Source organism: Bicyclus anynana, chromosome 20, assembly GCF_947172395.1.
Source record: "Bicyclus anynana chromosome 20, ilBicAnyn1.1, whole genome shotgun sequence".
NCBI classification, from domain to species: Eukaryota; Metazoa; Arthropoda; class Insecta; order Lepidoptera; family Nymphalidae; genus Bicyclus; species Bicyclus anynana.
In genome coordinates this window covers 6,973,283-7,101,534 of record NC_069102.1, presented here as the reverse complement: position 1 = coordinate 7,101,534, position 128,252 = coordinate 6,973,283, and the positions used below count along the sequence as shown (strand labels likewise).

Sequence of the window (128,252 nt, the reverse complement as noted above, 5' to 3'; positions counted from 1 at the left end):
TCCCTTCGAGTGTTCCCCAGTGTTTACAATCCCCTCCACACAGTCCGGACCTCAGCTTTTCTAATGGCTGTTGTTACAGGGAGACCAGTGAGTAACTTAACCTGGTCAAACCAGCGGGTAGGTGGATGGCAGCGTGGTCGTTTCCCCTCCACCTTGCCCACCACTATTAGTTTATCCAGGTTATCCGGAAGGCGACGGGCTATATGACCAAAGTAACTCAAAATCCTCTGGTAACCTTTTTAGATTTATTCTACCTGAGAATTTTCTTAATTCTCTCGGTGTGTGAAGTATGCCAATCCGCATCGGCCCAGCGTGGTGGTCTATCGGCTTAACCCCTCTCATTCTGAGAGAAGACTCATGCTCGATAGTAAACCGAATACGACTTTTAACATATTGTATTCTGTGCTTTGGGATTCAATTAATTTAATTTTATATCTTGTTTATTTCGAAACATGCCAATTTTATTGTTTGTGTTTTATTTTAGGTAAGTATAATTAAAAAAAATAAATGAAAAAAAAAATACTGGATACTCCTTAAATTAAACATCTTTCTCCTGCCACCACTTCTGACCTCGCCTCCGTCTCCGAATCCGCCTTCGGTTCCGATAAAATTACCTGCGTAACATCCCTACTGTTGTCCTAGGATGCGACCAAGTGAAGAGAAACAGACAAAATGTCGTCCAATGGCGGCGGAGTCCTCAGTTCCACTTTATTCGTCCCATCCCAACGCAATGAAAGAGATGCGCCTTCTATTACCAGTTCTTCTGCGAAAAGGGTGAATAAGGTGGTGGGCCTGGCTGGGATTAGTCAGCCATTAAAATAACTACATAGACTGTCGCTGGTAATGATGATGTAAAATCAATAATTCTAGAAATAGTAAGGCAAGCACATTAGTTATTTTTACTAGTTCAGATAGGTGCCGGTTGTAACCAGCGCTGGAAAGCGCAGCGCAGTATTTTTTTTTGTTTTTTTTTTTATAATAACATACTTACATATTATACTTAGTTGTTTACACATAACCTATAATGCATGTATGTGGTGTTATTTATTTATTTGTATTCTTTATTTGTACACCACAACAAGCAGTATACAAAAGGTGGCCTTATCGCTATAAAGCGATTTCTTCCAGGCAACCTTAGGTTTCGGAAAACGGGAGCTTGTAAACTAAAATGTAAACTGTAAAAAAAGCAAAAGTGCTTGTAAATTGAGCCTTCTTGAAATAAATGATTTTTGATTTTGATTTGATTTGTTATACACTTACAATAAATTACACACTAATACATAAACCATGTTATGTTACCGTGTTAGCTTCAGCGTTTTCTGTTTTGTGGTGTTACTTAAAAGTATGACCTAGTAACGTAAGTATATACTTACTGTGTTTAATTAATCGATTTCCTGTGATCTCATTCTGGATGTCCTTTTCGGAGTTAATTTGAGGCAAGTGTCAATAACGTGCGTGGGTGTAAACTTCGTTAATGCATTAACAAAGTAAAGTTTTTACAGTGAGAAGTTTTGCAATAAGTATGACATCACTTATCGACATATTTACTAAATTAGGTAAAATCCCATAACAAAATGACAGTTGTCTGTGTAGTTACAATTAGCAAAATTGTTGAATGCTTTTTTTTTCTGATTGTGCAAGTGCCGTAGACACCTTATGGGACCTCAGCGGCGTCACCTAATGGGGCCCGAAGGCAGAAGCAGAGTAGATGGGCGGAACGACTCTCTTAGGGCGTCTCCTCTGAGACTCGGACCTCGTCTTAGAGGGCCGTTCGAGAAGGGTGTTTTGGCCTGATTGTATCAGTCCGGGCGCCCTCGTGATCGTGAGTTAAAAAGCCCACGTCTGGGTGACGTCAGATATCGGGGACCTCGACGACGAAAACTCTGTGTAGCTTGTGTTTGTGTTGCCTGGGAAGCATTATTGTTCGTTATGTTATCGTCAGGATCGTAAAGGACGTTTTTGGGCGTCTAGATCTACAATCAGCGTTGATATCGGGGATGTAGCTGCAGCTGGTTAATCTCACCATGAGATTGGTCGCCGTGGCCGAAAAAAGAGGTCGGGAGCATAATAAGTAATAAAATAATGGAAAAAATATATAATATACAGGTAAAATATTCAAAATATTTTAATTGCTAGCCAATATTGTATGCAGGGCCGTAGGAGATTTAAAAAGTAGGTCACATCGCGTTAACTAGATAGCCTGTGTACATAAGCATATACTACAGTCTTACCATACGAGCAAAGATTTTATACTAATTAGATATGCCACTAGTTCGTCAAAACAAAAGTGGCAAATTGTCTTAATTTCATTGAGTTGCAAACGAAAGATATTTACAAATAATATCTAAATATTGTTTATGTCACCGTTAAATTGTAAAATTCGTTAGTTTATAATCTCACTCGTGATATTGTAATCTGTCGGTATATTGTGAACTGAGCATACTGATTAACATCAACGTGTCATTTTTCGGTATATTATAAATCTATCGAAGACAAACTAACGTATTTTACAATTTAATGGTAACATATACAAAGTCGAGTAATGTGTTCAGGAAGTGTAAAAACTATTTATCCATAAATATATAATGGAATTAAACACAAAGTTGTGCATGTGTGCGCTCAGTGGTGTGGCTAAATTTTTAGCGGTGATTTTGTAGGCATGTAACATGTCTGTCGTATAAAATATCGTTGACTACGAGTATGTATGGTAAGACTGGATTTAATTGAACCTTACTAAAGTCTTATGCAAATGAGTCACCACACGTAATGTGTAGCTATTTAAGGGTATCGTCCCTGTCATCCAACTTTATTGTAATCTGGTCGATATGGTAAACTATTTAAACTTGGTACTGAGTACCTAATTTAACCCTAGAAAGGAATATTTCTTTTATACTGAGAAGATTAATATGCACCTGAGAGGCGCACAGATTTAATAAACGATTCATTATATAATGTTAAATAATGAAAACATACTTGAAACATAATAAAATCTTTGATTATTATTACTAAACTAATATTATAAAAAAAACCGTGATAGCCCAGAGCATATAACCTCTGCCTTCCATTCGGAGGACGTAGGTTTGAATCCGGTCCGGGGCAAGCATCTCTAAATATTCATATTCATTTTTAAATATCAGAGGAAACCTGCATACCTGAAAGTTTTCTAAATTATCTTCGTATGTGAAGTCTGCCAATCCGCATTGGGCTGGCGTGGTGGACTATTAGCCTAAACCTCTCATTCTGAGAGGAGACTTGTGGTCAACGGTGAGCCGAATATGGGTTGTCAATAATGAATATTCTTAAGGAGGTACGACTTGATTTTTGATTGAGTTTTTTTTATTTATTGATACCATTGAGTCAGTTAGTTTGAAGAACGTAAAATCGTATTTAATTTACAAACCACCACACAATTTTCCTCCAAGAATTCTGATGAATGAAATCGTGTTAAGGCTACGTTGTGGTTTTTTATGTTTGCCATATTATAAAGCTAATTACGTACTTAAGTTAAATAAATAATGACAAATATGTACCTACTTAATGTAGGTAAATATGTACCTACTTAATGTACTTAATGTATTACTAAATATAAAGTATGTAGATACATTTAAACTAGTATTTATTTTTGTTTTATTTTTTATTAATATTATAAAGAGTAGAGTTTGTGGTGTTTTAAGGGGGTAATCTCTGAATCTAATGAACTAAGAAACATTATTTTATCTCTATAGAAATCGGTAGGTAGCGTAGAAAGTGTAGGCATGGCGCCTCAGAATAGATTTTTTTTTTTTATTCTTTACAAGTTAGCCCTTGACTACAATATCACCTGATGGTAAGTGATGATGTACCTAACCTAAGATGTAAGCGAGCTAACTTGTTAGGAGTAGGAAAATCCAGCCGTTTCGCTTTCTACACGACATCATATCGGAATGAAAAATCGTTGGTGGTACGTCTTTGGCCGGTAGGGTGGTAATTGGCCATGGCCGATGCTTCAATCAGCCCAGCCGGGGATCGAACCCAGGACCTCGGTCTTGTAAATCCACCGCGTATACAGCGCGGAGGCCGTCAAATGCAATCTGAGCATGACGCTTAAAGTATCAAACAATATTTAACGAAAACTGAAAAAGTAGGACATAGTGATAAATGTAGAAAATACCTACGTAGGTATAGGTATAATATCTGTGTAACAGTAGGTACAGCGACCTTGCAGCATTGCATAATAATCTCTGTCTGTTGCCTGTGACAGTCAGATCTTCGTAATTTTATAAATAGTAAAAGTTAGTCAGCTCATAGTTATACTATTGGTAAGTTTGATTGGCAATTGTAGCAAGCAAAAATCAAGGGCCTATCGCCTAGAGCCTAGAGTCTAGACCATCAATAGAACATATTGAAATATATAGAAATTTGAAATTGAGGGTCTATTGAGAAAGCTCAACAGACACTTATTTTTTGGATAAGGATTTTGAATTGTTCATTAGCATTCTACTAGATTAAAAAATTAAATTTTTAAATACTCTTTTTACAATACGAGCCGAAATACTGTCGGCCATGATGGTCTATGTTCTATCTGTTGCATGACGTCACGTTAACACTAAACCTAAACCAAATGGGAGTGTTTGACAAAATTATCAGTAAATTATTTTGACGTTTATTCCTTAAGTAACATCGTGACGTCACAAAATTAACGACAGTGGTTTTGACGATTGGGAAAATTTAATAAATATAAATTTTTTAAATAAAGTTTTCTATGAAATCCTAAACTTTTATTGCTTTTATTAATTGATATCGATATATTTCAGACCATGTACTACACGAATATTGTTTACATTAACTAAATTTGAGTCGATTATTTTGTACAAGATGTAATTTTCCGATATGTTCTACGGAATACCATGAGAAATCGCGTTCGCATTCGGTTTGGATCTTCAACGGTTGTTTTTAAGAATTTCCAAAGCGAAATGATTGGGAAAATTATATATCATTATGCCGAGGAAAATATAAAAATATTTTACACTTTTCACTTGGACGGTTGAGAGCACAGTGCTAAAAGCGCTAGCTTTTAGTGTTGTCTGTTCTTTGGTTTAGTCTTCAAACCTACTACCTCCTAAAGCCACCATAGTCCAAGCTGCATACTTGTCAACTGTACTTATCCATGGTGGAGCACGGGCTAAAAAGCTTTCAGCTTTTTGTAGTAGTTTCGCGTAAGTTCTTCGCAACCTTTACCTTTCAAGTGCTTTTGAAAGAAAGTGAAGACTTACGAACTTACTTTTTTTTAATCGCGAAGGTCTGGCTTATACATTCTCATAATCTATTATAAACGTACCAAATATTCATCAAAACAAAGCCACGAATAATAAGCATTCGTCAGCGGCGATGCTTCGTCAATGCAACAGTCATCGTGTCATGTTTTATATTTTGCTATTCTAGAAACTATTTACCTACCTACGACTACATCATTTCTGTAATTCTGTAAGCCACTTAAATAATTCGTGATTAATTCATATGCTACTAGCAGACGGCCTCCGTGTCACAGTGGCATGCGCGGATTTACAAGACGGAGGTCCTGGGTTCAATCTCCGGCTGGGAGATTGCTGAGGTACTTGTACATAATATGTTTTCTATGACACTCACAAATAACGTGGCTTTTTAGTGAAAATAGAATTTTCAAAATCTGTTTAGTAGATCCAGTCTTATTATATTATTTTAATATAGATTAGTATCTACTATCTACCTATAGCACAGAATACATGTACCTGTTTCAATAACACCCATAGTGTTATTGAAACAAGTAAATAAGAATAATTAATTATGGAGTAATTTAGTTAATGTTTAATTAATTGTATTTTAGGAAAGTCATTATAAATTAACGATTGAGTACTATTACATTACTAATTATAACAATAACAAGTAATTAAACAATTTTAAGAGGATTATGGGATAGGTACTTTGGGAATTAAGCGTTTCAAATTACAAACGTTGGTCCAATGGTTAGCCTGTATGGTTTTGGATCATGAGGTTCTAGGTTCGAGCCCTGGGTCAGGCTTTGATATATTGAACTTTTCTCTCTTCCAAAAAATTGTTAGGAGAGTCACGGTCATTATAATTAATATCAGATAGTGATCGTTATAAAATCAGACAATAACGCTTTAGGCCCGCCTCTGTCTGTGGAGTAACGATCGAACGAACGAACGGTCTAAGCTGTATTTCCATTCTCTTATAAATAGGGAGGCCTGGTCGTTTAGTAGGCCTGTGAAATGGGCTGATAATGATGATACAAGAGCCGTGATAGCCCAGTGGATATGACATCTCCGATTCCGGAGGGTGTAGGTTCGAATCCGGTCCAGGGCATGCAACTTTTCAGTTGTGTGCATTTTAAGAAATTAAATATCACGTGTCTCAAACGGTGAAGGAAAAACATCGTGAGGAAACCTGCATACCTGAGAATTTTCTTAATTCTCGTAATGTAAGTAACGTAAGTAGTCAAAAGATTTATATATTTATCTTTTTATTTGTATTCAAGTTCAATTTACTTACGTGATAATAAATAGTAAAAATATCTATAGAAATTGTATTTTAATAAAAATATGATATTTTAAATCAAACCCCTATCGTTAAAATAGAGTTGCGTTTTAGTCGAGTAATTCCCAAAAATCGGGACTAAACCTGTCCCGCGCGGGACATTTAATTTTGTTTAAAAAATTGGGACGTCCCGCCAAAATCAGGACATCTGCCAACGCTGATTACCGAGCAAGACAGTTGGTAAACGCCTAGAGCATACGCGAGCGAGTCAAGTGCGAATGCTAGTGTTTATTAATTAAGATTCGGTATACCATTTTAGGTGCGAGTCCAACAGTGAGATGTGAGCGCTGACGTGTCGCGAAGGTTGGTGGGCGACGCGTCGGCGGCGGCACCGAGGGGGGACCGGGGGACCGGGCGACCGGAGTCCGGACCGGCCGCCATCGCATGCGCAGTGCGCAGATTCCGCGAGCCAGTCGCTAGCAGCGCGCGCGCACGCAGCGATCCGACACGAACGACTCTCGCGAATTGTTTACCATATATTTACATAGTTACATGGCACAAGTTTGACTATTTATTATGTGATAATTCTATTTAAGACTCCGCGTAAGATTATTTAATCGTTTCTATTTAAGAATCTCCTATTTATTAAGTGTATTTAAATTTTTAAAATTTACGTAACCAAGTGGGACCAAAATGACTATAAAAAATAAAAAGACTAAGCAATCGAACACGTCCGAAGTGACGTCGAAAAGTGCGTCGAGTAGTGTACAGAAGACCAGCACCTCTACGACCGTGCAAAAGAGCAGCAACACGCAGAAGGTCAGCTCGTCCGGTAAGAAGGTTCGCTATATTGAAGTTAAGGTCGAGGAGGATGACCCGCTTATGATCACCGATGTCTCAGATCACGCTTCCATCAGTGGATCTACTGTATCCGAGCATTACAATAGCCATCCTCACTATATAATCACGGAGGCTCCGTCGATATCCGATTTATCACAGACAAGATCTCATGAACATCATGTGAGCGACATGGCTCAATCGACCAGCGGGGAATATGTCTCTAGCTCGGTAATACAAGAGTCCTCCTCTACATCTCACCAGCAGAGTTCTACGAGTCAAATGCAGCAGTCGTCTTCGACCTCAGTGCAGCGTTCGGGCTCTAGCCATAGCCAACATTTTGATAGGACGACTGATTCTTCAATTGACAACCAGACCCTTAATACTGCATTTATAGATAACTCGGGAAAATATGTAACAGGGTCTAGCGATTCATTTACGTCAAGATCCCAAGGAGCTAATGCGACAGAGTCCTTCATCACGTCGGAACGACAAAATTTAATTAACACGCAATCAAATCAACAATCTCGTGCAAGTCAAGAACGAATGACGAGTCATGGAACGACCACGATGACTGATTCACAAAATATTAATATTCGCGAGAAAGAACGTAGCATTCCTCCTGATTCATCTAGGAGAGTACAAACAGTAAAATCAGACCGTTCCAATTTTTATGGAGGGGAAGGAAGCCTGGATAAGAACGTGAAAACAAAAGAATTCAGTAGCACATCTCGTTCAAGTGAATCTAAAAGTAGCAATGTTACAAAATCTTCATCTTCTTCGTATGTGGTTGAAATTGTTGATGGAAAGGAACGTATAATTGATAGCTCAAAGAGAGAATGGGGTGATGCTCAAGAACATGCAACTAAAGAAGATTATGCCAGTGTTAGTGGAACGGGTATTAAGCCAGAATCTGCTTACAGTATCCAGAATTATGACATGAAATCTAAATATGACACAGACGGTAAAGATGGTAAGCCAACTAGTGAAATGACAGTACGAGAAAATTCGAAATTTGTCAAAGATGGAAGCCAAGTTACGAGTCATGATAGTATTATTTCACAAAAAGATAATTCTATTCAACAACAACATAGCACAACGCGAGAACAGATTACTTCTAAAGATCATGCTCAGTCTACCACTTCTCGAGATCAAGTTGATTATACTACCTCTACAGATTTCGACAGTCGCCATACAGAGAAAAGTACTATTGATAGTCGAGTACAGAGCAACAAAGTCAACAATGAAACCATTACAAGTAGACGACGCAATGCTAACGAAACTGATTCATCTAATTTTTATGGATATGATTCTACTATACAAAATCAACTTCGCAAAGTAGGTGACATATTGCAAGTTAGCGATACAAAAGATCTTAATTATTCCACGAAAATTCTCAAAAGCAATACGAGCAGTGCGCAACAAGAATCTACTTCTTCTTACGTATTCGAAGTTGTAGATGGAAAGCAAAAAATAGTTGACAGTTCTCATAGAGAGTGGGGAGACAGTAAAGACCATTCCACTTATGAAAAAAGCCATCAAATAAGCGGTACAGATATTAAGCCTCACCATGAATATACACGTCATGTTTTAGACAAAGAAGCTTTTTATGACACCGGAAAAGACGGTGTACCTAAAAGTGGCACGTATGCTACTGAAGAATCGGTCTTATATAAAGATGGAAAGAAAATAGCATCTACAAGCAACACTTATGGTGGTGATTTTACACGCAAACCGGCTATAACTGAACACACTACAGAGAAAGAAGATATTCACAATAAACGCATAAGTTCTACCAGCGACAAAAGTATATACACCGATACACTTGAATCAACAACAAGCGACACACAGTCAAACATTCATGATACGAGAAATGTAACCGAAACAACTGACTTTATTACAAGAGAAAAACAGAATCTTACTAAAGAAAGTACCTCTAAAACAACATCTGAAACAAAAGATACATTAACTACTTATGAAAGAAGTACGGGAACTTGGAACGGTAAATTTATCTATGAAACTGATGATGGAAGGCCTAAACGTCCCCAGCAAGTGTCACCATTTGGGAAGCCCGAAAAACCACGGCATCATCTAAAGAGACAAGACACGGAAGAAAATATAATATTGTCTTCAAGAGATATAAAAGACTTTACTTCTATAAGTGATCTCCGAAAAATAATTGAATCTTCATCCACAAATAAAGACGTTACTGTTAGCAATAAAAATATAGTCATAAACAAGAAGAATATTGACGATAGAGTTTTAAAAGAGATAATTGAAACAGTACATAAATATCCATTCAAACGAATTGATAAAGTTTCATTTGGAACTAAGATCAATGAAGATGTTAAAGACCTCTACGAAGGTATCGATACAGAAGAAACAACAATTCTACATACAACATCGGGTGATACTATAAAAAGAGCATTTGAAGTAGACAAAACACGAAGTCAGATTGAAGTAACTCGTTATATAACTGAAAATGGAGTAACCAGAAAAGAAACTACTTACGAAGACGCAAAAGAAGACGAGAAAATAAAAACGGATGTTTTTGTCGATAACAGCTCGTTAGACATCAGAAACTTGGTAAGTTAAGCACATAGTTATAATTTTAAGTTATATTTGTATAACTAGAAACATGTTGTTACAGTAAATATATTTATTTTTTAGAAGGATGTCCGAACAACGAAAGATATACGCGAATACGACGTGGTTGATCGCGCGATTACCGACACCACGAGGGAAGATACTGTCGTCAGCACCGTCTATGATGAAACCGTCATAGATGACAGAAAAACTGTGCGAGACGACAGGACCGTGAGAGAAGAAACCGTTTACATAGACGAGACCAGGCCAAGACAAAGTGGCCCCAAGAAACCAGAAAAAATCATCGAAAAAGAACAATGCATTTGCGAAATCTGCACCTGCGGGTGAGTTATTTTTTTTATTAAATTTTTTATTCTAACTTTGATTACTATTTAATTGGTTTTGGTCAAGGTTAGGCGTACTCGTATGTTAAGGTTGTATGTCTGCTCGTTACGACCGTCATTTTTTGGCAGGAAACGAAGCCTTACTTATAAACTAGTTTTACAAGTTTCAAGTAAAGTTTCGGCAATGTAATAATATGTACCCTATCTAATTTAGGATTAGTGAGTTGGAATTTCTCAATTTGACATCTAACCCGATACGGACGAGGTGTATGATTAGATAATGGAATTGATTTTGTTGAACCCAATGAACTACATACCTAAATAGTAAATACCTTGTAACAGTTCTGTACTGTAATATTGTACTGAATCTTACTATATGTTTGTATTCTTCGACTATTATTATCAAGTCTAATAGGTATACTTTATGCATCTGACAGTCTGTGGCTTACGTAAGCATATTTGCATATTTAATTCTCATTACGTCCTTTAGAGTTCCATCCATCAGTGATTATAAAGGTGATTACAAAGTAGTGGTAAAACTTGTACATTTAAATTATCCGCTTCACGTATTTTGATAGCGTTTTTCTAATTGTAAGTTTTTTTTTAATATGGCCATGATATACAATTTTGAAATCCTCTTGGTGAGCTCTTGAATTTGATGCCCATATCGCAATATTCGAAAAGAAAAATATTTTCACCTCATGTCTATAGCGTATCGCAGTCGTCGTGTTGTTTTTTTTAACTTAACCTATCAAAGAAAAAAAAAAAAGAATACCTGGGTTATTAAGATGAATCAACGATATCTTAACTTTCAAAAATCGTTCAGCGGCTTGGAAAATAATTTGAGGTAATAAGAAATATTACATACACTCAGATACGCACGAAAAACATAACCCTTCTTGCAGTCGGGTAAAAAAGGAACTAGTAACTATTCTAAAAAAAACAATGAAATCTCGGGGTTCCCCTATTGACATTAGGTACATTGCATATCTACATTTTATTAACCATCTTCCGGTTTTTATACATTTAATTTAAAATTATGAATATACGTAGTATTGCATAGTCGTAATTACACTCTGTCATTTGGTTTCAAATAAAATGTTATTGTTCACGTTGCGTCTACTTGGCTAAGTGCCTAACATATGTTTAGTAGTACGTTTTAATTCCGAATGACCTTCAATTGATTTTTGAATTCCTAATTCATCATAGGTCTTTCTCTTAGTTATCTACCTACTTTCAATTTTGATTACCTTGTTAAATTTAGCATAACTTACGAGTAAAAACTATTTATTACTAACAAACAAACTTGTCGTTGCAAAATTATAAATTAAGCCTACTTCTTCATTTTGTAACTTCTATTAGTTACCTCTATAAGTTATAATTAGTTACCTCCTATTAGTACCTCACACTTCAAATAAACATCACTTAAATGTGTTGATGTTTATTTGAACCAAAAGTACAAGAATGAATAAAGCTTTGATGACCTAAAATGTACCTAAAAGATAGTCACTACGCAAATTTTAATTTAAGATCTACAGTCTGAATTCACCCTTTTCAATCAGAACATAGTCTAAATAGCAAATATTTAGCTAACACAACTCTACATGCTCTAGGCGTATCTGTGCTTGACGTGCTTCGTAAACATAAGTCAAAATAAATAAGACTTTATTGTCTCCAATACCTCGTTTTGGTAACGATAAAACAGAAGTGACTCACAAACGGTAGAGTCCTTATATCACCAAGCGTAGGCTGTATCTAACCAAAAGTAATTTGCCGTCCTCATTCGGAAACTCGTTTAGATTGTCTGGCAATTTTAAACAATGCTTTTGTACCTCAAAAGAATTGGACACAGATAAAATGGAGCCAACAATGCACATGTTTATGTGTATTCGTCACTAGTTAAACTTACTTCGCCGGACGTCCTTAAAATTCAGTCAAAGGATTTGAATGATTAAATGATTATCTCAGAGATAATATAAAAAAAATGCTTTATACTTGGGCGATTAAAGTTCTGAGTCGTCCTACAGGAGCAAAGGCTGACAATCTTTGACCTTTTATAAAATTGTTATTTGCTTAACTTTGTTAAAAAATCAATGCAATAATATTTACACTCAACAATTGTTTGCAGCTTATTAAAATAGGTAATTCTGCTAGGATTACTGTAAATGAAAGTAGTAATCCAATACACATCACTGTTAGTTTTTTATGATTTGTCAGTTTTTAATGAGAGTCGGCCAAATCTCTCTAACGTCTTAAATAAAGTAAAAGTAAAGTAACATGAGAACCTCATCTACTCATTTTTATTATTATGCAAACATTCATTTTTATTATTATCCTATAATGTGCTCTACCATTTCACGGATTGTGGTGGAACTTTGTCAATTCATGTCTTGAATTCTAAAACCCTCACCAGATTTGGAAGTTTTTAACATTGCGTGTATTTTTCTAGTGAATTCATTAGTACCATCACAAAATTTCAGCTGTACCAACTCAGAAGTTTTGTGACAAAAAAGACTAGAATTACTTAAATTAGTAGTCCGTCTAAAAGTAGAGAAAGCGAGGTGTTTAAGAATAGGATTAATTATTTATGTACCGAATGTATTTTGAATTTCAAAGTATCGCTTATCTTCCCTTCGTGCTAAAACCAACATTAAAATATGCCTTCCGATCTGAACCTTTAGTAGAGTCACTACATTTTTTTGTTATTTTTAGTGACAGACTAGAAACAAATGAATTTGTTATTAATGAAATCATATATTTTTCTGCATACCGACTACATTTGGACTAGATTATGATTTTCATTCATAAATAGCTTTCAGCTTACTCATACAGAAAATAAAATATATTTTATATTAGCAATGAAATGCGTGGGCAGCAGAGGCGCCTACTCAACTATACCAACTGTTCATACGGCTACCACGAGTCCTTGCATCAACTATTATTGCTACAATTTTATATGACATCATAATAATTCGTATTGTTAAATTGGTCATGACAGGTAAATTGGAGTCGTAAAAACTGGATTATTGTTATTATTAATGTCTATTGTGGAATTAAATATATAACGTTCAAGGTTCTATAACTAGCCTTTAATATTCTTTGGTTCTTTTCCTAGCTTTGATCCATTTAGAAATTCAAAAATTTCGTAATTGACACACGCTGCCAAATCTTCATCATAGTAACATCACTTATTCATCAAGTCAACCAACCTCAAATACTAAATCTCATGGTCATTACGATTAAAAACTCTCGTATTTCTTTTATGATTTATGAACAAAGTTTTAAAACTGTAACTCTAAAAATTAAGGACTTTCCGTACAAAATTTCAACTTCTATTTTTATTTTAGGGTCAAAAGTATCCTAAGTTTTGCTCCAAGCTCCCATTTACCATTATACCGAAATTCATCTTGATCGGTTCAGCGTTTAGCAGTGAAAGACAGTCAGACTTGTTTTCGCATTTATAATATTAGTATAGATATATATACACACGCAATACTCGCACGTCTCTCATCGTCATTACGAGTGAGACTAAAAGAGAGGATCGATTTAGCGACCTTTTGGATATCAGTAAACCCTTTAACAGAGTCGATATCTCTCTGAACTTTATTGCCTCCTCTTAATGACTTTTAAATGGCCATACTTACCTGTCGTGTAATTTGCTAGATAGTCAGACACAATGCGTTGCAAAATAATATCAACTATCGAGGTTACTACAGTCAGTACAGTATGTGTTTCTTGCATGCATAAACTGACCATGAAATTCATGGCTGCATTGGGAAATGTAATTTTCATTTTACCGGATAATGTTTAATTTAGTGTGACTTTGGGCGCGTGGAATTCTGTTTTTATATAGCTTATTTTCTTTACGTTAATACTTTAATGAAATACACGCCGTACTAATCGATCTTTTGGATTCTGGATTCGAAAATTCTGGATATTAACACGAATAGATAGACAGATATCAAAAACTAGTTTCTTGTGCTTTGCTGCTTATTTTATAGCGTTATTTTTAACGCATAATTTTATTAACTGTGTAGTATCTTCGTATATATCGTACCGGAACGCTAAATCGCTTGGCGGTACGTCTTTGCCGGTAGGGTGGTAACTAGCCACGGCCGAAGCCTCCCACCAGCCAGACCTGGACAAATTAAGAAAATCTCAATCTGCCCAGCCGGGGATCGAACTCAGGACCTCCGTCTTGTATATCCACCGCGCATACCACTGCGCTACGGAGGCCGTCAAAAATCTGTGCGCTTGTACCTTACAACATACAGACTTTCGGTTTTCACTTTTAAAACTAAATAAATTCAAATCATTAGAAGTGCTGTCACAAATTATAGTAGATACATATATAAATCTTGAGATCTTATCTCTTAGATCTTGATCATCAATTATTATGTGGTCTTTTGTAGCGCTAGCTTAATCATGGCTTTAGAATCAGTTTTAGTCTTGTTTTGCTGAGTTAAATTTTTTATTTATTTCTTGACATCATATGTACTCGTAGTTCGCCCATGTTCTTCGTATCTATATTATTAACGGTAAGATCGTAAATGCTATCTAGAGAGATGTAGGAAATATTTTTGCAATGTAGGTGGACAGGTATATTCTCGTTATCTAAATCTGGTTTGTTGAGTCTTTTATAGGAAACAGAAGAAATCACAAAACTAGTTTCTAAAACTTGTCTCTTGGGAAAGCAGTGATAACATTTGATCAGATCTCTGTCACGCAAAATATTTAGATTTGTCTATACTAATACTATAAAAAGGAAAGGTTTGATTGTTTGTTTGCATGTTAAATAGGCTCTGGACTTACTGAAACCATTTGAAAAATTCTTTCACTGTTGGGAAGCTACACTATCCCCGAGTGCTATAGGCTATATTTTATACCCGTATTCCTACGGGAACTGGAACCACGAGGATGAAACCGCGCGTCGTCTGCTTGTATTTTTATAAAATTAACTTCTTGCTACATATTTATAATCGTAACTGTTTTTATTTTTATCATAGACAATTTGATCCTTTAGGAAGGACCGCGTCTAGGATTATTCACATTCCATAAACTGTTCAGAATGTTTACTCAAGTGATGGAACAATTGCGATGCAGAGGTGTTGTATTGTGCCTAACATTCCATAACATATTGTTAATGCACATAACTCACAAACAGGATAACTGAATAAATTAAACTATAATAGATAAAATGTACTCATCGTAAAAGGAAATAATTTAATTTTAAACGAGTTTATCATCTTTTACGTAGAATCAGAGTCAGGTAGAAAACCAATAGTTAACCATTAAAGGTTCTTTCCATATGTGTTAAAATAAAAAAAAATAGTTTACAAACCTATATACTAGTGATTTCACATTGTAAGAAGGTAGATACTTTTATTGAACTGAAATAAGGATTTCTGAAAAAGAGGGTTATTGAAAAAAAGTACAAAAAACGTTTGAACCCATTTAGGTACAATGAACAAAAATCATTTAGAAATTACATCTTTTAGTCAAGTTTATTCATACTCTGAGTTCACCAACTTAGTTAAAGGATACTAAATAGTTTTTAAACATGAGCTACTTTAAAAGAAAACGCCGGCGTTTGGTATTGAATTGCATGCAATGGAAGAGGCAGCTTATAGGTTCATATTCGGACTTGCATGGGTCTTTAATCTAAACTCAAGTTAAAAAAGAAACAGACAGAAAAATAAAATTAAGGTGAAGTAAGCATAGATAGTATGAATTTTCCTTTATAGCTAAAATATAGCTAAGAACGTAGTAATAAATATGAATTGTGCATACATAGAGCGATAAGAACATCGTCGCCGTTTAATTAAGGCCGATTATAAATTATAATTTAATAATAATTCACAATATCTAGTTGTTTATTTGTTGTGATCACTTCAAGAGGATGTTCTTCGGCATGACTGCTCATTGCAATACTATAAATAAATGTGCAGTAATCGATGAATAAGCCAAGGTTCATGTGTAGTAATGTTGTGGTTATTCTCTTTGACCGTGACCTTCTTGTGTTTAATATCTGCTATTTAAAAATGCAGCATTTCAGCAGATAATTTTGTTATTTTGATCTCATAGTACGAATAACAAATTAAACCACTAAGTAACTAACTAACCAATAGGACTAATATTTAAAGTGAATGTACGTCTGTTGCGTTTTCAATATAATTTCAATTTGAATCCTCAAGAGCTTGTTAATGGGACTAGACTCATCACCGAGTGGTGGTACGATCCCTGCCCGCTGGATTATTGTCGTAAAATATAATTGGTCGTATCCACTCCTGGAAGGATCTTTTCTACGACTTTTATTCGATTCCGTGGTCTTTTCCGATGGGTATAATATAGGCCATATTAAAAAAAAGATATGGAAAATAGTTATCCTTAAAACAAATTTTATGTTTCCATTGTCCTAAAAAACAAAAAAAAATTCCATAAGTACCTATTATGATTATTATGAGTAAAAACTAAAAATATTAATTTAGTGTATACAAAAATATAAGCATATTTTACTTCTTTAATTATTTCTTTTAGATGATAAACAATGTCTACTTAGAAACGTTACAGAGCGTTAATTTGTATCGACGGGGTAACGAGGGGATGGTTGTGCCTACCATTTACCGACAAACTGATGTACCCTACTTACTCGTAACTACTTGACAATGTTGACTTTTCATTCCTTAGCGTGAAGCTAGTTTACTAGTCTACTCTACAGGGTAATAGAATACGTACACTAATCGAGAAAGTCGTATCAGTTTAATTTTTTATTTTACTTGCTGACGTCACGCGGTTTCACCCGCGTGGTTCCCGTTCCCGTAGGAATACGGGGATGAAATAGCCTATAGCTTTCCTCGATAAATGGGCTATCTAACACTGAAAGAATTTTTCAAATCGGACCGGTAATTCCTGAGATTAGTGCGTTCATACAAACAAACAAGCTGCTTTATAATATTAGTATAGATTTGACATGTTATAATACTAGCGAACGCCCGCAAATTATTCTGTGTGAAAACCTTAAATATATAATATACAATATTTTTTATTACACTACCTGTATCTTGAAGCGTGTAGCGTACGTAAGTAAGCCATTTTGTTCGATTTTTAAAAAGAGCAACTGTTGAGTTTTTGCCGGCTCTTCTTAGCAGAACAAGCACTCAGAACCGATGGTAGAGTCTTTACACATAGCGTATACATACTAAGCGTACTTGAAATAAATAAAATTTGAAGACAAAATATGTTTACCAATTGGAAATATATTATAAAAATAAATTCCGTCTCAATTGGGTGACATTAATAAAATTGTCTTTCCCATCTCGAGATATGTCGTGATTGGTCGTGGTCGTAAGACTAGGCATCTTAGGACTAATAGTTTCTTGACTACGAACATGATTGATGGAAAGGTTAAGGTTTAGGTAATGTCCAGGACTTCAATCATCATCATCATCCTCATATCAGCCGATGGACGTCCACTGCAGGGCATAGGCCTTTTGTAGGGCTTCCAAACATCACGATCCTGAGCCACCTGCATTCAGCGAATACCTGCGACTCGCTTGATGTCGTCAGTCCACCTGGAGGAGAGACGAATTTTTTTTTAATTCAGGGTGGACTCCAATGCTTACGGTTATTTCAGTGTCCGGTTACACTTTGCATTACATGAAAATAAAAGCGCTACATCAAAAACGTAGTTTTAAGTTTTAAGTTTTATTTTTAGATTAAGCGCAATTTTAACTAGACTGTTTACATAAAAATATTTCGTGCGGCACGTGAACTATGATAAAACGCGAATCGCGTTATGAATAGTGGCAATTTCACGTGGCCTACTACTTATAGCTTATACTACTATAACTAGCTAAAATAACTAGCTAAAATAGGTTATTTTGAAAATAACCTTTTTTGAAAGCGCTCGGAATTAAACACGTACCTAACTCACGTTTTCATTTTTTAAATACATCATTTCTAATTTATGTAAAACCTTTCATTAATTTTTTATTATTTTTGTTTTATAGGTTTGTAACTTACTTAATTAATGAAGTTTGTCAAGTAGTTAGTAGGTAAATTATATTCATAATACATTCATAATACATTACTTGATTGTACGTTAATTTGAAAGCATTTTACAAATCTCACAGGAAAGTCATTAAGGATATTTAAGTTTGAATTTTAGTCATACCATTAACAACAGATTAAGGACAGGTCATTGTCAGATAATAATTCAACATACGAGTACCTACATTAATTACGGTGATGTAATTAGAGAGATATATCGATTTTAACCTATATCGACATCATTATCAGCCTATTCAAAGGCGCATTACAGGCCTAGGCCTCCTAGATCAGTCCCATTTTAAAGGATTACTTATAGACCTAGGCCTCCTAGAATCATCATCACCGTATCAGCCGATGGAAGTTCACTGCAGGGCATAGGCCTTTTGTGGAACTTCCTTGACTAGAAAAGCACAATATTATAGTTCTGCAACTAAAAAGTGATGTTCAGGATGGAATCACTCGAGTGACATTAATGATTTATACCGCAAAGCTAACAGAGGTGCCCGTTTAGGTAGTCGAGTGTGACAAAAGGTTAGTGCGCGCTCATCGTGACACGGGTTGCGACATGGCGTGTTGCAAAAAGGTCTTTGTACTCGTATTGTGCGATTCCATGGCTGGATAGGGTAATTGAGCAAAGCATACTATGTATATTGTATACGTTTATGTGTTTACTATACAGTGGCGTGCACTTTATGAATGCGAAGATGCACTGCGCGTCCTGGGGTTTAACAGCGTGGAAATTTTTACATGGATCATTTTTGTATATAAATAAATAAATCAGTATTAAGCAATAGTTTTTCCGTTTTTATAATTTGTCTAATTAGTATTTGTAGGTGCTAGTTACAAACCTTGCACACGCTACTGCTTGTATTTATATGCTCAACTAGCGGGCATTCTTTCTCTATCGCAAATCTAATTGATTAAACAAAGTATATAAGTATACTGAAAAATACTACAATACTGAAAACAAAGTATATAAGTATACCGCGGGGCGTCGCCTAGTTTATTATATGCCTAAAAAGGCATATAATAAACTAGGCGACGCCCCGCGGTTCCACCCGCGTAGCTTCCGTACCCGTGAGGATATGGGGATAAAATATAGCCTACATGACACTCACATATAACGTGGCTTTCTAGTAGAAAAATAATTTCTTAAATCGGTTCAATAAACCCAGAGATACCCTCTAAAATACCATAAACTTTACCTTCTTCTTCAAATAAATTCCTTTACCTTGCTAAGAGAGGTCCGGTTTCCACTATGTACTAGACGATACTATTATGTATTACGTGGTAGTTAATAGCCCAATTTGCTTGCTTGCTGTTATGGTATATTTTAAACTAAAGGTATACCTACTAGCAAATGCTGTAGATTATTAATATATTTCAATGATCAAAGAACAGTTACTTTCCCATCGTACTATTAATAAATGGCATCACCTTTGTTACAAGTTGTAAGTACGTGACCAGGTTTTAGCGCTTAGGCCTTATATTGGGCACTAGGTATTCACGGCACGTTTGCTACGAGTCGATTTGACATGCTAGATAGCAATACAATTTAAATTCGCTGTAAGTAACGACCCTAGTAAACACCTAGGTATACATATATTGCAAGCTATATACAACTCGAATATATAAACGATAATTTGTATATATTTAAGTTCTAGGTAAATACTTAATAGTTATGTTTCAATAGTCCACTAGTCCTTTCAATGGTTCCACAGTTAAGTCCACGGATTCTTGACTGTTGGACGATTGCCATATAAAGTAAAGTATACTTCTAAAACAGACTTTACGCCTTTTTGAAAGGAAAGAGGAATATTGGCCATATGGCTAATAATGATATTTTTTTATAAAAAAACGTACAAACTAAGTTCAATAACGACCATTTTGTACATCTGGAAGTATGATTAATACGTATAATATAGATAATTAAGTATTTAATAATAAATTACCAACTAACTTTAAAGCCTGTGAAAGTATAAGCCATATTATATTTACCCGAGTCACCTGTAATGACATGAAAAATGTCTTAGTTATCAGATTTTATATTTTGTTTCATAAATTACAAAATATTATCTGATACTCGCATCAATTACCAGTACTTAAAATTACAAAATAAAAAATCGTTAAGCCACGAACGCGTACGTAAATGTTACGCTCTACATTTTCATACAGGTGTCTGAGATATTACGAGTTGACCTTGGCGGGGACATTGTCTTTTACCTGTGTTAGAATACGTATAACGTAAGGTTTACATTGTATATATGTTGGTATCATTATATATTTAAAGAATCAATAAAACTACCCTCCGAGGTCAAGGGGCCAGACTTAAATCCGAGTAGTCTATATTTCGAACCTTGACCGACATTAATACCTACCTTCTTGACTACAAAACAATGTAATGCGTTAAATCGTGATAATGAAAACACCATAAATTGAAAAAAAAAAGTAGAACTCGATTTCTATGTATATCTGTTACGCCCTACGGTTAAGGATCCGGAATAAGGTTCGATTGAACTATTATCGAATCCAATCTTAGCTCAGACTATTGTATAGTTGGATAATACTAATCATGTTTAAAAAAAAAACAACTCATACTGCTTTGTAGAAACATGTTACCTTTACAAGATATGATGAATTTGATTCGCATATAATAATCGATCAAAACCTGTTATATAGGTTTATTTTATATACTCGTGGGTGTTTATCTTTTGATCTATTTTGTGTGTATCATTTTCGTAAATCATGCCTATTTGTATAAAGTAAGAACCTATATTCTGTTGCGATAATAATCACGATCGTTCCTACGAATTATTTCGACACTTGCATGTAAATATTTTGTATTGTATGGTAATTTTGTATGGAGGTTGTACGAAGCTCCCATTTTGTTCGCGAGTACCTACGTGAGGCTTTCACAAATCATTGTGTGTGCTTTTCAATCAATATGATTATTTTAAATACACTTTTGTGTTATGTTATATGTTTTAAATAAAATTATCAAAACTCAAGTTAGGGCATTTAAAAAGAAGTAACAGAACACAAAAAATCGGTCTTCAAATATTCATGCCTGCCCTTTCGTTCACTCTATTATCTGGATATACTTAATGGATTCTTAACTTACTTAAAAACTTAAAAAAACTCATTCCAGGTTCATTGCAAATTTTATTTCACATAAGATATCAGTCGTGTCAAAAAGTAGACCAAGTTTCAATACAAATAAGTTGTGCTTTAAATCCGATTATATTTATTTATCAAAAACTAGTTGACGCCACGCGGTTTCACCCGCGTGGTTCCCGTTTCCGTAGGAATACGGGAATAATGTGTATATCTAACACTGAAAGAATTTTTCAAATCGGACCAGTTGTTCCTGAGATTAGCGCGTTCAAGCAAACAAACAAACAAACTCTTCAGCTTTATAAAAATAGTATAGATAATTACAGTAGGTACATTGATCTCACATACGACGTGATGTATGGTAAATGGTAATGAACGCCTTTCCAAGAAAATATTTCGCGACTTACATGCATTGTATGATAATCGCGCGGTGGGAGTTTAGTGAGACATGACCAACTTTTCAATAGCACACAATCATGAATGGTAATGTGTAGCAATGATTTAAGCCGGTTTATTTGAGTACTCGAATCGGTTGCACAATCACAAAATTACAACATCCGTACGAATATTAAAAATGCGAAAGTCCGCCCGTCTGTTACCTTTTTACGTCTAAAACGCCGAACCTATTCAGAAGAATTCTGTTACAGTAATTTTATTCGCATAAATCCTCGCAGGAATCTGCGGGATTTGTGGCAAACAAACGGGAACGGCGTCGCAAATTTTATAAAAAAATCAAAGCCAGTATTCCTTGTTTTAAATGTTAAATGAATTTCGGCATTTTTCAATAGATTTTTAAACCAAGAATTTGGTTTAGTCCAGTATTTGTTGTGATGTTAATGCATAATAACAGTATCTAAATCTCTATTTAACAATTATCGTCATGGTCTCCTTGACCTTTTTAAAGAATATTACCAATAACTTTAAACATTACCAATATTCCCCATTCTCCACCTAACTAATCTAATAACTTTTGCTATTAAGGATAGTCTAACAGGTTTTAGAATCCTATAGAACGTCACATATTTTTTGATTTGGAGAGCTATTTAGGTACAAATTCAAAATACAGAATTCAAATTGAATACATTCTTAATAAAAAATATAATACAGAGTACCTATCTTCTTTTAATGAATTTTCGTTCTACATTGTTTTGTAGAAGGTTGGTAGGTAAGAATGTTATAATTTTATTGAAATTAAGATAAGACTGACACAAAACCTCATATCACCTCATTATCATTGCATACCTACCTTATATTATGCATTACAATAAATACGGCTTACTTATACAACTGTACCTAATGATTAACTAAATTGCATGTAGGTATGTTTGTTCCATCGATGGGAAACACTTTTAGGACAGAATAGATAAAAAACGTAGTTATAATTTTTTTTTAACAATGGAAACAACGAAATTAAGAAATCTGTCTAGTATATTGTATCTATCTAAATTCTAAAGCATTAAAGCGATGAGATTTAATTTAACTTTGATCCGAATTAAATTATTATTCTAAATAATTATTTATTTAACAAATGTAATTCAAAAACAATAACATCAATAAATATATTAAGTCAATCTTCACAGTTTTAGATAGTTCAGTAAAACTCATAAAAGGAAGACTGAATTATATCTTCAAGTCGCAAACAACATGAAGTTTATAATAAAATGCACTGACCTAAGATTAACCACTCATTGTATAAATCCACAAGTACATAACCTTCTATGTAGTTTGTGCTCATATTCACAATGAGCTTTTATGGCATTTTAACAACTGCAAGAGTGATAGAATCGTTCCACCATTAGACGGTTATAAATTGTAATAAGCAAAGTGGAATACAACGCCCACTCGCTCCTCAATTGAGCCAACTCTTGAATTGACCTTAGCATGTGTGACTGTAGACAACTGTTTTAATCAACTCATACAATTCTAAGTCCACTCGAGTAAACACTTAATTGATGCTTGTCTGATTTAACTGCCTTTAACAACGAATCCGCAAGCTTTAATTTTAATTTAAAAATGGAAAACTATGATTTTCACAATATATTTGGTGTAGAGAGGGACTTTACTCTCTATTCGACATTTTAACGGAGCCTTCTAATACAGAGGTAGTTTTTACTACACCTAAAAGAAGGTTCCAAACTCGCACTAATTTATGTAAATTTAGAAAGTGAATTAATCGATTTTCATTTATTATATTTATTGTGTTGTGTTGTTTATAATACTTTCATTAGCTCCAATTTCGCGAATTGATCTAGTAATATGCATGTAATTCTTGTCTTGGTACTTATTTTTCATTGCCGTTTCAAAAAATTAAAAGATTATTTAATTTTTTGACCGGATACAAAATTTGCAAGTTTTTAGGAGACTATGGCCTTCTTCCCATAACTCGTGATAGAGCTATTTGCTTAATTCATTCGGATTTCACAGACCATAACGAATTACGTAAAATAGCTAGATAAGTTCCGTCACTATTAATCTTTTAAAGACGGATTAAAGTTTGATAATTTCGTCATAGATACAAGTCTAAAATGATATACACAAATTATACTGAGACGACAAATTTGTTAAAATGTATCGGTTAAAGTTAAAAATATTTACCTGATAACTGTTAATGTTAAAGACAGCTAGGAATGTATTGTTAGCCTAATTATGCGGTGCTGTTACGTCTTTACGTGGTGTGATAACAATTCAAATGTCACCTGTTTGTTTATGAACCAGTTTCTTATGAAAAGTACCCATACAATTCGAAAATTAAAACATGAAGTACTTACTATGTAATATATTTAAACACATCATAATTCTCAAATCAAGCTTGTATTTCTTTCGTATTTGTTTGTTCCATAACACAAACTTCTTTCATTCCCTTTAAACTTTAAAATCAGTAACTAATGCTATATAGATTCGTAGATAATATTAAGATTACTCAAAAATATTAATTGCTGTTTTAAGTTCAGTTTAATTTCAATTTGTTTTATTCTGTGTTTTGTACATGGGTCTATAATCTGAAATAAAATGTATTTAAACACGATTTACCACAAACTACTTAGCACCTACTCAAACTTCTCTTCTCTTCGTAGTCGTTGACTTTACAATTTATTTTGATGAATGAGATAGAAAATGCGCTTTATTTTGAATCTTATAATAACTGGCTTTTCGAAAGAAAAATCTATTCGAAGTAAATGCATGACTCATAATACTCGTAAATAATCATCTATAGTTTGTTTAGCTATTTACCTATTCTGATACATCTCATGACGAATGATTAGCATCTCCTCGAATGCTCCTGTCGTCACCGAAACCGACAGAATGGGCAAGTCAATTAGAAAGACATGACGCTGCTCCGGCCTCAGACCGAGTTATTCGCATCGGTGATCTCACCGTACCACGTCCTCGCTTAAACTCGTTTCTTACTTGTTTACTTCATACAACTTAACGTTTCAACTCGGCCAGCTATGCAGCCTTACGTCATCTTTACCTTTATGTATATTTTTTGCATTCAAAATATAACCTTACCTTAAAATTGTTTTATGTTAGCATCGTGGTTATAAAGCATCTTCTCTGGGATAGATAACTTTTGAAACATCTAAAGCCTTTCTTCTTTCACGCTTGCTAGTTTCTGTTTTTAGATAACTAAACAAGCAGTTGACCTATCTGATCCTAAGTTTTTACCTAACCATTGCTAATATTTAACTACTTACCTATCTGTAAGATACGCGTTAATAACATACCTATCAAAAAATGCAATGTTTTTCGCACGTCAATATGAGGCGTCAATATTGGTGCTAAATGTACTTTTAACTTCCGTTTATATTCTTTCCTTTTAATACAACTGGGTGAAGTTATATAAAAAACTTGAAAACAGTACTATCGCTTATAATAGCGTTTTCTATGCTGTAGATAAGCGAGCATGTATATATTATGTTTTTCTTTTTCATAATTTATTTATAACAATTCTTTATTTTTTTGGAGAATTAGTTACAACTTATGTAGGTATACGTAAAGGAGTTTTAACTCGTACATCAGAAAGATGAATTGTTTGCACTGTAAAAATTTACTGTATCTCTCGGAGAGTAAAGTTTTACCTCTTCTCCGAAATCTTAACACGAACTCTATCTGAATCTCTACTCAGACCAATATCTACTCTTACATTGGCCTGGGTAGTATGAAATTATATAGTCCACAAATCAAATGTTGCCAGCTTAGTAGCCTGCAGGGTTATTATGTAACTCGGCATACCATTCAAGTAATCAGTCAGTACATCGTTTTTCATTGTATTTTCTTTTTTGCAACCATCAAACATTGTCTTTTCAACGAAGTGACACAATTTTCGTCATTTTATGTAAAGTAACATTAGTATAGTAACATTAGTAGTGGTAGTTAGAATTGGGCAGGTTATTTTAATGAAAAACTGGTATTTATGTAATTCCTTTCAATTAACTATTTTATATGATTACGGAAATAAGATGAAAAACGACGTAGTGACTCATTATTTCAATGGTACACTGCGATACATAATAGTTCCGATGGACTACTTATAAGTATAATAATATATTCAGTGACCTATGGAGATTCTACTTAAAGCAAATCGATATAGAACGAATAGGAAGTAACAAACGTTTGTAAATATAGAAGGAAAATAAACGATCCAGAGCTGAACGTTTAAATTAGTTTCATGCCGTGTCAGGTTGCAGTAGCGGGAATGTATTTACACAATCTTTTGTTTCTTTTGGGAAACAACATTTGCAAAGCTTTGGAACAGTTTTAACAGGAATCAAATTGTTTACACTGCAAATATGCAATACATATTTTTGTAACAAGTCATCGTTTCACCAGAACATCGTAAACCATTTATAACAAATATTAAACAAATGGTACCTATATTAGAAACACACTCAGTTATGTTAAAATTGAATATGAACAAAGCACCACTAAATCATACCATAACTGAAACAAAACTCTTCTTCAAAGTGAGATTTTTACTTACATGAATACATTTTGCCAATATAGCTTAATTATTACCTATAAATAAAAGTAGGTAACTATGATAAGAAATATTCAATTGATATTATAGTCTGGGTAGTGATTGCATTTATCATTATGTATAATCATGTCAGTAGCGTGTATTATATGTAGACAATAAAATATATATTTTTTAGTAATGACTGATAAGATAGCTTTGTTTTATGCAACTTACATAATAGTTTATTTACCTAATATCTGTACATTTTTTAATAGGTATTAAGGAGTTAGCATCAGAAAAATTTAACACAGTCGGCTTCTGTAAACTAGCAGCGCTCTGCTGTTGTTTGATTGTTTTGTTCTTTAGTATAAACAACAAATGTTGTTTGTCTGTACATTATACAACAGGGCTGATAGTGTTTATTAGACTTTGCGTTAGATATCTTTAGACATTTCCTTAATATTTGGCATAGCGTATAGCGACTAAGAGACTATTTAGACATTTTAGCTGAATTCTTATTATTGTAATAGTTCCATGTTGAGATCTGCTTTTAGCTCGAAATTTCGACGTATTTCCATCCTTTATAAATATTCAGATCCTTCAACTTACTCTTGGATTTTTTAACCGCATTGGAGTGCCTAAGGTGGAGGTTTTTATTCAGATTCTTTTAATTCTGCTTTATAAGGAACAATATGATTTCCAAAAAACTTTTTGTATCCTTAAAAAAACTTTCAGCCAAGATTTGCAATGTTATTCAATACAAGTATTTCACCTTTATGTCAGAAGTAATAAAGAACAACGCAAGTATCTACTGTATGGACATACATTTCGTATAAGGACAGTAAAAAGATCGACCTCAATACTCAACATGGAAAGTTGCTGCAGGAGGCCGTAAATGGTTGTATACACTGAAAGAAGTATTTAGGTTTGTTTTAATTATTGTACATTCACATTTGTGAACACTTAACAAGAACTTATAACTACCTTTTAGTTTTCTAGAAATGGAGAAACTATAGGTCAAACAGTTTAATGAAACTTTATTACCCAAAGAAATAATGAAAGGTGAAATACATATTACAATAAGAATGAATTCTGAAATCGACTACGTTACATAATATATTTACATCGTTTTTAGAAAAACCATTTGATTTTTTCAGTCACAATTTATTAATTTAATTAGATTTTAATGTAGTACATGGTAGAGCACTTTATATAAATACATACATAAAGGTGCGAGCAAGTATGCCTACGCATATACGCATGCCTATGTGATTTTAATCTATACTAATTATTAAAGTTTGTGGTGTTGTAAGGGATCTCTGGATCTACTGAATTGATTTTGAAAACTCTTTTACCACTAGAAAGCAACGTCATTTGTGAGAGTATTACGCTATAATTCATATATCCATATTCGCAAGGAAAAAACTACTACGTGAAACCGCGGGGCGTCGGCTGATTCTGAAGATTTCAAAAACAAATTAATGAATGAATGACTTCAATTGAAGTTAAATTGATTCCATCACGGTATGCTTCGCGTTGTCATGTTTACAGGAAGTTAACAAACGTAGTCCTACACCGCCACCTATTATAGTTGAGATTTTGATCTATTTATAGACGCTTACATACGACTAACCGCTGGCGGTTAAAGTTGATATCCTTTATGCAATAGTTGGTGTCTCTGATTTACCTGTTGCGTTTTTCTGGTGACCACTAGGTATAACTACAAAATTAATTTGAATTACGTTTGCTCAGAACATAGCGTTGCTTCAGTTCTCTTTTCTTATTTCTTATTATAAGATCTTTTGTAATTTATTAAGCTTTTTTTTTAATACAGAACATATTTTATATATTTAGACTTGCGTTTAAGGGTCCCAATATTTTCGACATCGTGTTTCTTTCTTATTATTACAAACTGGTTTCCTCTTAACTAAGCTACTGTATATTCTTCAGTGTTCTTTCTTCTACTGTTTTGTAATATTTATGATTGTACTGCAACAATCAACGAAAATAGGAACCAGAATGTAACACTGGATAGCCATTTGAGTGATGACCGGATACTCATTTTCCAGTGAATGATTTTGAATGAAAGGAACTGTGTTACTAGGAGCGTTACCAACAAACGCGTAGACTTGTGCAAAATGTATAATTGTATAGCTATGTTTTATCTATGACTTAACCTCCCATGCGTAGAGGTATGTTGTCTTTGCTTATTAAGGTTATCTTTCCAAAAATGTCAGCGATATTCCGAGATAAGATTATGGAGGTAAATACTTAAATATCTTAAAACCATAAAGCTGATACGTGCATTTTTCACACAGTTTTGCTGATAACTACGATTTCGCACAATGTATTGTTTGTCTAATTTTGTGTATAGCTTTAATATTTTGGGATTACGAACATACCAATTGCATACTTTAGTTAAAAAGTATTTTCATAGGTTTTTAGTAGTTTTTAGTATTAGGTATTATTGAAGTATTGACTGAAGGATTAAGCTGTGATAGCCATATCTACCATGGGAAAGTTTGTCAGCCCATGCTTCTACCATAGGTAAGTTCTTGTTCTTATGGTGGCCAATTATAGAGTTTCGACAATGGTGGGTTGGGAGGTAGCAAGTGACAACGGTGTCAAATAAATTAAATAAGTGGTATGATAAAGCATATTTTTTATTGTTTCATCAGGATCAATCTAGAAATTATGTACCCAGTAGCGAAACCAAATGGTATGTGGAAACTATTTGCCATTGTTGTCATACCCATCTTTTTAAAATAGTGTCTTCTTCTTCTTCCTTCTGGGTCCTTCTAGCACATGGAAAAGAAAAAATAGTGTCTTTAACATACGTAAGTACTTAGGTATACCTATACTCATAATATCACTGGATTGAAAATCCGAGTGATTCTAGGTTTAATCTCTACCATTGTTATAGTTTCCTACTGCTAGTATATGTTTTTCTTTTAATTTGAGAGGCAGGGGGACTTTTAGTCATGTAAAAAATTAAAACTCCCAAGCTGTAATACATTATTTAAAAAATTTTACACATTCCACAACAATAGTCAGAAAAGAGAATCACAGATCAATTTGTTAGACATAAACACAAATAGAAATAGATACACTGTACTTATATTATAGTATTCGTATACATATATGTCTACCGAAATTCTCAGGCATATTAAAACTCACCAAACATTGAGACTAAGTGAGAGCTTGAAGTATGCAATAGCTGGTATAAATGTGTGGGTGTAGAGCTGTTCATGATCCAATCACAGCCACAGAAGGTCGTCGACCATATGGTCTGTCTGTCTCGAATCACGCAAGCCAAATCCGAACACAAACAGTGGATTTATATTATGATTAATTTTTTTGAAGACTGTTTATTTGATACTGCTTAATTGAATTAAAACGCTGACAGATGTGCTAGATTTTTTGTGTTGTTAATACATTATTGCACACGAGTAATGTGTTCACCTCAGCAAGTAACATGATTATGACCATTTAAAATTATTTTATATGCTTATTATCTTTGTAGAAAATGTTACTAAGTATCTCAATGTAGACATGTAGACCCGAGGGCTCCAATGGTGTTCCTTGTACAACGCCTAAAAAATTTTGTGCGATATGGTTTATTATGGAAAAGATTTTTAGCATATACCTACTACTTTTTTGTTTTAATAGAAAATTAGGAACATTAGGACGCTAAATTAATTTAAATTCGTATTTTCTAACTCAGCACTAACAATCTCCTACAATATTTATTTGGGTTGCAGTTTTGCACACTTTAATTTTCTTTATCAAAATTCGGACATCACAATGATACGATTGTGATTATTTTCGGTGGCTGATGTAATTATCAGCTTGATGGGTATTAAATTATTTCCGTCGTGAGATTGTTTTGAACTTGAACGCAGCAATCGGTCACCTTGACTAAAATGCAGCGTGGGCTAATACAATAACGCCTTTTAAATCATAAAAAATAATAAGCAAATAATTCTAGCAAATCGTCTATGGTATTGGCTTAATTTGTGGGAAGATGATAAATTAGAACCTCTCTAAATTTCTTATTTTGATTGTTCTTTCACCATCTGTGTACAGTACCTACATTTCCTAAAGTATTTCTGTTTCTAGGAAGGATATGTTTACTTTTATAATTTTCAAGTTGATACCTCTCTCACAAGTCTCAAGTGTTAATTTTACATTTTCATCTGCAAGTGATATAGCGTTTAAATTCTCTTGCTTAGTTCAACGAGTTTTGTTGTCATTACTATCAATTTAATTTTTATCACACTTCAGTGTTTGGTATGATCCTACCTTTTGTTATTTTCTTACAAATAGGTACCGACATAGATTTAAGAGTCATTATAGATGTACGAGAATGGGTACCAAGCTTGTCATTTAATTTTTACGTGGGCTTATTATATGGCGATGGAAACGCATAATAAAAATCCATAAAAAATAAGTTTGTTTTTACGATGTCTTCTTTTAAGTCTTGTAGAAACAACGCTTCTTACAACGCAACGTCTGTATCTATTAGCTATACTTACTTGCTTTAGGCATTGCTCAGATCAGCAGCTAATAAATCTTAAAAATTCTTTTAATTTTAATGTTCATATCTCTTTCATCTGATTTTTATAGTGAGTTTTTAGACAACCACGTCTTGTTGAACAGAACGCAACTGCAGAATCTTCAGTGTAGTCTTCCTTTACTAATATTTCGTACAACTTGTCTCGATCTCTGAGAGCTTCTCACGAACCGTCGCGGGTCGTTGGATCCGCGTCGTCGACCGCGGCTTCTTTGCCATACAAAAATGCTAATTCAGGTTTCCAATACGCCGAAATAATAAATTTTATGGTTTGAAGAGATATTTCTGAATCTTCTTGTTTACAACTAGTATGACGATCTGCGGTTTCACCCGCGTAGTTTTTGTCCACGCGGCAATACGGGGATAAATTGAAGCATATATTACTCGCTGATAATGTAACTTTTCATTGGTGCGTGATATATTTTAGAAATAGCTCGAGTAGTTTCAGAGTGTATTCGCAACAAACAAAGAAACAATCAAATCTTACCTCTTTAATCTTTACGTTTAGATGTGCGAGAAATGCAGATGTTAAAAGCAATATAATATTATTCAATTTAAAACCGATATAACATTCGGTTTGGATGCGTTTACGATATTTTGATGGTTATCGTTATTATTTGGAAGTAATTTTACGAAAGACAATAACCGTGATCATAAATGTATTTTTATAACATCCCATAAGAAAGTGGAATTATAGATTCTGGTTTTAATTGTATGTTGCACTATACAATCAAAATATGGATTATAAATAAATTAAATTGGCATTATCTTTCTTAACTACTAAACAGGATGTATGAGTACCAATATCAACACATTACCTAAAACTTAAAGTCTCTCAATGATCCAAAATTCAGTATCTCTACGATTAGGAGTGCAGACTCAAACATGCTGATTAGGCTGCTGGATTCTAATATCAAGAGCCGTGATAGCCCAGTGGATATGACCTCTGCCTCCAATTCCGGAGGGTGTGGGTTCGAATCTGGTCCGGGGCATGCACCTCATACTTTTCAGCTGTGTGCATTTTAAGAAATTAAATATCACGTGTCTCAATCGGTGAAGGAAAACATCGTGAGGAAACCTGCATACCAGAGAATTATCTTAATTCTCTGCGTGTGTGAAGTCTGCCAATCCGCATTGGGCCAGCGTGGTGGACTATTGGCCTTACCCCTCTCATTCTGAGAGGAGACTTGAGCTCAGCAGTGAGCCGAATATGGGTTGATGACGACGATTCTAATACCGCTCGGTTGAGTTTTGCCTATTGTGTTGCCCACAGGCGCTTAGTTAGTAGGAAAAGGGTTATATTGCTCATGGCTACTATTATTTTTTTTAATAATTGATTTTTAGATGACGTTAGTCTCACATATAGAATACTAGTGGAAGCCCGTAACTCCGTTCGCGTGTTATTCTGTTTAACAAAATCCGCGGGATTGATTTTTTCAGGATTTTTTCGGAATAACAAGAATCCTATTTTCCACTCTAATTTCCAATTAACCTCTAAATCGCTTCAGCGGTTCAGAGAGACAGTCTAACTTTCGGATTCATAATATGAACCAATGATTATTGCAGGGTAGGCGAACCAATGGCACTATTTTGGGCACGTCGCCGATCATAAAACATGTGTAAAGTAGGTATTTGACATAAATTATTTGTCATCTAACCTGCAGCAACAGAAGTCACACTAATTTTACAATAATTTAATTTATGCGTGTAATAAAAACATTCCAAAATGTACCTCTTTTGTTTACTTTATTTCATAAAGAGTTTTGATAGTATTTATTATTGTTATTCTCCAAATAATCAGAAAGTCAAAATTATTTGATGGCACGCCAATGATCCCATTAAACATTTTTTAGAAAAAATGGCACGGTGATGCATAAAGGTTCGCCTACCCTGGATTATTGTATACTATAGATAGGTAGGTTACTTGCTTACAAAATAACCGCAAAAAGTGATCCGAATTTAGCGACTTCACTGAGCGCACATACTTACATTATATATTTATGTAAATATATAGTTTTACACTTCCTAAACATACAACTCGACATAGTAGACAATATTTAAGTATCATGTGTTTAAATAACTGTCGTTGTGTAAGGCGACTAAATAAAATTAAGACTTCGTCCGCGTGGAATTTAGTTTTTCACAAATCACTCGGGAACCATTGATTTTTCCGAGATAAAAAGTAGCCTATGTGTTAATCCATGCTATAATATATCTCAATACCAAAATTTCAGCTAATTCGGTTAAGTAGTCGAGGCGTGAAAGAGTAACAAACATTCATATCATTAAAATCTTCAGTTTTCGCAAATCTCGGGAAACCATGGACTTTTTCGGGATAAAAAGTAACCTATGTGTTCATCCAGAGTAAAATCCATTTCCATTCCAAATTTTAGCCAAATCGCTTCAGTAGTAGCGACGTTAAGAAGTAACAAACATCCAAACATACATCCAAACATCCATACAAACTTTCGCGTTTATAATATTAAGTAGGATATGAATACAAACAAATACTCAAAAACAAATTAGTAATCACACACGCTCACTCACTGGAGCCTGGGGTTGAGTAATACGCCCAATATAGTCAAGACGCAACATCTCGTCACCCAACGCTGACTCAATCTGCAACAGGCGCATCTGTTCTGTAAAACCGACCCGCTGTTTAAGTTTAGCTGCTTTTAAGTAGTCCCAGATATGTGTTAACTGTAAGTGCTATTACTGCCTGGATGTTATAGATCGTTGACTTCTGTACTAAGGACCAATCTAATAGTAGTTTACTATACTTAGAAATAGAGGACTGTGAGTCTGTGATAGCATGTAGATCACTGTGCATTTAAGTAGTCTAAGATATGTGCTAATTGCTTTTTACTGCTGCTTGGATATTATACATATATTTCTGTAGGTTCTTAGTATCAATCTAATAGTCTAGTGTAAAGGCCTGTTTTGCCAGAGTCTTTGATATTCTCTGTAGTGTATACTCATTTCTCTGTTCTCTTGCTGTATGGGTTTAGCTGCTCTTTGAGTAGTCCAAGATATGTGCTAAAAACTGCCGCATGGATGTTATAGATCGTTGACTTCTGAACTAATCACCAATCTAAGTCTACTATGGTGGCTTGTTTTGTAATTGATTGCTCAGAATAATCACAGGCCTAATGCGGATTGGCAGACTTCACACACGTAGAGAATTAAGAAAATTCTCAGGTGTGCAGGTTTCCTCACGATGTTTTCATCACATGAGACACGTGATATTTAATGCACATAACTGAAAAGTTGAAGGTGCATGCCCCGGACCGGATTCGAAGGCAGAGGTGATATCCATTGGGCTATCACGGCTCGCTAATAATTTAATATTTTTTAATACTAGCGGACGCCTGCGACTTCGTCCGCGTGAAACTCGATGTAAACTTTCAACTGCCCCTACCCTTCCCCTACCCTACCCTACCCTACCCGTACCCTACCCCTACCCTACCCTACTATACCCCAGCCATACCCGTTTTTTAATAATTATTAATATGAACTTTATACTACTAATAACAATAAAGCTCAAGTTTACCATGTTTTAGTTAGAAAACATTTGTATGGGAAAAAGAAAAGGGCTATTTTTATGATTATTCCGGCAATTATTCAAATTTTTCTCAGCGTAAAAACCATCCTAGAACTTCAACGAACATTTAAAAAAAGGAATTGGCCAAATTGGTCCAGGCGTTGTTGAGTTATGCGCTTACCAACGCATTTTGCGATTCATTTTTATATTATAGATTTATTTATACATAGTGAATATCCAATGATTCAGGATAAACGTGGTACAGTCACCGCAGATAGGTCACTTACTGCGAAGTGCGAGTGGCTGACCGTGACACGATTCTTTGCATGAAAATAAATCTCGTTGTCCTTAACGGAGTGTATTATATTTTTATTTTATTACCTACTTATTGGTAATACTTATTACTCTTGTTAATTAATTTAAGGAACTTTCCGGGAAGTACCTCCGACGTACATATTAAATTCTAGAATTTAATAGTAGTTATAATTTAATAGCTTTGACGGCCTCCGGCAGTGGTGGTTTTTTTAATCGTACGATGTCGTGTAGAAACCGAAAGGGGTGTGGATTTTCGTCCTCCTCCCAACAAGTTAGCCCGCTTCCATCTTAAATTGCATCATCACTAACCATCAGGTGAGCTTGTAATCAAGGGCTAACTTATAAAGAATAAAAAAAAAGCTGAAGGAAAACGCCTAACCACCATGGTTTGCTACGTTTTTATAATTTTCCGACTTGCCATGATTATCATTACACAAAGTTTGAGCCTGGTCATGAACTATTTTGTTCTAGTCCAAGGACCCATATACGTATTACTTTACGAGTATCTACCTACTTTAATTTTTTATCTTGACAACAAGAGAGTGACAAATGCTGGTAAAGAAGTAGGTGTAAAGGTTGTTACGTATATTTATTTAAAGTTGTAACTTGGTTGGTTTGGCCATGTTGCAGGTGTATTAAAATTACAGTGGCTGGTGATACGGATTACGGTGATAACGATTGTTCTGGATGATCAGGTGATCAATTACTATGAGATTCAGGGTCATCACGTACAATTGTTAACCGACTTCCAAAAAGGAGGAGGTTCTACGTTCGGCTGTATGTATGTTTTTTTTTTTTTATGTATGTCCAGCGATAATTCCGTCATTTGTGGACCGATTTTGAAATTTTTTTTTTTGTTTTGAAGGGTTTGATTCCAGGGTGGTCCCATTTTTTTCATGTCAGGATCTGATGATGGCATCCTGAAGAAATCGAGGGGAACTTTCGAAAATCGTAGGGACGGCTAATGCGTTTGTTAGTGTTTCCATAAGGTATTTTAAACCACTACAATTTTATGAAGGTCTGGAGTTGGTCTGATGATGGAGCCGAAACACAGACGATGGAACTCGTGAACGATTTACAGCAGGTACTTACTGCAGCTACCTTCTGATCAGTTTGAAGGCGGTGCCAATCCAGTGTCATGTTTTAATTAAAGCCGTTTCTGCAAGAACCACAGAAATTTTGTAATTTAAAGGCTTAAATTAAAACATCGTTTGGATTCAGGGTCATCACGTACAATTGTTATAAGAACACCTTTTTGTTTTTATGTATTTTAATGTTTGATGGGTATTCGATAAACATACACCTTCCACATTGATATTTTTATGACTAGCCGACGCCACATGGATCTATCGTGAGAATACTGGGATAAAATACACTTACCTACAAATGATGTAGCTTTCCAGTGGTAAAATAATTTTCAAAATCGTTTTAGTAGATCCAGATTACCCTCTACAGATAACCCTCAACAACCTCAAACTTTACCTGTTTGTAATATTTGCTTAAACATATAAATCCTATTAATATTATAAAAGAGAAAGTTTGTGTGGATGTTTGTTATTCTTTAAGGCCGCAACTTAAAACGAAGATAGATAATATCCTGGATTTAACAAATAGGCTACTTTTAATCCCGGAATAAAGCCATGGTTCCCGAGGGACTCGTGAAAAACTAAATTCCCCGCGGACGAAGTAATCATATAATATCAACAGCCTAGATGGAACAGACCCAGGTCCTCGTGAAGTCACATAAGCTAACCAGTCGACCGACGAGGCAATTTCGTTAACTATTACCTACTATAAACATTATGGCGTTTTGTGTTAATATTGGAGAACCTTGGGAGAACCCTATTGTTATCTTCGTAATAACTGATAGGTACTATGTAGCAGAACTTCTCCTATGAACATTCATGTCAGTAGCTTCGTATCGAGTGAGCTTACTAGTCAAATTCAAACGATATTTTAGGTGCAATAAGACCTACCTGTTAATGACTACTGTTTTAAGGTAAATCTTTGCTTTAAGACACTTTAAGAAATTAATCACATGTCTCGAAAGGCGAAGGAAAACATCGTGAGGAAACCTGCATACCTGAGAAATTTCTTAATTCTCTATGTGTGTGAAGTGTGTAAATCCGCATTGGGCCAGGGTGGTGGACTAAGGCCTAAGTCCTCTCATTCTGCTCTCTCTCAAGACTCGTGCTCAACAGTAAGCCAAACATTAGGTACTTCGTCCGCGTGGAATTCAGTTTTCCACAAATCCCGCGGGAACCATGGATTTTTCCGGGATGAAAAGGAGCCCATGTGTTAAACTCATTGTTATTGAAAACTTGTTGTAGTATGAGTGATTATTATTGCCCAGTTGCCATTGTGATGAAGTCTTACGGAATACGATAAATGCGTTTTTTATTAATTTGATGTTAATTTCAAAGTGTTGTTAATTTAGACCAAGTTAGTGAAAAGGCCATCGCCTAGTCTACAACAACCTTGTGATCCGCAGATAAAGAAGCTAATAGCCTTAGCCCTCATTCGCACGAGAGTTTTTTTAACGGACGTTTAAAAAAGCGTTCAAATAAATGCATGTGCGTAACAAATCATAACAAATGCATTTCAAATAAATGCCAGTTTTTTGCAGCAATGCGAGCAGTGTTGCATTTTCAATTTGGGGCTTAGAAAATAGACCTTCATTTAACTTCATACTATATTTGAACGCTATTTAAGGTCCGTTAAAAAAATCTCGTGCGAATGAGGACTATGGAGGCAGATAAAAATACCGATATACGTCCCTGAATGTACATGACACGTAATTTGTCGCCTAGCGATGGCAAACAAACATGCTCTGAATCCGTTTTCATGGTTTTGTAATTTGTCGATCAATACCGCCTTACAGCTGGATACCATTACAAAATTACGACAAGCGTCATCCTCATCCACCTACCTAAAATGCGTAAACCTATTGGTATGATAATTCATTCGTACACAAAATGTTTACAAAATAAAATAGCAAGTCAAATTATACCTAATTGTAATAGTCAGGGATCCCTAGAACATTTTGTACACCTGATTACTAATAACAAGCTAATTTTTCGTGAGTAGCTTCATTTCAATGTGTCGATCAACTTTTTTATTTACGAAAATTCTTGATTATGGTAGCTAACTGAGTAACCAGGAAATTAAAATTTCAAAGCGTAGGCACGAGATAATGTACCACACAATTTGTAGGATAATGGGGCTGTTAAATTGTATAAGTATTAATTAAGCAACAGTAAAAAAAAAAACAGCTGGTAAGTAACAACTTTTAATAACATCATCATTGATACAAGTTGGGAGGAGGGTAGAGTAACAAAAGTTGTTACTAACCAGATGTTTCTTTACTATTGATTAATTATACAAATGAACAGCCAGCCAGTTAGCTACCAGAATTAAAAATTTTCGTAAATAAAAAAGTTGATCGTCTCTTCGAGATGAAGCTACTCACGAAAAATTAGCTTGTTAGTAATCAGGTGTACAAAATGTTCTAGGGATCCCTGACTATAACTATATTAATATCATTTTATGTGCAGCCCTAGATAGGTAGTCGTACACTGACATTGCAATTTGTATCATACTCAAAATAGTAATAGCGATCGCCCGTGACTTCGTCCGGCCTTAGATCTCTCTAAACTTCTAAACAGTACTTCAAACGTAGTTTTGGAACAGTAGGACTGTTCAGTTAAATCGTACGTATCTAGTGTTCGTCAATTTCAACTGACGTAAAATAAAATAGTATAGTATTAAGCTAAAAATTGTAGTCGAATAGTAATAGAAATAGTACAGGTAATAATTTTTGAATTCTGATTTTTTTTTTTATATTTGTCTAAGTGTGTTTCTGATTTAATTCGGACTTTTGGTTAAATTTGGTTTGCTTTTCTGTAGTAAGTACTTTACTATGCTTATTTTGTATCTCTGGCCTGAAATAAAATGTTTTTTTTTAATTTTAACTAAAGGTAGTGTTCTCTAACGATTTTAATTGATATGTCGATTAGATAAAACTGAATATCGCCATCGAATAGTTAGCTGCTGCTAGATGATATAGTAAAATTCTAGTTAATAAAATAATGGGCTACTTTGTGAATTGAAGCCACAATTCCTTGAACGGATCCACCGAGTTACGAGTTACGAGGATTGCATGTCTTGAGTCATCGCTAAATTTGGCTGAAGCCTAACAACCGCCTACTGATTTTGTAAAGCTTCTTTGTTCAGAAGAGCGTCCATTAATTTATCCTTTCGCTCGCAATTATTTATTACTAGCGGACGCCCGTGACTTCGCCCGCTCTTTAATCCAGCCCTTACAGTAGTATCGCTGTAAAAATGGAGTAACTTCTCCCGTTTTCCCAACATTTCCCTTCACTGCTCTGCTCCGGTTGATCGTAGCGTGATGAAAAGTATACTATAACCTGCCCAGGAGTATGAAGAATAATTGTACCATATTTCGTTAAAATCTGCCGAGTAGTTTTTGTTTCTATAACGAACATACAGACAGACAGACAAAAATTTTACTGATTGCATTTTTGGCCTGAATTTCGATCACTAATCACCCCCTGATAGTTATTTTGGAAATATATTTAATGTACAGAATTGACCTCTCTACAGATTTATTATAAGTATAGATTATTGAGGTATTTAGCCGTTCATACAAATATATGTGTAGGCAGAGAGATTCGTTATGATATAGAAAGTTAACTGTTTCTATCTATACAATTATGTAGGCGGCAAGTTAGTATACTTATAACTCGTGCGCATCAACTTGACACCCGGTTACCAAACAAACACAGTACAAACATTAATCGAGCCAGGTTTCAACTTAATCCACACGAGCTGTACATTATTGAAGTCATATAAGTTACACCTCTAACCATAACCACAAGCCTGTTAAAAGTAATTCGATTAATGTTATGTCATAAACTATTCTTTATCTGTGGTAGTGTGTGGACGGAGGTCCTCGGTTCGATCCCTGGGCTGATTGAGATTTTTTTAATTGGTCCAGGTCTGGCTGGTGGGAGGCTTCGGCCGTGGCTAGCTATTACCCTATTACTATAAAGTGCCCGTCATGTTCAGTTCGTCACAGATATTGTGTATGTAAATATTTTTTAATATTGTATTGTATATCTACCATATTGCAACAACTAGATTCGGAGGATATTGATTGTGACAAACGAACACGCGAGTAATCTTATAAAGGCTCCGTTTTTGTACGTACCTAGGCACGTTAGGAGCCCTAAAAAGTTAAAAACTATGTATTACGAGTACGTATACTTATTTAACGCAAAGGTATCCAGTATGTAATTTGTAGGTATCCAATAAATTCTTATAAGTATTGCAATCCAATGGAAAACTAGCTTTATTTAATACTTCCTTTCACAATGAAAACTCTCCTTAGTTGTCCTGAATTTACCAACTGTCTGTATTTTCTCCTGAATTTCAAGATGAAAACTCTCCTTACACATTTACTCCTGACATTCACAATGAAAACTCTCCTTATTTTCACAAGCCGTATTTCCCGCAGCGATTGAAACAAAGGCTTCGCGGCAGTCAGTGAAATACTACGCAAAGGGTCGGTCGCGTTTGTTGAAATAGATTTCTCGTGTAACTAAAATACTGTTAATACTACTTAATCTATATAATACTATATTTGTCTTCATATTTCAATTTACTCGACGAAAATGCATCAGCTCCATACAACAAAGGGTACCCTGTAAATTGTTGCTTTTTAAAGTGCAATAATTAAATTTTATTCCACTAGTGCTTGTATATGTAACTTGCGATGTTATTTTTATCTAGAATAGGTACTAACAGTACAAAGGCTATCTGATGAAAGAATAAATTCAAAATCTTCTGATTTGTATAGGCCAATTCAAAGGCTTTTGCTTTCTTTCGGCTTGAATTATTTTTCACGACTAATATTTTTCACACGAATAGTGTAAATATCGTAAGAATTGCGTATTAGCGCGTTTATCTAACTACTGCATTATTCACAATGGTAGTTCATGTGAATAGTGGTTAATAACAGTGTCAGAAATGAAAAATGTTCATCAACCGAGATTTATTTTTGACTAGCTGACTCCGCGCGGTTTTACCCGTTTCCGTAAGAGTACGAAGATAATATATAGCCTATAGCCTTCCTCGATAAATAGTCTATCTAAAACTGAAGGAATTTTTCACATCGAACCAGTAGTTCCTGAGATGTGTTCAATCAAACAAACTCTTCAGCTTTATAATATTAGTATAAATTGAGCACTTTGAAATATGAAATAAACTATAATAATCTTCTGAAAGACTTCAGTTAAACATAGTTAAATCGTCGTAAAACACGACTATGCTGATTCATAACAAATGTACTGTTTGCTATTGTGATCAAGTGATAGAGTGAGTACTTAGGCGCGATGGACGCGTGCGATGGCCGAACCGCTAACGCTGCCGCCCCTGCCACAACCACGGACATTTCCTTTGTACTTGCATCCTTATCGTGTCAAAAGGTACGATTAAAGTCGACAAACAGCTGATGATAATGGGTACTTGCTTACAAAATCAGGGCCTGTAGCCACGACGATTCTCTTTCTACAAACGCTAACGCTTAAAAAACCTTGACGGCCTCCGTGGCGCAGTGGATTTACAAGGTCCTGGAGGTCCTGGGTTCGATCCCCGGCTGGGCCGATTGAGATTTTCTTAATTGGTTCAGGTCTGGCTGGTGGGAGGCTTCGGCCGTGGCTATTTACCACCCTATTCGCAAAGACGTACCGCAAAGCGATTTAGCGTTCGGGTACGATGCCGTGTAGAAACCGAAAGGGGTGTGGATTTTCATCCTCCTCCTAATAATTTAGCCCGCCTCCATCTTAGATTGCATCATCACTTACCATCAGGTGAGATTGTAGTCAAGGGCTAACTTGTAAAGAATAAAAAAAAGAATGTATGGGAATTACCTACATTTGCTATCGACACGTCACGTGATCAAGTTGTCGATTGCATCTATCATTCCCATACTTTTTGTTAGTTTTTGAAGCGTTAGCGTTTGTAGAAAGAGAATCGACATACCACATGGCTACAGGCCCTGTATAGATATCGATCGATTTGTCAGAGTTAGGATCCTGAACTTAAAAGTTTTTGATTCCCATTTACTTGTTCAATGTACTCCTAAACTGAATTAATTGTCACGTATCTATATGATAAAATTATTATAGAGTTTGCTTTAATGGAAAATTTTAATTATTTGCAGGCGTCACCGTTGCCTACACAACGATGTCCCGGAGCCATTGTTCGATGTGGAGCACACGAGCGTGGTCTCCGCATACAAGCAAGATTACGACGAAAAACATGTCAGTCGCACTACGGCCGTCTATCACGAAGATCACTTGCGGCTTGAGGGAGATTTCCAAGAACCGGAGCGTCCACGCTGGCAACCCGTCGAACGACCAAAACCAACGAAACCTGAAGATAATTTGAAACCTGAAGGCGAATTCGAAAGAAGACGTCCCGAAGAATGGCGACCTGGTGAGAGAGCACCAGTGAAGAAACCGGAGGATAATCTCAGGCCTGAAGGTGACTTTGAGAGACGAAAACCTGATGAATGGCGTCCCGGAGACCGAGCCCCCACTCGTCGGCCAGAAGATAACCTAAAACCTGAAGGTGATTTTGATACGCCTGAAAAAGAACCCTGGCGTCCAGCTGAACGCCAAAAGCCAAAAAAACCTGAAGACAATTTACGTCCAGAAGGGGAATTTGAGAAACGCAAACCTGAGGAATGGCGTCCCGGAGACAGAGCACCTGTGCGTCGACCAGAGGATAATTTAAAACCCGAAGGTGATTTTGAGGACAGAAGGCCCGAAGTATGGCGACCGGGAGATCGCGCTCCTGTTCGACGTCCTGAAGATAATCTCAGACCAGAAGGAGATTTTACTTCACCGGATAAAGAACCTTGGCGGCCAGCGGAACGGCCAAAACCTAAAAAACCGGAAGACAATTTATATCCGGAAGGAGATTTTGAAAGACGTAAACCCGAAGAATGGCGTCCTGGAGATAGGGCTCCTGTACGCAAACCTAAAGACAATTTAAAACCTGAAGGTGATTTTGAGAAAAGAAGGCCTGAAGAATGGAAACCTGGAGATAGAGCTCCAGTACGCCGTCCAGAAGATAATCTAAGACCAGAAGGCGAGTTTACTTCACCTGAAAAAGAAACTTGGCGTCCAGCTGAACGACAAAAAATAACAAAGCCAGAAGACAACCTGCGCCCCGAAGGTGAGTTTGAAAAACGAAAACCTGACGAATGGCGCCCTGGTGATAGAGCCCCGGTACGAAAACCAGAGGATAATTTGAAACCTGAAGGTGATTTTGAAGATAGACGGCCTGAATCATGGCGACCTGGTGACAGAGCACCTGTTCGCCGACCTGAGGATAATTTAAGACCAGAAGGAGAATTTTCAACTCCAGAAAAGGTACCATGGAGACCGGCTGAGAGACCTAAACAAAAGAAACCAGAAGATAATCTTAAGCCCGAAGGTGATTTCGAGAAACGGAAACCCGAAGAATGGCAACCTGGCGATAGGGCACCTGTAAAACGACCTGATGATAATTTGAAGCCCGAAGGAGAATTCACTACTCCCAAAAAAGAGGAATGGAAACCAGCCGAAAGACCCCAACAAAAAAAACCATTAGACAATTTGAAACCAGAGGGTGAATTTGTCAAAAGGCAACCAGAGGAATTCATTCCTGCCGACAAACCTATTGTCAAAAAACCTCAAGATAATTTACGCCCAGAAGGAGACTTTACAACTGTTAGAACAATAACTGAAGACTACAAAGTCGTGACAGGGGAAAGAGCTGAAATAATACGACGCACTGATAACATTATCACTGAAGGAGAATTCATAGGTACGAGTATGTTATATCTATATAATATAATTATACACGAATGCTAAATATTTTTTTATGTATAACACTGATGATGGCGAATTTAAAATTCTAAATTCTTAGTCATGAATAAACAAACATTTGACACTTCTTTAAATTATTAAAAGTTTTATTATTTTTGCAGATACAACCACTACTCGTTCTGAGTTTACTGGACAACCTGTTGAGAGACCAAAAGCAGTTCGACGGAATACGTGGACAAAAATAGAAGGCGATATGACTACGGAAACTACATCAATGTCAGAATTTGTAGACTATACTGACACTATGGAAAGAACAAAATTGATTACAAGAAAAACTGATAACTTAATACGTGAAGGTGAAATAGATTTCGTGACATCTAATCAAAAAGATTTTACTGAAAAATCAACAGTAGTAGAACGCCCTCAAAGGCGTCGAACTTGGACAAAAGAAGACTTTGAAAAATTCTACTCTACGGAAGACGTCGAGACTATAACAACTACCCAAGAAGAATATCAGACTTATGAAGAAAGAAGACCGAAACGTCCAGAGATAAGAAAACCAAAAGATAATCTTAAACCCGAAGGTGACTTTGAAGCTCCAAAGCTAGAGGAATGGCGCCCAGCGGAACGTCCAAAACAAAAAAAACCGGAAGACAATCTTAAGCCAGAAGGTGAATTTGAGACTCCCGAAAAAGAAAGATGGCGGCCTGCAGAGCGGCCGAAAGCGAAAAAACCGGAAGATAACTTGCGACCAGAAGGAGATTTTGAACAACGACAACCTGATGAGTGGCAACCGGCAGAACGTCCCAAACAAAAGAAACCGGAGGATAATCTTAAGCCCGAAGGCGAATTCGAAACCCCTAAAAAGGAAAAGTGGCAACCGGCAGAACGACCAAAACAGAAGAAACCTGAAGACAATTTAAAGCCTGAAGGAGAATTCGAAACACCAGAAAAAGAAAGATGGCGACCTGCGGAGCGACCTAAAGCAAAAAAACCGGAAGACAATTTACACCCAGAAGGTGACTTTGAACAACGTCAGCCCGATGAGTGGCAACCAGCAGAACGACCTAAGCAAAAGAAACCCCAAGACAATCTTAAGCCAGAAGGTGATTTTGAAACTCCTGAAAAAGAAAGATGGAGACCTGCTGAACGCCCTAAACAAAAGAAACCCGAAGATAACTTGCGACCTGAAGGTGACTTTGAACAACGACAACCCGATGAGTGGCAACCTGCAGAACGTCCCAAGCAGAAGAAACCACGGGATAATCTAAAGCCAGAAGGTGAATTTGAGACCCCTGAAAAAGAAAAGTGGCGACCTGCTGAGCGCCCGAAACAAAAGAAACCTGAAGACAATCTTAAACCAGAAGGTGAATTTGAGACTCCAGAAAAAGAAAGATGGCGGCCTGCAGAGCGCCCAAAAGCAAAGAAACCTGAAGACAACTTGCGACCAGAAGGTGATTTTGAACAAAGACAACCTAATGAGTGGCAACCAGCAGAACGTCCTAAACAAAAGAAACCAGAGGATAATTTGAAGCCCGAAGGCGAATTTGAAACCCCTGAAAAAGAAAGATGGCGCCCTGCAGAGCGACCAAAACAGAAAAAACCTGAAGACAATTTAAAGCCTGAAGGTGAATTCGAAACACCAGAAAAAGAACGATGGCGGCCTGCAGAGAGACCTAAAGCAAAAAAACCGGAAGACAATTTACATCCCGAGGGTGACTTTGAACAACGTCAACCAGATGAGTGGCAACCAGCAGAACGACCCAAGCAAAAGAAACCGCAAGATAATCTTAAGCCAGAAGGTGATTTTGAAACTCCAGAAAAAGAAAGATGGCGGCCCGCAGAGAGGCCAAAAGCGAAGAAACCAGAGGATAATTTGCGACCTGAAGGTGACTTTGAACAACGTCAACCCGATGAGTGGCAACCAGCAGAACGACCAAAGCAAAAGAAACCACAAGACAATCTTAAGCCAGAAGGAGATTTTGAAACTCCTGAAAAAGAAAGATGGAGGCCCGCTGAGCGCCCTAAACAAAAGAAACCCGAAGATAACTTGCGACCTGAAGGTGACTTTGAACAACGACAACCCGATGAGTGGCAACCTGCAGAACGTCCCAAGCAGAAGAAACCACGGGATAATCTAAAGCCAGAAGGTGAATTTGAGACTCCTGAAAAAGAACAGTGGCGACCTGCTGAACGCCCGACACAAAAGAAACCCGAAGACAATCTTAAACCAGAAGGTGAATTTGAGACCCCAGAAAAAGAAAGATGGCGACCAGCAGAGCGGCCAAAAGCGAAAAAACCCGAAGATAACTTGCGACCAGAAGGTGACTTTGAACAAAGACAGCCTGATGATTGGCAACCAGCAGAACGTCCGAAGCAAAAGAAACCGCAAGACAACCTTAAGCCGGAAGGTGAATTTGAGACTCCTGAAAAAGAAAGATGGCGACCGGCTGAACGTCCTAAACAAAAGAAGCCTGAAGATAATTTAAAGCCTGAAGGTGAATTTGAAACCCCAGAAAAAGAAAGATGGCGGCCTGCGGAAAGGCCTAAAGCAAAAAAACCTGAAGACAATTTGCATCCAGAAGGTGACTTTGAACAACGTCAACCTGATGAATGGCAACCAGCAGAGCGTCCCAAGCAAAAGAAACCCCAAGACAATCTCAAGCCAGAAGGTGATTTTGAAACACCAGAAAAAGAAAGATGGAGGCCTGCAGAGCGACCAAAAGCGAAAAAACCCGAAGACAACTTGCGACCAGAAGGTGACTTTGAACAAAGACAACCTGATGAGTGGCAACCAGCCGAACGTCCTAAACAAAAGAAACCGGAAGATAACCTTAAGCCAGAAGGTGAATTTGAGACACCTGAAAAACAAAGGTGGCGCCCAGCAGAGCGACCAAAACAAAAGAAACCGGAAGACAATCTTAAACCTGAAGGCGAATTTGAAACTCCTGAAAAGGATAGATGGCGGCCTGCGGAGCGACCTAAAGCGAAAAAACCTGAAGACAACTTACGTCCTGAAGGAGACTTTGAACAACGACAACCGGATGACTGGCAACCAGCAGAACGTCCGAAGCAAAAGAAACCGCAAGACAACCTTAAGCCGGAAGGTGAATTTGAGACTCCTGAAAAAGAAAGATGGCGACCGGCTGAACGTCCTAAACAAAAGAAACCTGTAGACAATCTTAAACCAGAAGGTGAGTTTGAGACACCTGACAAAGAAAGATGGCGACCTGCTGAGCGACCTAAAGCGAAAAAACCGGAAGATAATCTGCACCCAGAAGGTGACTTTGAGCAACGTAAGCCAGATGAATGGCAACCAGCAGAACGTCCTAAACAAAAGAAACCTGTAGACAATCTTAAACCAGAAGGTGAGTTTGAGACACCTGACAAAGAAAGATGGCGACCTGCTGAGCGACCTAAAGCGAAAAAACCGGAAGATAATCTGCATCCAGAAGGTGACTTTGAGCAACGTAAGCCAGATGAATGGCAACCAGCAGAACGTCCTAAACAGAAAAAACCAGAAGATAATCTTAAGCCAGAAGGTGAGTTTGAGACACCTGAAAAACAAAGGTGGCGCCCAGCAGAGCGACCAAAACAAAAGAAACCTGTAGACAATCTTAAGCCAGAAGGTGATTTTGAAACTCCCGAAAAAGAGAGATGGCGTCCTGCTGAACGGCCTAAACAAAAGAAACCTGAAGATAATCTGAAGCCAGAAGGTGACTTTGAAAGTCCTGAAAAAGAAAAATGGCGACCTGCAGAAAGACCAGAGCAAAAGAAACCAAGGGATAATTTGAAGCCCGAAGGTGAATTTGAAACACCCGAAAAAGAGAGATGGCGACCTGCTGAACGGCCTAAACAAAAGAAACCTGAAGATAATCTCAAACCAGAAGGTGATTTTGAGAGTCCTGAAAAGGAAAGATGGCGACCTGCAGAACGACCAGAGCAAAAGAAACCAAAGGATAATTTGAAGCCCGAAGGTGAATTCACAACACCCGAAAAGGACAAATGGCGGCCTGCTGAACGACCAGAGCAAAAGAAACCTAAAGACAATCTGAAACCTGAAGGAGAATTTGAAACTCCTGACAAAGAAAGATGGCGACCTGCAGAGCGACCTATACAAAAGAAACCGCATGATAACTTGCGACCTGAAGGTGATTTTGAGCAACGAAAACCTGATGAATGGCAACCTGCCGAACGCCCAGTACAGCGTAAACCAATAGATAACCTTAAACCAGAAGGTCAATTTGAAAAACCTGAGAAAGAACGATGGCGGCCAGCTGATAAACCAGAAATAAAGAAACCAAAGGATAATCTAAAGCCAGAAGGAAAATTCGAGAAACCTAAACAAGATGAATGGAAGCCAGCAGAAAGGCAGACACCAAAAAAACCGCAAGACAATTTGAAGCCAGAGGGTGACATTGATACGCCAAAACGTGACGATTGGCGTCCAGCGGAAAAGGTTGAAGTTAAGAAACCAAAAGATAATCTTAAGCCTGAAGGTGAGTTTGTTCGTCCTGAAAAGCCAAAATCTTCTCCTTCCGGTGAGAGACCTGTACAGAGAATACCACAAGACAATCTGAAACCCGAAGGTGATATGAATGTTGTTCGTCGTACTGATTATACAGCGACTCGCGGTGATCGTGCTGAAGTTGTTAAACATGAAGATCACCTAAAAATGGAAGGCGTTATTGACATTCAACGCTCTAGGGATGATTATAAACGAATAGAAAAAACCGAGAGAATAGTAATACAAAAACATGAAGATAATTTAAGGACTGAGGGTGAATTTATTGATTTAAGAACTCGCAATGACTATAGTGCTACTAAAGGTGAGAGGGCACCAGTTGTCAAACCACAAGATACCCTTAAACCAGATGGTAAATTCTATAAACCTGAAGTTGTTCCATCTCAACCAGCAGAAAAAAGAAAGCCTTTTAAACATGTTGATAATATTACGATCGACCGGGATGTCGACTTGCGCCAAAGACAAAAGATAGAACGAGTTGATATTATCCGAAGAGAAGATAACCTGAAGATAGAAGGTGAATTTATAGATATGAAACAGAGAAATGATTATAAAGTTGTAACTGGTGACAGAATGGCTATAGTCAAACATGAGGACAATCTTAAAATGGAAGGTAAAATGGATACTACTCGAACTTCCGATACTTACCGATTAGTGAAAGGGCAGAGAGTAAAACTAACCAGGAGAGAAGATAATCTTAAGATTGAAGGTGTGTTTGAAGATCATAAACGTAGAGATGACTACAAACAAATTAAAGATGTGAAATCTGCGATCACTTACTATCCTAACAATAAACAACCAAAAGAACCACAAGATCAATTGCCGGAAGAGCTAAACGGCGAAACTCCTGTGGGTGATCATAGTAAACATCCAAAGGATAAATCACCGGTTTCGAAGCAAACGACGTACGTAATAAAAGAGGTTATAGATAAAGATGATACAGTTAAAAGTACACAAGACGATACTACGCGATACGTAATTCATCGCACCACCAAAACTGATAAATCATTCGTAGGTCCTGATACCCATCGCGATTATCTTCCTGAAGAGCAACAGTCACCTTATTCTAGTAAACCACACAGAAGTTCTACCGATGAAGTCGATAAAACTGGCAGACCAAAATGGGCAAAAGAAATGCCAAGTCAAACAAAACCTCAATGGCAACCAGGAGATACACCAGAGCAAATTCGTCCTAAAGACAATTTGAGGCCGGAAGGAGAATTTGATCGGCCGAAGCGACCACAATGGCAACCAGGCGAAACACCAGAGCAAATTCGGCCTAAAGATAATCTTAGACCGGAAGGTGATTTTGATCATTCTAAACGACCCCAGTGGCAGCCCGGCGATACCCCAGAACAAATTCGACCAAAAGATAACCTGAAACCAGAAGGTAGCTTCGATCGCCCTAAGCGGCCACAATGGCAACCAGGGGATACGCCAGAACAAATTCGGCCTAAAGATAATTTAAGACCTGAAGGTGAATTTGATCGTCCGAAGCGACCAGAATGGCAACCAGGAGATACGCCACAGCAAATTCGATTCAAAGATAATCTAAGGCCAGAAGGTGATTTTGATCGTCCAAAGAAACAACATTGGCAACCAGGGGAGACACCGGAGCAAATTCGCCCGAAAGACAATCTTAGACCGGAAGGTGATTTTGATCAACCTAAACGTCAACAATGGCAGCCGGGCTATACGCCAGAGCAAATCCGACCGAAAGATAACCTTAAACCGGAAGGTACCTTCGATCGTCCTAAGCGTCCGCAATGGCAACAAGGAGATACAGAGCAAACCCGGCCAAAAGATAATCTTAGACCGGAGGGTGACTTCGATCACCCCAAGCGGCCACAATGGCAATCAAGTGAGCGACCAAGCCCTATAAGACCTAAAGACAACCTACATCCTAAAGGTGATATGAAAGAGCACCCAGGACCTCTCACTAAACCCGGTGATTATCACACAAAAGATGGTTCTAGACCTGATTCTAAATGCGACCGTGATGTTCCTCGTCATGCTGACGATAAAAGGGGACCTCATGAACATGTCGACAGTATTACGCATGTATCTGATTCACGATATGGTACAAAGGTTACTTCTACAGATAAACGCACGGATATAACAAAAACTCAATCAGATCGTGATATTAAATCGTACATTACAAAATCTACTTCTGACGTCCATCACGAAAGCAATTTGCAAAAGTCTCATGTACACACGACTAAACATATTGGTGTACATAGTGCTACAATTGCGGATTCTAAGCATATTCAATCTGGAACCTATATCCAACAGTCTACATCTAACGGTCGTAGTGAATTTCAGAGTGATAATAATACCACATCAAAGAAAACGATTGACCGCTCTATTCAAGATACAACAGATCGCGCTGTAACAGATCGTTCAACGTCAAGACATTCTATGGAGAAAAATGCTGTGAATAAAATTATTGACTCTAAAAATGTGAGAACAGCTTCAACCTCTACACATAAAACAGTGAAACAAATAACTGAAAAGAAATTAATCGCAGGAAAATGGGTAAACGTGACAAGGAATGTTGAAGTGACTACAATTGGTGATAGCGATTCAAGAAGTCCTTCTGGTAAATTTTCTGAAGATCGTAATGGAGTGCGTTATAAGCAAATTGGAAGTACAACTGAAAATATCGTTTCAGATCATGGTACTAGCAATAACATCACAAACAAGCGCCATTCTACAGACAGTAATTATGACCGAAGCTCTAGTAATACTACTTTTATAGTGAAGGAGAGAGGCGATGCCAATAACAGAGAACGGTTAACTCAACAGACCATTAGTAGAAGAGAAGCGTCTCACAGTAATGTGGATGGGCCCGATCATCATTTATCTTTTTCAGACAATCAATCTCATACCCAACGACATAGCCATACATCATCAGATCATCGTTCTCAAGAAAACGTGCATAGTACAACCCAAACGAGTCGTAGCGAACAAACTACATCTTCAAAGCAACAAATTATAAACGATAGACAGACGCACAAACATATAAGTGGTGAGCATGTTAAAAACAAGCAAGTGCTGGATATGTCACCTGGGCATCATGTTGTTCATGATCAAAACTTAAGTTCTCAGCAACGCCACACTGCCCTATCATCCGATCACCACGTTCAACGTACTACGGGGTCATCATCTAATATATCGTCATCGAGCCATGTGGAACAAAACATATCAAGAACATCATCGGTAAATCAATCGCACACTGTAAATAGAAATCAATTAAGTGACAGTGTTACAAAAACAAGCATCGAATTTCAGAGGGCCATGCATGGTGGCGGCGATATTCCAATCGCATCGAGCACACCGCGCACTGGCCAGGGCCACCACAAACGAGCTTCAGATTTAGTCTCCGACTCATCGAGCACTAACGCTGTTCTTCATCGCAAAGGCGTTACGTCGACAACCGAGGCTCATCATTCAACAAGTTCCACTGCTGCTGCGCAAAGAAAAGCCATTACCAATCTAAACGAACGTGGTGAATACATAAGCAACTCAACACACAGTGCAGATAGAAAAAGCATAAGCTCTATGCATCGTTCTACTCGCGATAACGTGGCTGTGATATCGCAACACACCGAAAGTACTGACACACGACGACAAGAAAAAAGAGATGGTCAATCTACAATGACCGTAGAACGCCAACCACGTGTGGTTGTTCGAGATAATCTTCGAGTTGGTGGCGAGTTTTACGGTCACTCCGAAGCTCGTTCTTACGGTAGCTTTTCTAAGAGCAACCAAGTGGACCGAACTGAACGTAATGAACGTGTAGAAAGAGTTGAAAGACACGTTCGTCATGGTAACACGTCACACTTTAGCTTAGGAGATGGTGGAACAAGTTACAAGCGTGAATTTACATCTCACGTTCATGGAAAATGTCCAGCTACTCTGATCGAATCTCCTCGAACACCATTCAAACATACTCGCGATTCTCGTGAGCACCAATTCTACACATCGAAAGTGACTCAACAAAAGTCTCAATAAAATTAAATATGTACTCGTAAACTAACATTAAACAATATCATTCCCTATTTACTGGCGCTTTGATTAATTTGTATGTCTTATTTAACAATTTTATTTTATAAGAAATATTTTTACAGATACATTCTTGCTAACATTGCTAGTCTTACGATATGCAATATTGTAATGTGCCTTTTATTTTTAAACGTCCTTTTAATAATTAAAATTATGAACGCATAATAATTTTATTTTAGATTTTAACAATGACAATTAAATTGTATTTTTAGTTCGTCAAACATTGCCATGTAATAAATTTTTATAAAAAATATGGATGTTTCATTTCTCTGATATTATTAATCTGAGTATAATAAGAGTGAGCCCAATATGAGTTGTCATATTGCACTATCATATAACAGTCTGTATGTTTGTATTTACGTATGTTCCTCCGTAGGATCAATACTTACTACCTAAACCTATACATAATAATTCTGATTATGACAAATAAGCTTTTAGCCAATCTAAACTAATATTATAAAGCTGAAGAGTTTGTTTGTTTGTTTGTTTGATTGAACGCGCTAATCTCAGGAACTACTGGTCCGATTTGAAAAATTCTTTCAGTGTTAGATAGTCCATTTATCGAGGAAGGCTATAGGCTATATATTACCCCTATATTCCTACGGGAACGGGAACCACGGGAGGAAACCGCGCAATGTCAGGTAGTCGTTGATATGGGTCGGGTAACATACCTACTTCGATCGTCTTCAACACATTTGCATTAGCTAATTAGGTATCAAGGGACAACATGATGTTAACAAATAAAATGATGACAAATAAAATGAACACGAGATGAGCTTAAATTGAATAAAATAATAAATTCTATGGTGCAATAATATGTATATTTAATAATAAAATCTAGTTAAATCTATGAATTATCTCAAACAGTCTTAAAATGCTTATATAAACAATCATATATTTAAACTTTTATTAATGAAAATAATAACATTACAATATTATCAAGAATTATTTTTGGGAATCCTGTTCAACTTGTCTTACTCTTTTATACCTACTCAGGTCTCCTTCGGAATTCAATGCAACTGGTCCGAAAGCTTCGTCGTTTTGATATTGACATACATTTATGGAGTTATCAGACACATCGTCGACGTTTATTGGACCTGCTGTACGACCACTTCGATTGATGTTTGTTTTATCCGATTTGATATCAGAGCTTTCAAGACTCCGTTTTCCAAGTAACCCACTACTGTACATTAGGTTTTCATCAACTCCCTCTATACCTGAAAGTACAGTATCAGTATCTGAACCAAGACTAGTTTTATCTTTTTCCTGTGTTTCCGATACAACTGGTGGGTGTAATTGTAAATTCCTCTTACTAAACTGTGATAAATGGCAGGCTATGTCACTGCTACCTAAAAGAGAGTCCGTATTTGATTTACCCCCTTGATATTTTCTTACAGAATTGGATGCACGATTGAACACTCCATAATCATGTAGTTCGCTTTTCTCTTCACTTTCACAATCTTCACCCTCAACTCCAGGAGAAAAGTGTGCATTATCATTAGATGTGGGCAATGAATCATGTTTACTTTTCTGATGTTCTTTTTCGGTTCTCTTTACTCTAATTAAGGGTGCCATTTCGGATTCTAAAATATTATCTTCATAAGAGTTGGCAGCTGGAAATGATTCTCCTAATGATTTTACACACTCCTGCAAAACCAATGGGTCGTTTTGAGAAATTTCTCTTTTCTTCGCTCTTTCGTTGCTTTCTTGAGGCTCATTAGCCCAATTTTCGTTCTCAGAAAATATTCTCGAATCCTCTATTAAATCATCTTGATTTCCTAAATAATCATTAGAATCTTTTGCCTCTAATTGATATTCTTGAATTTTTGAATCTTCCAAGCTTATTTTTTCATTGGTTAATTCTTTGTTATTAGTTTCCCGTTTGTTTTCTGTTTTACAAAATTCTTCGGAACTTGAATTGATGTTAACATCATTTTTTGAACCCGTTTCTGTTATCTCGCTTTCTTTTTCAATGGCTGGTTCGTCGTTTTTAATTTCAGTGTTAGTTATGATTTCAGATTTGCTCCCCGATTCTTTTGAACCACTTTCACTATCAGGAATTTTAGAGCTTATGCTATCGCTACTTTCAGGTTGCTTACTGGTTTCAGAGGTATCAGACGTCATAGAAGATTCCGTGAAATAAACGGAATATCCGCCTTCTAGTTTACTTGTATCAGCTTGTCCTCCTTCCAAATAACTATTTTCATCAATAGCGCCTGCTTTTTTAGTAATTTCTCTTTTATCCATTATTTTTTTCAAGAGTGCCTTTTTGTCTTCAGGAAGGGAATTCAATAATTCTTCTAAGTCTTGTTCCGATATTTTTTTAATATTTCTCAGGATAGCATTTTCGCTGTTCTCATTTGTTAAATTCGTTTCTTCTTTGTCATTAGGTGACCGCGTAGAATCAGTATCTTTTATATTAGGAGCATGACGCCGGTCTCTTTCATAATTAAACGTATTTTCATTTTCTTGCTCACTATTTTTTGAATGCATCAAGTTATACTGTTTTATCAACCTAGACGGTATGCCAGCTTCATCGACTAAATTATTTTGTTGTCTGCTCGCCTGAGCGGTTTTCATTTTAAATAACAATTCACCGTATTGGATATCAGGATTGGTGTTTACGGATCTTTCGCTTAAGGATAAATCACTTTGCGGTAACTTCTTTTGATTAACATTTGAATGAGAATATAATTCGTTCAGGTGAATATTATTTGCATCTATATGCTGTGGATTTCGGATTAGTTGTTGTTTTTCCGCAGGATAGTCTTTTTCATTTTCAGCATTTAAATCAGTTTGTTCAGGACGTGATCTTTCTACACTTTCTGCGTGAGATCCCAAATTGTCTTCTGAAAACTATAAAAAAAAGCCACTTAATTTTGTGTATTGTTATATAATTTGTCTTAAATTGTAGAGGTATTCAGCTCTCTGTGCTTACAGAGAGCTGAATACTAATTCGTGTTAAATATACAGGCACTCGACATTTACAAGGTGCTCGGGAGTATTTCCCATAAATCTAGGATTATATTTTGTAAAGATACTCCGCACTATAGGTATTAAGTTTGTTTGTTTGAAATTAATTCTTGGACTTTAAAGTTGGCCCCTATTTCAAATTCTATGACCTGTATCTAACAGATCATTAAGGTCACTTGAATATTATTCCATCATCATCATTCCATATTCAATAGCCCACTACATGGCCTGGCCTTTCGCCTTATAAGTTATAGAAGATAGATTTGGATCTTAGACTTACTTATGCGGTTTGGTGGGCTTAGGGCATTACTAATTATGTTTGTATCTGTAACGGACTACTCCAAGGGATTTGGTTGTTATACCAGCAACTCCGGGTTGCTACTAAAAATGTCATTATGTCAAAGACTGATAAGCTCTAACGACAACGAGAAATAGGTATTCAGTTATTTAAATGTTAAAAATATAATAACCTGCGGACTTGGTGGCTAACTATAAGCCTCATAAGAAAGCGGGCTGGAATAGTATAGAAACATAGTTCGCTCAATTCAGCGGGCAATTGAGCAAACTATGTTTCTATACTACTCGAGTTTTTCGAATCAGAAACGAGTAGATCCGCAGAACCAAAGACACTGACACAAAATCATAAAAATCGGTCCAGTTGTTTCGAAGGCCGTTGCGTTTGGTAACAAACAATGCGACACGAGAATTTTATATATTAGAAGAAGATACTAACTGTTTTATATCTATATTTATCTTGGCTAGAATGTTGATCTGACGAGCCTCCAAAATAACCCGAGTCGCCTTGTTCACGGGATTCCCGCACCATCTCTTCTTGTCTCCCACTTTTTTCTTGAGCCTAAATAGTGCAAACGTAATTAATTTAAAAATTAGGATTTTGGATAGATTTAGATAATATATATATTTAGATTTAGATAGATTTGTGTGTGCGGGCTAATCTCTGGAACATCCAAGCAGTATTTATTTGATACTTTCAATCGAAAACCCAAAGTCACTGATATAGGTAGGTCAGAAAGAAAGAAAAATATTTTTTCATTCGGTCAGTAAAGCTTAAAAATAAGCTCAGCGAGTCGCGAAGCTGCAGTAGCAATAGGCAGGGCACAGTTTTAAAGCGTTGACGTTGAGATCTCAAAGTGCTGGTTTGGCTACCGGAAACCTCGTGTTGGTCGATGCCCCCCCTCTGTGGACAGGCGATATCAACTGGGTTACAGGGAGCTGGATGTCTATGTCCAATAGTGGACGTCGAGGACGATTAAGTATAGTTTCTTATAAATACTAGCTGATCCGGTAAACGTTTTTTTTTGCCTTGAACATATTTGTGGGTGGGTCACGCTTATCATGTAGGGGTATGAAAAATAAATATTGACCGCATCTCAAACCTACTCGATGCACACAATCATAAAAATCGGTCCAGCTTTTTCAGAGTGGTTTAGTTTGCAACCATGAGTTTTATATAATTAGAAGAAGATACTAACTGTTTTATATCTATATTTATTTTGGAAAGACTGTTGATCAGAGGCTCCTTCAAAATCACGCGAGTCACCTTGTTCACGGGATTCCCTCACAATCTCTTCGTGTCTCCCACTTTTTTGTTGAGCCTGAGTGGAGCAAACGCAATTAATTTATTATTTAGGATTTCGGATATAAGTAGAGTGAATTTTGATATAGCTTTCAGAAGGAGATCGAATGGAGAACACAGTTGGGGTGGACAGCATTTTGTTAACTTCACCGTGTCTTCTCGTCGCCATGTTTAGAGACGAAAGTCTTTGACCAGTGAGTCTACTTGTAATGACTTACCGTGCCGAAACGTGGACACTGACAGCACGGACAGTCCACAAGTGCTATGAAGAGATCAATGCTTGCAATCTCTTCGAGGGATAAAATCAGGAACAAAGTGATTTGCCAAAGATGGAAAGTAACTGACATAGCTCTCAGGGCTAGTACATTGAAGTGGCAGTGTGCTGGTCATGTCTGTCGGACGATCGATGGTCCTTAAAGAGAATTCTCGGTAAGCGGAATTTGGGGCGCCCTTCTCCACTAGGTGGAGCGACCACCTCCGGAAGGTGGCTGGCATCGATTGTATGCACAAAATTAAAAAATGGAACTGGCGCTTCATAAAAGAGGCATATGTCCAGCAGTGGATACATAACGGTTGATGATGATGATGATGATGAGTGTGTCCGGGCTAATCTCTGGAACAGCATAACAGATTTTAATGATACTGATATTGAATAGGCTCTATAACTATTGGACCGATTGGGATTTTAATTTTTTTTTTAAAAGTGAAGGTAGTAAAGTAAAGAATACTTCGTCTGCAGTAGATTCTTGGTCCTCGCGAATGTAATCATCGGCGGTGGCGTCATCGGCGTCGTTGCCCTCGTAGTCGTCCGCTGATTCGCTTTAACATAAACTTATTTTTAAGAATAAACGCTATACTATTTAGGTACTGTGGCGTGCACAAGGATTTTAAGATTTTTAACCAAGGTATGGTACCTACACGTACAAATAGTATTCAATGGAATCCTCCGATACAGCCCCCCTAGCCAAGTGGCACGTCGATTCTTTTTCTACGATCGCTAACACTTCGAAAACTAGAAAGATGTATGGGAATGACATTGGCTATCGACAGGTCACGTGATCAAGATCTGTCATTCCCATACATTTTTCATCGACGTGCCACTTGGCTAAAGGCTGTACCTTTGCGGCCTCAGGGTAAGCAATGCGGTTTGGCATCTATGAAATGTACGCAACAGCATTCTGTGTAGACTTTTTCACACATGAACCTACGTAGGTAGGTACCCATTTTTTGTTTAATATAGATAGATATTTTGGGAACAGCACGCCTGCAATTACCTATACCTGATGTAAAGGTAAGATATTTTTTTTAATAATATTTAAATATGGATATTCCCATTACCCAACTAGTCGGGAAAGACTATTAGGAGTGGGTACGATAATAGTCCATGGGGCGGGATCAAACCACCACCCCTCGTTGATGAGACCGACCGCTTTACCGCTAAGCTATTGAGGGTTTTACTCGTAGCAGGATACAACCTGGACGACGCTTGCCTATAATTGTCTATTCACTCGTGACTTAAGATACTAAAGTAGGGAAAACGGAAGCTGGAAGGGCTTTTCATTATCTACTTCGTTGTGCTTATCAAGAACGAAGCGTTAAACCCGTCGTACAAGTTCAAGATACCTGGTGGGAGGCTTCGGCCGTGGCTAGTTACCACCCTACCGGCAAGAGGTACCGAAAGGGGTATGGATTTTCATCCTCCTACTAACAAGTTAGCTCGTTTCCATCTAAGACTGGATCATCACTTACCAGGAAAAACAAGGATGCAGATTACAAATGCCTGGCTGTTGGCAAACTATAGTAAAAGTAAAAGGGTGAAGAGGAACTAGGAAAAGATCTTTGGCGCATTTTCCGAAATAAATATACTAAACGGGTGAGTAGGAACTAGGAAAAGATCTTTGGCGCATTTTCCAAAATAAATCTTGCGGAAAAGTTTCAGATGGACGAATTAAACCATTTCTAGATATTCTACGCTATACACAATTACCTGTCGTTTCCTTCCACCATGCTCAGGGATCGGCAGTTAATCAGCAACGCCTGGGATTCCAGTAACAGTAAGATTACGATAAATTGCATCTTTAGCTGTTTCTGTACTTGACAATAAAATTACCAATTAACAAAATGTCACATATTATATGACACTTCATGTTTGTTTTTCTTTAATATTAAAAGAGGTTTTTAGTGGCATGTTCTTTTTCTGTAATTTGTTTAATGAGCCTTTTTCCTCTTAAAAAATCCGCTAGGGACGGCACCAGGGGGTATAAATGACCGCCAAATTATAGTAAGCGACACATTTATCGTGTTATAGGCTATATTTTATCCCCGTATTCCTACTGGAGCGGTATATTCTAATTTCTAAAAAAAAGAATTAGCGAAATCGGTTCAGCCGTTCTTGAGAACCGAGTCGATTTTGCTAATTCTTTTTTTATGCAAGATTCAAGATTCATTTTTATATTAGGTATAGATATTATGTCGCTGCCCTATGAAGATTAAGATATTTGCTACAATATTGGACAGAAGCAGGCGTTACTTTACGGAAGATCATCATGATTATATAACGATTTATTAATTTTGCTATCATCCGCGAAAAGCCGACGAACCCATGCGACAACGTCACCCAGGTCCGACAAAATACTCTCTACGTATCCATTTGGTCTATAAAAGACGAAACAAAGGTCGAAAACGACACTTTGCAATTGTACGTTGTAGAGTCAACATCTCCTGAGGATGCTTCGGATTCGGGGTGAAATTCGTACGTAGAGTATTTTGTCGGATCTGGGCGACTTTGTCGCATGGGTTCGTCAACTTTTCGCGGATGATAGCAAAATAAATAAATCATTATATAATATTTGCTACAACTTACACGAATAATGAAAAAAAAACCATGAAATGCTTACGACAATTTTTATTTTAATGAGACCGTTGCATCTCTATCACACTTATTATGTACATTTATTTGGTTTAAATAAAACAAACCACAGAAACATCAACTGCAAATTCATTAAGTTTGTGCATATTTGAGGAGAAACATTCATGTCTTACATTTAAATGTCATAAAAATAGATCGTACGGTACGATAGATAAAAGATTTTATATATAGAAATACAAATCACATAGATAAATGTCTCGTTGATTTTTTGATTTATAACCAGACAGACACTAACGTTCGCTAATACGAAACATACTTGGTAAAAGCTTCGCACAAAGTTATAGAAACTTAGAACAGACGCTAGTAAAATCCGGTAATGCCTTTAAATTAAACCAATAAATAAATTTATGGGTATCATAAACAAATCTGTTATATAAACCTGATTAGTGTAACAGTTCACAATGTTACTCTTGAAAATGGATAACGCTTACAGATCTGTGGATAGTTTCAAGTTGTATATATCGGGTACAACATATGCATTATTTTTACCAAACAGTTAGCATCAAAATTACATTTATGTTTCACATGCGTTTAAATAGGCGTAACCAGGGATTGGTACAGTATGGGAGGGAGTTTAAGAAAATAAAATAAAAGGAATGTACTTATAGCTTGGCAAATTCGTTCGTAACACTCCCGATGGTCCGCGTGGGCCGGGAGGGTAGCGATGCCCCGCGCGCTCCACTTCACACCCGCGCAGTCCTTTCCCCCCGTCGCCCGCATATCATGGGAGTGTCATCAACGAACTTGCCAAACTATAGATAATAATACATGCAGTACTATACATGTAAATCTTTTCTCTTCTCTGCGAATCTTAATTGATTTTTTTAACGCAATTAATCCCCCTCGCCCCTGCTACGTCTGTTTCTGTGTACGTTTAAACGTAAATAATATATTGAAAACACTTAGTCATTCTGTTCGTATCCATATCCGGAAATAAGCAGGATGATACATCAACATTTTAATTCATTAATGTTTTGTCATAAATTGGTATATTTTTAGTTAATGTTGACAATAAACTTAATAAATATCTTAAAGAAAAATCAACTCATCAGTTTTGAACAGTTATACGAGTAACAACTGCTGAATAAAATAATTTATTAATTAATTAATTGCTCCAGTTAAAACTCAAAGTTCATACTTGTAGAAATATGAACAGATACGGGTAGCACCGCGTTCGGAATTACAAATATAGGTAATAATTAGTAATATTAAATCAGAAAATAGATACATAAAATAAAATAATACATATATAAAATAAAATATAAGTACAAATATAACAGTAATATTAAATCAGAAAATATATATGTTGAGTTATTTTGTAATTCTGATACTGACCTGCGGTAAATTAGATACATTTTACTTTAAAACATTTATTCTTGAACACATCATTGTACCATTTTCGACCAAACTATACCACTAGATTTCTTTATTTATATATACCGGAACTAATTTTGATAATTAAATTGGCTTCTATTTAATTTTTAATCGTTTTAAATCAATCGATTGCAAATTTACGACTCAAAATTTGGACTACACAACACACTTAAGGAAAATGTCTTCGGATTGTTATTTATAAAGTAAAGAAATAAAAACTTACACATCATTAGGCTTCACTATGATTTATCTTGTGCTTATCTCCTTTATCACATAATATAGTACAATTATACATTCTACATCTGTCATACAGTACACTCTAGAGGTGGAATATAAAATAATATTCAAAATATACCAACATTGTAGGCAATATTGTAACAAATATACACTTAACAAGTAAATCATGTCCAGAAGAATAAAATTTCGTCCTAACACAATAATAATATATAGATAATATACGCTTTTCCGTCTGTTTTGGTATTTTTTGTGTGCGCAATATATATATATATATATATATATATATATATATATAATCGCTAATAACACAACACAATTGTAACAATTTAATATTATATATCGGTCATAGAAACATTTACAAAAATAATAGTGATATATTTTTATATTTTCTTAGTTCACGTACAAAATAAGGAACCAATAATTAATTTGCTGAGCAAAATTAACATTAATTTAAAGTAACGTTATGCCATTTAACATATATTGCTACGATTTAAATTATGTATTCGACAATCCAAGTTTTTGTTTTGATATCCAAACTGCTGTTCCTTATACCATTTTTATATGGGGTCCGACAAATTTGTCAATATCTTCCATTCACTTCTATAATTCGTCAACCATCATATCATCTACTTTACTAGGTGCGTAGCTACCGCAGTGTCAACCGTATCAATGAATCTGAACTACAGGGGTCCTTTACGCTGTGAAACCAAAAAATAGTAAAATATATTCAACAATTTCACTTAATCTGTTGCTTTCCGAAAAAAAAACACTTATACAAGTGCCTAAAAAGTTTCCCTTCAGTAATTACTAAAATCATTAAAGCAATATTTTTTCCAGGTTAAACATTTCATTTAATACGAAAAATAAAAATGTAGGCATTTTCTTTGTTTACTTTAATGTTTCATCACTCGAACAAAAAAGAAATCTAATACATTTTGCAACGTATGTTACAACAAACATTTTGGTACTAATTTCACTGTGTTCCACCACAAAATGAAATTGGACCCAAAATGTTTTAGGGTAAATCGAAAATCTAAAGAGAATTTTCGGGATTTGCCGTTCATATATTGGGCCCCCCAACTATTTTTGAAATAGGGCCCCTCCAAAGCACGCTACGCCACTGCTCTTTACACACATATCCTCTTCGCATATTCCAATTACTTTTTCTTTGGCCTTCCTTCTCCTCGTGTGTCCGTTCCACTTGCGATTTCAACATCTTTCTGGTAATATGACTTTCATACCTCTGCATCGCATGCCCATACCAAGCTAACCTTTTATTCCTCAACTTTATTGCCATTCTATACCTACTTATAATAAATCTGTAGAGAGGTCAATTCTGTACATGTTCCAAAATAACTATCAGGGGGCGATTAGTGATCGATACTGATGCCAAAAATGCAATCAGTAAAATTTTCGTCTTGTCTGTCTGTTTCTATGTTCGTTATAGAAACAAAAACTATTAGACGGATTTTAACGAAACTTGGTACAATTATTCTTCATACTCCGGGGCAGGTTATAGTATACTTTTAACCACGCTACGATCAATAGGAGCAGAGCAGTGAAGGGAAATGTTGAGAAAACGGGAGAAGTTACTCCATTTTAACAGCGATACTCCTGTAAGGGCTGGATAAAAGAGGTTTAATGGCGGACGGTTAAAAAAAAAATATTGTATACTAGATACAATAATTTCTTATTTTTAACCGACTTAAAAAAGGAGGTCTCAAGTTGATGAGTATGTTTTTTTATGTATGTTCACACCACACATTCATCTGAATCTACGCATTTTCTTACGGGAAATTTAAATATTAGTTTTATGAATAAATAGCATCTAATATAAACTTGCCGAAGTACATAATTTAAATCGTAATACTTATTTATTGTTTTTTTACTGTTACATTGCAATAACGTTTATTAAAACTTCATAGAGAATTCTGTATTAACTGAAATAATATGTTTGCGTTATAACAGATATACTCTTTTAGTTTATAAAATCTTCAATAATTGAACAAAATTCTTGAACGATAAAATATTTCAACGATTTGGCTTTTTTTTTTGAAAATGTGGCTGTTTGTTCACTCATAAATGCTTGGGTTTTGATTGTTTAAAAAAATCCATTATATTTATTTGAATTTTACTCTTCTTTATATCTATATTTTCGATTGTTCATCAATTGGGATTTTCAGATGGTTCTCTTTTTCCTTTTCTTTCTTTTCTTTTTCTTTGGTGGATACTCGACGACTGTACTAAGTATCATCAATAAGATATTTCTTAGATGTCAACTCATTAGATTAATTGAACTGAACTGGTGGATTACCATCTAACCATACAAAATTACCATTTGTTTTATTGATAACATAAAGTTTTTTTCCAGAATTTTTAATATAAGTTTTTAAAGATACAGTATTTCAATATTTCACAGAAAAACGAAATCCTGTAAACATAATCAAACCCAAACATTTACAACGCAAACATCTCAGATATTTAAACCACTGTCCAGAGACAAATAAAATCTGCATATAACTGAACATTTTCGATCCCAACAGAGGCGCTAAACAGGTTCTATTTCCTTTGAAACTCATATAACTTGATGACTAGACTCTTAAAACATAATAAAATGAGCATTAACAAAAGAAAGAAAACACGTAACTATACCATCAAAGTACTCGCAATATTTCACAATATTAATATATAATTTATACAAATGTTTTAAGAAAAACTCCGTCCCAGCTAGTATAAGATTCGAATTAGAAACGACCTTCACCCATCTGTTTAATAGATGAAAAGTGTTTTATATCAAAATTAGGATGTTAAATAATATGTTGTGAGTAGGTTGCTTCAAAAACTCCTGGCCAAACTATCACTACTGGCCAGTTGCCATGTTACTAGGTAGGCGAGTAGTAAATCGCTTTGTTTTTCTTTTAGTTTTATAGTTATTTTGTACAATTGAAATTGAATTGTGTACGCCTAGTATAAAGTATGGCAATAAAGTTTTTTATTATTATTAATAATAATGGCCAGGAAATTTTAGGCAACCTACGCGCAAAATATTTTTTGACGTACTAAATATAAATTTTTTGGTCGATGGGTGAAGGTCGTTTCTAATACGGATCTTAGACAAAGCGACACGAATGGACATTGCGAGAACATTGATTACTTACAACTAAATATTTCGAAACTTAATAACTATAAATTTTCAACATCAGATGTAGTTCTACTACTGTGAAAATGCAAATATTCGTCAACATCCTATAAACAATTACAGACAAAGAGCCTGCCAGACATATCTCATTGTAGGAAGGCTTTTCAAACTACCCTCCTACCATAAGTAATAACTCTATACCAAAAATTTTCTTAGAAGTCCTATCACCAAAACAAACCCGTCTTGTCACTAAAATCACATATTTCACTTACGTTATACGTAATTTCTAAAGAACAAAGTGTCTAAATCCTTTATTATACGCATACAGTACGAATTACACCAAAAACTACACCGAATTTACGATTTATTCACATTTATTTTCTGAAAAACAAAATCACAACAAGATTAATTTGCACAGCTTAACTACGATTACGGCAATTTGACATTTCGTAACGCTAGATTGTCTATGAAAAGCAAGGATGGGTAAATAACATCGAGCGTTAACTTATCGATAAATGATAATGAATGATTCTTTAATAATTGATATGTTGTTAGTTTAAAGATGGGAAAATGAAATATTTTATAATCATTTTATTTTAAAAAATAGTTTTTTAATAAAAATGTTATACAATACATATGCTCACGTTATTCTATAGCGTAAAAGATATCTTACGAATAGTAGCATTATTCAAACACTGGTATGGATAACATTATCTCAATACGATTTTTAATAAAAATCGTCAAATCAAAATTTTAACAAAAACTAGCAATGTAAATTTAATTTGCAAAATGCGCGCGATCAGCTGTTTTCCAAGAGGTCAAATAGGCAGGTCACGACTAATAGGTATCTATCTATACAAAGTCACAAACAAACTGCGCGACGTTGTATTGCCGACCGCCGCCGGTGCCGAGGAAAATAATTGCTATCTCTCTCTAACCTAAGCCGCGCGGCGTGGTTAATAGGTATTTTCAAAATATTGAAACTTTAGGTCCTTTCGCTAGACGCTACGCTATTTTTTCTTTAGTTCGTGTTCGGCGGTCTGTTGACAAACAAACCAAAATTCAAAAACCTTTGTGTATGTTCTATGTTATGTTAGTAGTGATTTTCTGTAACGAATACTCATACAATTGTGTCGTTTGTATTGTGTGTGTTTGTGTGTGTTGACTGAGAAGTCTTGAAATGCTTAGATCAAATCAATTCAGTACTCATGAATATTGTACCTACTATGACGACAGAACGTCTCGTAAACGAGAAACAACCTGAAGTAAGTTAATTACCTGTACCTAGTTAAAAACTTGTAAAGTATAAAAAATAGGTATTAGATAGGTAAGTGTAGCCAGCCGATTTGCTGTCGATGCGTACGTACCTACTCGTACGTACACAGTAGATTGCGGAGCGTTGTTATCGCATTGTTAGCTGTACATTGCGTGCTCAAAATTTTCAAAATCTGAATTTTCTCATTTCCCACGTAATTGTTATTTAAAATATCGTTGTGGAAACTAAATTTAACCTCTTCACGCAGTTTTCGGTATCATGTCCCTTACACCCAGTATGTACGTGGGTACGTGCACACTTTTTTGAAGTATAAGCAAATCTTGGACGTTAGTACGTCCCCAAAAGATTAAAGAAAGAGACGGCCGCGTGGCGCAGTGGGTAGTGACCCTGCTTTTTGCATCCACGGCTGTGGGTTCGATTCCCACAACTGGAAAATATTTGTGTGATGAGCATGAGTGTATATAAGTATTTATATGTAGTATATAATTGTATATTAATACTATAATATCAACTATCTTAGCACCCATAACACAAGCTACTCTGTATGCTTACTTTGGGGCTAGATAGTGATGTGTATTGTTTAAGTATATTTATAATAATAATAAAAAAAGATTACCCCATTTCTTAACCACGCGTACCCATAGGCATAAACCGTGCACCGTTCACCGTTTGTGACACGTGATATTTAATTTCTTAAAATGCACACAACCGACAAACGTTACTATACGTTCCCTTTTAAGATAACGTAGTATAGTAACGGATGTTTTAGTTTAGGTATTTCAGTTATAACGATACCTACTTGATATCGTTCCGATGCCCGCCGTTAACTTCTCAACCCTACTGATTGTCTTTGATTCATAGTCGGCCATTATTGTTGTGTAAAAAAGTCATCTAAGTAAATTTCGAGTATATAATTGGCTACCATACGTAGCCAATTATAGAGTTTGGAATGTGCTGGCTTTGGAAGATAGCAGGTCTCAAGGGTCCTCAACCGTCCAAGTTGTAAGCGTATTTTTTTTTTTTATATTTTCCTCAGCATAATATGAAAAATACGTCACCAATCCCTTAGAACCGCAACCCTTCGAAAAGGACCGAATTTTAAGACTTCAGTGGCCACGACGCTAATGATCTGGCGACCATAGAATTGATTTGTCATGATATTCTGTAGAAAAAAGCAAAATTTCGTTTTATACTTGGATAATTGAAGAGCTGGAGGCTTAAAACCTTCCAAAGCCACCACAGTTCAAACTACATAATTGGATACTGTAAGAAGCAATCTTTATGACGTTTTAGAACATCGTGCGTAAAATACAAGATTTTAGGCGAGCAATACAAGATTTTAGGTGTCAGCGGCAACGTAGGAGGGCGGCGTCGCCTCACGCGGCATGACGTATGACCTACGCGTAAAGGCCGCAGCTAATTTCGCAGACGTCATAAATATTGCATCCGACTATACTTACCTATAGCAGGAGCATGGGCTGACAAACTTTCTACCTTTATGAAATGAGGTGTGTCTGGCTATGCAAGCTCTTGGTCTTTTATATTATTTAAAACAGAATTTGTATACATTGTCAAAATGTAACCAATTACAGACGCCGAATGTTACGTCATCGATAAAATTGACCAATCCCAGCCTCGCAACCACGCGCACGCATTTACACAGATATGTTTTGCGACAAAAGCGTAGTAAATTTTTCATTAACAGCTCTTTATTTACAAATCTAAAGATGTCTTTCCACGTATACGTTTCTTTCCTTATTTTAATAAGTTTTAATAGTGCCTACACATTGCTCATTCTTGCGTTAGATGAGTTGAATTTATGGAAATTAAATCTTTGGAACCGATCATCGGTGCAGTTAGCAATTTTCAAAAATCTCGTAACTTCAAGAGATTAATTGAGAATACATTAATTTTGGCTTTATTGAATTAATTTATCACAATAATATTAAATATGCGAAAAGCCTTTTTTGATTTATTTTACAAGTTTACAACACCGCTAAATCTCAATAAAACGCAATTTGTATTGCATAGTAAATAAATTAATGAAAAAAGTATAATTTGCTGAGTCCTAAATAAGAGAACTAAATTCATGTATAGATAGCAATGCCACCTATTTATTACTACTTAAGTAATTTAGGTTTTTTTGCGTTTTGCTAGCATGCTGGATGGCAAAGTTCTAAAGTTATATTTCTCCACCTTCGTTCTAGTGGAAAGGCACCTTTACAAAGACATTAAATTGGAATACAATATACAAAACACGGAGCATTCGACATGCCAAGTAAGGTAAGCGTGTGCTGACGAATATTTTATTATTAAAAATTGTGGTAAAACGTGGAACTATCTAGGGGTAAGAATTATTCGGATAAAGTTTCAGTCAACGCTTGAGCAATCGCTGAAAGACGACAGTGAATATAAAAAAGTCGAGAGAGATATTATTATTATTAAAAAACGTTTTTTTTAGAAAAAATCCAATCGCGTCAACGATTGTTTAAACGACACGTTCGCTGTAAACTAGCATGCGACGTGAAGCTAGCCAACCACGGTCCGATACACCATCATGCCTGCAGCGCTGCCGAAATTACGTCCGGTAATAGTCGTGCCGTCATGCATCTCGCGACAAGCATACGATGAGTTTTACCGAATGTCATGCCGGCAGCGCTGCAGGCATGACGGTATGTCGGACCGTGTGTGGCTAGCATTAGCGATATTTAAATGCAACTTTATAAAGTGAACACTTTCGAGTTATATTTACAGGATCGGTAATGCCGGTGCGATCGCCCGCGGAAACTTTCGTATCCAATCCGAAATGAATTCACCGATGATATTCGAGTACATATTCACAAATACTTATTTAAAAAAAAAAATAATTATTATTATAATCTGTACACGAATCGAGTCGACGAGTCGGTCGATCACCATTTAGAAAAATCTAAAAATCTACAACGTACCACTATATCCCGCCGAATTAAAAACACAAGTAAAACATTTAAAACCACAATGAACACTTGCACTCATAATGTTACAGTTCAACATGTTACAATTTAACATGTGACAGTTCAACATGTTACAGTTTAACATGTTACAGTTCAACTCGTAACCGTTCACACAGTGTCCGCGCACGCATACATTGGGAATGTGTGACGATCGCGCCGCCGTCGCTCCCACTTATCTTTGTCTTCGTCTTTTAGGGCCGGCGCATATTTGGCGAGACGCCACGTGATATGTTTCTATCAAACTGTTATTGATATTTTACATTATCAGCCTATTTTAACGGTCTAATACAGGAATCAGCCTCCCTTCTTATAGGAGTGGATATGAAACTTAGAGCCACCCTTCTCCAATGCGGTTGGCGGGCTTGGGATGATACTGTAAATTCATTGACAACTATCAGACGTTAATTAATGAAAATGACCGGGTAGGCTTTACGCACTCACGGAGGTGTATCACCAGTTACATCCCAACTCAGCAGGGTTATTCTGTAACTATGTTTTGTTTAACTCGCTAGTGCGAGTTTCGAATTCACCTCTATCTCTCTCTGTCTAACACGATACTATAGGAAGAGAAAGATAGAGGTGAATTCGAAACTAGCTCTTACGAGTTATACAAAACATCGTTACAGAATAGCTTCCAGGGCAGAGAATTTTAACTGAAATTTTTTTAGAAGGAAAAACTAAATATCGTATGAACTAACCCAGTATTCGATCTCGACGAGAGAGGACGTCGTCCGAAACCACATAGGCTAACCACTGGAGCAACGAAGCAATTATTAACCGAGTTGAAATAATGTCAAAGATTAATTAACACCTACGTGGTATTTTACAAGCAATATAATAATGCCAATAACAGTTTAATAGTATCAAATGTGCCATGCCACGTTTCGCTAGATATGCGCTGGCCTTTACTTCATTTCTCCATTACTATAGATCAGTAGACAGTTTGTAAACTTCTTGTTTGTGGTAGAAACGGAAAAGTCCTCTCGTTGTATTAATCGCAGTCCGCATTTTCTGTAGCCACTATTGGTTTTGCTCTTAACTTCTTTCTCCAATGACTTTCATATTAATTGTTTGCAGCAGGATATATTTATCGTGTGGGGAAATGGTTTATCCAAAGAGCCCGGGCCAACAAATTTACATTTGTATTTGCAAAAGGATATATAAAGTTTTCGTGTTCTGAAAAAGTCAATAATGAAATATGAAACAATATAATGTCAGAGTAAAATTGACCTAATCCACTTTTACACATATATTAACTTCATACGTCACTTAAGGTTTCGTAAATAAAAGTTTAATAAAACAGTAAACAAAGTACAACTTTAACTCGAGGGACATTAGGTTTATTTTACTTTGAAATTATAGTTGTATTATGACAAATTTCATACTATAGTTGTTCTAAACATAGGTAAACATATGGCCCAAGTTTCGAAATGCTCTAAGCTTTATTGGATAAACCCTTAAACTATAGCTTTATTAGCTTCTTCAGACATCAGCATCCTTCTGTTGTTTTTTCGGCTTCTTCAGACGAGACGAGAGTCAGAGAGAGTTTCTCCTGGTAAGTTGAGCTACGTGGCGGAGCTTGATGCCTATCTCCGGTCAACTTACTGCCACCCCCTCTGGATAAACTAAACGAAGCGGCGACGGCTACACCGAGTCCTTTATAACCACTAATTCAGACTTGAAACGATAGAAATTGTCATGAAGTATAGGGAGTCGTCGCGCTCACCTCGGAGCCATTCCAGGCTAAAGTCGGCACGATCACTTCGGTGCCCTACGGCTGAATCACCTAGGAGGCCTAAGTCAAGCTCACTACGATGCTTTGCGTTAGGTGCACGTCAGGATCGCCTGTGTCCAGCGTCAGGCTTACCTCGACGCCTCGTGCCCTACGTCAGGCTCGTTGTCCCGGGGTCCGAGGGCTCGCGGCGGGGCCGAGGGGGGTCGCGACGGGGGGCACGCACTACTACAAGTGGTCGAGCCGATCGAGTCGGAACTCGTGTTCGACCGACGAGTCGGGCAGCAGCGCGCTAGGCTCTTCTAGAAGCGTCAGATCGTCGAGGTCGAGGCCCGCGCGCAGTTGCGCCTCCTCGCCACCGAATATACCCGGGTCGAGTTCACCCGAATAATCTGTAAAAGAAGACGATGATATAAAACGATAATTTTATTATATGATGATTTGAAAAAAATATTAATTCTTCTCAGTACTTAATTCCCAGTTCAAAATCTATGCATGAATGCAAATAATGTGTTTTGAACGCTAAGATAAGAGGTTAACTAGATTTATAGTCTCAATTCTTTGTATAGAAACCAGCGTATCCAGGGGCGTGGCCTAAATGGCTGTTTAATATTTAGTGAAAAATGAAATTTGTCGCCCTTACTTTAGAGTTGAATATTATTTATTCCTTTTGTCACAGAACAAAACAAGACTGCTAGTACAAGCGCGGACACGCTTGCGTTGTTCCGCACACCCGGATGTACGCGGGCCACGCCCCCTTGCTACTTCTATTGCTAAAAGCGTTGTCTGTTCTGTGGTTTTGAACGACCAACCTCTGAGCTTCTTTTATCTCTCGAACTCTATGATGGTTCTACGCTCGCCCAAAACCTCCGAAGACGTTGTTGCGGACCCTGCGGGTGGTTGTGTTACCTGTGAGTATGATGTCGGGTATGGAGGCGGGCGTGGCGGGCGTGGCGGGGTGCGAGGGCGAGGCGAGCGGCTGCAGCGCGGAGTAGGCGCCGCCGCCCGCCACGGGGTCGCGCGCGCGCCGCGGCTCGGGCGCCGGCACGCTCTGCGCGTGCTCCGCGTGCGGGTGCGTGTGCGCGTAGCCCATGTGCGCGCCGTGGGCGCTGTGCATGTTGTGGCCGCCGTGCGACGACTGCAACGACACATTACTGTGATAAGCCTAAAAGTAAAAGAACACACTATTAAAATTACACCCCCAATACCCCCAATTCAAAGGATTCAAAGCGATCCGTGATTCGAAAACGAAGCGCCTCGGTACACTACTCGGCTCACTTCAGGACTTCGTCGAAGCGTCGAAGCCAGTAGTATGTTTAAGACTTTATGCTTCACATGATAGAGGCAAAATTTCTCAGGCCTCAAACTATATAAGATACAATTTAAATGGATACTTGCACCCGACATAATTGTGTGGTGGTTTTGTACAAGTACACTACAAACAAGAGAACATATAATCAACAAGTAAAAGCGACGCAGCGACGTTCAACGTCAAATAAATCACAGTACCTATGTATTCATTATCTCTGACGTGCCAGGTGTTTCACAGACAATCATACAGTAGTCCAATACACAGCGACGCTGTGCAGCATTGCTTAACAAATAAACTCACCTGTGAATATGTGTGCGTTGAATTCGTTGTCTGCTGCGAGTGCGGCGAACTGTGGTTGATATACGTCGTGTTGTAGTTCGACGTGGGTGAATCCAGCTGTCGCAAGGAAACGCAAATTAAACCATACCGCTAACACTCAAATAGTGCGAGCGAAAATAAGCTCAAAACCCTGCGCAGACGAGGGACAGTCCTTAGCTTGAATTTTTTTTCAAATTATACACGAATATTGTATCGCATAAAATTCATGTATGCATTAAAAACAATAGTCAATATATTCCTAAGTCTTTAGATGTAGGGTTGAGATTACAGACCAAGCTCTTTTGATGAAAATTTAAGGTTTGTTTCGTTTAAGAATGTTCCTTCAGTTTTAAACACCAACTGGGTTTTATTTCTGATGAGCCGCGTCACCGGAGGGTTTGTGTGAGCGCAGAAGCATCGCCTGATGGGGCCCGAAAAAGCAGAAGAGATGGGTGGAACGATTCTCAAAGAGCGTATTCTCTAAGACTCACGGGAGGGTGCAAGCCTCAACCACATTGAGTTGTTTGGGGTGGGTGGCGGCTCTATCAAAATAAGTTTTCGAAAACTGTTTCTTACATTGGGCTATTGTAGGCAGATCTACCCGTAGGTCTCTACGTAAGTCGTTATTGCGTACAAATCACGGAGCTCCCGTGAGAAAAGTGAAGTACAGAGATACTAGATAAAAAAAGGGGAGGGAGGAGAAGTGATGTCTTTTGTTGTTGAAATTTACGCCCGAGCAACGTACGAAATCATGAATTTAACCAAAATACTGGGTTATCAGATGTTTGGAGAATTTTATATACAGAACTACAGTAATATATTGTAAGCTACGCTTAGAGCGAAGAGTTGAAGAGTCAAGGAATTCAAGGAAAATTATTTTAAAGTTTTTTGAACTATTGTCCATCAGAAATCTCTCGTCTGCACAGGTTTAAAGAAAAAGACAAAAAAAATTCTCTCGCAGATATAGCCAGAGTGAAAAACTTTTAAATGACCTCTTTCTGATCACATTAAATATATGCCTAATATGAGTCTTGCTCATACATAGAAAATATATTGGACATTATCATAGTAGATGTAAGGCCATATCCACGAGCGAAGTTTTCAAAAAAGTTTGCTAAACCTGAAATCATAAAGTCACATAACGTCAACTGAAATTAGAAATTTTGAAAAAAGCGTTCTTTACAACGTACGTGAATTAAAAAATATGTTCCAAACAAATTGACCTGACAAAGGAAACTAATTACTAAATAATAAAAATTCGCATGCGCTCCAAAGGAAACCTAAACTTCAAGCCATGCTTGTGCTTTCGATAAATTCACGCTAACGACAGTTTTTCGTATGTTTTAATAAATAAATAAATAATTAAATTACTTAATACCTCGAAGCAAGTACGGGTTGTGCTAAGCATGCGGCAGAATATAACGCTTGTAGAAAATTTTACATAATTACGTATTATTTAAATTACATTCCTATTACTTTCAAAGCCGTAAATAGTATTTAAGTGTCATAAAAATATCATTGTCGGTCCACTTGTGCAGTGGACTTATTTGTGATTTAATTTGCCAATGTATTCTAGCAAATCAGTAGAAATCCACAATGTACAAATATTTGTATAGGCACATGCCCACTGACGCCCACCACTTGAAGAATTATAGAAGAATCACCCATTGCACAAAGCGATCCTTTACCATGACTACAATAATACCATAGAATAGTAGACAATACAATTTGTTATAACAAGAGTTCACAGATGCCGAACTTTGGTTAGCACTAAGACATCGCAAACACAGACGTGTGTTTAACACATGTCCATATGTCTGTGGGCATGTGTTTTTGTCTGTGTAGACTCACATACGTCACATCATACTCTTATCTAAGGTACAATCAACTAGTTGCACCCCCAGTAGGTATACATTTTATGTTATCAAAACTATTCTATAGTATCACTTTAAGCGGCACGTAAAACGAAATACGTAATAAAAGGCTCGATTTCCTTTTACTTGCAACGTTGTAACTGTGCGTTTATGAGATCTAATAAAAAATCGGTGCGGCCTGCTATGTATTGAGATAGTCTGATCGCGAACGACAAATAAGTTACATATTTACGTAGACAAAGAAGTAAATAGGTAGGTGAAAAGATCCATCGCATTCCCTAAAAAAATTAGAACATCTTATATATATGCGTAGACTCGGCACAGAAATGAGATACGGCAGATATTTGGTAAATTGAGTGCCGTTTATTAGACAAAACGACTGATCAAACATTTGTCAATTCAATATTAAGGGTTATACTTTAAACGTAATGTGAGCTAAAAAGTTTGTGTAATTTTGTGCTCATATCACATGATATTTAAATTAGTAAATTATACATAACCAGATTAAAATATTTTAATTCAGAAACGGGTCAGTGTATAGTGCGATATAAAATCACGTCAAAATCGTATATATTTTGATATTCATTGCCACGCCAATGAATTGTCTACTTCTTTCTCTGTCTACGCATATACTTGTTATACAAATAATTGTGGGTATTCATACGGTGACTTCTTATCGTCTTAGATCTTGTATTTTTAAGAACTCTGAAGCAATTGTGTATACGTCGGATCTCCGAATTTCGGGTCCGTTTTAGGGATCTATAACTTTGTTTATTGGTTCAAGTTTTCTGTGTAAGTAGCCTTGAGTAGGCGAGTTATCCTTTAAAGGATATTCTACTTCATAGAAGAAGAATAGCAAAGCGAATATAATAATAACTTTTCACTGCTTTTATGTGAGGAACTCGCTATGGAAATTGAATGAAAATGAAATCGATACACATTATTTGAGAGGATTTAATAGGATCTCCATAACTTTTTTACACTAGCCTGAACTTTCGTAAGAAATTATCGTTAGCAAAAGAGAAATTTAGCTTTAAATGCACGATTTTAAGACGAAAAATAGTCGCTGTGTAGAAAACATATTATAGTTATTTTATTACAGGAAGGTTTGACATAGGATGTATTAGTAACGTCTATACCAGTCTAATCTATCTATTTACAGGAGAGGCGTTATGGAGTATAGACCCACTACGCTTCTCTAATAGGGGTTGGCGGGTACAGGGTGATATTTTCGATTTTCGATTTTTTCAACGACCATTATCAGATAGTAATGATAAAGACCGGGATCGAGCGACTTAACGTGCTCTCCGAAGTAACATCACCAAATTAAGGCTGAGAATTTTTGCTGGATATTTTCAGGACTCGAACCTAGGTCGGCACATCCTAACTATTGGACCAAAGAGTTAACAACACAGCGTCTGTAAAACCTTACTACTACAAGAAAACCTTTGTAACACCGTAATAAAAATATTTATTAAATGAATTTATTTAGGGTTGTCGCTCCCGATCAGACGTGCGTCTACCAAACTGTATATATACACGTATATCGAAACAGTATGGTGTGTACATGGTGCCGTACGTTTTCCGCGACCTGTACGTGCGCGGTCCAGCCCGACTCCACGAGACTCTGCACCAGCTGCGCCCAATCCTTAGCCAACATCCACCAACGTTACACACATATACTTAGGCACACGTAACCACTGTAACTAGGCCTACGATGCTCGCCACAACATATCTCGTCAAGAAAAAGACATAGTTGGACCTAGGGTTGCCAGGTCTCCGAAATAAAAACCCAGACAGTCCAGGTTGGCTTGACATTTGGGTAAAAAGGCCAGGCAGCCATTATTGAGGATTGTGTAAATCAGTATTAATAGGTACGACAATTTATTTAATGTAAAATCAAGCAATTATGAGTAAATTTTGTTCCTACGTCCTTCGTCGTTCGCTAACAAAAGCCGGAGACTGTTTATATTGGCCGGACACGGAATAGAAAACCTAACTATGCCCGGCTTTATCCGGACACCTGGCAACACTAGTTAGGACCAATGACGAAACGGAAATAGCTCTTTCGTTCTAGCGCAACGAAAAAGAGGATATTTCCGGTGCGATGCTTTTGGTCGTCGATATGTCATTTTGTCTCTACAAGATATGTCGTGGTGTGTATCTTAGGTCTAAAGGTTACTATTTGTCAGAAATATTGTGTTACTCGAAACTAACAGTGGTTTGCACATCTTATGTCTATGTTGGACAGTACATTTCAAGAAGAAAAACCAAAATAATATAGAACTTATATTAAGTCAAATGTTGGATGTTATGTTAAAACACATTGCCGTTTACGTTCCAGAAAAAGTGATCATGATATTTGTTTTTCACTAGCAAGTAAACAATTATAATTCTTGATTTTTAATTGGAAAGCGTTTTAATGCGCCAAAGTTGTATCAGATTTTTTTACGATTTTTTATTGATGATAAATTCAAAACAGTGATAAAAAGTTAACTAATGCTTCAGGTATTTTCATTTGCCTTTTAGTCAAAAGACAGAAGACAAAATATAATACAAATAAACATGTTAAGATAAAAAATATCGACTTGACAACCCTAATAATTTATGTCATGAGTGTGGAATATTAAATCAGTGACAAAATAATTTGTTACAAGTAGGTTGTATAAGTTGAATACTTAAACAGGTATAAATAAACCCATTTTAGACAAATAGTAACCTTAAACATGTGGTTGATAGCACAAATATTATTTAATCAACTAGGTATATAAATCGATTTTATGTATAACATTTTGAGTAAAAAGTTTTCATATATTATAGTGTATATTAGATTTATTTACCTAATTCTAATAGGTGGTACCTATTTTTTAATACATGTATATTTCATAGTACCTCACTAAACCGGTGCATTTTTACGATATTTAAGTGCTGTATCTATATATCTCAATAGTGTTCGCTGCTATATAACAGCGAGTGCCATAGTTCTCTAAATTTTCTGTATATATTATTATATATTTTCGTATACAATATAATATCATCATATATCTGTTTTATATATATTTATATCAGCTAAGCTAGTATTAGTACCGTGGAAAAGCCACGTTTATTATCTTACAGCTAAAATTACTCACAACTCCTTGCTATTCCATTGAAGCATTGAAATGGTAAGATTTATGATTTCATGATTGACAAAATACACGTGAGGGTCAAAACAAATTGCCATTACTGTAAGTTGACCTCAAAGTTTGTTACAACTTTCATATTGAAGTTTCTAATAAAATGGAATCATTGATTGGAATTATACATTTATATGTGAAAGTATATAATTGGTTTATAATTACTATATTTCCTAGTTTCAACACAACCAGTTCTCATAAATTTGTCAATTTTATTATCATAACACATTCCTGTAACCTTTTAAAGAATAACGCAAAGTTTACTCGGAAGTAAGAAGTTTATGGATTTAGTCACAATTACAAACGCTTCTATGTAAGCGTTTGTAAATATGACTAAGACTATACCAAGCTTATATTATGTCTATAATTATGATATCTTCCATTCTGTTGGCTATGGCACGAGAGCTAGCAACGATTTCGAGAAAGAAGATCAAGTTTCTGATTGTTTCTTTTTTTAATTCAATATTGTATGTTGCACCAATTTCATTGAAATATTCATCTGTATGACCAGATCAACAGCAAACGTACTTTAATTTTGATTATAAAAAACATCTGTAGGCGAAATCAAAAACATCGCTCTATTTTCTTCCAATCGACACCGATAATTTCGATTCCGCCGCTTTTGGTCGAATATCTTGTCTCGAGATATAACTAGCGTACCCAAGTATCTTCGCATACTTCAGTCAGAATAACAATACGTTTTAAGTTTAAATTTATTTTATCGGTGAAATACTAAATAGACTGATTTTTTGAGCAAATTACATAAATGAGTCATCAACCGCGTATACAGGGGTGCGGGAGTAAGATGACAGAGGGGAAAGAGGTAAAGATTTTATACTATTAGATATGTCAAATATAACAAAGGCCAACAAAGGTGGCTAATTGTCTTAATTTTATGTAGTTCCGTAGTAACAATGAAAGTTATTTAAACAAATAATACCTAAATATTGTCTGCAATGTCGAGTTGTGTGTTTAGGAAGTTTTTAAACATAAATATATGTATAAATAAATATTATATATTTATTTATACATATATTTATGTATAAATAAATAATAATAATAGATTTTTATTAAACACAAATTTGTGCATGTATGCGCTCAGTGGAGTAGCTAAATTCGGATTTTGTGATGATTTTGTAGACAAGTAACATATCTAACAGCAGAAAATCATTGGGACCGAAGTATGTATTTTTCATTCATTAATTGTAAGATGAGGGTGTTGCTCACGCATTTCTTCCACTGCCCTCTGTCATAAGGCCTGCAATCTTATCTCATATATCGAGACGAGAGAAAGGCAAATATCGATCAATAGCGGAGCGAACCAATAATCGCTATCTCTTTTGTAGAGTTGGAATGAAAAGAGAACTATATTTCTACTTCGTCGCTATTGGTCGACAATGTTTTTTCATTTTACGAGTATGTTGATTTATCCTAAGCCTCTGTGTTGAGGACTCAATTAAGCACTTTGCCCATATTACAATATATTGGTGTTTTGTTATGTTCTCACCATTGTGATTTGCTCGAACGGTTGTAGTAGCGCTTGGTGCAGGTTGTTGTAGTCTGTTTGCGGCGACTCCACAGGACTGCCCGGACTGTGCACCATCTGCAAAGTTATATTTAATTATTAGTTATTGTTTACAGGTTAGCCCGCTTCCATCTAAGACTACATCATCACTTACCATCAGGTGAGATTGTAGTCAAGGGCTAACTTGTAAACAATAAATAAAAAAATAAATAAAAAAAATTTGACTTCGGAACCCTTTTTGTTTCTCCATTTTTCGGAACCCTAGCTTAAGAAATAAGTAAACTAAAGACGAAAATACAGTAACGTCTCGTGGCGTGTGGTAGCGCGCCAGAAGCATATCGGTTTCCTACATGGTACCATGCAATTTTGGAATGAAATATTTTAAAACAGGTTAATTGAAAATTAATAATAAATTGCGTCAATTAATGTTATCACAAGTGAAACGATTTAGAATATGGAAATTGAATTTTCGCGGAACCCCTGAGGGCCTTTCACGGAACCTGAGGGTTCCGCGGAACACCTTTTGTTAACCGCTGGTTTAGAGCCGTGATAGCCCAGTGGATCGGAGGGTATGGGTTCGAATCCGGTCCGGGGCATGCGCCTCCAACTTCTCAGTTCTGTACATTTTAAGAAATTAAATATCACGTGTCTCAAACGGTGAAGGAAAAACATCGTGAGGAAACCTGCATACCAGAGAATTTTTTTAATTCTCTGCGTGTGTGAAGTCCGCATTGGGCCAGCGTGGTGGACTATTGGCCTATCCCCTCTCATTCTGAGAGGAGACTTGAGCTCAGCAGTGAGCCGAACGTATATGGGTTAACAATGATGATACAATAACCAATATATTTAGAATAATGTATCATACATGTTACAATCTGGCAAGTTCGTTAATAACACTCCAATGATATGCGGGCGACGGGGGAAGAGACTGCGCGGGTGTGAAATCGTGCGTGCGGGCAAGTGACGTGCATCAGTCGTGGGTTTTTCATTCATCGCTACACGCCCCATGGCCCGCGCGGAACATCGGGAGTGTTACGAACGAAGTTGCCAAGCTGCAATCAAGAACTTACTGTTGGGGAAGGTATGTTGATATTCGACGTAGAGGAATATTGTGACGGCGGACTACAGTGCGACTGGTACTGACTCGACGTGATCCAGCCGTGGTCTAGTGAGGACATGTTCTGCAACCAGACAAAACCGCCGCCTTTTACATATCATTTGGTTTGACCATATTTTACACGTCGAATCTATTACCTGAAAAAGCGTATAAACAAAGCTTTTAGTTCAAATTTTGATATATTTTAACAAATTTCATTTTGTAGTGTATGCAAAATATTATACCACTCGGTTTGATTAAGGAGTGAACGTGTGACATACAAACTAACTCTTATCACTCTCGTCCGCGTGAAATTTAGTTTTTCACAAATCTCTCGGGACCCATGGATTTTTCCGGGATTAAAAGTAGCCTATATGTTAATCCAGAGTAAAATCTATTTCCATTCCAAATTTCAGCTAAATCGGATCAGTACTTGCGGCGTTAACCCACGACCTTTATATTAAGAACCACATTGACTGCTCTGCAGAGGTCGTCGTGATGCTGACGTTGACCAGGTTAAAATAAACTGTATTTACACTAGTTAATATGCATGCAGTAAGAATTTAAAGCATTATTTCATTAGTAAAATATTAAATAAATAATAATAAAATTATAAAAATATGATTTGTACAATGCTGGAATGAGTTAATTTTGTAACAGTGGTGATGTGATGTGGTGGCGGCAGACATGCAATTTTGAAGTTCTTTTGAAATTGTTTCTGTTTGTTTTTTGTCTAAATTTGCCTACATCCATATTTGCCTACTATTGTATGCATACATAAAGGCAAAACTTTGTCAGCCTATATGCATTGCTGACAAATTTTCATCTGTTATAAATTGCTGACAGACCTTCACCTCTTATAAAATTACGAAGATCTTAAAATGCTGTTTACATTTTAAAATAGCATTTAAGATCTTCATAATTGTCTTCATAATTCATCTTAAAAAAAATCTTCATAATTCTGTCAGCAATTTCCAAAAGACGATGATAATAATAGAAAGCCATAGTTACAAAATCATGCAAATCTTTATAGGTAAACCACAAGAATCGATCCTCGTCCTTGCAGTGCAGGACTATGCTGCCAAAAGGGAGTGAGAGAGAGGAGACAGCGCATTCTTTACTTTTTCATTGACAGGCACTTTATTTTTTTTTTCGATTGTTTAAATGCCGTAGGCTCCTTAATGTGGCCTCAGCGGCGTCACTGGAGGTTTTGGGCGAGCGCAGAAGCATCGCCTGATGGGGTCCGTAGGCAGAAGCAGAAGAAAGGCATCTCTTCTGAGACTCGGACCTAGAGGGCCTTTCTGCAAGGGGCCTCATCTCTCTGTCTCCTCAGTCATCATACCCGCACCCCTGTAACTCGCAGGTGATTAATGAAAATGTTAATATAGGAACGTGGAAAATTTATACAGCGTAAATGATTAATATGCGAAAAAATGGCACAGATTTAGTATCCTTTTTCCTTTTGTTGAAAGCGCATAAGCGGAAGACAACGAGGCCGAATGGTAAAAGTGATCGGAGAAAATAAAAAAATATTAAAAAAAGGAGGTTACAAAAGAAAACGAACCTTATTATGATGAAGATAATTATTTGTGTTTGGTACAGATAAGTGATTCTGAAATAAACAAAAAACAAATGACTGGTGTTGAAAGCAAATAAACACAACACAAAAATATAACAACATAAATGTTAAACATCTAAAAGGGAACAAGGATGCTTTTGGTAGGTGAACTATATTTTGGAATCTATCGTTGAAAGCGTCTAAACTAAAATATACGAAAATTAACATTAAAACACTCGTTTATATCATTACATATTGTTTTGTATCTTTATGTGGGAAATTATTTTCAGTACTAATTTGATTACTAGTGAAATAAAGCTTTAAATAATTGCATTGTGATTTATTCAGAAACGAAAAATAGCAGACATACGACAACAACAACAAGCAACAATACACGTTGTTGCTTGTAAGTTAAAGGAAACTACTTGGTAAAATTATATCTTTGAATGAAGTGACTTGCTTGGAGGTACGTTTTTGCCGGTAGGGCGGTAACGGTCCAATGCCTACCTCCAGACCAGACCTGAATCAATTTAGAAATTATAAAATCCCATGTTGGTCCATGCTGGGAATCGAACTCAAGATCTCTGTGTCGAGAACCACAGTACTACCAACTGAGCCAGAGGTCGTCACATTACACGCATTGAAATAAAATAAAGTAACACATTTTTTTTATTAGCGTTACTACATTTTCGACATAGACAACTAATAATTTCAACGCGAATAATTTCACATTTTGATAGTAAGAACACCTTTGCGCTTCGCCCGATACACATGTAAATTAAAGATAAGTATTCTTTGATGTATCGTTGACGTAAGAACTTGTGTCTAAAATAAGTAATGTCTATAGGCCTAACATGCAACCCACGACATAAACCTTGTGCAGAGAAAATTACATAGTCGACCAAAGGCGGCAGAAAGAAATATCTTTCATCGTGGCGCAAAATTTTGTCGTGAGATATGTCGTGGGTCACATGTTAGATAAAGATAAGTATTCCTTGATGTATCGTTGACGTAAGAACTTGTGTCTAAACTAAGTAATGTTCCTAGGCCTAACATGCAACCCACGACATAAACCTTGTAAAGAGAAAATTACATAGCCGACCAAAGACGGCAGAAAGAAATATCTTTCGTCGTGGCGCAAAATTTTGTCGTGGGTCACATGTTAGATCTACAGGTCTACTTGTGTATATATGTGTAGAGTATTTTGTACTATTGAGGAACATGTCTATGGTCTATAAGAACATTGAAGAACATGTCTATGGTATATGGTTAAGCGTACTTGTGTGTCGTAGAGAGTGTGGTCGTGGTGTATGGTGGCCAGCGGCACCGTGGCGCCCACCGGGGAGCCTGACGCGGGGGACAGGCCTCCCGTCGCGGGGGACACGCTGCCTCCCCCGGGCGACGCACCCGGCGACGTTGGACTCTGTGTAAGCGAAAAAAATAACTAATTATAATTAAGAAGCGGGCTAGAGTCAACCCACCACCTCCCATGGCCCTATCAACCTCTCTGTAATTTGGGCTGAATCGAGGCAGGGCAAACCCGGTACTTGCTCTTTGCGTTTTCTCGGGACGCCAAGTTATTGGAACGAAGTTCCTTATTGCGCGTTGCGAAAGGGGGCTCTAGACGGAAAAAATTAAGACCAAAAGTTGTAACGACACTTTTCACCCGACTGCTTAAGGATTACCCTCCGAACCAAAGAATCCCCCCCGACCCCAAAAGGCTCTCGACCCCCAAAAGGCCAAGTCCGGTGCGGCATGTAGTGCGACGGGGGGAAGTGCACGGAGGTGAGGTCGGGCAGCTCGCCGCCGCCTCCCCCGCCGTCCCCTCCGCTCTCGTGTACAGTGCAGTGGTACGTACGTATCTGGGCTGATGGTAGTCTGGCGAGGTCCGGTGCGGCATGTAGTGCGGCGGGGGGAAGTGCACGGAGGTGAGGTCGGGCAGCGAGCCGCCCGGCACCTGCAGCTCGCCGCCGCCTCCCCCGCCGTCCCCTCCGCTCTCGTGTACAGTGCAGTGTACGTACGTATCTGGGCTGATGGTAGTCTGGCGAGGTCCGGTGCGGCATGTAGTGCGACGGGGGGAAGTGCACGGAGGTGAGGTCGGGCAGCTCGCCGCCGCCTCCCCCGCCGTCCCCTCCGCTCTCGTGTACAGTGCAGTGGTACGTACGTATCTGGGCTGATGGTAGTCTGGCGAGGTCCGGTGCGGCATGTAGTGCGGCGGGGGGAAGTGCACGGAGGTGAGGTCGGGCAGCGAGCCGCCCGGCACCTGCAGCTCGCCGCACGCCAGTCCGCCGCCGCCGCCGCCTCCCCCGCCGTCCCCTCCACTCTCGTATACACTGCAAGAGGAAACTTTTATAAAAACCTCACGATATTTTTTCCTTCACCGTTTGAGACACGTGATATTTAATTTCTTAAAATGCACACAACAATATAACATCTTAATTTACATAAATTATGTGTCACGTTGTTTGTTCTCGATGGTCTCCTGAACTACTTAACCAATTTTAATTACATTTGCACACAGTGTGCAGTTTGATCCAATTTGAAAAATAGACGTAGAGTAGGGGTAGGGTAAAGGTAGGGTAATGTGGGGTAGGGTAGGTTAAACTACCTAACCAATTTTATTCAAATTGCACACAGTGTGCAGTTTGATCCAACTGGAAATATAGGATAGCTCAGGTGTAGGGTAGTGTAGGGGTGCAGCAGGGAACAGGATAGTAGTAGGGTAGGGGTGGGGTAGAAATAAGGTAAGGTTAGGGTAGGGGTAGGGAAAAAGTAACTGTACATAGCGAGGCTTGACCTAGTAATCTATACCAATAATTTAAAGCTGAAGAGTTTGTTTGTTTGTTTGCTTGGACGCGTTATATATTATCCCCGTCTGGGAACGGGAACCACGCGGGTGAAACCGCGCGGCGTCAGCTAGTACTAAAATACACACTGTACTAGATACTCGATTATTTTCCGCGAGTGAAACTGCGGGGCACAGCATGTATAGCGTAACGTAAATGTAACTTACAACAAACTAACAAACTCATACAAACAACAAACTCACAAACTCATACAAACAAACAGTAAAAAAATATGTAATAATAATTGTTTAGTAATATAATTAATTAGTCATTCACCGCGTCGTTTTTTTATCATTCATCATTCACGTCAGAAGTTTACTTAATTTCGGATCGTACAAACAATACAATGTGACGCACGTCTTGATCACATAACCTGAGCACAACATGTGCCTTAAGCGCCGGGTGCGATACAAATCTATTGCCTCAAACTCTATTCAAATTCATTTTTGATGTAGGATAACTTTAGTACAAGTCTTTATGGACCTATTTACTGTGATTTTACTATCGGTTCGGAAGGCATATTCTACTCTGAATGTCCAGAAAGTAAGCAGTCTTTTAAAACAATCATCATCATTCATCGAATGCGAAAGTTTCGATGGATTAATTTATGGTTGGATGTTTTTTGCTTTACTGCAAGAAGGGTTGTGTTTTTCGAGCGTATCTTTTAAGTAACTATGTTAAGTAACTATTATTCAATGATTATCTTTGATGACAAAGGCCAATATTTTATCTTTATATTCCCACAAAAACGGGGCCTATACCGGTAAAACCATGGCGCACATTACATTAAGTAGTTTTAATAAAGTAAGAGAATAGAACAAACTGTCTTTAATATGACTAATAACTGAAAACAAAAACCAAATTTTCCACTATCAAAATACTTGAAAGCCTCTTTTACGAGGCGCTTAGCTCTATGCACGGTAGTAAGACGCCTTATTCTAAGCGCGTGTCAACGCTAAGTCGAATCCAATTCATTGTATTGCATTACACGTCACGATATTGATATGTGAATCACTTACTTGTTATTGTTAGGTATTCTTGGTATTTCGCATGATGACCGCGGCCGGTTGGTCGGGTTCATTCCCAGCGTGTTCAACACGTCGAGATTCATATTTGCACCTGAAAGTAATCAAATAATCCCATCTAATTCATATTAATGTGATAGAGCGAGCTATGCAATATCATACTTCGTTTGAACGAACATGCTTCGAACTTCTGGGCTCGACCACGTCCTCTAATGATGGAGCCGTGGTCAACAGCCATCAAAAAAAGTAGCAGCCACGTGGCCATAGTATTCCTTACTTCTCCGGCGGTTCTGGTGCGGATGCGCCTTATGAATGCGTGGGGTGGTACGGCAGCAGTGGCTGCGCGACCACCTGTTGCTCGCTGCCACACTACCGGTGTAACTCCGAGTCAATTTACGTCTCATCCCTGGTTCCAATCTTATATTGTAAAAAATAACCTTAAAGAGCCGTTGTAACCCTTGTCTTCATTCAGTCCTCTGGCAGAGGTTCTGTGGTCGCTCAAGTTCCCCTAATGATGATGCTGTGATCAACATCAAACAATCCTAAAAAGGATTTATAAAATATATTGCGAAGCCATGTATCCATTATATTCCTTACTTCGCCAGCGGTTCTGATGCGAATGCACGTAGGAATTCATGGGGTGGTGCGACGATAGTGGCTGCGCGACCACTTGCTGCTCACTGCCACACTACTGATGTAACGCCGAGTCAGTATACGTACATCCCTGGTCCCAAGGTGATAAAAAATATATCCATTTGCATTCAGTCCTCTGGCAGAGCCTCTGTGGTCGCCCAAGTTCCCCTAATGATGGATCAACAATCATCAAAAAAGGATAAAAAATATATATTGAGAAGCCATGTGGCCATCATATTCCTTACTTCGCCGGTGGTTCTGATGCGGATGCAGGTGCGGATGCGCGTGGGAATGCATGGGGTGGTGCGGCGACAGTGGCTGCGCGACCACTTGCTGCTCGCTGCCACACGACTGGTGTAGCGCCGAGTCAGAGTTCGTCCGCCGCCAGTTGCTGTCTGGTGGAGGGCTGCAAGAAAAAGAAACATACTGTATAGCGAGACACTGCATGGTGGCTTTCACTGCCTTTAATCTAGGGATTAGTTAATGTTAGGTTAGGTTTTAAAGTTAAATAAAAAATAAATATTGGCTATATTTTTTTAATAGCGGGCTTCTACTATTAGGACTGTTCATATTTTAGGACCTTTATGTCTATAGCTTGGCAACTCAGTTTGTAACACTCCCGATGTTGCGCGCGGGGCGGAGGGCGTGTAGCGATGAATGAAAACCTACGAACACCGTCGCCCGCATATCACGGGAGTGATACGAACAAACGAACTTGCCAGACTATAAGTTTCAAAGTTTTTATTATGTGTTGATTTAATGTGAATAATGATTTTTACCGTGAAGTCAGTGATTTGAATAAAGCCCAAATGACACAGACAGTTTTTTGAGTGCGAGCACAGAATACTCATACATATTAGTATAAATAATGCGAGTGACAAATTATCGTCTTCCTAAACTCTATTCGACTACCGCACAATTTTCATAGCGAACACCTGTCGTATAAAAATTAGACTGATATGTTCGAATCTAGCAAATAACCGATGTAACCGCTATAATAACCGCTCGAATTCGAGAAACTCTTCTTGTGTAACTTAGCCCTAACAATAATTATGAACATCATTTGCATGATCGTATCTTTTTAATGCAAAAAATGAGCGATATATATCATACATAGCTGCTGCTGCAAAAAATGCGAATTGCCCATGTTTATTATATTACACACCTCCGATAACAAAGATAAGGCCCCCGATTTCTAACATCTCTTCACGGGTAATCTCATTCTAAATCAACGACCCCAACACAACGTTTCCTACTCATGAAATACTAGCGGACGCCCGCGACTTCGTCCGCGTGGAATTTAGTTTTTACAAATCCCTCGGAAACCATGGATTTTTCCGGGATAAAAAGTAGTCTATGTGTTAATCCAGGCTATAATATATATTAATACCAAATTTCAGCTAATTCGGTTCAATAGTTGAAGCGTGAAAGAGTAACAAACATTCATCCTCAAAATCATCAGTTTTCGCAAATCTCGGGAAACCATGGATTTTTTCGGCCTATATGTTAATCCAGAGTAAAATCTATTTCCATTCCAAATTTCAGCTAAATCGCTTCAGTAGTAGCGGCGTTATAGAGTAACAAACATCCAAACATACATCCAAACATCCATACAAACTTTCGCGTTTATAATATTAGTAGGAAGTAGGACTAGCGGACGTTCGCAATTCTGTTCGCGTAAAATTTCATTTCCGAGATATAAAGTAGTCTGTGTTTTGTTCCAAGGTCTCATTCATTACTGCAAAAAAATTATCTAAATCGGTTCAGCGGTAAAAAGTAATAGACAACCGACAGATAAACCGACTTTCGCGTTAGTATGGATTATCCTTAATGAGGTTGCTGGAACTTCACTAGTGGTTTGGACAAGCGCTATGAGGCCTAGCAACACTTGACGGAAATTCCAACGCCTAACCTCAGTTGCGGTAAATTCATTATTATGAACCATTGCACATTTAAATATTTCGTAACGGATTATTATTATTCATTAACTGCAAAACGTACAACGTTGTGGTCGTAATGAATCTGATAGAAGTGATTGTTTCCCGATCGAAGGAAGATCTGCGCGCGGACGTAAGCCCCCACACGCACGAGCGCTTTTTTAACAGACGTTAAAAAAACGCTCGTGCGAGTGGAGGTTCAAATAAAACAAATGCATTTCCAAGTATATGTTCACTCGTCAGCGTTTTAAAAACGCGACTCTTATTTTCGAGGTGCATTTTCAATTTTCAGCGTTGGAAATAGCCCTTCATTTAAGTTCATACTATAAATTAATGTTTTTTTAACGTCCGTTAATATAAAAATATAAAACGTTATAGTTGCCCTTACGAGTTTTGCAAGTTCCCCTCGATTTTCAATTTTCCAATTTTCAAATCGATTCAGGCGTCTTCGAGTAATCGGTGAACATACAACGAATTGATAACCTCCTCCTTTTTTGAAGTTGGTTAAAAATTCAAGCTTTTTAAAATATTGTCTGTTTGTCAGGGATAATCTTTAGGACGGCTGGACCTATTTTAACCCATCACGGAAAAATCCACAGTTCCCGCAGGATTTGTGAAAAGCTTAATTTCAAGCTGACAAAGTCGCGGCCGTCCACTAGTCACAAATAGAATTGTGGCAAACTGTGTGTGTTACCAATAAATGCCAAACGATCACATAATATCCAATTCTAATCACACATCCATTATCAATACAGTTGACCTATGCCAATAACCGACAAGTTGACCTGGCCATAATCAATGGTGACATGTATGTTGATGTATTGACCAATTAGATCAACTTTCCTTTCGGTACAATGCAAGTTGTCTGTCAGGGACTCGATAAAAATTGTTCTCTTATTGAAAAACTGGTTCATCTTTAACCGAATGCAAAGGTCAGATGGCAAAATCCTTTTTTAATATAACCAGTTTTTTATAGCTCATGTTTGCGATCGATTACATTTTAGGTAATTGAAGCGTAAGATGTTACCAAAATATCTTGTATATTAATATTTTTAGACGGCCTCCGTGGCGCAGTGGTATGCACGGTGGATTTACAAAACGGAGATCCTGGGTTCGATCCCCGGCGGGGCAGATTGAGATTTTCTTAATTGGTCCAGGTCTGGCTGGTGGGAGGCTTCGGCCGTGGCTAGTTACCACCCTACCGGCAAAGACGTACCGCCAAGCGATTTAGCGTTCCGGTACGATGCCGTGTAGAAACCGAAAGTGGTGTGGATTGTCATCCTCCTCCTAACAAGTTATCCCGCTTCCATCTTAGACTGCATCATCACTTACCATAAGGTGAGATTGTACTCAAGGGCTAACTTGTAAAGAATTAAAAAAAAAATTATAACAAAGATGTTACGAGTTCGATTCCCAGCTTAGATGAATTTAGATTTCATTTACATACTAGCTGACGCCCGAGACTTCGCGTGAAAATCGATGTAAACTTTCAACCCCTACTTCACTCCCTTCCATTTATATATTCGTATGTTTTATATAGGATTATATAATAAATAGTTCATTAATTATTTTATAAAAATATAACTCAAAACATGAACGATTTATATTAAAAAAGCTTCAGCCCTTTTACCCTTTGGGGGTAGAATTTTAAAAATCTATCTTAGATGGGAATCAAACCTAAGACATTCCTACTTATTAAGCAACGCATTCACAACAGTAACATGGAGGTCATACTCGGTTTATGAACCCAGTAATAATTATCATCTCATTAATTTTAATCGGTTGCGCCGGTATCGCACGACAACTGATATTTAACTAAAGACCATACAAAGACCATACAAAAACAACAGCCATACAAAGCCTACTTTCAAATCAGCCAATGTCAATGCTCCAGTTTTCATGTTGTTTTATTATTGCTAGCGATCGCATAATTCGACCGTAATTAATTTGAATTTTAAGTTCCAACGATATTAACAGGGCTAACATTTTATTTCACACAAGATAAAGCATAAAAAATATAAACAAATAAAACAAAAACCTTATATGACGCCTATGCATTTTGCAAGCCTAATAAGGCAGGCAGGAGGTTCTATTTTCAACCCATACGTATGTTTGTAATCCGGAATTTCTCAAAAAATAGCTGATCATTTATCATTTATATATTAAATGACATTTTCCTTATTTGATGGCATATTTTTCAAAAAACCTTTAGGGAATCAATATATTTTTTAAATTGTTATCTAATTCGAGTTACATACTTTCAGTTTTAACTGTACAGTTTTATCTAATGATATTTTGATTCGATTTTACATTGCAAGTTTAACTGTACAGTTTTTTTCAAGTAATGATATTTAGTTTCGATTTTACATAGTCAGTTAAACTGTAGAGTTTTATCTAAGTAATGATATTTAGATTCGATTTTACATTGTCAGTTTAACTGTACAGTTTTATCTAAGTAATGATATTTAGATTCGATTTTACATTGTCAGTTTAACTGTACAGTTTTATCTAAGTAATGATATTTAGATTCCATTTTACATTGTCACTTTACCTGTACAGTTTTATCTAAGTACTGGATATTTAGATTTGATTTTACATTGTCACTTTACCTGTACAGTTTTATCTAAGTAATGATATTTAGATTCGATTTTACATTGTCACTTTACCTATATAGTTTTATATAAGTAATGATATTTAGATACGAGTTTTCATTGTTAGTTTACCTGTACAGTTTTATCTAAGTAATGATATTTAGATTCGATTTTGCATTGTTTTTATCTAAGTAATGATATTTAGATTGTCAGTTTAACTGTACAGTTTTTTGGGTTTTACATTGTCAGTTTAACCGTCCAGTTTTCATATTTATCTGTACAGTTCGACTGTACAGTTAAACCTGAATGTTGAACGCACGCACTCTACACCGTAGAATAATTTCTAGCATCAAAACTTACAAGTTACGATAATAATGTCGTGTGCATGTTGTTGTTTGGTACCTTTTTGCATGATATTAATTATGAATGAGGTTTCCCAGAACGGATCATAATAAGACATCAATTAATGCATTGTCGATGACACACGCGTTGTGTTGAAACAAACCTACAATATGATTTGAAATAACTAAGAATATTTATTGATAAATGATTATTATAAATGAAATTATCGACATACGTAAATGAGATAAGACTAATTTTCGATAGAGTAAACCGAAATAATCCAAAAATAGTTTTACTGCAATGCGAAAATGAACCTACATATTATGTTTATATAGAGTATGTGACACAAACATTAACAATTAAAATCTATGTCTGTCTGTCTGTTCACTTTAGTCTGCGAAACGACAAAACATTTACCTATTGATCTTCATATTGTGGTGTTCTTTTGAAATGTATATTAAGTTTCATTTTGTTTTCATTAAGGTTTGATTTAAGTCAGGAATAAATATTTCCATGAAACACGCGGCATCGGCTATTAATAGAAACGTCTTGTCAGTACTTTTCCATAATTAGCTGACATTTTTATTAAGCAGAATTCTAACCTTTGCCGATTTAATTTCGTTTCTGGTTGAGAAATTTTCGTATTATAATGTAATAAATACCGAGCCTTTCAAAATATTGCGTAGACTCAAAACAAGGGTAGGGATAAAAATTGAAGGTTAAAGATATTAAACATATATCATGGCCTAGAAATCAGGTTTTGTTGTTTTCACGAATATGTATTTAATTTTACGCTTATAAACATTATATGGTCTGCTAAAGGTACGCGTATACAAATATAGAATGTCATGTCCAATGTTCCTGTATACTCAAGTCATTCATCAAAAGCCAAGCCGATTCTATCATATCATACTATCATCATACTAATACTATAAAGGCGAAAGTTTGTGTGTGTGTGTGTGTGTGCGTATGTTGGATCCTCCTTTGTGCTGCGGCTACTGAAGGGATTTGGCTGAAATTTGGAATGGAAATAGATTTTACTCTGGATTAACACATAGGCTACTTTTCATCCCGTAAAAATCCCGCGGGATTTGTAAAAAACAATATTTAACGCAAACGGAGACGCAGGCGTTCGCAAGTTATTCATAAACCAATCAAAGGGAAGTCCGCCCATAACCGAGTGAGACTTAAATAGAACATTCGGAATACACTTTTGTAAAATGACTAATATTCCTTTTTCCCTGGAGTGAGTGTGGCAACAATTCGGGCCAGGATCAAACCCACTGCCTCTCAGTGTTGAATCCGGCCTCTTAACCGTGAATCTATTGAGGCATAACATAAAACTGAAAATTTTGAAGACCTCCGATTACATAAAATTATTATTTACACTCTCGATCAAGTCGCCAATATTCTCTTCCAGTGCGCTTTCATTTGAAACTCCAGTATAATTGCAGACATTCGTTATTCTTCCCCGATTTACATCAAACATGTCTAAGAAAACTTGCACATAAGTCACCTTTCATACAAAAAAAACTAAATTGTTATCGCTTCATCCCTTCGGGAGCTATGGTGCCTGGACTGGCAGACAGACAGACTTATAACAACCCTATTTGCGTCAGGGGTTTATAATAGTGAAATATAATTAAGCAAGTAACTTTAACGCTTACTACAAATAAAAACATAAACTTAGTATTTACTAACATTGAGCACTAAGAACTGCCACATTTTTTTAATATATTAACCGATTCTCTTATCAACAGCGGTCTCTTTGCTCACGGCACGCGATAAGCGTAAAGTAATTTTATTGATCTAACTCCCGAGTTCATTTAAAAAGTTACGTACGTATAACTTTAAAGTTAAAACGTCTGTGTATCAATTCAATTCAAGATGCACTCTTAGTTTGCTTATAAAAATAATTTTACAAAATTCGATTTATTTCGATTTATTCTATCTTTACGGTAAACGTTAATGCAAAAAGTGAAAAATTTCCTCCTGAAATATGCCTATTTAGGAATCCGATAGATGCAGTCGCTAATCAGGATAGGAAAATGAATTTGAAATTGTTAATATATTTTATAAAGACAATAATAAACTAACATCTAATGATGGACAAGTAGCCTAAATGAAAGATCTGGAGCCCTAGAAAAACGGTCACAATGTATCTTTTATGCACATTCTCGTCTGAGCTCCTCGTCAGACCATTTGCCAGCCCTGTCACCCTAAAGGTTGTCTTTACAAGTCATTTATCTATCTAAGATTCATCGGATATCAGCTACATCCCTGATACAACGCTATTCGTTACAAAACTCATAACCAGACCAATTACCATAGGACCTTCCTCGGTAGACGTTACCCCTCTGTCAAAAGTATATGATCACGATCTAACGTACGTATACAAACTGCGTATATAGCATCGATGTTTCATTGTGTTAAAATTACATGTGTGTGTATTTACGATTTTTAATTTATAGTTGTGTGTAGTGTAAGGACACAGGATATATTTATTGGTGTTAAATATTTTCAAAAAAAAATAAATTTGAGTGCGATACAAGTCCAAAGGTAGCTGATCTGAGTATAAACGTAATGAAATCCTCAGTGTATGCTCCGAGTGCCCTGAAAACCCTATCTTAAAATATTGGCTTACCGTGCATCACGATAGGAACAAGAAATTAAAAAAAAAATGTTTTCTTTCATATCGAAATGTTACATTGTAAATACCTAATTAATTAATATTTATATTATTTGGTAGTTTATTATAGATTTATTATTTAATTATTATTTGTATATCTGTGTATTTTAAATGGGTGTATAACCTGAAATAAAGAATTATTATTATTATTATTACAAAGCCCCTTTATGCTCTTTATAGCGCTTTTTTTTCCAAGATTCCAATGGACTCTCCTTTTACAACACTTACAATCAGTTTCTTTAACTTCTGGTAAGTGACCTATAGCTTATTCAATAGTTTTGTCTTTGTCACTCGACATAAAGTAAGAAAGTGGCAAAACATACACTGAGAAAAATTCAGCATACTTAATAAAGATCCCGTACTTGGTAATACTCGTACTGTGACGTTTAGAAGCAACACCATGTTCCATAAGTAGCTTGTGATTAATAGAGTCGCCTACTTAAAAAAGTATGTTCCACCAGTATATTAAGCATTTTATCACGCTTGCCCCGAAATTAATAATTAAACACCTTACACATACGTTTTCTACGTATTTAATTACTCTAAAACGTACCAGTGCCTGGTTTGCTACGTATTTTACGTATGCCGCTCAAGAATTCTTTTCTCAGTTAGACTAACCGACACTAATCAGATTGTAGTGAAACCTGCACTAAATAAAATATCTAATAGTCAGGCTACTATTTTTTCTTTTTACGTATGTTAGACATATAATCATATAAACAATGGCATTGCTTCAAACTGTTTAAGGCAGGGCGTGCATTGGACGTGTAAATGATATCATATCCGCCGTTTCAATGTAGAATAAGAAGGTTCGCGACTTTGGTGTTGAGCCCAAACAGCCGCAACAATTTTGTTATTCGATGACAGCAACAGCTATAGTAAACAGAGAGGTCAATGGGGCTACCCAGGGGCTAGGCGGTGCAATGCCCCAGGGCCCCTCATGCTCAGAGTCCTCGAATCTCCTGTACCAGAAAATCGCGATTGAACTGTACTTTTTTTTTACTGAAAATTTCGAAAACGAAAAAAAATCTGATGATAAAGTGGCTTAGCTTTTTTTATGTATTTGTACACATATTAAAAATTTTTAATTGATAAAACCTAACCAGTTTCGATAGTAGCGGAGCCCCATTTTTTCATTTGCACCAGCGCCCTGCTGCTACGCCGCTGAGAAGGGTTATTTGTGAATGGTAGCGGGCAGGAAGTTATAACTAGAAAAAGGGATAATGCTAACAGATATTGTGAACTTACATACTTTAATGTTTTTTTTTGTTGTGTTACACTCACTTCCTTCTTTTTTTTCAATTGTTTTTTTTTTTATTGGGTCTGCTATGATAAGATTGTGCAGAGAATTATATTAGAAAACCCAAAGCTACCAGTGAGAAGACCTCAAATGAGGTGGAAGGATGACATCATCAAGGTGGCAGGCTATAACTGGATTTTGGCAGCCCAAAAATAGAAAAGATTGGAAGAGGTTAAAATCGGCCTACACCAAGACGGTGGAAAATGATTGTTGAAGAAAAAGATAGCTTATGTGCTAAGACCCTACGTATTTCTTGTAGTAAAAGTGAACAGCCTAATTGAACTAAAACCAGATTTATGCACAAAACAAACCGATCATGTTTAATGATACGGATCAATTAGGCTTATCGAGTGCAATCATTGTAAACTTCATTCAATTATATCAAACACATCTAACTTTAACATTAAGAATTAATCTATAAAATATAAAACTTATGAACCACTTAGGAAGTCATTAGACGTAATATGAGATACAATTTACGATAAAAAAATATTATTTTATACTTCAATGACAAAAAAATATTAGGCAAAACATTATGCTTTAAGTACCTTTATTATATTTTTTTACATTTTACAATTACTCACGGAAATTAAACTTAATATCTTTCTTTAGTTCCTGTCCAAATTACTGACGCAAAACGCAATAAAATCGTCTTCAAATCTCTAATTGACATAGATAAGTATTTATTTGTCGATTGTATAATTAATTTTGATTGACCTACTCGTATGTTGATGTTTAGGCTTCAATAGCTCATCATCATCAGTTACTAAGATTATAAAATTTCAAAATCAATTAAAAATCTTTTAACGCAATTAGTAGAAAATTCATAAATTTTTAGCTTCTTTACATTCAATGTGATATTTTTCATTAAGTATAAGATTAAGAAGTATAAACGCACAAACAATAACAAAGATATTTGTAATTTTCTTTGAACACCCAAATTCTCTCAGCGATGACGTCATTCTTTCGTGCCATTGGTATGAATCGTTTTGGCACCGAGCATGACAGCGACGCAAAATTTTCCCTTTAAATCCCTGTAGCTCCGAAAGTAATGATCGCAGATACCCTGTTACTTTTACAAAATTGTTTAATTACATCCTCTTTTATTTATATACAATTTAAAAAACTGTCATCATCCCTATTGCTTTCTATCAGGCACGATTCAATGTGCAAATCTACGAGGTAACGAATAACGCTGGGGTTATATTCTTTAACAAAAATTAATAAAAAATGTTCAAGGAACATGTGCTCTAAAATGAATTATTTCGGAGTAAATAATAAAAAAAGTATAAAAAGTTCCCAACGAATTTAGAACCTCGTCCTTATTTCAAATCGGTTAAAACTTGATAAAAGACTTCTAAACGCCCAAAACATCTTGAAAATATCATTCTTACCCATTGATCTCTTATTTTATTATCGCAATTATATTATATTATCGTAAATTCCACCTTAAGTATTGAGTTTAAGGTTGAATTTGCAAATGCAACTACTTGAATTGAGTGCCAAAAAATTGTGTTTGGCACTCGTTGAGTGGAGACGTTTATTGGTCGCTGATTGTGCATCCACTTTTTAATAGGATATCGATGTTCTTACCTGAGATACACATTGCTTCCATACGGACTCGTGTCGTGCTTTCGATCCGCCGGCCTCCGCATCGGCCCCACGGAGGAGGAGGCCCTGCCCCTCTGTCCGGGGGACCGGGGCGTGGGCGAAGTACCCCCACTTCTGCCGCCGAGGCCATACTGCGTGGCTAGCGTTGCTTCCTCGGGCTGTTGACAAGGGGTTACAATTAGAACTGAAACTAAGTAAAAGATAAAGTAAAAGTTAATTTATTTCAATTAGACTTAGTTTACCAGCACTTTCGAAACGTCAGGTAATAATATTATTTGATAACTAGCAGACGCCCGCGACTTCGTCCGCGTGAAACTCGAAACTAAACTTTCAACTACCCCTACCCTCCCCCCTACCCTACCATACCCCTACCCTACCCCTACCCAACCCTTACCCTACCCTACCCTACCCTACCGGTACACCGTTTTCTTATTATTATTAATATGAACTTTATACAATAACAATAAAGCTCAAATAGACTACGTTTTAGTTTGAAAACATTTGTATGGGAAAAAGAAAAGGGCTATTTTTATGGGTTTTCCGGCAATTATTCGAATTTTTGTCGCCGTAAAAACCACCCTAGAACTTCAACGAACATTTTAAAAAAAAATTGGCCAAATTGGTCCAGGCGTTGTTGAGTTATACGCTTACCAACGCATTTTGCGATTCATTTTTATATTATAGATGGTGTTATTAATTGGTCGAAATTAAAACTTAAAGTTTAAGGTTTCCAACCGAGTCTTGGTCCGAGAAGAGCCTACAACAAACTCGACCTCAGTAGGTCCAGTTTTTGTTATAATAATACGTACAATACACGTAACTTCTAAAAATGAAAAATAAATAATCTCTGTGACCAGCTTGTCTGTGTAATTTGCATCTACACATAACAGTCAGTATCAATCTTTAAAGTAAAGAGTTACTAATATGAGAAAAACTAAAAATTATTATTTTTTTACAAAATCATGCAAGTATATTAACTAAATACACTTGTATGTTAACTAAATGAGCATTAACACAATAAAAATTTTAATAAAAAAAATTCAACCGACTTCCAACTCAAAAATAACCTAAACTAAAAAGCAAAAAATAACATCTTACCTATGTGCTACCTTCTGATCAGTTTGAAGGCGGTGCCAAGCCAGTGATGTTTCAATTCAAGCCGTTTAAATTACGTAATTTCTGTAGTTCTTTCAGAAACGGCTTTAATTAAAACACTGGATTGGCACCGCCTTCAAACTGATCAGAAGGTAGCACATAGGTAAGATGTTATTTTTTGCTTTTTAGTTTAGGTTATTTTTGAGTTGGAAGTCGGTTGAATTTTTTTTATTAAAATTTTTATTTTTTCATTTTTAGTGTTAGCATACCTACGGAGTGTGAACAAAAATTGATAAGCAATTAGCTGAAACGTTATTTTTTATGATAAGTCCCTAAATCCTACAACCCCAATTTTGAGAATACTACCTAAACTCATTTACAAAATTTCACTCCCCTTTTATATCCACTCGTATATTTATTTTTATATCCTTCGTCTTCATCACTAGACCCTCAATACAGTGACAACCCATCTAGGTGGAAAGTTCTCATCAATACTAATTTATCAAGTCCAAACACAAGGTAGCTACTGTGAACCGTCGAGGAGTTCTCTTCACTCTCGTTCGTCTTCATCACCAGACCCCTAATACAGTCACAAACCATCTAGGTGGAATGTTCTCATCAATACAAATTTATCAAGTCCAAACACAAGGTAGCTACTGTGAACCGTCGAGGAGTTCCCTTCACTGTCCTTCGTCTTCATCACCAGACCCCTAATACAATCACAAACCATCTAGGTGGAATGTTCTCATCAATACAAATGTATCAAGTCCAAACACAAGGTAGATACTGTGAACCGCCGAGGAGTTCTCTTCACTGGCCTTCGTCTTCATCACCAGACCCTTAATACAGTCACAACCCATCTAGGTGGAAAGATCTCATCAATACAAATTTATCAAGTCCAAACACAAGGTAGCTACTGTAAACCGTCGAGGAGTACTCTTCACTCGCCTTCGGCTCCATCATCAGACCAACTCCAGACCTTCATAAAATTGTAGTGGTTTAAAATACCTTATGGAAACACTAACAAACGCACTAGCCGTCTCTACAATTTACGAAAGTTCCCCTCGATTTCTCCAGGATGCCATCATCAGATCCTGACATGAAAAAAATGGGACCACCCTGGAATTAAACCCTTCAAAACAAAAAAAGAATTTTCAAAATCGGCCTATAAATGACGGAATTATCGCTGGACATACATAAAAAAAAAAAAAAAAAAAAAAACATACATACAGCCGAACGTAGAACCTCCTCCTTTTTGGAAGTCGGTTAAAAAGTTGTTACGTCAAGTAAAAACAGTTATTTTTCATTCTTTTAAATTACTGAAATTATTCAAATAAGTACAATCTCATGGGCTCAGTTTAGAAAATGGAAGGCAATGGTTACCTACTGCCATTTTACAACAGGAACAATATAAATATTTATAGAACTTGCAAAATTGACGAAAGTTCAGAACTTTTTAAAGAGACCATTTGGCCACATCTTTTCATCATAATAATTTACCCTTTTAAGGGGTGAACCGAATTGGTATCTCGCATTGTGCTAATAATAATCTAATAATACAGTTACTAAATCGGTCCACCCCTTGTCGCAACGGTAAGTTTTGATAAGGCTTCAAAAACTGGAAACTCATTTGGAAACGTGAAGTATTTTTGTGGTAATCGACACCAGAAAAGGCAGATTTCCGTGGACGTTTTTGCAAATTAATATTGCTGATTCTGATATTTACGAAGCATATATACCAGTATCTCTAGATCAAACATACTTTTATTAACCGACTTCAAAAAAGGAGAAAGTTAATTCGACGCGTGTTTGTTCCTTTTTTGTTTGTAACAGTATACTTTCAGATTGGTCCCATTTCATTTACATAAAAAACGGTTTAGTAAATATATGTTAAATGTTGAAGTCGGTTCCATTTTTATGTTTAAAAGATTATAATCATTTTACTGATACGACACAAGGGATATGAAGCTTAGACCCACCATGTTGCTACAAGCGGATTGGCGGGCTTAGTGTGATATAATAATGTTTGTTTATGTAATGATTACTATCAGATATTAATGATAATTACCGGGACTCATGGCTTAACATGCTCTGTACCACCAATTTTTCAATTTCGAGCTCAGAATTTTTGCAACAGGGCATGCAAGGGACATGTCTTACTAAGTGCCGCTTTGTGACCATCAACGCGAGGGCGTAGTTGTCAAGCCCGGGGCGTAGCTGTTAAGCCTGGGGCGAAATTGTTAAACGTGGGGCGTAGTTGTTGAGCCTGGAGGGTAGTTGTTAAGCCTGGGTCGTAGTTGTTAAGCCTGGGGCGTAGTTGTTAAGCCTGGGGCATAGTTGTTAAGCCTGGGGCGTAGTTGTTAAGCCTGAAGGAGTAATTCTTAAGCCTGCGGGCGTAGTTCTTAAGCCTGGGGGGAAATTGTGAAGCCTGGGGCGTAGTTGATAAGCCTGGAGCGAAATTGTTAAACCTAGGGCATAGGTTGTGAAGCCTGGGGCGTATTTGTTAAACCTGGGGCGAAATTTTCAAGCCTGGGGAGTAGTTGTTAAGCCTGGGGCATAGTTGTTAAATCTGGGCGTAGTTGTTAAGCCAAGTACTTGTCATTACATCCTTCAAATGTTTGACGGGAGAAATAAGCATAGCAGTATTAATTCCTTGGACAAGCTCTGTTACAAAATGCTATACTTCTAATAAAAACCAACTGGTAGTGGTAGCTAATATACAAAAAAAAACTGTTAAACCTAATTTTCCTTGATAAATGTGTGTAAAAAGTAGTTACATAAAATTGTTTTATAAAAATTAAACCAAGTAATTGAAAAAATAAATTCCACACAGTTTCCTTGTTTATAAGTAACATTCTCAGAAAGATTACAAACAGGACAATGTAGTGTAATACCTTGGACAATAAATCACAATCCCAATTCATTAATATGTGGTAATCACTGTCTAAATACATAATATTATATGTTCTTTGGCCCTTTTTGATCAAATAAGTAATAAACATCAAATGCATAATATCAAAAACTGTTAATAGGGTACTATTACATTTCTCAGTCTAATCCATATAGAAGTAAGGACTGATATTATAAATGTGAAAGTAACTCTGTCTGTTACCTTTTCACATCATTACAATCAAACCTAATAGGAACTACTTTTTGTCCCACAAAAATACATGGTTCCTGTGGGATTTAGGAATTTTATTTTATTTTAGGGTAAATAAATACCCTATAATTTACTCCAAAGTCTGATTTACCATTATACCAAAATTCATCTTGATTGGTTCAGCCATTTAATCATGAAAAGGTAACAGACAGACAGACTTACTTTCGCATTTATAATACTAGTATAGATTTACTTATGACTAAGTATTATCATCTCTAGCTAATGTCTCATTGTCTCTATGACATGCTGAAGATATTACATTAATTACATGGCGCTTTTCTTGTCTACGTATATAAATTACCAACAATACACAATTATTTAAGGCAGACAAAAGAGGTTAATGATATTCTACAAAAAACAAAACAGGCTATTCATGCTAAAATACTAGCGCAAGACCAAGAGCCATTTATCAATGGCAGACTTTTAAATAATTATAGTAAATTACTAAAGCACTGTTCTACAAGGAAAAATATGTAACATGTCTAGAAAAATCGTAGATTTTTTTTACTTATGAGTATGAGTCAAATATCTAATAAAAGATACAATGGTTTATACTGGTTATTTATAAATCAGTTTTTGAATATTTAGTTAGTTTTTATAACATCTTTTATAGCATAACTTTATTAGTACACTATAAATTAGTAATTTGCTATTTCAGATTTAGATTTTGGCTTAAATTTTAGCAGTTTTTAACGTATTACGTCCATGACTTCTACTCAATAGTCATGGTCAACAACAGTGTACACATGCAATCCCAATTTGTAAACATAATAATGAATTTCTCAGAAAGTTTTTTTTTTGCATGATGCTGACAGTCGAGTTTATTATGGGCTGGGAAAATAAAGCGACAAGATAACGTAGACAGGGGTGCGGTTTCCACAAATTTTGGCTACTTAAAAGGTACTTTTTACTATTTAATTGTTGTTAAAGAGAGTGTATCATTCTATGGAAAGTAAGCTAAACCAATCAAAGCCACGTGATGTCGTCGCTTTAGCAAGTTTGACGTTAAATTGAGTGACATTATATGGAGTTTACACTGTATTTCATTATGACAACTTGCAAAAATGTAATACATAATTTATTTTATATTGTTTGTTAAATAAATGATCAAGTATATGTTCCAGAAAACATTGGTTTGAAAGTCATTGAGATGATGTGTTATGCTCAACATAGCAGAGATATTCATTTCTAAGGATAAGTAAATATATTTAATATTTATTTATATGCCTGAATAATGCGTTAATACTTTAGGTGTATCTGAGTTCTAGTTAAATATGAAAATCATTTTTTCTTATTAAAGAATGCAGTAGGAAATATTTTTCAAAATACATACTTGAATTTAATAAAAATATTTACTAGTATTTTTTATATATTTGAACCTGATTCATTCATACACATTCATAACTTCTTTGAAACTCAATCTCAAGAACTGGTTTTTAAAGCCAGTTTGAGTCAAGGCACCTACTTGATATTTATTATGGACATTAAACCATATTGGTGTTGTTAAAATACTGTAGTTTTTATATTTGAACTAGTTGTGTCAGAAACTGCGAGTTTTATTTTAAAAAATATGTGTATGTTATAATTATAATAACTGTATATAGTACAAGATTTGGCATAAGAAATATATACACTCATCTGTTATTAAATGAGGGTAAGAAATAAATGAAAAAAAAAACAAATATTCACATTGACACATTGCAGATGGGTTGCCTAGGTAAATTGCGGCCAGATATGGTAAATTCATATATTTTTTTAATTATTTTTAATCTCCTTCCCTCATTAGTTTTATAAAAAAGAAAAAAATAGAAAAGTAAATGTTGCCTGCTTTCACACTGCAACAGTGGGGTTGCCAGATATAAACAGTTAAGTAATGTTACTTATTTACCCTCATCAGTTATTTAGTTGTCTATTATACATCAAATAAAAGCTTATTTTATGCTTATTTTAACTGTACTAGGTTGCCTTTGATTTAGTTCATGGATTCCTAGATTTTGCATGAAAAATTGTTGGGCTGCAATTTAACTAGGCAACCAATTTTCACTAGAACATTATCATTTCTTTCATAGCACTAGTGAATAACAGATGAGGGTATATATTTCTAATGCTGGATCTTAGATCAAAATACATTACTATTATTTATCATTGCTCTTTGGAAAATTGTTGCTTTATCATTCTGAAATAATATAAAAAATACATTTGACACACAGAACCAAATTTGAGGAAGTTTCAAGGTAACAAGAATGTCTGAAACTAGAAAATAAACCTCTACAAATCTAGCATAACCAAAATATTCTATACACCACTATTATAAATGAAAATATAGCAGGGCATGGCAACAAATAGAGGGTAGCCAACAAGTAGAGGTTGAAATATAGAACCTTAATGACTTCTGGCTCTGTGGTCGGAGGCTGGGGTGCTGCGACATTAGGGAGTGAGCCACTCCGGAAAGTTCCCAAGCCCTGTTGTGTTGGCACTAAGATCTCAATGATCTCAGTTTCGGGGGGTTTCACTTTTGCCCGACGGCTATTAGTGTTCACCTGTAACCACTACTCTTCAATGGCATGCTATTGAATCAGCTTTGCTGTTTAAGTAAATATTATCCCAACAGAGTTTGTTTACAGCATTTTTGTTTTGGTTGTTTACAATCCTCATAGCTTTAGGTTTCAAGCTGCTGCTATTTGACAAATATATTTAGATGATTCTTAAATATAACATGTTGAGGTTTACACATTTTATAGAAACACACTTTAATTTAGAAAGTATTCTAATCTGCCACAAGGAAGTTTGGGCAAGGAACTACTATTTTAAATACTAAATGGTTTATATTTATAGTAATTATTAAATAACTAAATTACATTATGTGAATATGTTCTTTTGTAATTCTTTAATAATTTTGAATAAATAAATAAAGTAAATAATTTAAATGATTTAAGAGAGATATAGGTGTTGGATTTCAAATTCTATAAATTCCAATAGATATATACTGTTTATAATACGAATATAATGCATTATAATACAAGCCAATGTTACTTGAACAAACTCACAAAGCCTGCAGTGTAAAGCCTACAATGTGAATGAAATATTTGATGGTAATGGGTGCTCAGAACAAATATTATATCATTTATGAACAGTAACCTTCAAGTGATCATTTTCTTAATCTCATTATTGTTTGGAGCGCTCAAAGGATATACAATAATAAAACAATTTCGACAATGACAGTTGTTAATTACTGCAAGAGCTGAATACGCGCAAACATTATTGTTACTTATTCGTAAGAGATTAATATTCAGTCAGTAATTGAGGCGCAATAGGCATATTGAAATGATTATTGTTTACGTCGGCGGGCACATTTGACGGCCAGGAAACGATTGCCTGAGTAAATAGGCAAGTCGCGACATACCTTATTGGTTGCGTCGGAAACTTCACGCATAATTTTTTCAAAAGCGGCCGTTTCCTCAGCCTGCTTTTGATTATGGAGGGCTATTTTTTCACTAAATTTCCTAGGATTCGCCATGATGGTCAACAAACATTTATTCTTCTCTTTTTACATCACAATTTTCTGCACTCTAGAATCAAAACGCGCCTGCCTGTCAGACAGAAACTCAATGTTGCCATTACAAAAAAATGGAAATCATACAGGTTAGAAAAATTGCAAAACACTGCGAAAATCAACAGTGCCTTTTACTATACTATCCGATCTTGGTCCGACCCGTTATTAATTTACGTTGTAGAAACATCATCATTCAAACTTATAACACTAAAAGGAAAACCACACACAAAAGAGCGCGAAGTCAATAAATTTTCGTAAATCGTAACTTTTCGAAAGTGATTAACCCATAAATTATTTTCAGACTTTAGGCCCATGGTCAACAGATACTAAAAATTTGTTGTATTTGTTATAATTATTTTTTTATTTATTATAAATTTAAATTTAATATACTGTATATAAAAAAAAACAATTGGATCTAATGTCTTGCGCAGTACACTGTGCACAATTGACAAAAACTATTTACTCTGTAAGAAATGTCACCTGTCACTTCCTGTCAATTGTCATGTCACTGTCAGTGTCATTCATTTCAATTAATAACATTGGTCAATGGTCATGGACTGAAGGTGTGTGACTGTGTGGTGGCCTGAGTTAGGAAATTGAACAAGATTCCGGAATTTGAAATCTTGTCTTTATAATGTTTGTGAATAACACAGCTACAGCATTCTATTAGTAGTTTCTTTTCGTGTCGGAACTGTGCTTCATTATGGAGGAAAAATACATATTAACATTGGATATAGGAACAACAACCATTCGTTCGGTTATTTACAATTCAAGAACTGAAATTGTTGGCAAGGCGGTTGATCAGGTGTTGTAATTTAATCTACTTTGTAACAATTCTAATATTCCCTCTAACCTCCAGTTATTTTAAATGTATGTGAACTTTATCATATAAGATTGCTTTCAGAAATTTCATTATCTTGTAGACTTGTAGATTATAAACTTAATTATAATAATAATTAATGTTAATTTCGATTATCTCTATACTTAGTAACCAGCTTTAATCTTATACCTATAAAAGAAAATAATGAATGAAAAATATAATTATGTAGCTTCCTTGACTGCAAGATAGACAAACATTTTTATAGAATTCTATTTGTGGGAGACAGCTTGTGATGTAGTAATAAGGACACAAATGTTTTTGTGAGTGTAAACTAAAGGAATGAAAATACAGCAGATTTTTTTTAATTATTTACAGCTCAGACCAATTATAGAAGGACCTGTATCACACTCATAGTCATGAACAAAATTGTCTGTCATTTCCTGAAGAAAACGAGCTTAGATTTGGTATATATCTTATAGTAAACTAGAAGTTTTTGCCCGTTTTTTACACAATTCAATTACACAAAAAGGTATTTTTACAAGCTGTTTAACCAACAAACACGATTACAACTATTTAACATCGATACTATAGAGACAGTTTTTATAATCGCATTAGATCATTGATCATATACTTTGACAGAAAAGTAAAATCTTGCGAGGCAGGTTCTGTACAATAATTGGTCTGAGATTTACAGTGATACAGAGGTGTGTAATCCATAAAATAGTCAAGTTTCCAGATATATTTCAATATTTTTGAGAATTATATAAAAAATTTAAATGACATTGGTTAAGTTGTTCTCAAGTTAAGGTCTGACCAACAGGAAATGGGGATACATTTTTATATAAATACATTTATGATTTATATGTGTCTGCATATTGTGATCCTTCCACTTAACTACAGACCTAGCCAAAAAGATGTGGTTTGATTCCAGTTGGTTCTGCAATATTTATTATTTAGTATATTTTCTACAATTATTAATCCTCCAGTGTGGGTTATACTGTTCAGCAAATATAATAATAAGTATTTGTGGTGTTAATCTATTTAAATTTTGTTTAAGGTGGTGCTCCACTATCCCATTCCTGGCTATGTGGAAATTGACCCTGACGAATTATGGAAGTCTATTGTTGGTGTTGTGGATACAGCATTGCAAAGTAAGTTAAAAGATTCTCAGAATTTATTCAACCATAAAGAATCCCCAAGAAAATATAATTATTTGTAATTTTAGCATCTGATATCACTGGGCAAATCATAGTTTTGTTTGTAGAGTGAGAGACTAAAGTCCACTTCTGTGCAGTTTTTACTTTCTGCTCCTTTCCTCACTTGGCCACAATGTTTGGCAATATTAGTTTGTTGGTACTAATCCCTGCTAGAGTTATCATTTATCAAGCCAAGACAGACATTGAAGCAAAAACATCATGGAAAGGAATGGAATGGAAAGAAAACTGCATACCAGAGAATGTTCTGAATTCTCTGCGTGTGTGAAGTCTGCCAATCCGCATTGGGCCAGCGTAATGGACTTTTGGCCTAACCCCTCTCATTCTGAGAGGAGACCTGAGCTCAGCAGTGAGCCGAATATGGATTGATAATGATGATAATGATATAAAAAAGAAATTGAAAGTATCAAACTAAGTAATTCCAATTTTAAAATTTGCTGGGCGATTTCAGACTACTTTCATTAGCTAAACTAATAATTTTAGCTATAAAGAAGAGTGATAAGATTTGTACTTATTTTTTATCTTTCTCATATTAGATGCCAAACTGTCAGCCGCTCAGATAACTGCGATGGGAATATCAACACAAAGAAGCACATTCATAACATGGTCCCGTCAGACTGGGAAGCCCTTTCATAGATTTATTACATGGAAGGACCTTAGGGCTGATGAATTAGTCAAAGAATGGAACGATTCATACACGTGGAGGGTATTAAATTTATTATTTTCTAAGCATTAATTTTGTTTTTTTGTTGCGCTGTTAAAAAAATATAGGGATCTTAATATTCATAAGCGAAAGGTCATTTATCACGATATCTCGAAAATCGCTTGGCGTACAAAGTCGTAATTTGGCGGGGAGGTGGTTCATAGGTAGTAAAGGTCCAGAAGAACAGATTTTGCGAGAGGGCCGGATTAAGGAGGTCTAAGTGCACACGAAGTCGCAGGCGTCCGCTAGTTATATTATATGTGGAAGTAATTAGTAAAACTATTGAATTTATTGGCATTGTGTTTTTTTGAGACTTAAAATTGTGTGATACTTTTTGCCTATATTTCTCAAGCCTAGAAATTTAATAAAACAGTATTTAACATGTATATTTTTTTAAAGTGCAGATTAATTGCAGCTCATCAAAGTTGGGTCATATGTGTTGTACATGCTATCACGGAGCAAGAGGTTCAGAGCTGGAAGTGTTCTGAAGTTCACCAACAATCAGGTATGTTCTTTTTACCCGACTGCATCAAGAAGGATTATGTTTTTCGTGCTATCTTGTTTGTTTGTATGTATGTATGTAATATTCTTTATTATCTCATATCTTCCAAACCACTTAACAGATTTACGTAATTAAGATATCGTTAGATTTGTCTTAATAACCCAAGTGTTCTTAAATTGGTGAAGTTAAAAAAAACCAACTCGACGACTATGAGACCCTACAGACTTGTGAAAAAGAATTTTTTTTTCGAATATTGCGATATGGGTATCAAATTCAGGAACTTAAAAAGAGGATTTCAAAATGGTAAATCATGGCCACATTAAAAAAACCTACAATTAGAAAGACGTTATTTATTAATCGCTATACAAAATACGCTAGGTGGATGACTAGGTGCTAGCAGTCAGGTTTTTTATTTTTTTTAAATTATTGTTTCCAAATTTTCATTTCATTTTTGTTCATATATTGTCGAAAAATGTGTTTGGCCGCTATTTAATTAGGCAACCTATTTGCAATGTGTTACTGCGATCATTGTCTATTGTTTATTTCATAACACTAATGAATAAAAAATGAGGGTTTAAATTTCTAATGCCGGTTCTTAGACCAATAAAATAATTTCAACATCATTCATACTTGACTATAAACCTGATGTTTTTAGATTAACAATTAAATTTTTACCTGTTACATGCAAGTCTATTTTTTCGTTACATCAATAAAAACCAGCAAGCAGTTTCAATGCCATCAAGTTAATTAAAAGACCACAACAACAAAAATGTTTATTCTCTTTATATCTTAGTTTATTGTACCTGTAATAATTTTCACAAGTAGGTAGTCATTACTACTTAAGTGCAGGTCAACAAGTTAAAAACAGTATAACAGAACACTACAACAATGTTATAATCACTTTTAGGTATTGGTTTTTTTATTTTGTTTTACTTATTTAATCGGTTAAATTAGTTGGAAAAAAGAAAAGAATTAAAATATAGAATATTAAACAAATATTAAGATACAGGAAGAAGACCTAACACAGCAGCTTTTACATGAATCTATACTTAATATAATAAAGCTGAAGAGTTTGTTTGTTTGTTTGTTTGATTGAACGCGCTAATCTCTGGAACTACTGGTCCGATTTGAAAAATTCTTTCAGTGTTAGATAGCCCATTTATCGAGGAAGGTTATAGGCTGTATATTATCCCTGTATTCCTACGGGAACGGGAACCACGCGGGTGAAACCGCGCGGCGTCAGCTAGTTCATTATAAATTATGTAAAAGGTGCTGAGAGAGGGACGGCACTTTGGGGCCTAGGGCGGCAAAGACTACAAATCCGCCACTGGCTATTCTGAACATCGAAATTACAATGTAAGCAACATTGTAATTTCAATGTTCAAAAATAGCACCATGTTATTGCCAATTGAATTCACGTTTACTATTTGTGTTTTGTGTATTGTACCTATGTTAGATTTAATAATACTTGTATATATGTATAGACAAAATATATGTATTTTAGAAGTACCAAAAGTCAGTATTAAAAAATAGATCTCAGATTTTGAAATTTCTTTTGCTACTAGAAAGCCACGTTATTTATGAATGTCATAGGCTATATTTTATGCCCGTATTCTCATAGGGTCGTCATTCCAGCACCTTAGGACCCCAATGTCCATCGGCTCTTCGAACTATGTGCCCCGCCCATTGCCACTTCAGTTTCGTAACATGTAGAGCTATGTCCGTGTCTTTGGTTCTTCTGCGGATCTCCTCATTTCTTATTCGATCACGCAAAGATACTCCTAGCGTAGCTCGTTCCATCGCCCGCTGTGCCTTCTTATAAGGCCCATAGTTAGCGATCAAATCTCAGACCATCACAATTTGCCCAGTACTGACTACGCTGGGCATACGACATCAAGCGAGTGGCCTGGATGCAGGCGGCTCAGAATCTTGATGTTTGGAAGTCTACAAAAGGCCTATGTCCAGCAGTGGACGCCCGTCGGCTGATATGATGATGATGATGATTCTCTCGGGAACGGCAACTACGCACGTGAACGTCGGCTAATTTTATATACTCGTATATCCTATATCCATTTATAGACCACCTTTGAATCAGAGCAAGCGTAGTAATCACTGTAAAACACCAACGGCTTCGCATTCGTGATTATGTGCATTAGCAAGGCTTCGTCACGCAAACGCTGCTACTAGAACGATTATAATTTATGTAGCTATTATCGCTTTCCAACTTTTTTTATTTACCATAATCTTACTTCTAACTAAAACTGATCAGCATTTTCGCTGGTATGTATGTTTGTTTACTAAATCACACCAAAATACCTCAACTGATTTCGCTGAAATTCGGCTGAGATGTCTTTGGCATTGTTTTTTCAAAATCGCTTTTTTCTTAACACTTCGTGGTAACACAAAAAATAAACATTTTTTGATTATTCCAAAATGTACAAAGTAATAGGGATGATGACAATTTTTTAAATTGTATAAAAATTAAGAGTATGCTAATAGTAAAGCAATTTTCTAAAAGTAACAGGATATCCGCGATCATTTCTTTCGGAGCTATAGGGATTTAAAGGGTCAGATTTGCGGTGCTGCCGCGGATCCCTGAAAAACGCTCCATACAAAATGGCACGAACTAGTGACGTCGTTGGCTCGCTTATCGTTAGATTTGTATGGGCGTTCAAACAAAATCACTAATATCTTAGTTATTTGTGCGTTTATGTTTATAGTTCATTTATTCAAAAATGTCACATTTAATGTAAGGAAGCTAAAACTGTATGAATTTTTATCTAATTGCGATAAAAAAAAATTGATAGATTTTGAAATTTTATTATCTTATTTATTTTGCAAATATCCAAACATTCTTTGCTTTTTTTTATAAATTAGTTAATATTGACCTTATTTACCCGAATGTATCATAAAAATCAATTTATTCAAATTCATGAGTGACGAGTAATTTTTTCAAAATTTTAAATTTAAAGTCGTGTTACACAATTTTTGTTATGGATTTCTGCTGGTCGTAATATTTATTTTAAGTGGATTGCCAAATACATGTTTGGACTCATGTTCAAATAAGTATGCCACAGTTACTTTATTTGTTAGGAAAAAACATATTTTTACTTCAATGTTACATTTGTACAATAAGTTTACGAAAACTTTTATATTTGCCTTTTGCTCTACGAGTATTTTTTACATACAGTTTTTGGCACTCAAGTAAATAAGTATATGTACTTATTACCAAATACTTACTATTTGACCGGATGAAATTGTTTGCTGGTCTCTTTTCCCACCTTACATGTACTATAAATAATATTTTTCAAGGTTTTATTTTATGACTTTGTTGACATTTTTAATGTACATCATCATTATGTATATTCGGCTCATGGCTGAGCTCGAGTCTCCTCTCAAAACGAGACGGGTTAGGCCAATAGTCCACCACGCTGGCCCAATGCGGATTGGCACACGCAGAGAATCAAGAAAATTCTCAAGTTTGCAGGTTTCCTCACGATGGCTTTCCTTCACCGTTTGAGATCCTGGAAACGGAGGTTCTGGGTTCGATCCCCGGCTGGGCAGATTGAGATTTTCTTAATTGGTCCAGGTCTGGCTGGTGGGAGGCTTCGGCCGTGGCTAGTTACCACCCTACCGGCAAAGACGTACCGCCAAGCGATTTCGTGTTCCGGTACGATGCCGTGTAGAAACCGAAAGGAGTGTGGATTTTCATCCTCCTCCTAACAAGCTAACCCGCTTCCATCTAAGACTACATCATCACTTACCATCAGGTGAGATTGTAGTCAAGGGCTAACTCGTAAAGAATAAAAAAAAAATCGTGATATTTAATTTCTTAAAATGCATTCAATTGAAAAAATGCACATAACGGAACCCTAAAAAAGCCGACGAGGTCGCAGACACCGTCGAATGGAATTGAGAACAATATTATTAAATTCCGAGGTATTTTTTTTAATTAAAATTACCTTGTTTTGTTTCAGACAACTATGAGACTAAACTGGGTGTTGCATAACATACAAGAGTTCAAGTCGGCAGTTCAAAAGAATGACGCCATGTTCGGGACCTTGGACACGTGGCTGTTGTACAAAATAACAGGTAAAGGCTAATTACTTTGACTGCCAATTTGAATAATTAGTATGATATTATCATGTAGGCTAAATACGTATGCATAGCGAATAAACATATTTAAGTCTTTTTCATGAAATATGTCTCCCAGACGCGGCGCTGATGCCTCAATGGCGCTAATTGTCATTTGGTAATAGCGGTCTGTCATTTTGTGTAAGGCGCTGTCAATTTTAGTTCAGGTTTTAGCCACGGGACTTCTTTTATGAAATGGACTCTACTTAATCTTTAATGCGAATATTTAATATCGACTCTTCATAACCTCAGGAAAACTTGTGAATTTTAACCTATACTACAGCCACTTCACACACGCAGAGAATTGGGATGATGACTAGGTTTGAATATATTGATTTTTATGATACATTCGGGTAAATAGGGTCAATGTTAACTAATTTATACATAAAAAGCAAAGATTGTCTGGATATTTGCAAAATAAATGAGATTATAAAATTTCAAAAACTATTAAAAAAAATTTATCGTAATTAGATGGAAATTCATACAGTTTTAGCTTCCTTACATTAAATGTGACATTTTTTAATATATGAACTATAAAGATAAACGCACAAATAACAAAGATATTTGTAATTTTGTTTGAACGCGCATACAAATCTAACGATCATTACATTGCCTATGACGTAATTTTTTCGAGCCATTTTGTATGGGGCGTTTTTCAGGGATCCGCGGCAGCGCCGCAAATCTGACTCTTTGAATCCCTGTAGCTCCGAAAGTAATGATCGCAGATACCCTGTTGCCTTTACAAAATTGCTTTACTATTAGTATACTCTTAATTTATATACAATTTAAAAAACTGTCATCATCCCAATTAAGAAAATTCTCAGATATGCAGGTTTCCTCACGATGTTTTCCTTCACGGTTTGAGACACGTGATATTTAATTTCTTAAAATACACACAACTGAAAAGTTGGAGGTGCACGCCCCGGACCGGATTCGAACCTAGACCCTCCAGAATCGGAGGCAGAGGTCATATCCACTGGGCTATTATAATATTAGTATAGATAAAAGCTTGTATTTCATTTTTCATTGTTACTTTAGGCAATAAAATCCATATGTCGGATGTATCGTCAGCATCGGCGACTGGTTTCTTCGATCCCTTCACGATGCAATGGGCTGGCTGGGCCATGTCACTTTTCGGTATACCCATGGGAGCCCTGCCGACGGTGGTCGACACGGCAGGGGACCATTTCACCAGCACCTCCCCAGAATTATGGGGAAGTGCGATACCTATCAGAAGTTGTGTGAGTACATTTTAAACTTATTTTTTGGAATACTATTTAGATTATTTTTCGTCTTCTTTGAACTTTTAAAGTCTTACAAGTAACCTATCTTTCACACAATCATGATCTCCGTAAATCACTATAATGGTACTGGACACCACACACACTCACACAATACATACACGCAACATAAACACAATCACGCACCACTTTTGTTTCACAAATCGAATAAAATTATGTTTTCTAACAAAGCTTGTATGTATGTCACGCATCTCTTTTGGTGGGCGTTGATTACCACAAAACAGTTGTAACCTTTGTGGGATCACTGTCACGTTTTGCTTATGTACCCTCCTTTTAAATTGCTCAAAATAAAAACTTTTAATCTTAATCTTTTAATTTCGCACTTTGTGTTTGTATAAGCTCAAAGCGAATTAGATAGACTGTAGTCTAGTGACCTGATAGCCCAATGGATATGACCTCTGCCTTCGATTAGGAAGGCGTCTGAATCCGGTCCGGAGCCTGCACCTCCAACTTTTCAGTTATGTGCATTTTGAAGAATTAAATATCACGTGTCTCAAACGGTGAAGGAAACCTGCATACCTGAGAATTTTCTTAATTCTCTACGTGTGTAAAGTCTGTCAATCCACATTGGGCCAGCGTGGTGGACTAACTGCCTAACCCTTCTGAGACGAGACTCGTGCTCAACAGTAAGCCGAATATGGGTTATTAATGATGATGATGAATATGTTATAGATAGAAATAACGATGCATTTATTTCCAGATAGCAGACCAAACAGCTTCAATGTGGGGCTCTTGTTGCTTTAACGTCGGTGATATAAAGCTGACCATGGGCACGGGGACTTTCTTCAACATCAACACGGGGAGGTCGCCCCATGCCTCTGCGTCCGGTCTCTACCCCGTGGTGGGGTGGAGACTTGGGGATGAAATTGTGTTCTCGGCGGAAGGGGCGAATAATGATACTGCTAGTATTATTAAATGGGCGCAGAATATTGGTGAGATTTTCGATATATTTTCATAATAAGCGGACGCCCGCGTGAATTTTAGTTTTTCACAAATCTACAAAAGAACTCGGGATTAAAAGTAGCCTATGTGTTAATCCAGAGTAAATTCATTCCAAATTTCAGCCAAATCGGTTTAGTAGTTGTGGCGTTAAAGAGTAACAAACATCCATACAAACTTTCGCTTTTGTAATATTAGTAGAAAGATTGAACAATGACTACCAAAATTGGAAAAGCCAAACGCAATTGTAGATCAACAGTTCTAATTATATGGCTTGAAGATCCTTTATCTTTTGTCCTTTCATCTTTGAAGCATCCCTGTAAAGTAAAATAAACAAAAGTTTTAATGGTTTTTGTTGTGTCTACATTGTCTATGCATTATTTAGGTTTGTTTGACAATCCACTTTTCGTTTATAATAGTAAGATTGAATAATTACTCCCAAAATTGGAAAAGCCAAACGCAATTGAAGATCCTTCATCCTTCGTCCTCCTGTTCATCTTTGGGGCATTCCTGTAAAGTAAAATAAATAAATATAGTTTTAATTTTTTTTGTTGTGTCTACATTGTCTATGCATTATTTAGGTTTGTTCGACAATCCCCAAGACACAGCCGACATCGCGATGTCAGTGCCAGACACTGACGGCGTCTTCTTCATACCAGCGTTTAGTGGACTGGGGGTAAGTTGAATACATTTTAATTTCTATAAATTTAATATAACAATATGAACTAAGTTTTTATTAATTAACACAATAAATACATGCCAAATAATAGAAGGCTCTGAAAGAAAAGTAGGGACAAAAACAATTTTTATATTTTTTAGCTGTCCATCACTAAAGTATCATAGAAAATGTAGTCGAAATCCTAAAGTTATATAACGGTCTGAGATCTAAGTCTTCTCAATAGCAATACATACTGACAAAAGCTCTCTAAAAAGAAAGTCCAGCCATCTATCTTGGCAACAGCTGGCATAACCATTTAGCATAACCTCTTATAATCTCTATAATAAATGTGTGACTGTGCCTTATAGTCGAAATTGGTTTACTATAATCTTATTTATATGAAACAAGCTTGGCCATAATCTTACCTGATAGTGTTTTTTGTGGCCTAACGTGGAACGTGCTTGCCTAGAAGATGTCTATTCTTTGATGTTTTAAGATACTGTAGTTATGATTAAAAGAAATATCTTTAGAAGAAGCAAATATCTTTCTTTGTACGAGTTCTAGGAATGTCAACATTGGGATGAAAACTTACCTGATGTGAAAAATACCAAAATATTAGCAATCTCCCCATAGGCGTATATAGCGGGCCTTAGAATGGTCCAGTGCCCCCCTAGAATTCTGACCTACTGATTTAAAATGAAAAATCCATAAAATCAGTTGAGCCGTTTCAGAGGCCTGCGACCACAAACATTGTAAACGAAATTTTCATATTGAGTGTCGACTCTGCTCAGCGGCATGTTGGGGGCCAGGCCCACCACAGGAAATGATCCTAGACACGCCAATGAATCTCCCGTCGATGGTCAAGATTTTGAAGTTTTCCCAGAATCATAATTCTTAAGTTACGTTTAAAATCAGTGATGGATATTTTACCAGCCTCCATACAACGACTTCACGGCAGCGTCAGGGTTCGTGGGCATGAAGCCGTCCACAACCAAGGCGCACCTGGTCAGAGCTGTGCTGGAGTCCTTGGCCTTCCGCACCGCGCAGCTGTACACCTGCGTACTGTCAGAAACCTCCTACAACTTTAGCACTATCAGGTAATTTATCTACCTCGATTAGAGCAATTCACGTAGTTTAGAAAATCGATAAACGTTAGGGTCCCAAGATGCTGAAACGACGACGCCGCATCAGAAAGCACAATGTTGGTCGACCCCTATACTACAGCCTTTCTTGATGAGTACTGTTTACCAACAAAGAATTAGAAATAAAGATAGAAAACGCATGCCATTTCATGGCTTATTTATTTAAAATGATTAATGGTTGTTTATTAAATGTTATGTAAAATATATATTAACCATATATATTTGTTCTAAGCTTATTATTCAAATTTATTTTCATTAATTTAATCATTATTAGGTGTTAAATGACTAGTGATTTATACCCTCATTTTTAATTTGTTTGTTAGTAAACAGTACTCATCAAGAAAGGCTGTAGTATAGGTGGACCGATGTCGTCAAGCGGTTTGAGGTGAGTTACTGGACGCTGGCGATGCGATACCGTGTTTGTTGGTCTTTACAGGAGTTTATTTCCATTAGAGCTCGTCCATCAGTTGGTAATGATGATCAAATAGAACGAGACATATAGTTCGAAGAAACAATAAACGTTGGGGTATTAAAGTGTTGGAATGGCTACTGTTGGCCGACCCCTCAAAGTTGATTGACGACATCGAGCGAGTCGCAGGGAACCCCTGGATGCAAGCAGCTCAGCACTGAGCACAATCAGGTAATTTTTCTTCCTCTATTAGAACAACTCACACAATTTAGAAAGCCGTTGGTACCAGGATGTTGGAACGACATCGAGCGAGTCGCAGGGAACCCCTGGGTGCAATGGCGACCCCGCATCAGAAATCACAATATTAATCGACCTCTCACTAATGAGGCTCAAGGTGCTGAAGTGGCGACCCCGCACCGGAAAACGCAATGTTAGCCGACCCATCACTAGGTGGATCGATGACATCAAGCGGTTTACGGGGAACCTCTGGATGCTGGCAGTTCTAGACCAAAGTGTTTAGATGTCTTTACAGAAGGCTTATCTAAGGCAGCTCAGCTAAGGTGTTAGAATGGCGACCCCGCACCGAAAAGCGCAAAGCTGGTGGACCCCTAAGTGTACTGATAACATCGAGCGCGTCGCAGAGAGTTGCTGTATGCAATGATAAAAAGTAAAAAAGTACTCGTAATGTAATGTATTGTAGGCAATTGCACAATAGTTGTATCGGTCATCATGGAGCGAATAAGGTCAACCTTAAGTTCAATGACATCGTATTTCATTCCGATACTAGCTGGACCCAGTGAACTTCGCTCTATTTTCTCGTAAATAAACATCAATCTTTTCAAAACATCGACAATCGTAATAGTAGAAGATCCTGTTAAGAAACGACCTTCACCCATCTAGTAGAACACAGAAGATCCTTTTAAAAAACGACTTTCACCCATCTGATTATTGGATGAAAAAAGTGTTTTATATCAAATTTAGTACGATAAAACATATATTGCGAGTAGGTTAAATATTTCCTGACCAAATCAGTAAAAAAAAACAGCTAGTTAGTATCAACTTTTAATAACCTCGTTATCGATACAAGTTGGAAGAGGGGTAGGTATTATACCTAAAGTTGTTACTTACCAGATGTTTTTCTTACTGATGTTTAATTAATAGTTATACAACTTAACAGCCACAATGTCCTGGCGTGGTCATTATCTCGTTTCGACGCTTCAAAATTTTCATTTCCTGGTAACTCAGTTAGCTACCAGAATCAAGAATTTTCGTAAATGAAAAAAGTTGATCGTCTCATCGAAATGAAGCTACTCACAAAAAATTAACATGATAGTAATCAGTTGTACTACGGACTATGGGTGAAGGTCGTTTCAAATACGGGTCTTAGACTATAAATATTGAACATAAAACTTTTAATTTATGTTTTTTTTTAATTATTATTACAGATTAGACGGTGGTGTGTCGAACAATGACTTCGTGGTACAATTGGTAGCTGATTTGACCGGTCTGAAAGTGGAGCGCCCTGTACAAGTAGAGATGTCATCGCTGGGCTGTGCACATATAGTTGGTTTTCAACTAGGTGAGATTATAGCTATGATATTATCTAACACTAGTAGATGCCGCTCGGTTTCACCCGCGTAGTTTCCATTCTCGGGACGGGTTAGTTTTGACGGCCTCCGTGGCGCAGTGGTATACGCGGTGGATTTACAAGACGGTGGTCCTGGGTTCGATTCCCGGCTGAGTCGATTGCGGTTTTCTTAATTGGTCCAGGTCTGGCTGGTGGGAGGCTTCGGCCGTGGTTAGTTACCACCCTACCGGCAAAGACGTACCGCCAAGCGATTTAGCGTTCCGGTACGATGCCGTGTAGAAACCGAAAGGAGTGTGGATTTTCATCCTCCTCCTAACAAGTTAGCCCGCATCCATCTTAGATTGCATCATCACTTACCATCAGGTGAGATTGTAGTCAAGGGCTAACTTGTAAAGAATAAAAAAAAAAAAGTTCTCGGGAGTAAGGATTGAAATAGTTTGTGTCGCTAGCTATTAATGTTATGTAGTCTACTGATGAAATTATTTTTAAAGGATAGAAAACAATGTATGATACTGATCCTGTTCTAATGCGTTACGGCATAAGGATCTGGCATTGATCTAGTAAAAAGTGGATGCACAATCAGCAACCAAAAAACGTCTCCACTGTGTGACAAACACAACTTCTTGGCACTCAATTCAAGTAGTCGCATTTGCAAATTCAACCTTAAACTCAATACTTAAGGTTAAATTTGCTCAATACTTAAACGCCATAGGTATAATTTTCTTTACCAATAATTCTAAAACTGCCAAAGCAAAATTGGCCAGTTTTTAAGTGAAGTCCTTTTATTATATGAGGTCAATGGGATCTGGTTAAATAATGGGTCTAATAAAGAAAGTTTTCTTGAAGAACAAAATGATTTTTTTTATCACTCTTCTTGTTCGCCAGTTCGCCAGTGTACCAAAGCGGCGAAGAAACTTTGAAGCTGTATTATTTTTTTTATTATTATAATTTTCTGTTACCAACAAGCTTAACAAACAAGAAAACAAACTCAGGCTGTATGGTCAACGATCTTTGCTTGTCCATTGGGGACAAATTAAAGTAGATATATCAAGATTTTTTGATATAAGTAAGTTACCGATTAAACACTAGACCAAAGAGCCAGTTGTATTTTTTGTTCTATTTGTATACTTGTATTATGATTATGTAAATACTGGACTTTGTGACATTTATTCCAAAATTATCTAAATGTGATAATAGGTCTCGATAGAATGCTAATTACCAACTTGGCAAATACATCAATGGATTTACACACTTGATAAAAATAATAAATACTCCCAAGAGGTGATAATTCATTTTTTACTTTATTTCAACGCCAAACTAATATTGTATATTTTGTCTTTACCAGTAGCGCAGCGTGGTAATTTGTAAAAACACATAAAACGGTACAAGTATTCACACACACATTTAAGTATTCACACAGCTTAACAAACCTAAATAATTATGGCAGTTCATTGAACCTTAAATGACTGACGTCCTGCTATTCGTTAATCATAACTGACACACATTTTATTAATTCTGTCTATTCCAGGCATATTCAAATCGAAAGACGAGCTCAAATCGCTCCGCAAAATAGGCACAGTGTTCACGCCTAGACCGCAAGTGAAGAAATCGTACGAAAAGATAGTCACGCGATGGGAAGACGCCGTCAAAAGGATGTGCGGTTGGTACCTAGGGAGCAAATCGTCTCAGTCCCAGAACTCGGTCCACGACTCCAGTAACTCGGTCACTCCACAGAACAGCTTCAAGGTCACCAAGCTAAAAAGAAACAGTAGTGCCAAATAGCGGTGGCTTTTATATCTGCTGCTATTTGTCGCGTGCATTCCTATATGCAGATGATATTTGGCCAACCTATCTAGTTTTAAGGCGTACTGTTGGTATATTTATAAATTGACGCGGTTTTAACTCGGCTCTGTTGTACTAGGGAGGTGCCTATACTAGACATTTGAATGGGGGTGATGACTAGGTTTGAATATATTGATTTTTGTGATACATTCAGGTAAATAAGGTCAATGTTAACTGATTTATACATAAAAAGCAATTGTCTGGATATTTGCAAAATAAATCTATACTAAAATAATAAAGCTGAAGAGTTCGTTTGTTTGATCAAACGAGCTAATCTCAGGAACTACTGGTCCGATTTGAAAAATTCTTTCAGTGTTAGATAGTCCATTTATCGAGGAAGGCTATAGGCTATATATTATCCCCGTATTCCTACGGGAACGGAAAACACGCGGGTAAAACCGCGTGGCGTCAGCTAGTAAGATTATAAAATTTGAAAATCTTTTATCGTAATTAGATGAAAATTCATACAATTTCAGCTTCCTTACATTAAATGTGGAAATTTTCAATATGTGAACTATAAACAGAAACGCACAAATAACAAAGGTATTAGTGATTTTGTTTGAACACCCATACAAATCTAACGATCATTACATTGCCTACGACGTCATTAGTTCGTGCCATTTTGTATGGGGCGTTTTTCAGGGATCCGCGGCAGCGCCGCAAATCTGACCCTTTAAATCCCTGTAGCTCTGAAAGTAATGATCGCAGATCACCTGTTACTTTTACAAAATTGCTTTACTATTACTCTTAATTTATATACAATTTAAAAACAGTCATCATCCCTATTGACGCGTTTTTAACTCAGCTCCGTCGTACTAGAGACTGGAGGTGCCTAAATAGACCTTTTGGTACAAGACCTATCATATCCTATATTCCCATAGACCTATTTTCATTATCAACCCATATTTGGCTCCCTGCTGAGCTCGAGAATTGAAGAAAGAGAGATCCTCTCAGAATGTGGGGGTTAGGCCAATAGTCCACCACGCTGGCCCAATGCGAATTGGCAGACTTCAAACACGCAGAGAATTGAGAAATTTCTCTGGTATGCAGTTTCCTCACGATGCAAAAAATTCGAAGATTCCTTAAAGTGTACACATCTGAGTTGCTTTAATCTAAATTTTGGTTGATTATCATGTATCTCAGATATCTATTGTAAAATTTCCCTCACATTCATCAAAATTCAACGAAAAGACTGCCAATCCGCATTGCCTAACTCGTCTCATCCTGAGAGGAGACTCGTGCTCAACAGTGAGTCACATATTATAGGTTGTTAATGATGACTCATTATTTGAATACACAATTGACATATTATAACAGTATACAGTTATAAAAATCTGTTTTAATTTTTTTTTTATTAAAAATTCAGCTATTGGCACAAGTCCTTAGTCTGGCAAGTTCGTTGATGACACTCCCATAATATGCGGGCGACGGGGGGAAAGACTGCGCTGGTGTGAAATGGTGCATCAGTCGTGGGTTTTCATTTATCACTACACGCCCCCCGGCCCGCGCAGGCCATCGGGAATGTTACGAACGAAGTTGCCAAGCTGTAGTATGATTACATTCTAAGGGTTGTGGATTTGATATCTATAAATAAATTAATGAGAGATTTAGTATTAAGACACTGGCGAATGCCTTCATATGCCTATATTAATACGTTAAGATGTAGTTTTAGAAAGAAAAAACTCGTAATTTTTAAGATATTATCACTATACTTCAAGCGCTGTAGGATGGTGCGGGTGACAGTTCGTTTCACTCTGGAAAGTTTGTCACGATTCACGATAATAGTTTGTATTATGAACCAGTGGCGTGCATAAGGTTGTTGATCAGGGTATGCGCTGGTAAGACAATTTAACCAAACTGGGCAAATCAGTTTGGTTAAATTGTCTTACCAGTGCATACCCTGATCAACAACCTTATGCTTATGCGGTGACAATTTAACCAAACTGGGCAAATCAGTTTGGTTAAATTGTCTTACCAGTGCATACCCTGATCAACAACCTTATGCGCGCCACTGGTTCATAATACATACTATTATCGTGAATCGTGCATTGGATAAGCATTAACAAAACATTTGTTAGGGTATGCAGTGCTTTAGTGCATGTATGAAGTGAACGCCACTGTTATGAACGTCATAAAGCAACTGTCACCCGCACCTCACTCAGGAATGTTTGTCGCGATTCACGATAATAGTACGTATTGTGAACGTCATAGCAACTGTCAGCCGCACCATCCTACAGCGCATGAAGTATGAAAAACGTCGAACTATGCTCATATATTAACTACATTCCTAATAGAAAGTGAAAGGGTTAGTTATTTGATTATGTACAGTTCACAAAATAAGATTGATTAGTCATAGTTCGTTACTAAGGAATTGTATAGAATAATGAGTAATTTTAATCAATATTAATAATTATATCATTATTTAGAACTGATACATTGTACATGATAGAAACTAGAAAGTATTTTTAAAATTTTTTCAAGACTATTTGCCATATCTTTTTAAATATGACCAATATTCCCATTACCCTCCAACTAGTCGGGAAAGACTGTATTAGGAATGGGTACGACACTAGACCAACTGAGCGGGGATCGAACCACCACCCCTCGGTGATGAGTCCGGCCGCTTTACTGTTGAGCTATTGAGGCTTCAATATATGCCAACTAATTTCCGGCCGCTCAGAGATTGCGTTTCTGACAGGTCGTGATCGTATGCAATGCTAGTTCGAAGACTAACAGTAGTTAATATAAGTGCGGGAAATTCACATTTAGAGTAAAAACCCACAAATTTAAGAAAACGGTCAGTGGAGAAGATTTCTGTTTTAGATTAGATCCAAAGTCATGAAAGAAGTCCCCACAGACGCGGCGCTAATTCCTTAATGGCGACCATTGTAATGGCGGTGTTATTGTATTGTGTAAGGCGCCGTCAATTTTAGTTCAGAGGGCCTAGTGGCAGCTTGATACTGTGACGATCACGTTAACGTAAACGCGACTTTCTAAGGAATTGAAAAAGCGCCATCTAGTAGCACTACTGCGCAACTGTTTCAATTCCATATAGTAAGAGTATAAAAACATTGAAAACTCCCACTAGGCATACAGCTCTTAGCCGCGGGACTTATTTCATGAAAAGGACTCTCTACCTGTCTGTTTAAAAAAATATAATAATTTCAGACTCATAGACAAATATTAATTGCATAGTAATTTGTATGTATATTGTCAAGTTAAATTATCTATAGGGTGCTTTAGATTTGGTTTGACAGTAATTTTGTTGGATTTGGGATATGGATTTTGGGTGAGTATTTCAAAATTTGTTAGACATGTTTATGGCTATGTAAATCTTGTATACGAGTTTCTTAATGTAAGACTAAAATGATATTGTAAAAAACGGCACACACTTGACAAGGCGTGGCAAAACGGATTAAGTTGTTAAATTATTATAGACTTTGCTAGCGTTAAAATAAAGTCGTAAATTAATTAACATTTAGTCTCTCGGTGACTACTTGTCGTTTTAATGGAATTTTGACTAATAAAATGTCAAAATTTAGTTTAAAATTAACAATCGTTTCTAGCCGCGGCTCGTTAGGTGAACGCCCGACCCTAAGGATAGGCGTCCACTTATCTGCATCGTATGTAGGTATCGGATGCATTATATTAAACGGATTTTTTTTTATTTTACCGTAGATTCGTGCGATCCGTCCTATGCGGTTTAGTGGACGCACTTGTATGATTGTCTATACAAAAAATCCTACGATCCGTGTGATACTTGCGATGCGGATATGTGGATCCTACCATAAATGACCATTTTGTGATATCGCCCGTAAATGACATTTTGTATAGTATTAGGATATAGAATATTATGGTAATGTTTATATGTATAAGTAGATGTATAAAATTACGATATTATCATTTTTATAATATTAGTCTTAGTTTTTAATATTCAAAAATTTATATCTAATTGCCTTATTGTTAGTTATTATTATTGTTTAATGTTTATTTTTTTTCAATTTATGTAGCTAAATATGGAATTGTTGAATGATTATAGTCATTTTTAAATATTTTAGGGAGCATTGATAACAAGTAATATTTATATTCTACATTAAAATGATTTAAATTAGATATACGCTTGGAAATTATGAATCTTTGGGCGCCATCTGCAGGTACAAGAGAAGCGCAACGAATAGACTCCGCGCCACGAAAGAAGTCCCGCGACTAAAACATGAACTAAAATTGACAACGCCTTACACAAATGACAATAAGACCGCCATTACCAAATGACAATGATCGCCATTGAGGGACTTGTTTCGTGGCGCGGAGTATACATTATACTGTCATCAGAGGCGTGCACTTCATAGATGGGTAAATGTACCTACCTATCCTGAGGACTTATTATGAAACTGTATTGAAGAGGTTTCCATTTTATACATTTTTTAGCCAGCCCTAGTTAAAAGCCTTTTGCATGCCACTGACTGTCGTAAAATAATCTCCATATTGTCAAGTTATAGACCTAATGGTATATAGTCCAGTGGAGATTTTATAGCATGCGCAAAATTTTGAGTCCTCTCTGAACACGAGGCGTATGGGGATAATACCTGAGGTAGTGTAGCGATATATATATAGTATATATAGAATTTATATAGACTATAGAGTTTATGTACACTACTGGAACATATTTGTGTGATGAGCCTGGAAGATTTCCAGTATCTTTGTGTGTTTATAGATTATATATTTTTTTATATGTATATGATAAACGTATCCGTAGCATATAGCGTAGCGTATTCGAATCCGGTCCGTGGCATGCACCTCCAACTTTTTAGTTGTGTGCTTTTTTAGAAATTAAATATCACGTGTCTCAAACGGTGAGGGAAAACATCGTGAGGAAACTTGAATTCTCTGCGTGTGTGAAGTCTGCCAATCCGCATTGGAACAGCGTGGTGGACTATTGGTCTAACCCCTCTCATTCTGAGAGGAGACTCGAACTCAGCAATGAGCCGAATATGCGTTGATAATGATGGTGATGGATGATGATGACATGATAAAATCGGCTCACTCCACGCCAAGAAACCAGTCCGCTCATTGTCATTTGCTAATGGCGGTCTTAGTGTCATTTGTGTAAGGCGTTGTCAATTTTAGTTCAGGTTTTAGCCGTGGGACTTCTTTGGTGGCGCGGAGTCTATCCTAGTCTACCCATAACAGACTATAAATATGCTTTCTTTGGGGCTAGATAGTGATGCGTGTATTGTTTATATACCTATTTATTTATTGCAATATGCGCAACATGCCTTTGCCGATAGAATCATGACTTCTGAGATGGACTTTAGCGGTTTAGATAGACTTTTGAGAGGTGGTTAAAATTATCGATATTTTTCTTTTATATTTTGCTCAATTTTCCATTGTTTTTAATTTACTATAAAAGTGTTAAATAATATTAAGTAATAAAAATGCAATAAAATGATAATGAGAATTTGATTTATGTTTTTTTTATTCTCTACAAGTTAGCCCTTAATTACAATCTCATCTGATGGTAAGTGATGATGCAATCTAAGATGGAAGCGGGCTAACTTGTTAGGAATACGATGAAATCCACATTCCTTTTGGTTTCTACACGATATCGTACCGGAACGCTAAATCGCTTGGCGATACGTCTGTGCCGGTAGAGTGGTAAGTAGAAGCCTCCCACCAGCCAGACCTGGACCAATTAAGAAAACCTCAATCGGCCCAGCCGCGGTTCGAATCCAAGACCTCCGTCTTGTGAATCCACCGCGCATACCACTGCACGACGGAGGCCCTCACGGAAATTTTTATTTAATTACTACTTTGATAGTTTTAATTTTATCTTGCATCTATAATAATCAGTTTTTTAACTTGTATATTAACTGTGTCATTAAATGCCGGCGTTGAATGAGCAGCCTATAGCTTTGCAAACTGGCTCGCAACACTCCCGATGGTCCGCGCGGGCCGGGTGGCGTGTAGCGATGAATGAAACACCCGCACGCACGATTTCACACTCGTGCAGTCTTTTCCCCCGTCGCCCGCATATCATGGCAGTGTCATCAACGAATTTGCCAAGCTAACAAACTTTCAAAAATCGATTAGTCATTCTGTATTTTCAAACACCTACCTATGCATCAACCTGCCTGACTCGTCGGTCCCTTTGAGGTCACTTAAGCCTAAACTAGGTCAAAGTTCAATGACTTCATACTTACGAAACAGAAATATACAGGATGTTTACAATTTTTAATTTTTTAATATTGTTAAGAGGTTTCTTGTTTTGGACTTACAAACGATGAAACTAGCATGGTGTATGTTCTGGATTTACTTATATAATTTTCATCTATATCTATTGTGTTCCGTGATATTTATGTAAAGATAGCTGCACACTAGGCCATGCGCGAGGTGGCTGTAATTGGGACCTGGCTTGCAAAGAAGTTCTTACTGAATTTGTCGGCCCTCGTACCTATTTACCTACTAAATGGGTAGTTCTATATGGCATAGAATAGTGCTATTTCATTTCATAACTCCCGCAACTGTTGATCTAGTTGGTAACGGTCATTTAGGTACGCGTATGTATCATAAAAGATTCGTGATATGACCTCTGCCTCCGATTCCGGAGGGTGGTAGGTTCGAATCCGGTCCGGGGCATGCACCTCCAACTTTTCAGTTGTGTACATTTTAAGAAATTAAATATCACGTCTCTCAAACAGTGAAAGAAAACATCGTGAGGAAACCTGCATACCAGAGAATTTTCTTAGTTTTCTGCGTTTGTAAAGTCTGCGAATCCGCATTGGGCCAGCGTGGTGGACTATAATTGGCCTAACCCCTCTCATTCTGAGAGGGAGAGCTCAGCAGTGAGCCGAATATGGGTTGATAACGACGATGTATTCCTTTGTTCCAAGAGTCAAGTACAGCCAAGTACGGCAACATGACACAACTGACACATTTATTATAGCTTGGCAACTTCGTTCGTAACACTCGATTTTCCGCGCGAAACGGGGAGCGTGTAGCGATGAATGAAAAAACCAAGACTGATTCACGTCACTTCCCCACATGCAGGATTTCACACCCGCGCAGTCTTTCCCCCTGTCGCCCGCATATCATGGGAGTGTCATCAACGAACTTGCCATAGTATAGATATACCGAGAAACCATGCAACTAACACTTCTGTATATAATTGTACTTGCGCAGACAACTGTCATGTTCAACCGAACGGGGTCTACCTATTGTGAATGCATCTTTATCGGGTGCATATTTACCAATTATCTTAATTTTCTTGTTAGTTTGTACATGAAATTGTAAGTCACGCTCAAGTAAAAGGTAATATATAAAGAAGTCCATTACCAACTACCTTCATAATTCATCAAAATGGCGAAGGGAATGATATTGTTTATATTATTTTTACTCGCAAGAAATATATGTGCGCGTCTGCGAGACGGCATGCTGTTGTGTCCGGAGTTTTTGAAAACTGGCGAAAATATTTGGGAAGGAAATGATTATTTGGATTACAATCCTGAACGAGATTCTGCCAGTCTTGTGTATATTGAAATAGCTAATTCTGTATAAATTATATATTCAGTGGTAGTAGTTTTACTGCTAAGAATTAGGCTATATCCCTACCTATCTTATATATCATCTACCCAGTTTTCCATGGGTCATCTATTATGAACATAGATGGAAAACTGTGTAGATATTAGATTTATTAACTGTAAAGTGCAAAGGAACTATGGAAGGATATGTATCACGAAGTAATTGTTCAACATTTTACATATCTTTATGTAATGGTTTAATGTTGTAAGTTGGTTAATAGGTAGGTACAAGTTAATTACATAAGTACATCTTTGAAAAACAGTTATTTACATTTGTTTATTTTCCTAAAATCAAAAGATTATAGATTTAAACGGGTACCCTACGTAGGTAGGTAGGTACTACTAATAAAGAGGAAAGATTTGATTGTATGTTAGTTTCCATTGAATATGCTCTGATTGACAAACCGATTTAAATATCTTTCACTGTCGGGAAGCTACACTATCCCCGAGTGCTATAAGCTATATTTTTCCCCGTATTCCTACGGGAACGGGAACCACGCGGGTAACACCACGCGGAGTCTGCTAGTATTTAAGTTTAAAAGAACTTTTGCAGAGATAATAGTATATTTATGACAAATTGGAACTGGCTTGATTTATAAACATATTTCACACAATCTACTCGTAAATATAATATGGTCTACAGCTTAAGGCTCAAATTCATATGAAATAAACTTCATTTTAGGTGACCGGTTTAGATTCGGTTGCCGCAATTTTAATATCTATTAATAAATTTTGCGAATTAAAACTATTTAACAAAAATAATATAGATTTAACGTTCATACTCTATTGTACATAATTTGCATTATTTGTATGCAGTTCATAATGTCTATATCGATTATTTTCCACTAAATAACACAGTTTGACATCAACCAACCCAAGTAGGAAGCGTCTTAATTCTTCTAACACCAATGAGGTTATTCTCGTAGTTTTCACCTTCGAAGTCTTCTAGAAGATCATTGCTAGGGTTGTCTCCTCGCAAAAGAGACCTCTTTGCAACACTATGCTCAGGTTCCGCTGGTGCTGGTTCCACAGTTGTAAGCTCATTTAGTGGCAATACGATGGGAACAAAGCCAATCAAATCTTTTTCTATGAGTATTTCTATTTCTGTCTTGTTATCTAGATCGTAAGGACCAGAATCTCCATTTCTATTTTGTATTTCTGTCTTGTTATCTGCGATTGGTGTTGCGTGAACGGTGACGATTGTTAACAGCAAGAG

The 128,252-nt window shown here is 36.5% G+C and overlaps 4 protein-coding genes across 4 annotated transcripts; 2 read left to right on the top strand and 2 right to left on the bottom strand.

Moving 5' to 3' along the window:
- Window positions 1–6,954: 6,954 nt before the first annotated feature.
- Window positions 6,955–52,428, top strand: LOC112045155 (titin). The gene is made up of 4 exons (XM_024081243.2): window positions 6,955–9,936; window positions 10,021–10,280; window positions 42,073–43,724; window positions 43,888–52,428. The coding sequence occupies exons 1-4, from the start codon at window positions 7,207–7,209 to the stop codon at window positions 52,263–52,265; spliced, it is 13,020 nt and encodes a 4,339-aa protein (XP_023937011.1). The 5' UTR covers window positions 6,955–7,206; the 3' UTR covers window positions 52,266–52,428.
- Window positions 52,429–53,127: 699 nt separating this feature from the next.
- Window positions 53,128–58,893, bottom strand: LOC112045190 (uncharacterized). The gene is made up of 5 exons (XM_052887944.1): window positions 58,874–58,893; window positions 57,558–57,705; window positions 56,783–56,926; window positions 56,023–56,145; window positions 53,128–55,172 (listed from the first exon to the last, which is right to left on the bottom strand). The coding sequence occupies exons 1-5, from the start codon at window positions 58,891–58,893 to the stop codon at window positions 53,262–53,264; spliced, it is 2,346 nt and encodes a 781-aa protein (XP_052743904.1). The 3' UTR covers window positions 53,128–53,261.
- Window positions 58,894–59,776: 883 nt separating this feature from the next.
- Window positions 59,777–104,257, bottom strand: LOC112045156 (CREB-regulated transcription coactivator 1). The gene is made up of 13 exons (XM_024081245.2): window positions 104,058–104,257; window positions 103,036–103,194; window positions 96,382–96,557; window positions 86,175–86,335; window positions 85,291–85,390; window positions 83,284–83,758; window positions 82,705–82,848; window positions 81,432–81,479; window positions 79,842–79,952; window positions 78,754–78,849; window positions 72,179–72,274; window positions 71,476–71,731; window positions 59,777–70,958 (listed from the first exon to the last, which is right to left on the bottom strand). The coding sequence occupies exons 1-13, from the start codon at window positions 104,169–104,171 to the stop codon at window positions 70,795–70,797; spliced, it is 2,100 nt and encodes a 699-aa protein (XP_023937013.2). The 5' UTR covers window positions 104,172–104,257; the 3' UTR covers window positions 59,777–70,794.
- A 498-nt stretch (window positions 104,258–104,755) lies between these two features.
- On the top strand, window positions 104,756–121,324 carry LOC112045157 (putative glycerol kinase 5). Its single transcript, XM_024081247.2, has 11 exons — window positions 104,756–105,012; window positions 106,085–106,178; window positions 106,778–106,947; window positions 107,360–107,449; window positions 111,424–111,538; window positions 112,619–112,821; window positions 113,582–113,813; window positions 114,402–114,496; window positions 115,412–115,575; window positions 117,475–117,608; window positions 119,146–121,324. The coding sequence occupies exons 1-11, from the start codon at window positions 104,911–104,913 to the stop codon at window positions 119,397–119,399; spliced, it is 1,653 nt and encodes a 550-aa protein (XP_023937015.1). The 5' UTR covers window positions 104,756–104,910; the 3' UTR covers window positions 119,400–121,324.
- The last annotated feature ends 6,928 nt before the right edge of the window (window positions 121,325–128,252 follow it).

Excerpts from the sequence above, each read along its gene's own strand:
- LOC112045155 (XM_024081243.2), top strand. The coding sequence starts at position 7,207 with ATGACTATAAAAAATAAAAAGACTAAGCAATCGAACACGTCCGAAGTG. Across the intron at positions 9,937-10,020 it reads CGTTAGACATCAGAAACTTG|AAGGATGTCCGAACAACGAA; the intron begins GTAAGTTAAGCA and ends TTTATTTTTTAG. Across the intron at positions 10,281-42,072 it reads TGCGAAATCTGCACCTGCGG|GCGTCACCGTTGCCTACACA; the intron begins GTGAGTTATTTT and ends AATTATTTGCAG.
- LOC112045190 (XM_052887944.1), bottom strand. The coding sequence starts at position 58,893 with ATGGTGGAAGGAAACGACAG. Across the intron at positions 56,146-56,782 it reads ATAAATATAGATATAAAACA|GCTCAAGAAAAAAGTGGGAG; the intron begins GTTAGTATCTTC and ends TGCACTATTTAG. Across the intron at positions 55,173-56,022 it reads ATAAATATAGATATAAAACA|TTTTCAGAAGACAATTTGGG; the intron begins GTTAGTATCTTC and ends TTTTTTTTATAG.
- LOC112045156 (XM_024081245.2), bottom strand. The coding sequence starts at position 104,171 with ATGGCGAATCCTAGGAAATTTAGTGAAAAAATAGCCCTCCATAATCAA. Across the intron at positions 96,558-103,035 it reads CAGAGCCAGAAGTCATTAAG|CCCGAGGAAGCAACGCTAGC; the intron begins GTTCTATATTTC and ends CCTTGTCAACAG. Across the intron at positions 82,849-83,283 it reads ACTACCATCAGCCCAGATAC|AGTCCAACGTCGCCGGGTGC; the intron begins GTACGTACCACT and ends TCGCTTACACAG.
- LOC112045157 (XM_024081247.2), top strand. The coding sequence starts at position 104,911 with ATGGAGGAAAAATACATATTAACATTGGATATAGGAACAACAACCATT. Across the intron at positions 105,013-106,084 it reads TTGGCAAGGCGGTTGATCAG|GTGGTGCTCCACTATCCCAT; the intron begins GTGTTGTAATTT and ends ATTTTGTTTAAG. Across the intron at positions 115,576-117,474 it reads TACAACTTTAGCACTATCAG|ATTAGACGGTGGTGTGTCGA; the intron begins GTAATTTATCTA and ends TTATTATTACAG.